General features: G+C 36.0%; 1 protein-coding gene and 1 pseudogene across 1 annotated transcript; both read left to right on the top strand.

Annotated features, from left to right (window-relative positions):
* Positions 1-33653: 33653 nt before the first annotated feature.
* LOC118577884 (zinc finger protein 120-like) lies at positions 33654-87734 on the top strand. Its single transcript, XM_036178547.1, is given in 4 exon segments — positions 33654-33727; positions 41499-41695; positions 42032-42614; positions 87629-87734. Coding segments are annotated over 4 exon segments (960 nt in total).
* A 1466-nt stretch (positions 87735-89200) lies between these two features.
* On the top strand, positions 89201-103403 carry LOC118577885 (annotated as a pseudogene).
* The last annotated feature ends 40776 nt before the right edge of the window (positions 103404-144179 follow it).

Consider the following 144179-nt stretch of genomic DNA (forward strand, 5'->3'; position numbering starts at 1 on the left):
GATCACAGATGGAGCAAGAAAAGAAGCTAAACATGTAAGTGCCATGGAGAGTTGACGTATGGAACATACATGAACCCAAAGTGAACCGTCTTTGAAAGAGATAAGTAAAACTCTCACAAAAATTCTTCCTCTACAAATAATAGTAAAACTCTCCCAAAAATTTTTCTTCTACAAATTAGTATAGTTTTCCATTCTTGACATTAACCTATTCACAGTGATAGAATTCTAAAAGTTGCAATATAGAGACAGAGAAAATAAGACATCAAATTTACAGTGAGAAGCACCACTTTAGGTTAAGTGATCACATCAGCAAGGAAAAAAAATCATACTAAAAAAATTCATACAGTAACTATCATTTAACTAATGCAATCAGAATATGAACTTTCCTCTATGCTATTCTGCCAAAACATACTATTCTATGTTTTATTGAAAATAGATTTTTTTCTCACAATATTTTCTGATTAGGGTTTTTTGCCTCCAACTCCTCCCAGATCCTTCTTACCTCCACATCTACACAAATACACAACTTTCCTTTCTCTCTCTCTTTAGAGAATAGACATCTAAATAATGATAAAAATAAAACCATAATAATATAAAAACTCATCTTAAATAGGACAAAACAATCATTAAAAAAGAGCCCCCCAAAGCACAACAGACACATGCATTTACATACAGAAATCTCAGTGAAACATAAAACCAGAAACCACAGTATATAAGCAAAAGATGTAGGACTAAAAGTATACAAGCCCAGACAAAAAAAGTATGAGAAAAAAATGACCACCAAGACACCACTGAATTATTATTATTATTATTATTATTATTATTGTTGTTGTTATTATTATTATTTATTATTATTATTTTGCTGGCCATCTACTGCTCAGCATAGGCCTTAAGTAGTGGTTTGTATACCCAGTGAGACTCTGTTGGAGAAAATTAATTTTTCTTTGTGAGTGGTGTCAATTGGAGATAGCTTCTGGGCTAGGGATGGTACTTATATCTACTTCCCTTCTTAGCACTCACACCATCTGGCCTTGAAATGGGCAGGCCTGTGCATGTTGACACGGTTTCTGTAAGTTCATATGTGCATCAGTCTTGTTTGGTGTCTACCATCTCTGCTGGCTCTTACAATATTTCTGCCTCCTTGTCTGTCGAGTTCCATGAACCTTGAGGGGAGAGATTTGAAAGAGAAATCCCCTTTCAGATTGAGTGTCCCGAGGTCTCTCACTCTGCAAATTGTCTAGGTATGGGTCTCTGTATATGTTACCATATACTGCAGGAGGAAACTCCTCTGATGATGGCCAAGAAAGCCAGTTATCTATGAGTATAACGGAATGTATTAGAAGTCATTTTCACTAATCTCTTGACATAAATGGATTAAAGGACTGCAAAATATCATTAAGGGAAATTTAAAATTCTATAAAAGTGTAGATTTGAAATTTACTTATTCATACACCTTCCTTGACACAACCACTTACACACAATTTTTTTTTGTGAAACTAGATGTGGGGTAATAGGAATGCTTTACTATATTTATAATAATTTCCTACTTGCAACTATAAAATTTGTCTCTAATCAAACATGTAGTAAAATCTACAAGTAGCTATGAAACAACAACAGCAGCACTAAAGAACAAAAACTGCAATATCCTAAGTGTTTATCTTTTCAGTGGAAAGAAGGTGATATGACTACAAGGCTGAACTCGGGTCAAATATTGGTAGATATAACCATAGGGAAAGTCCCTTTAACTTTAGACCTCCTGTCTCTCATGTTTCCCTTAAGTAAAATCATGCACATCTCCCAGTGGTAGAATATTATTGTAAGATGTGTTATATTTGTTATGCTGTGGGATATTTGTTTAATGATGTTCAAAGGTGTGTTGCATTCTTTTATGTTGCATTTGTTTAATTCTGTGAAGCTGTGTTACTTTGCCTGTCTAAAACACCTTATGGTCTAATAAAATGGTATGTACTCACTCATGGGAAGATACTAGATGTAAAACAAAGATGAGTAGACTGCTACACAACTCCAGGGAGGCTACCTAGAAAACGGGACCCTAGGAAAGACACAGGGATCACCCAATGACAGAGAAATGGATGGGATCTACATGAATATCCTGGATGAGAGTGGGAGTAATGAAGGGCAAGGTTTGAGGGAAAGAAAGCTTAGGGGAGCAGGAGATCCCAACTGGATCAAGAACAGAAAGGGAGAACAAGGAATAACAGACCATGATAAATGAAGACCACATGAGAACAGGAATAGGCAGAGTGCTGGAGAGGTTCCCTGAAATCCACAATGATATATCCTCTGTAGACTGCTGGCAATGGTCAAGAGAAAGCCTGATCTGACTAGGTGATCAGATGACTAAACACCCTAACAGTCGTCTTGGAACTTTCATCCAATAACTGATGGAAGTGGGTGCAGAGATTCTCAGCCAGGCCCCAGGTGGAGCTCCATTTGTCCAACTGGAGAGAAAGAGGAGGGACTGTAAAAGTGTGAATAGTTGAGACCAAGATTGGAAAAAGCACAGGGACAAATAGCCAAACGAATGGAAGCACATGAATTATGAACCAAAGGCTGTGGAGCCCCCAGGTGGATCAGGCCCTCTGGATAAGTGAGACCATTGAATAGCTTGAACTGCTTGGGAGGCATCCAGCCTGTGGGACTGAGACCTGTCCTTAGTGCATGAGCTGTCTGTTTGGAATCTTGGGTTTACACAGGGACACTTTGCTCAGCCTGGAAGGAGTGGACTAGACCTGCCTGTACTGAATCCATCAGGTTTTAATGAATCCCCAGGGGAGTCTTGGCCCTGGAGGAGATGGGAAAGGAGGGAGGGGGTGGAGGAAAAGTAGGGGTGGAGGCGGGAGGGGGAGGACAGGGGAACCCATGGCTGATGTGTAAAATTAAAACACAAATATAATAATAAAAAAATGCTGAATGGCCAATAGCAACACAGGAGAAAGGATGGGTGGGACTGGTAGGTAGAGAGAATAAATAGAAGGAGAAATCTGGGAGGAAAAGAAGAAAGAGCAAGAGAATAAGGAGAAGAGATGCTAGGGGACAGCCACACAGTCACACAGCCACTCAGCCAGCCATAGGATAAGAGTGAAAGCAAGATTGACAGAAGTAAGAGAAGGAAAAAGCCCATCTGCAAAAGGTAGATGGGATAAAAAGTTAAGAAAAGCTGGCAAGAAACAGACCACGCTAAAGCCAGGAAATTATAATTAAGAGTAAGTCTTCATGTGTGATTTATTTGGGAGCTGGGTGGTGGGCCTTCCAAAAGAGGAAAACCAACCAATATTTCTCTGCATTCAAAATTTACATTCCACCTTGAAGAAAGAACCTATCATCATACTAAGAGGTTGAGCTTCAGGTTAAGCACAGGGCACAACTGAATTGACTAGTAAAGCAGGAGGCATTTTGCTCAGAAAAGTGTCTGTGGAGGAAGCTATGGAAAGAGCAGGAATCCTCTGATCACATTTCTTAAAGGGCAATGTTTCCCATTTAGTTCATTTTAATGCAGGTTTAAACCCTTTCATTAAATTCATTAGGTGCAATGTTTGCTCAGCTGTGCAGGTTGAATCAAAGCTGGAAATGTACTTCAGAGTAGTTTTTGACTTAAAAAAACAAATGTGTGGAAGCATTTTCATGGGATCCAGTTGTATGATATGACACTTTAGTAAAAATGCCCTGTTATAGTTTATGGGACTTGAGATCAATGCAGACAATGATATTGTTTGAGAAAAGTTTTTGTTATTGTCGTTTGTTTGGTGTCAAAAGTGAGGACATACTTTAATTTATTTAGTACAAACATAGTATCTGTTTTCTCTAATTTATGGAAAATAAAATGTAATAACATCATTTACATGTTGTTTTCATCCAAATCCTTTTACACAAGTTATAAAGCACTCTGCACTCTTGGAGAAAGGCTGAAGTCATCTATCAGCAAAGAGCAATCGGATTGAGTTCTTAAACTATATTAAGAAGATGCAGACATTTTAACATCTGATGAGTTTACCTGGCTTCAACACAAATTTGACCAAAATTTAAATAATTACCATTTTATGTAAAAATTTGATGATAAGCCTAATATTTTTAATTTAAATGTTTTTCTGTTATTTATAATTTGACTTTTTCTTTTTTCTCTTATTTATTTATTTTTATTAAGAAAATTTTTTTATTCATTTTACATACCAGTCAAAAAATCTTCCCTCCTCCTGCCCCTGCAGCCTCCCAGTCCCAACCCACATTCCCTCCTACAAGAAGATAAGGCTTTCTATGGGGAAGTACATTTAGTAGAGGCAGGTCCATGCCCTTCCCCCTGCCTCAAAGCTGTGTGAGGTATCCTATCATAGGTAGTGGGCTCCAAAAACCCTGCTCATGCACCAGGGGTAGATTCTGATCCTACTGCCAGGGTGCCCCCCTTAAACAGATCAAGCTACACAACTGTCTCAGTATACAGAGGGCATGGCAATAGAGGGTAGAGGATTAGGGATGAAAACAAAGGAATAGGATGTTTGAGCTGGAATAAGGATGGAGAGGAAGAGCAATGAAAAGGATATCATGGGGGTAGGGAGAAAATGGATGCTAGGGTAGTTAGCAGGAATCCAAAAGGATGACCCTAGCTTAGACTACTAACAATAGTGCAGAGGGTGCCTGAACTGGCTTACCCTAGTAATCAGGTCAGTGAATACCCTGTCTTAATAGAGCCTTTCTCCATCAATTGATGGAAGCAGATGCAGAGATCCACAGCCAAACACCAGGCCAAGCTCCAGGAGTTCAGCATAAGAGATAGAAGAGGGATTCTATGAGCAAGGGCATCAAGATCATGATGAAGAAACATACAGAGACCAGAGACAATCAAACCAAACTAGTGGAAACTCATGTAATTTAGATCAACAGCTGTGGAGCCAGCATGAGATTGGACTAAGCCTAGTATTTTAAAAAACACTTTAGGATGTTGTTTACTCTAAGACTTTCCATACCAAAGGCCTCCACAATACACTTTAGAGGGGCTGGAGATCTGGGCTCATATTCTGCTCCAGAGGAACTTGTATAGGAATCTTGAGACAGTGAATCTTTGGTCTCAATAAATCATGTGGGAGTTGGCAGAAGGGTAGTAAAAACTAAGAAGGTTATATAAGAACAAATGAGATATCTTATGTAAAATACTGATTGCAAGGTATACCAGTCAGTATTTTTAGGAGGAAGAATGGGAAAGAATTTTATTTTTCATACACAACCTCCATGTCAATTTTATTTTAAATGGTAGAACCAGAAGCTACATGCCCTATTTTACAAAAGATTGCAATTCACTGGAGAGGATGTGGAGCAAGGGGAACTCTCCTACACTGCTGGTGGGAATGCAAGCTTGTACAGCCACTTTGGAAATCAATATGGCGCTTCTTTAGAAAATTGGGAATCTATCTCCCCCAAGACCTAGCTTTAGCACTCTTGGGCATATACCCAAGGAATGCTCAATCATACCACAAGGGCATTTGCTCAGCTATGTTCATATCAGCATTGTTTGTAATAGCCAGAACCTGGAAACAACCTAGCCGCCCTTCAACTGAAAAATGCATAAAGAATATATGGTACATATACACAATGGAGTACTACTCAGCAGAGAAAAAAAAATGACATCATGAGGTTTGCAGGCAAATGCATGGATCTAGAGAAAATCATCCTGAGTGAGGTAACCCAGACTCAGAAGGACAAACATGGTATGTACTCACTCATAGGAGGAAACTAGATGTAAAACAAAGATGACTAAACTGCTACACAACTCCAGGGAGACTACCTAGAAAATGGGACCCTAGGAAAAACACAGGGATCATTCATACTCTATGTTGTTATTAAACACTTCTTGAGAGCAAAAAAAAAAAATAGTTCTTTCTTATATATGGGGCAACCAAATTCTTTAGTGTACCTGGAAAAGTTAACTCACATGAAACAACAGAACACAGAATAGTCCCTTAGAATACATACTTATAGCAAAATACAGAATTTTATTCAGATGATTGTAATGAATACTAAGAAGATAAAAATTAGCTAAAGTTCCCATTAACATATTATAATAGCATGATTTATTTATGTCTTTAGCTTGATTGTAGTCCAGATTTAATTAAAAGTTTCTCTTTCATAAGATAGTATTCAAAGCTTTATTCTTTGATCCTGAATATGGTTAGAGTTATAATTAAGAGTTAACCACTCTTCTCATTTTTAAATTCCTTCATCATTTAGCTCTTTTATACATTTATATGAAACATTTGAATCATCTTCATTTCCTGCTCCTGTCTCAAAATCTTCTGTGTCTCCCAAGGAGCCCTTCATCTAGACAAGTCCACTTTGACTTCAATGTCTTTCATCAGAGATTTTTTTCCTTTGGAAGGTAGAGGGAATTTTTGGGATCCAGGGTACTTGGTCAGTGGCAATTCAACTTCGGAAGTTGTTTTACTATTTCATAGAACGCATAAAAGGTGATATATTTTAATATATTGACTAAAACAATATAGACAGCTAAAGAACACTGAGAGCTAGAGAATTAGTCTTCCCAAGGAAGAATATGCCAATTTATTATCTGATACTAACCGGTCAGGATTGAAATCATGCACACACAAATAGCATTATATGTAAGGAGCATATGTGTATGTGTGCATGTGTGTGTAACAGGAATTAAGGAAATGTCTTTTAGGAGAAGGAGGCGCTAATAATGGAGCTAGTTGTAGTAGGGTTTCTTTTGAGCAACCAACTAGCTCCCATATCATGACTCAGAGACTTATTATTAGTTATGAATGCTTGGGTTTATCTTATGCTCATTTCTTATAACTTAAATCAACCAGTTTCTCTTCATCTGCATTTTGCTTCAGGGATTTATCATTTTCTTTCTTTCTTTCTTTCTTTCTTTCTTTCTTTCTTTCTTTCTTTCTTTCTTTCTTCCTTCCTTCCTTCCTTCCTTCCTTCCTTCCTTCCTTCCTTCTCTCTCTCTCTCTCTCTCTCTCTCTCTCTCTCTCTCTCTCTCTTTCTTTCTTTCTTTCTTTCTATATATCTTACTTTCCATGCCTGTCTGTCCAGTAACTACCTGGTTTCTGACACTGGTTGTGTACTTCTCTTCCTTCCTCTTTCTCTCCTTTCTTCCTTCTCTCTTTATTCTCCTCCTATTTATTCTCTCTTCCCACCAGCCACAATTACACACACACACACACACACACACACACACACACACACACACACACAATTAAAAACACTAAATATTTTAAAAACTAAAATATCTATGATGGCTATTTTTGATTTTCAACTTGACAACATCTGGATTTAACTAAATTCCAAAAACAAATGACATACATTTGAGGGATTTCTACTTAATGTGAAGTGGGAACTTGTACTTCTACTCTGGATGTCTGATGTAGAAACTCACACATCCAGATCTTCAATCCAAATATAATTTGGACCACACCTTTCTGCTGAAAGCTTATATAAGGACATGAAAGAAGGAAAATTTTACACTTTACCTTCTTGCTCTCACCTTGCTAAAATGTTCATTCCTCCATTGGCACTAGAGCCTACTTCTTTGGGGTTCCAGGGTATATTGAAGACCAGCTGAGACATCCAGTCTTGTGTACTGAGCAACTTGGACTTTTCCTTCATAGCCAGCCATTGTTGGATTATCTGGATCACAGCCAGTAAGTCATAATCAATCACCTTTATACATACACACGTGTGTGTGTGTGTGTGTGTGTGTGTGTGTGTGTGTGTGTGTGTGTGTATGAGAGAGAAATGGGTATATTTAGGTAGATAAATATAGGTAGATTTAGACAGACAGATAGATAGATAGATAGATAGATAGATAGATAGATAGATGATAGATTCTATATGTTCTGTTACTCAGAGAACACTAATACAATATCACAATATACATATCACTTGTTCCTATGAGAGTTCAAATAACCCTAACTTCTAATCTGTAGTAGAATCATCACAGATTGTTTTCAAATCAGGATGGAAGTATTTAAGCTGAATATTTTATTCATGCTTTCATCCAAGAAATTTTCAGTCAAGTACATATTTGTTCATTATCTAATTCTCTATTCCTATTTTTAGTAATAACATTTAGATATTAAAATACATTTTATATTACACCTGCTTGACAAAATAAGCATATAATAATTTTGTAATATTTCTTGAATCTTTAAGTAAGGGGATAATACTACATAAGCTTAATTGAAAATTTCCTCATTTTTCTACAGAGTTTAAATCTTGCAAGTTGTCATGCTTTTTCTCACAAATACTTTACTTAATATCATGGTATTCATCCAAACAAAAATAGAGAAATTGAGGACCTGTAGTCCTCTATGATGAAGAAGATATCTATATTCCAGTGATTAGAGGAAATGGTAGGAAATCAGTTAAGCTTTGTACAGAGCCACTGAAAACTCACGGCTCTGTGAGGATGATTTAGTGCTGTCTTTGGGAGAGAACATCCTGCAGAAAGAAAAAGGAAAGGGTTTCTCACTAAGAAATATTCTCAGAAACTATCAATCAAATTGGAGTTATTCAATTTGGATCAAAAGAAACTGAAATATGAAGTTATTCTTAAGGATGTTGTAGGATAACCAAATCTAAAGTAAACAGATTTTATTGATTTCAATAGACAAAGACATATCATTCAAGGAAGGACAGATTAAAATTGGATAAAAGCAATCCTTAAAATATAAGTATAAAAACTATGACCTTACAATCTTAGTTATGATTGAATAGCTTATGCCTCCCCTCTTTAGAAAAAAATATCAACTTAATCTGGGCAAAATCAATAATTTGAAAGCATTGGAACAATCTGTAGGTAAACAGTTTGCATGATTGAGTAGTTAAGATCATTTTTTTGTTGTTGTTGCAGAGAACCCAGGCTTCCATATTTATACTAGAATTTTTCCTTAGAAACGTTTTCTTGCCTTCCTTTTTTCTCTCCCTGGTCCCCATGGTCTGACACTGAGTTATACCCTCAATTTTCCTTAAGGTACTATGTAATAAAGAGCATAAGGGAATAACTAATACAAAAAAAGTAAACAATTGAAAATGGAGTGTAAATGTACTGGATTGTATGTCAACTTGGCACAAGCTAAAATCATCAGAAATAGACACCCTACATAAGACAACAAACATAAGCAATATCAAGATAAGTGATTTCTTGTTGATTCTGATCCACGTCAGACAGAACATCAAGTCTGTGAGTTTTCATGATAGAGGAAGAGGCTGTTTACTAAGAAAGGAGTCTCTCACATCAGCATGGAGAAGAGGCTGAATGGAATAGTAATGTTGAGGCCAGGGCAGGATAGCACCCCACAGACATGACCCCACTGCAGACTTCCTCTAGCCAGACCAGGACGCACACATCTCCACTATTTCCATTGGTTTGAATTCATTATTATTATTATTATTATTATTATTGTTATTGTTATTATTATTATTAAAGAAATTTCCTATTCATTTTACATACCAACCACAGATCCCCCTCCTTCCTCTCCCAGCCCCCCCAGACTTCCCCTAAATCCCCCCCCATTCCCGCTTCCTCTAAGTCAAGGTCTCCCATGGGAGTCAGAAGAGCCTGGTACATTCAGTTGAGGCTTGAATCCATCAGTGGAAGAAAGCATTTGTTAGGTCAGAGCCTACATGCTCTCTGGAGGCATCTCCAGAGGCATGCCCAGAAATGAGCTGTACTAATCTCCTGGGCATGTCTACATGCAATCATGTAATAATCAAGATTAACAATCACAGTATCACTGATTTTTTTTTCTTACAGTGATAACTGAGAAAACAGTTTCTATCATTGTAAGTGCTTGGTTTGGCAATGACAAGGACATTTTTTAAATGCCCCAAAAGTTTTCAGCAAGTTAAAGAATATTCACAGGGCTGGAGAGATGGCTCATTAGTTAAGGGCACTTGTTGCTGTTGCTGAGGATCTGTGTTCAATTCTAAGCATCCACATGGGGGTTCACAAAAGTCCATTAATTCCAGTTCCAGGGGAAACTTTGCCCTTTTCTGACCTACCTGGATGTGGCACACACATGCTATGTATACATGCAGGTTAAAGCACTTACATAAATGAAATAAAATAAAATGTTTAAATAATTTACTGATAATTCTCTGTTTAGAATAAGTTAAATCATTGTTTTCTTTCAAACTGTCTTCAGTTTTTCCAGCAGCCACTTCCAACAATTTACCCTCTAAAACAAATTATTTTAAATGTTCTTCTTATGAAACAACTAGGCTCCACACCCATACATTTGAAAGTGTCCATCTTTTGAGGTTTAGAAAACAAAAACCTTCAAATTGAATTAAATTATTTGTTTATTTTGTTATGTTCTCATTTTTTAAAATTTCATTATTTGTGTAAGGACAATATATTTAAAGGCAAAAAGCAAAAACAAAGAAACAAAACAAAACAACAAAAGTGGATTTAACTGTATGTCAATGAAAGAATAATTTGCAGTCATCAAAGTACACTGAAATAATTGTAAAAATACTAATCAAGGGATGGTAAAGAATACTTTTAATGCATATTTCTGATAAAGGACTAAATCTGGATATATATTTTTCCATTGCATAACGTTTTTATTATTATTATGTGTTTTAATTTTATACATCAGCCATGGGTTACCCTGTCTTCCCCCCTCCCACACCCACCCCCACTTTCCCCCCAGCCCCTCCCCTCCATTCCCATGTCCTCAAGGACCAAGACACCTCTGGGGACTCATTTAAACCTGGTAGATTCAGCACAGGCAGGTCCAGTCCCCTCCTTCCAGGCTGAGCATGTGTCCCTGTGTAAGCCTAAGGTCCAAACAGCCAGCTCATGCACCAAGGACAGGTCCCGGTCCCACAGCCTGGGAGCCTCCCAAGCAGATCAAGCTATTCATTTGTCTCACTTGTCCAGAGGGATCCACAGTCATTGGTTCATAATTCATGTGTTTCCATTCGATTGGCTCAGATGACTAAACACCCTAGCAGTCGTCTTGGAACTCTCATCCAATAACTGATGGAAGTGGATGCAGAGATCCTTGGCCAGGCCCCAGTTGGAGCTCCAGGTGTCCAACTGTCGAGAAGGAGGTAGGACTGCAAGAGCGTGAATTGTTGAATCCAAAATCAGGATATATTAAGAACTATACTGATTAGCTTGTGAGTCACTGAATCCATTTAAGTAAATGAACATGCAAGTTAAATAATGAGTCCCAGACACATTCTAAGAAAAAAAATGTTATATATTGTGATAAGAAATATTAGATATTTGAAGATATATTTATTGAACTAAAGTTCATAAAAGAGAGCATTACACAGGAAACAAGAGGCTGGGGTGGATAATTTGTGAAAGCAGATAACTGAGAATCTGGGATGGAGAGGTAGACACATGAAAAAGCAAGCTGTTCAATTGAACATATTAACTTTGATCTTGTGCTTGGAGAAAAACACATGACTATGGAAAACATCATTAATAGATTCCAAGAAAAATCAGTCAGTGACTTATTTTATGATCATACAATATGCCCTCTTTTGAGATGTTGACCCTTGACTGATTTTACAGCAAGTTATCATTTCATACATTTAACAAAACAGATGTTAAAACATTAATGGAAAAAAAGAAAAAAGATTAATGGATAAGAGATTTTTTTCCCTTAAATATAATTCCTTGTTCCCTAAAGAAAAAAGTTAGAATTTTTTGGTAAGTATGTGTTTATGAAGCTAAAAAGATACTTATTTTAAAAAATAAAATCATATAAGGGTTAGGATATAGCTCAGTTGTTAAAATCTTTCCTGGGAAAGCTTGGAGATCTGAATTTTTATCTTCAGCACCTACTGATATAAATGGACTTGGTGGCATGTGGAAATAATTTCAACACTGAAAAAGCAGACAAAAATTATCATTGAGTTTGCTTGCTACCCACTCTAGCAAAATTGGAGGACAGACTGTCTCCAAAATTCCAAAATTGAGATAGATAGCCATCAAGGAAAAGACCTGATGTCAATTTCTGGGCTCCACATGAATTCCTACACATGTATATACATAAGAACGTGCACATTTCTAGATTCCCCCACATACAAATAGAATAAAATCTTGTAGGTTTTTAAAACAGTCATGACAATGTCTGTGTAAGAATCATCTGGACAGATTTTCAAGCTAGAGTGTAAGACATAGATATTTTATAAATAATTTATACTTTTAAGAAAAAAAGTATATAAGGTATATGTTTATAAAATTTATCATTTCAGATCATTTTAGATGTCTTTCCTGTTTCACAGCTGACAAGCTAGCAATATGTCATACATGCTACTGAGTTGAATAGTATTGAATTATAGTCCAGTGAAGAAAACAATTCTGTATATAGGATAAATAAGGAACAAAGATATTGAAAATGTGTGACTAGCTATATTTGGAGGATACCAGTCAGACTTTACTTAGGTTTGTAGGCTTCAGGCTTTTTATGTTTATATATGTATACCATTTATGGCTGGAATATTGAGGAAATTATATGAGAGAGAGAGAGAGAGAGAGAGAGAGAGAGAGAGAGAGAGAGAGAGAAGTATTTAAATAATACAGCATATTTTCTATATCTATTTTCTGTATGCTGAAAACTACATATGATGAAACTTCCCTGAAAGTCTTCCATTAATAGCATCAACTAATTCTGTCCAGTGGTCAGTGTTAACTCTATTAATAGTTCTTGAATATAGTAAAGTATTTAAACTTTGTTATAGTAGAAAACCCCACAACTGATATTTGAAATAAGGAAGCAAACATCTGAAAATCGAAAATCAATATAAACAAACTTATCCTGGAATTTGAAGTGTGTTAAGACAGAATATGATGACAGGCTGATGCAAAACAGATAGAAATCTGAATACGGATGCTACTTACATGGTAGAAAGGTAAATATTTTTCAATTAGTATAGGTGGAAGGGCATTCAGAAATTAAACAAAACTCAATGTGATATTGCATGCTTTGAATCCCAGACCTTAGTTGGTAGATATAGGAGAATGAACTCATGTTTGAGGTAAATAGGGTCCATAGAGATATTTCCAGGCCAGCTAGAGCTACACAGTGAGATTCTATCTCAAAATGAAATAAAGTAAAACAGAAAAACAAGGGAACCAAAATTGAAATTTGACAAATTTCACTCAATCAGGCTTAAAATGGATAGAGAAGGCCTTGACCTTTCTCAGAATATTTGGTTTCATCTCCAAGCAGGTCATCTCCATTTGCTGGGAAGATGGATGTCAAATCTGACCAAATATAGCTATAAAAAGACATATTATTTCTAAAACACTGTTTGTCTTCCCTCATCCTGAGCCAATGCATTTAAATCTGTGCTTAGGTCTAATTGTTACTGATGTTCCTACATGTTTCTACAAGCTCTGTTTGATGTACTCATTGTGTGTGGAGTATTGACAGTCAAGTGTTTCTATGCCTGTAACAGCTACAACTTCTCTAACTTAATTGATATTTTCAGAAATGAAACTGATAGCACTATAACAGGCAGGAACTCAAGAATCTTGGAGCACAAATCTATCAAACACACTTCTGATGAGCTCTTAGAACAACTGTGTATAAGGAATAGTGAGCCTGTAGACCTTTGAAGTGACTGCCTTCAGTCGCACAAGGGACAGGACATTCCTATTACCCTTTTATACAAAAGGTAATTTACAAGATGTGGCCCATGCATCAAAGTTAGTGCAGAAGAAACACCCCCACTCTCCTGGATGGTAAGGCACATAGTGGTACAGCTATGGCTATGTACTTGTGAGAGAAGCAAGACTCATGGATGTAAATTTTACTTCCCAGCAGAAATACTTATCTATACAAAAGCTAATGAAAGTGTAAAATACTAAAATATTGAGATATTATTCAAATTTACCAGTTCCACAAGACATGTGAAGGTTTATTTTAAGTTCATTCAAGATCCAAAAGATAAGATATGTACTTAAAGATGCTTTGAATTTTATGTACTTTAGATCTGAGTTAGATTTATAGAGGTGTACAGATAGATCATATTTATGTATTGTACATAATAATTCTATTGAGTACTGATGTTACATTTCATTGTGTAAATAATAAAAGCTGCACAGAGGAAAAAAAAGAGAAAAATGCACTCAATTTTACCATAACCCTAAACATCAACTAATTTTCTAGATAATTTCCTGAGTACGTATTTGACTTACAGTCACGGATTGCTTAGAAGCAATATTATTCACCTATTTATAGATTCAAACTATCTGAAAGGTAAAAAAAACACTACAACAGTAACTGTAGAATACCAATGAAATAATATCATCTAAAAATTTGAAGGCAAAAATGAGAGTGGAGGTAGGTAGGGAGAACCTAAATCAATCCTGAACAATGGGGTCTTTACACAGTGTGAAAAGCAGTTATTCTCGATGTGTACATATGAAAATGTAAAAGAAAAGAAAATTCCTATTTCCAAACCAAGTCGAATCAAAAGTAAGTAAAGGATTTCTAAAATATAAGATGCAAAGAACTTTAAATTTATTAAAAGTATACACTTACCTTATTTTGTAAAAATATATAAACACACACATTCGTGCATGCACACACACACACATATGAAGCTGATAAAATAGGTTTCCATATGGATTTCTCAAAAACCCTTAGTGGTAGTTATCCTGCCAACAACATGATCTTCAATCCTGCCCTCCCTCCCATTCCTCTCCCTTGCTTAAACTCCCATGCCATTTTTTTTTTTTTACCATTTTTCTCTTCACATTGCCTTTGTTTTACTATTCCCCCTCCATTTCCATCTTTCTTCCCTGTGCCCATCAATTGTTTCTCTGTAGTTTTCTGGGTTCTGTAGCTATGACAAATCACAAATATCTGAAGAATCAACACTATAATCCACACATGAAGTTTGAAGTATGTTTGTTTTATTTCTGGGTATGGATTACCTTACTCAATATGATATTTCCTAGTTCCATCCTTTTGTTATTATTATTCCATCTTTTACCTATAAATTCCATGATTTCAATTTTCTAACAGCTGAATAAAATAGCATCATATATACCTGCATTTTTACTTCCCATTTATCAGTTGAAAGGTATCCCAGTTATTTCTAGGTCCTGGCTATTGTGAGTAGAGCAGCTATAACTACGATGAACATGTCTTCTATCATAGAAAATAATGTCCTTTGGGTATATGCCCAGAGTAGTGTAATTGGGTAACATCTTAGACATATATGTAGTTTCCTGATGAACCACTACATTGACTTCCACAGTGACTGCAACAATTCATATTCTAACCAACATTGCAAGAAAGTTCTTTGTTTTCTATATCATCAACAGCATTATTGTCTTTTGTTTTCTTTTCCTAGGCCATTCTCACTATCATAAGATGGCATTTCAAAGTGAATTTAATTTGCATTTCACTGGAGGCTAAAGATATTAAGCACTTATAACCTGCACAGGAAAGTATTCTCATCCCAGAGGCCTTAAGTTGTCAAATAAAAATTAGAAAATGAAATGCCAAGCTTGCAAGTATATATCAAGCTAGGCTTGTATTTTCAGAATTTTAATTTATATCATGCAAGTTTAACTGCTGGGAAAACACTTTCTTCCTGCTCATCCTTTTCCTGATATATCCTAGGAGTGTGGAATTACTTTTGTTTTTTAATACCTGCTCTTAATATACATGAAAATAGCTGATAATAGTCTTGAAGATAAAGATGATACACTGGTGGCTTGTGGTTAGAGTACTTAACATGATTTTTGGTATTTAACATTTCAATAAATCTTTGAAAATTAAAAAAAAATATATTGGGCCAGGCATATGATAATTTCCCTGAAGTTATTGATCAAAGGTGTCTTATAGACCCTGAAACCAATATATGCTGGTGTTATTACTCTTAGCTTTTCAATAGAACTTGATGGTAAGCCCCTGTTAACTAAAGACATATATTGGTCACAGGGCATGAGGAAGTCAAGTTGGTACTGACCAGCAAGCTTTAACCCAACTAGCTAGTTCTTATGATAATGAAAAGTGTTATGAAGAGTACTGGGGGAAAAGTAATCATCTGTGAACACTGTTAACTGCAGTTATGAATAGCATGGCACAATATGCCAATAGTTGTCAAAGTAGCAAGGATGTTATTGCAGAACCAACCACTTTTGACTGGATTTCAAACCTTCTCCACAGGAGGAAAAATAAGATGGGTATTGCAAAATTGGCCCAGAATCCATGCTTAAAGAGCTAATAGGCCCCAGGGGTGAACTTATTATTATTGTTTTGCTGAATTGACAAGATACTAAACTTTCCTCTAAACTCACATCTCTCTGCATATAGATAAGCGCAGCTCTCAGACTCTATCATAGAAGTTTCTTGCCCAATTGATGGTGACTAATGTAGAAACTCACAACTAGACAAAGTGCAGAGAGCAAATGACTTGGGAAATGTTAACCTTAAATGGTACATCTGCAGCATATGCTCCTCAGGACTTAGTGACCATCGCATAAGGACTGTACAAGCCAAAGTACAGGAGGGAAAAAATGAGTGAAATTTTATCTTCAATACCTGACTGGACTGCTGCTGTGGTTGCCTATATAAAAGGCCTGTTCCAGATTAAATCAGATTACATTCTAGCTGTAGTAAAGTATGTACAAGCCCCCAACTCTTAACTGAGGAGATAAAGATAGTTGATGTCTTCCAGGGAAGGGAAAGTCAGTTTTCTTTAAGTGTGTGTAGGTTGACCATGCTCAATATCCCCACCCCAGAAATATTTGGATGGTACAAATTGGAGTTGATGGGCTGATAGGTAAAGAAACATAAAAATGAATAAATGAAATTGCTGAAGGGAGATAGGTGGAGGTGAATATGAGATTAATTAAAGGGAGGATATGGGATGATTATGATCATGAATATGAGATTTCCAAAGAATTATCAAAATAATCTTCTTAGATGCCTTTCTGCTTTCTAACAAGAAACAAAGTTTGTGGAGGTGAGGAGGACCTGATAGGAGTAGGGTAGATAGGAAAACATATTGTATGAAAAAAGCTTATTTTTCAATAAAAGAAAAAATCAAATATGATAAAAATCATTCTGCATTTCTCAGTTCTTATACAGAGACCCTTGGATTTCTTGAAACAATGTAAAATATGCAGAATGTTAGCAAGGAATATATATTTCTTCAGAAAAGGACCAGTGCATATATTCCTTCATTTCTTAAAATAAAGTTAGGGTAAGTGGTTGGTCTGTTTTCTTATTCCTGCTATGGCCTGAGAGTCTCATTTAAAAGCAGATAAAGAGGAGGGAAATACGATAAAAGAGAAAATAGTATTCTATATTATAGTTTTAACTTCATTGTATTCCAAAGGTTGTGTTATATAACAATCTGGAAAAAAGTTACACTTCTTAGAGAGACAAAGATTAAAACAACAAAATGCAATTTCTACTGATAGAGTGATTGTATATATGTGATTATTATTTCATGTGGCTAGTGCAATGTTATAGCTTCTCTAGTGTACTTGGATACTTGTTTTAGTCACTGATTTGTTTTTAAAAAAACTAGGGTGGTAGATGATGTTTAATTTTATAGCCTTATAACCTATTGTGTATATATATTCAAAGATTTTGATGGTTTATACTCTATTGGGAGTGGGGGAATCCTTTATACATTCAAAGCAAAGTTCAGTGGTTATATTCCCAATATAAAATTTGGTAAAATTTTACTTGTGTAAATCCTTCAAATTCTCAGGTTGGATTAATCATTATCCAAAATATACCACATCATTTTTTCTTCCATTGCTTATATTTCTCATAGTCCTTATTCTTACTGAAATAACTTTGTGACTTTGCTATCTATTCTTAATTCAGTGTTAGCTTTTTGTATTCTTGTTTTTGCTGCCAGGAAGCAACTACTTATATAAAATTTTACCACTTTAATTATAATTTGTTTCTATTCTCATAGCCAATGCACCCAGTGAACTGCCTTATAAAGGCATTCCAAGATGTGTGTCAGTTGATTTTAAATTGGCAATTATTGATCACACAAATGAATTTTCCAGTGTTCTGAGAAAAGTATTCAGTATCTTACAAAAATAAAATAAATAAATCTAAAATGTTAAGCATTTCCAATTCTAGTTGGAAACATGTGAAGTAAAGTAAAATCTTTACATTGAGCTACTATAGCAGGTATAATTTGAAGTCAATGTTTCGCTTTACAGAGACTCACAGTGGATATTTGCCACTCTTAACTTAACTTAGTTGTAGCATGTCACTCCATAATTGCCTGAATATATCCATGATATCTTCAATGGAGAATGACAATAGGATGAAATAGGGAGGAGGAAGGGAGAGAAATGCAAACGAGGGAATATGGGGAGGGACAACTTACACTCCACTTGAAAAACCATGTGGGAACCTACTACTATAGAAGCTCCCTAAAATATATAAACATGTGAAAGGAATCTAAACAGAGTCATAATAAAACAGGGGAGACAATGTCCCAATTAGATATCTTAAAACACCAAGTAAAACCTCCAGTGCAAACAATGAGTTACATCTTAATTCATTGTCCAAAGTGGTTCCATAGAACCTTGAAAATATCACAGGCTATTGCCAAAGCTATTGACTGCTCTCCACAACCCGATGGCAAGGCTCTACTGTTGAAGACAATGCTTGCTTATGTCATGGAACATGGACATGTCAAGCTGGTACCTAATCCCTACAGATTTGTGTTCACGGTAATTGGTAATTGAAGGTACTCCGCATATTACTGGAGAAAACCCATAATAATCAATATTACCCAGCAAATAACTGAAATATATAACAGCAACCTGCCTGAAAAGATATATTATTGTAACTAGTTGTAAAAGTATTATAGTATTTAATAAAGTTTTCATTAAATTTAAGGCAGCTCATTCTATGATATGTAATCTATATATAACACTGCTAAGGAGCCAAGAACCTGAGAATAGACAGGTAATGGGCCTAGGAAAACACTATTACTCTGTTTAAGGAATATATCAATAAAATGTCTCCTATTGATATGCTGTTCCATCCATACATCAGTGCCTTACTCAATCCACATCACAGAAACTTATTTTCACAATAGATAGGAATTAACACAAATATCCACAACTGACATTATGTAAAAAGTGGGAGATTTTGGAGCACTCAAGACTAATGAGATATCTTCATCAAACCTTTCCCCTAAAGGTTCAGGGATATATGGAGAAGAAGAAGCAGAAAACACATGTTTTAGTTGGGATTCTCTAAGACTAACATAACTTAAAGAATAAATTTCTATATCTACATAGAAAGAGGATTTATTAGAATGACTTGTAGACTGTGGTCCGAATAAACCACCAATGGCTGCCTATGAATGTAAAGTCCAAGAACAAATAGTTCTTCAGTCCATGAGGTTGGATGTCTCAGCTTCTTTTCAGTATATGCCAGAATCCCAAAGAAAAAGGCTATAATGCCAGTGAGGGAATGTACATTCTAGTAAGAGTGAGATCAAGCAAGCAGATACAGTTTCCTTCTTCCATGTCCTTTATATAGAGTGCCAGCAGAAAGTGTAGGCCAGATTAAAAGTGAATCGTTCCACCTGAAAAGATCTGGACTAAAATTATGTTTTCTCACCTCAAAGGCCAGGATGAGAAGTGGTTCTTCCCAGTTCAAATGTTTTAATTAAGGAAAATACCTTAGAGGTGTGTCCAGGTATTTGTATTTTAGTTAATTCCAGATGTAGTCAAGTTGATGACCAAGGATAGCCAAAACAGAATGTCAAAGCCAGAGGTTGTAGATGACTCCAAGAGTACTGTATCTTCCAGACACAGAGGACTGATTCACATATGAACTCACAGAGACTGGGGCAACATATGCAAGATCTGTATGAGTCCAAGCCAGATGAGATCCCAGAAATATGAGGGGAAGGTGGATATAAAGTTTCACCCCTAACCAAAAAGCTATTAGTAATTTATACCTGCCTAGAAACAGAAATTAATTTCTCTGATGAAATGCCATTAGGCATATGTTAGCCAACTCCAGGGTAAGTCCCATGCTGAGGACTAGCTGGCCAACACAAAAGAGACTCATGTTTTTATTTGTTTGTTTATTTGATTTGTTCACTTACTTGATTGTTTTGGACTTTTGTTTTATGTTGCTTTTGTTTTGGAAATTTTTGCCTTACTGATTTTTTTTTTGCCTGTTTGTTTTAATTTACTTTTCCATTGGGTTTTAGTAGATGTTTATTCATTTGTTTTCTTTTTTGTTTCTTCTTTAGTTTTTCTGTTTGTTTGACAGAAAGAAAAAACAAATTAAGTTACAAGAGTGGGGAGGTAGGGAGGGCCTAGGAAGAATTGGGAGGCATGATTAAAATGCAATATATGCAAAAAATTTTAATTAAATTGAGTAAAACAATGAACAAAATACAAAATTAAAAGTAGAGCTCTTTATATAACCAAATAGAGGGACATGCTCCAAAGACTCTGTTACGATGCAATTATAAAGAATGTGTATGTCTTGCAATGTAATTCGGCATTGTTCATTTGAATACAAGACAGTTACAAAAGAGGGGTTCATTAGAGGAAAAAATGAATTTAATTTTTGATTTATTCAGTGATGTTGGGAAACCTGAATCACCAGTTGAGATTTTTTTATTTGGCAAAGATTGGTAAGTGAGAAATATGATGAATGTTGGGGATTCCCCAAGACACAAAAGGTAGGAAAGAACTAACATCCATGAGGCCCAAGAGTACATACACATATAAATAAAGAAATGAATGTAATTTTGTTTAATTTTAAAGAGGAAAGGAAAAGCTCTCTTCTGGGAGCCATTTGCTGCTTCACCAGGAATAGGGGATACAAATGGCGGTTCCACCAGTATGCATGCAATGTTTGTATATGGCTCCCAGCCTGAAAGTACCGCTATGTGATGTTTCTGCTCATTCTATATGTACACAGGCTTCATCAGGCTATAAATTCAGAGTGGCTAACGAGTCAGCTTCAAGTAGAATTATGATAGTAGAAAACGTTCTTGTTCTGTGATGCTTCAGGAATGGAAGAGTGGCAGCATTAATTCGGCCGTGTAAATCTGATGGAACTAGATCATTCCACACTGTGAATATGAAGAAAACTAAGTTTCCTGTTCCCAGTTTCTTCAGTTTAATCCATTCACTATATACTTCCCAAATCTAGAAAAAGCATAGGGAAAATAAACACACAGAAGAGTAGGTTTAGTCATTTTACTGGAAGAGAGTTTCTATTTGATAGTTATGAGACATGTGTGTACCTTCTTTAAAGTGACGTGGAGACTGTCTTAAATAATAATTGTGAATAAAAACAAACAAGAAGTAGTGTATTGTACTTAAACTCTCAAATCCAACAAAGGTTACCATATTTCTTTTTAAATTATTTACATGGATAAAAATTTTTCTTTTCCATTTCATTGCCTCTAATTTTCATTGTTTAGAACTTCTTTGGACTATTCTTTAAATTTATATATTTTTGAAAAGTTTTTTTTTCATTTTACATACCAATCCAAGTTCTTCTTTCCTCTCTTCTCCTGCCCCCACATCTCTCCTAATCCTATGCCCTATCCAATCCTCAGAGAGGGTAAGGCCTCCCTTGGGGAGTCAACAGAGCCTGGCAGGGCGTAACCCCCCCTCCCCACCCATCCCCGCTGTGTCAAGGCTGAGCAAGGTATCCCACCCTAGGGAATATGTTCCAAAAGCCATTTCATGAACCTGGATAAGTCCTGGTCTCACTGTCAAGGGCTCCTCAAATGATCTAGCCACATAACTGTCACCCATATTCAGAGGGCCTAGTTTGCTGCCATGCATGTTTCCCAGATGACATGCCAGAGTCCATGAGCTCCCACCAGCTTGGGTCAGCTGTCTTTGTGGTTTTGGCTATTATTTTAGGGACCAAGTTTATTTTCTTTTTGGTTTATCTGCCACAGTTGTGATTTTATTATTATAGTTGCCATTTGAGAGTATGATAAATATATCTTTAAATTTTAGTTTACTTTCTAATAACAGACACAAAAAATATGTAGTATAAAATTATATGTATCTATTTCACACTTATTAACCTATAAGTTATCAATTCATGTATTTTATGTAATAAATATCTCACCACAGCCTTATCACTTTTCATATTTAATCAACTTTTTTTTGTTTGTTTTGTTTTTTGAGACAGGGTATCTCTGTGTAGCTTTGCGCCTTTCCTGGAACTCACTTTGGAGACCAGGCTGGCCTCAAACTCACAGAGATCCACCTGCCTCTGCCTCCCGAGTGCTGGGATTAAAGGCATGCACCACCACTGCCCAGCTTAATCAACTTTTAAAATGTGTTGAATAAGAAAATTATTAACTACATATAGATGTCATTTATGGTGATGTCTTTTCAAAATCTAAATTTCTACCAGGTAATCATTTTTCTTCTATTTGACAGACTTTTTTGAGTTGATTTGATGACAATTACCTATTTATCTTTAGACTTTAAAAAGCTCTCATTTTAAGGATGAGCAATTTGGTATTGGAAAAGCATTTGGTGTGGTCTTCCCTGGGGAAGACTATTTCTCTGGATCTTGGCACTCCTTAGTTGCTGGTCATTGTAGTTCCTTGTCTGTGGTTGAGGCGTCATGACATTTTATCATTCCACATTAGCATCACTATTAGTGTCCTCCTTTTCCCAAGTCATGTTTAAGCAGCTTCATGGATGTAGCTTCTTTGATAGTACTAGGAAACACAATCACATACATACAAGTAAAATATATGGACTGAGCAGATTGTATTAATACAATTAGAAGTGTGTGTGTGTGTGTGTGTGTGTGTGTGTGTGTGTGAGAGAGAGAGAGAGAGAGAGAGAGAGAGAGAGAGAGAAACACACACAGACAAAGAGAGACAGAAGGAGAGAGAGAAAGAGAGACACACAGAGACAGAATGTAACAGCTGAAGAAAAAAAAGGCCATGAATTTAAATGTGAGTAATCAAGGCACACAGGAGGAATTGGAGGGAGGAAAGGGAGGGTGGAGTAATCAAATTATAGTTTCAAAATAATATTTTTAAAGTTCTCATTTTTATTTTTGAAGTTTATTTACTGTTCACATACTTCAAAATGGACAGGTCTTCTCATTCTTTTTCAGTTTAAATAATGCTGTTCCATGCCCATCATGTTGTTTATTATGGAAAATCTGATGCCATGCCATGCATCTTCCAAGCTTTTAATCATTGATTTGGATCAATTTGATAGCAATTAAATTTTTGTTTTTTAAGTATTTAAGGTTTCTCTAATCAGTTGTGTTCCCTTATTGTAAAAGCATTTCTGTAAAATTAGGAATATGTTGTGACCGTTATTTTTGTAAATGTGGATCCATGTACCCAGTTGTGTTTGAAGTTTCCAATTAAAAGTATTTTAGATTATTTAAAAGTTTTCTCTGCTCAGTGGAATGCTACAAATTTTTAAGTTCTTTGTATTCAGTAATTCTTTTATTTGATGCCCAACTTGCTCAGATGCAATTTATATTTTAAAAACCACAACACATAAACTTAAAAATAAAACAAAAATCTGTAGGGATTGGAGAGGAGTAGCAGAAAGAGAAATAATGTGGTAAACAATATATTCCTCTCAGCATGATCTTGGATACATGTACCGGACGAGAAATTACTAAACTAAGCAAATGAACTTTTTGATCATGAACATGTTCGTCTTTTATTAATTTGGGCATAAAGTGATGTAAGGGTGAGAGTGCATTGTTTACATTTGGTCAGTTCTTTCCATTGTTTGTTGTGAAATCATCTGAGAACCTTCATCAAATGTGAGCTGGCAAGAAACTTGCTGTATTATGGAATCTCAGTAATAAATAAATGTATGTGTGTATATATGTGTATATGTGGGTATGTATAGCCAAATTTTGGTGCTGTATTATATTGATTTATAATATAATATGAATATATTATATTATTTTATTATATTATATATAATATATAATATATATATTGTTCATATATTGATTTTTTTAGTATGCTCTAAAAACAACAAATAATAAACTTAAATATTCTTCTTTCTCATAATTTGATTTGGCTGTTTTGGGTCACTTTTCAATATTAATAGCTAATATTATGTAGTTGAAAGTTTTCTCCAGTACCACCCTGCCCCATGTCCTGCAACCACTTATAAAATAATCACTTAGAGGCTTAGTATTATTTACAAACTGTATGCAGGTCTCTTGCTATTTAGCTCTTATATCTTAAATTAACCCATTTCTGTGTTTTGTCACATGTTCCATGGCTTTACCTGCATCCCATTACATGTTGTTCCTAGGATGGCAATCTGGCATCTCCTCACTCTGCCTTTCTCTTTCCTGTCTCTCATTGGATTTCCCACCAGCCTCTATGCTGCCTTGCATAGGCCAAAGCAGCTTATTCATTAACCAATGGGAACAACATATATTCACAGCTACAGAAAAACATCCCCCAGCAATATTATCTAATATTTTCACAAAATGACATTGAATGCATACATCCACGTGAGGATATATTTCCTTTGCAACAATTGTATATGATCCATGAACATAAGATAAATTTGTTTCACTTTTTATTTATTAATTTTTTTAGGTTGCTGATAAATCTACAGCACAGCACCCCATCTAAGACTCAAGGAACATAATAGAAGAGGAGGATCAGGACAGTGTACAAGACAGACTAGGCAGTCTTTGAGGTTTTATCTTCTAGATATGATGGCGCAACTATATCTATAAATCTCAAAAATATGTCTGTTTAAACAAGACCCCAGCAATGACAACACTAGTTAAAACCCCACCATGAATGGGGAAATCTCAGAGGTCTCAGTCCCAGATGATGGCCTACAGGCAATTAATTAGATTGCAGAGAGTCTTCCAACATCAGCCCTAAAATCATACACAAGAAACGAACACTAAATGGACTAAACATATTGAATTTGTGTACTTATTCTCATATATGTAAATATAATATATACCTGAAAATATGATATATGTATATATGTATGTGTAAATGTTTGTGTGTTGAACAACAGTAATTAAATATAAATATACCATGAATTTGAGAGAGAACAAGATGGGAGGATATGAGCACACTATGAAGGAAAAGAAGGAAGAGTAAAAGGATATAATTATATTTTAATTAAAAATAAAATTAAAGATAATTAACATTTTTACTTTATATGATATTAATTAAAATACATAAAATTTCCAACAGTATTTTGTAGTTTTTCATCTTTCATTTTGCTTATGAAAATTTTCTTAATTTATATTTTAATTTTGTTTAGGGTTGGGCTTTCTTTTTTGTTTGTTTCTTTTTTTATTATTATTATATTTGTCTTTTAATTTTACACATCAGCCATGGGTTCCCCTGTCCTCCCTCCTCCCGTCCCCATCCCCACCTTCCCACCATCACCTCCTCTCCATTCCCATCTCATCCAGGGCCAAGAATCCCCTGGGAATTCATTTAAACCTGGTGGATTCAGTACAGGCAGGACCAGTCCATACTTCCAGGCTGAGCAAAGTGTCTCTGTGTAAGCCCACGGTTCCAAACAGCCAGCTCATGCACTAAGGACAGGTCCCGGTCCCAAAGCCTGGATGACTCCCAAACAGTTCAAGCTATTCAATTGTCTCACTTATCCAGAGGGCCTGATCCAGCTCGGGTCTCCACAGCCTTTGGTTCATAATTCATGTGCTTCCATTCATTTGGCTATTTGTCCCTGTGCCTTTTCCAATCTTGGTCTCAACAATTCATGCTCTTACTCCACAAATGGACACCTGGAGCTCCACCTGGGGCCTGGCCGAGGACCTCTGCATCCACTTCCATCAGTTATTGGATGAGAGATCCAACATGACTGTTAGGGTGTTTGGCCATCTGATCACCAGACTAGGTCAGATAAGGCTTTCTCTTGACCATTGCGAGCAGTCTACAGTGGATGTATCATTGTGGATTTAAGGGGACCTCTCCAGCACTCTGCCTATTCCTGTTCTCATGTGGTCTTCATTTATCATGGTCTGTTATTCCTTGTTTTCCCTTTCTGTTCTTGATCCAGCTGGGATCACCTGCTCCCCTAAGCTTTCTTTCCCTCAAATCTTGCCCTTCATTACTCCCACTGTCCTCCAGGTTGTTCATGTAGATCTCATCCATTTCTCTGTCATTGGGTGATCCTTGGTTCTTTCCTAGGGTCTCGTTTTCTAGGTAGCCTCCCTGGAGTTGTATAGCAGTCTAGTCATCTTTGTTTTACATCTAGTATCCTCCTATGAGTGAGTACATACAATGTTTGTCCTTTTGAGTCTTAGTCATATTACTCAGGATGATTTTATTTTCTAGATCCATCCATTTACCCGCAAACCTCATGATATCATTTTTATTCTCTGCTGAGTAGTACTCCATTGTGTATATGTACCATATTTTCTTTATCCATTCCTCTGTTGAAGGGCACCTAGGTTGTTTCCAGGTCTGGCTATTGCAAACAATGCTGATACGAATATAGCCCTTGTGGTATGATTGAGCATTCTTTGGGTATATGCCCAAGAGTGCTACAGCTGGGTCTTGGGGCAGATTGATTCCCAACTTTCTAAGGAAGCGCCATATTGATTTCAAAAGTGGCTGTACAAGCTTGCATTCCCACCAGCAGAGGAGGAGAATTCCCCTTGCTCCACATCCTCTCCAGCATAAGCTGTTTTCTGTGTTTTTGATCTTACCCATTCTGACACGTGTAAGGTAGTATCTCAGAGTCATTTTGATTGCATTTCCCAGATAATTAGGGATGTTGAGCAATTCCTTAAATGTGTTTCAGCCATTGGAACTTCCTCTGTTGAGAATTCTCTGTTTAGTTCTATAGCTCATTTCTTAATTTGACTGTTGGGCATTTTGTTGTCTAATGTCTTGAGTTCTTTATGTATTCTGGATATCAGCCCTCTGTCAGATGTGGGTTTGGTGAAGACCTTTTCCCACTCTGTAGGCTGTTGCTTTGTCTTGTTTACCATGTCCTTTGCTCTACAAAAGCTTCTCAGTTTCAACAGGTCCCATTGATTGATTGTTTCTCTCAGTGTCTGTACTACTGGTGTTATGTTTAGAAAGTGATCTGTGGTGCCAATGTGTTCAAGAGTACTTCCTACTTTCTCTTCTATCAGGTACAGAGTAACTGGATTTGTGTTCAGGTCTTTGATCCACTGGGACTTAAGTTTTGTGCACGGTGACAGATATGGATCTATTTGCAGCCTTCCACATGTTGACATCCAGTTATGCCAGCACCATTTATTAAAGATGCTTTCTTTTTTCCATTGTACATTTTTGGCTACTTTGTCAAAAATTATATGTTCATAGATGTGCGGTTTAATGTCAGGGTCTTCAATTCGATTCCATTGGTCCAGATGTGGATTTTTATGCCAGTACCAAGCTGTTTTTATTATGGTAGCTCTATAGTAGAGCTTGAGGTCGGGGATTATGATGCCTCCAGAGGTTGTTTTATTGTACAGGATTCTTTTGGCTATCCTGGATTTTTTTGTTTTTCCATATGAAGTTGAGTATTATTCTTTCCAGATCTGTGAAAAATTTTGTTGGTAATTTCATGGGGATTGAGTTGAATCTGTAGATTGCTTTTGGTAAAATCAGCATTTTTACTATGTTAATCCTGCCTATCCATGAGCATGGCAGATCTTTCCATTTTCTGACATCTTAAAGTTGTTATTTCAGGGACTTAAAGTTCTTGTCATATAGGGCCTTCACATGCTTAGAGTATCCCCAAGGTATTTTATAACATTTGTGGCTATTGTAAAGGGTGATGTATCTCTGATTTCCTTTTCAGCCTGTTTGTCTATTGTATATAGGAGGGCTACTAATTTTTTTGAGTTCATCTTGTATCCTGCTATGTTGCTGAAGGTTTTTATTAGCTGTATCAGTTCCTTAGTTGAATTTTTGGGGTCACTCATGTATACTATCATGTCATCTGCAAATAGGGAATGTTTGACTTTTTCCTTTCTAATTTGTATCCCCTTAATCTCCTTTTGATGTCTTATAGCTCTGGCTAGAACTTCAAGTACTATATTGAATAAGTATGGGGAGAGGGGACAGACTTGCCTTGTTCCTGATTTTAGTGGTATTGCTTAGAGTTTCTCTCCATTTAATTTGATGTTGGCTGTTGGCTTGCTGTAGATTGCCTTTATTATGTTTAGGTATGTTCCCTGTATTCCTGATCACTCCAAGACCTTTATCATGAAGGGCAAAATGCCTTTTCTGCATCTAGTGAGATGGTCATATGGTTTTTTTCTTTGAGTTCATTTATATGGTGTATTACATTGACGAACTTTTATATGTTGAACCACCCTTGCATCCCTGGGATGAAGCCTACTTGGTCATGGTGGATAATTGTTTTGATGTGTTCTTGGAGTTTGTTTGCCAGTATTTATTGAGTAGTGTTCATGAGGGAGATCGGTCTGTACTTCTCTTTCTTTGTTGCATCTTTGTTAGGTTAAGGAATCAGGGTAATTGTAGCCTCATAGAATGAGTTTGGTAATATTCCTTCTACTTCTATTGTGTGGAACAATTTAAAGACTATTGGTATTAAGCCTTCTTTGAAGATCTGGTAGAATTCTGCAGTGAAACAATCTGGTCCTGGGCTTTTTTTGGTTGGGAGACTTTTAATGACTGATTCTATTTCCTTAGAGGTTATTGGACTATTTAAGTGGTTTATCTGGTCTTGACTTAACTTAGGTATGTGGTACCTATCCAGAAAATTATCCATTTCTTTTAGATTTTCCAGTTTTGTGGGGTAGAGGTTTTTGAAGTATGACCTGATGATTCTCTGGATTTCCTCATTTTCTGTTGTTATGTCCCCCTTTTCATTTCTGATTTTGTTAATTTGGATGCTCTCTCACTGTCTTTTGGTTAGTTTGGATAAGGGCTTGTCCATCTTCTTGATCTTCTCAAAGAACCAACTCTTTGTTTCATTAATCCTTTGTATTGTTCTCTTTATTTCTATTTTATTGATTTCAGCTCACAATTTGATAATATCCTGGCATCTGTTCCTCCTGGGAGACTTTGCTTCTTCCTGTTCAAGGGCTTTCATGTGTGCTGTCAAGTCACTAGCGTGAGATTTCTCCAGCTTCTTTATGTGGGCATTTAGTGCTATGAATTTCCTTCTTAGCACTGCTTTCATAGTATCCCATAAGTTTGGCTATGTGGTGTATTCATTTTCATTGATCTCTAGGAAGTCTTTAATTTCTTTCTTTATTTCTTCCTTAACCCATTGGTGATTCAGTTGCGCATTATTCAGTTTCCATGAGATTGTAGGATTTCTGTAGTTTTTTGTTGGTGTTGAAATCTAACTTTAAACCATGGTGGTCCAATAGAACACAGGAGGTCATTCCAATTGTTTTTTATCTGTTGAGATTTGCTTTGTGGCCAAGTATGTGGTTGATTTTAGAGAAGTTTCCATGGGGTCCTGAGAAGAAGATATATTCTATTTTGTTTGGGTGGAAAGTTCTGTAGATATTGATTAAGTCTATTTGAGCCATAACATCAGTTAAGACCATTAGGTCTCTTTTAAGTTTCAATTTGGCCGATCTGTCCAGAGGTGAAAGTGGGGTGTTGAAGACTCCCACTATTAATGTGTGGGGTTTTATATGTGATTTAAGCTTTAGTAATGTTTCTTTTACATATGTGGGTGCCCTTGTGTTTGGGGCATAAATGTTCAGAATTGAGACTTCATCTTGGTGGATCTTTCCTGCAATGAGTATGTAATGTCCTTCATCATCTCTTTTGATTGATTTTCATTTGAAGTCTATTTTTCTGGATATTATGATGGCTACACCAGCTTGCTTCTTAAGACCATTTGATTGGAAAGTCTTTTCCCAGTCTTTTATTCTTAGGAGGTGTCTGTCTTTGAATTTGAAGTGTGTTTCTTGTATGCAGCAGGAGGATGGTTCCTGTTTTCATATCCATTCTGTTAGTCTGTGTTTTTTTATTGGTGAATTAAGTCCATTAATATTAAGGGATATTAATGACCAGTGATTGTTCGCTCCTGTTGTCATTTTTATTTTGTGGTGGTAGTGTGTGTGTACTTCTCTTCTTTGGGGTTTCCTGCTGTGGTGTTATCTATTGTCTGTGTTTTCATGGGTGTATCTGCCTTTCTTAGGTTGGAATTTTCCTTCTAGTGCTTTCTGTAGGGCTGGCTTTGTGGATAAGTATTGTTTAAATCTGGTTTTGTCTTGGAAGGTCTTGTTCACTCCATCTATGATGATTTAAAGTTTTGCTGGGTATATTAATCTAGGCTGGCATCCATCGTCTCTTAGTGTTTTCACTATATCTGTCCTGGTCCTTCTGCCTTTCAAAGTCTCCATTGAGATATCGGGTGTTATTCTGATGGGTTTGCCTTTATATCTCACTTGGCCTTTTTCCTTTGCTGCCCTTAATATTCTTTCTTTATTCTGTACATTTAGTTGTTTAATTATTATGTGATGAAGGGACTTTTTGGGGGGTCTAGTCTGTTTGTTGTTCTATAGGCTTCTTGTATCTTCATAGGCATTTCCTTCTTTAATTTGGAAAAGTTTTCTTCTATGAACTTGTTAAATATATTTTCTGTGCCTTTGAGTTGGTATTCTTCTCCTTCCTCTATCCCTATTATTCATAGGTTTGGTCTTTTCATGGTGTCCCAAATTTCTTGGACATTTTGGGTCATGACTTTGTTGGTTTTATTGTTTTCTTTGACTGATTAATCTATTTCTTCTACCATATCTTCAACACCAGAGATTCTCTCTTCCATCTCTTGCATTCTGTTGGTTATACTTGCATCTGAAGTTCCTGTTCATTTATTCAGATTTTCTATTTCCAGCATTCCTTCTGCTAGTGTTTTCTATTTCCCTCTTCAGGTCTTGGACTGTTTCCCTTGATTTTTCATGATTTTCTTTCAGGGACTTATTGTTTTCTTCTGCTTTAATTGTCCTTTCCTCTAGTTTTTTACAGTGTTCTTCCCATTTTTTGTTTGTCTGTTCCTCCACTTTAGTTTTTATTTCTTCTGATGTTACTTATAAGGTTGTTTTCTTCTGCATCTTCCATTCTGTGATGTTCAGGTCTAGGTGTTGGAGAAGTGCTACGTTCTGGTGATGCTGTATTGCTCTTTATTTTGTTGTATGTACTTCTGCCTTGGTGTGTGCCCATCTCCTTGTAGCCAGAACCTGGGGCCTAGTTGGGCAGGTCTTCCCAGGAGTGGCTGGTGCCCTGGGCTGTCACTCAGGTGCAGGCCTCATTTTGTGTGACCCCAGGCACTCTCCTCTGTTCCAGGTGTGAGTTCCAGAGCAGGATGAATCTGGGGGCTGGTCTCTGATTCTCAGGAAGTGCCTGGGGTCTAGCACAAATTGGTATGGGGGCAGGGTGTGGAGACTGCAGGATCTGCCTGCAATCTTGGAAAAGGGGAGCCTTCCTGCAGGGCCTGCTAAATGGCCGAAAACTAGGGCCATGTTTGGCAGGTTCTCCTGGGAAGGCTAGTGCCCATGGATGGGACCTAGGGGCAGTTGCCTCTGTGACTATAACCCCAGACACTCACCTCTAGTCCAGATCATTTTAATTTTTTTTTTAATTTATTTTACTTTCTGACTGCAGTTTCCTCTCCTTCTCTCCTCCCAATCTCTCCCTCCAACTCCTTTTTGCCCCACTCCCACCCCAGATACACTTCTCCCCCCTTTCTATTCCTCAGTGTGCAGGCCTCACATGTGTATCTGCCAAAAATACATACTAAGTTTAAGTAAGACTAAACACCTCCCCTCATATTAAGGCTAGACAAGAGAACCCTGTATGGAGAACATGGTCCTAAAAGCCAATAAAAGAATTAGAGATAGCTCCTGCTCCCACTGTTAGGAGCCACATTAGAAGACAAAATCACGCACATGTCACATATATGCAGAGAGCGTAGGTCAGTCCCATGCAGACTGTCTAGTTATCAGTTTAGACTCTGTGAGTTCCCCTGAGCCCTGGTTACTTGATTGTATGAGCTTTCTTGAGATGTCCTTGACACCTTTGGCTAGTACAATTCTTCTTCCTTCTCTTCAGATTCCTCTAGCTTGGCCTAATGCTTGGCTAGTCACCAAACTATAAGTATAGCATCATTACATTGACACTTTTTTTCTCCCTCCAGTCATTTTTGGTTTTATCCTCAGTCTCTCGGTCATCCAGTCTCTGGGCCCTGGCCCTCTGAGCAGTGTCAGGCATGGGCTCCCTCTCATGGCATTCATATCAGGCTGGATTGGTCATTGGCTGGCCACTCCCACAATCTCTGTGCCATGCTTACCTGAGCACATCCTATAGTCAGGATAGACTTTAGGTTGAGGGTTAGGTGACCGAATTGGTGTCCTACTCTCTCTACTGGAAGTTTACGTATATTTTATATGATTGCAGTTGCATTTTTAACTTCATTTTTTAATATTGGTTGCAATTTTATTAGAAAAACAATGAAGTGTATATGCTTTTCTTCAATCATTCAGATTTTGTAGACTTCATTATAACCACAATAAACTGCTTTTGATTTTATTTCTCCATCATTGGGAGCCATGCAATCAGCCACCTGTATCACCTTAGAGCAGAAATCCTCACTAATTGATTGAACTGAGGTTACTAAAACAATGTATAAATTAATTTCCATATTAATATAAATTTATAAATGCTTATACCCAGGAAAAAATTCTCTCTTGCTCAAATAATATCTTTAATATGTGATTTTTTTCTTTAAAATTATTTTTTTCATGATTTTATTCTTTAAATGTCAGTCTTCCACTTACTTAGGTAGAATTAAAGAATTACTTAAAAATGATTCTTCAAGGATATGACAAATAAAACATAAATAATTTCTCCCTTCATAAAGCAAGTTACATGAACATAACACTGATGAGTTCTATACTCTAAGTATAATCTACTATTAAAACAATATTATAAATGAACACAGTGTTTCAAATGTTTTTATTAGATAGCAGTTAGCATAGACTTGTTTAATCTAAGTATAAATGTTGCGTTCACTAAAGCACAGCTCAATAAGGATGGGTTTAAATTTAAACTCAATCCTGCCCACTTCTCACCCCATTCTCTCTATTAACATGCTGCAGATATTTGAGGCTTTTTGCAGAAAGGCAAAAATTATTTTCCTTATAATACAGTAAGAACTTTTAACGGATGTCTAATTATTTAATTATTTAGTTAGACTCTGTACATGATTTGAGAGAAAAAGTGATTGCATCTCTGCTGGTTGGTTATGATCAACTTGACACAAACCTAGAAATGTTTGGAAAAGACAACCTTAATTGAAAAAAAAATGATTCTGTAATGTTGCCTGGTAATATTTGGTATTGTCTTGATTAATGATTGATGTAGGGGTTCCTAGCATACTTTGGGTGGTGCCACCTCTGGGTGGGTGTTTCTGGGCTGTGTGAGAAAGCAAACAGACAAGCCAGGAGAAGGAAGCAACTTGGTCTATACAATTGGACTAGAATCCATAACAATGCATTTTGTTTGTTTGTTTTGTGTCTGTTTCAAAGAAAAGTTTTCTTCATGAAGAGTGAGCAATACACTTATCTGTGCATATAAAGACAGTTATTTAGAATGAAGTTAGGGATTGTGCTGAGTCAGTTGAAGATTTATGCTGTTTTAGTAGAATGGCAGTTGTGGGTTCCCCTTCAAGATCCTTGCATGACTTCATTAGCTGTTGGAATTCCATTGTTGGAATTGGGTATGATTTTCCTCTTGCTGAGTGGATCTTAAGACCAATCCAAGAGCTGTTGATTACTGCCAAGATATATGTGTCACAACTGCAGCCCGAGATTATCACACCATGCTAGTTGTTGTGGTTTGTAGGTGTCATAGCTATGAAGGACTGTTAGTTTTTTCTCACCTTTGGAAGATGTCATGTTGCTTTCTGGTTGTATGAAAGCTAGTCCTCAGGGAGGAGTATCTTTTGGACAACCTTGAACAACTTAAAAGAAGGCTTCTAAAGCCTGGTGTTACGGGTTTTTGTTAGATGGTCTTTGCCTCTTAGAAAGACCATTGTGAGGTAAGATGTGAAAATTTCATTTAAATAATATACTGTGTGTTATAGGTTACTATTTTTTTTTAAAGATAGATAGTTAATTCTCTGATTCCTAATTGGCTTTTCAGACATCCTGTGTCTTACTCTTATAATTGGCCTCATTTGTGTAGCATAGTCTCAATTCCTTCATAAAGAGATTTTTATTCATATCCTCAGCAAACTCTATATTCTGTTACTTCAACACAATACTGAGATAACAATTTGTGACTTTCTTTTAATATACTGCCTAAACCTTAAATAATAATCATATGAAAATGTGTTAATATACAATTTCTTTTTAGTCTTCTTAGATCTGTAGTTCATAACAGGCATCAACACTTGGAGTTAATGTGCTAACTGCTATGCAACATGTATTTCCTATTTTAATTGTGCTTTTTAACTTTTGACAATTGAAAGGATGCGAAATGTACACTTGTGAAAGCTTTCCTTGATACTTACTTATATTATCCTATTAAAGAACATCATTTTTAGACTTTCCTATAGCAGTGATTAAAGACTATCAATATTCAATGAAAGATAGCTTTAAGAATTCCCCAAATTCTTCATAACTAAGAAGCCATCCCAATATTGGTGTGATTGTACTTGCTGTTGTCTCTCTAGGTCTTTGAAATCATTGATTTCTTCTCATTTTAAAAAGGTCATCTCTACTGAGTTTAGTTCTTACATCATCTCTTCAGAGAGGTGTCCTTTGAAGCAATTCCATAAAGGAGGATTAAAGGATCCTATTTTATTTCTATGTTAGTTGAAAGTGCGTTTAGCTCATGTATTTGTGTGTTGTGCACCGACTGTCACCTCTCAAAACTCCTTGAGTAAAGACCCCTTCATGGTGATCATATGTGAGCATCTCCTGCTTGGCCTGACAAAGAAAGACTTGAAGTGTTCTTCTATGCCGAGGCCATGAAAGAAGTGGTATTCAACTTGGAGCTGCAGCTGGTTTATATATTTTAGAGGTCAAATTCAGTAGTTTTAGCATTTTTATGTGGTTTAGATAAATTTTATGTTAGTGTGAATATAAAGACTGACACCATTATAATTCCAAATTTTACTTTTTATGTATCAGAACATATAATTAATTCATCAGGGAGGTTTTAAAACTAACTAGCTCTTATTCCAACTTAAGTGTTTTCCCAACTTTTAAAATTAAAGGACATTTTTAATTTTAGGGTATTCTGTATCTGCTCATCAAAATATTAGAAATAAATGAGTGTAAGTCCTAAATATACATTTAACCAAAAGAATTTCACATTAAGGATGCCTAAATATTAACTGTAGATTATGTAACTTTGAACCTTTAAAACAGCACAAATTTACTCCAACTAATACAATTTGAAATATGTCAATTTCCAAAATAAGAAGTATCCAAGCTGCTCTCTAGTACAATAATCAAACATTACAATATTTTCTCATTGCTAAAAATCTTATGAAAAAACATGTTGTTTCATTTCTGAATCATTTGAAAGGTAAGCCTTAAAGAACACAATAAAAAAGAGCTTACTAAATATATCACAGAATATTTCTTATTAATATATAACATTTTAATTCATTACTAAGTTTATATCATTTTAATTATCTGATATATATGCAAATAATTTGAAGTAAATTTCAAAGCAATCTAAGTTGTAAATTAACAGAAATATTGTTTTAACATTAGAAAATATCTTTTAGAAACATGTTTTTGGTATATAGTGAACAGTGGCTACAGATAGAGACAAAATGAGGCAACAAATTTGCTTTTAGACTTTCCTTTCTACTGATCCTGACTTCTAACAAGCATGCAGATTACTAGGGTTATCATAGTTAAGGGACAAACATGTACTTCTCATTTTGTTCACTTTCCAATTCAGAAATTTTCTATAATTTGCTATTTCTGTCCTTTTGAAATTAACATTTATGGAACCTATATACAAGAAAGTCCCATATTTTGAATTTATTGTGCTTTTTTGTAATAATAAATTTATTATTCTATATTCTATAAGAATCATTATTTTCTTCATATTCTTACCAGTATAAGCTAACATTGCAAATATTATAGCATGATGCATTTATTTATTTTATATATTTAGTAAACTACTAAGCCAGTATTATAGTTTCAAACTTAACTCTGATATTACTTTGTCCTACTGGTTTCTTAAATTGGCTATTACTGTATGTATATTTTGTCATATACAAAATACTAATACTACCAATAATTATAATATGGTTGTGATTCCCATTATGGACTATCAACTTGATTAATTTAGAAGAGAAATAAAACTAGATTAATAATCAACTTCAGGGTTGGGGATTTAGCTCAGTGGTAGAGCACTTGCCTAGCAAGCGTAAGGCCCTGGGTTCAGTCCTCAGCTTTGAAAAATATAATCAACTTGTAGGTATATTTGGGAAGTGTTTCCAAAGACACATGGTATGTTGTAGAACCATTGAAAGGTGAAGAACAGCCTTGAATATGGGTGGAGAGATGGAACAGAGAAGGAAGAAACTTGCCTGACATGCTTGCCCTTCATTTCTGTCTGATTCCTGGCCCTGATAATGTTCACAACTTGGGCTGCAATCTCCCATTTGCATGATATTCATTCTATCTTGCTTTAGCCCCAAATCCAAACTGACTTCAAACTTCAACATCTGAAATGGTGATAGAACACATCTCCTTTTAACTTATTTTAGGTTATTTGTCCCAGTGACTCAAAGCATGAATAACACAAACTAAAGATTGACATGCTGGTACATAACTATAATTCTAGCTCTCAGGCAGCTGAAAAAAACAGCATTGGTATGAATATGGTACTAGCCTCAACTACATAGCAAGATATTGTCACTAAAAATAAACAGCAACAACAGAAGAATACCCAAATAAAATCTTAAAATTATTTGAGTTTTGTAGAACAGTGTTCACTTTTTAAAATACTAATAAGCTAGCTACCAAATAAGATATCATATATATATATATATATATATATATAGATATAGATATAGATATAGATATAGATATAGATATAGATATAGATATATATGTGTGTTTGTGTGTGTGTGTGTGTGTGTGTTGTCATAAATTCAAGAACAGTTTTTGTTTCAGTTTTGTAAGATTGATATTCTTTAGCTTAATTTAGCTTACTGTATCTACCTACCTTTTAGAAAGGGATGGTAACAACTAAATGGTAATAGCTCATTGTTTTCTTTGACATTCCTCAGTGACAATCATTTGAGAACACCTCCTCTTAGTGAAAAGAATATTCTAGTGTGATTACATTTTTTTCCACAACATTGGCTAGATCTCCAGGAAAGGTCTTATCCAGTCAGTGAAAATTGATTGCCTTTTCTACAAGTAGTAGACAGCTAATTACTGTTCTTCCTACTTTAAAGTTCAATTCCAAAGCTTGCTTTCTCAGGGCCAGATGATTTAGGTTAAAACAAGATAAGAAAAGTGGGTCAAGTATTAGTGGAGCAGCTGAAGAAGTTCTGTGAAGCAGACGTGCCAGGGAAGGAAAACTTTTATAAACAGTAATTGCTCTAAATCCTAAACTTAAACTGTCTGTTGGCATCTGCTTTTGTGTGGTTTCTTTATGGGAATCTGACATAGGCTTTGCTAAATAAAGAATCTGGCATAGAGGCTTGCTTAATAAAGTCTTATTTAGGAGAAAATAATGCTAATATTGGGGATATTTTAATTTTAAATTATTCAATAATACATTTTTTTCTACTCAATAGCTGCTAACTATTGTAGAAAGTTAATTGTGTGTATTAATTAATTAATGTCTTGAAAGAAAGATTTTATGTCTGGAAATTATTCTCTATATTTTATTGGGAAGTAGCTAAATGCAAGGATACTTTTTAAAATTCACTTGAAGAAGATCCACTTCTCCATTGCTATATGGAGTTTTGACAGCTCAGTCATAAGTACATCTCTGCTTACTATATCTTCACTGAAGTAAAATATACATTGTTTATCTAATGGTTAAAGTAACTAAAATTTCAAGTCTTAGTGTGCCCTTTGTTTTAAAAAATATTTATTAATATATCTTTAAATCACCACAGAGTTTTTCAAGATTTTGAAAGTTGTCATTAATTACTCAAAATTTTAAGAAGTATGATTTCAGTATGTTACATTTTCCCCTAATACCTGTTATATACAATGAATCATGAGTGCAGCATGTTGTATACTCATACAAGAAGTCTTCTTTCTCCCTTCACTCCCCCCCCCCCACATAGTGAGCACTTGGTATCAAACTCAGAATATCAGGCTTGAAAACAAATGTCTTTACTTGCTGAACCATCTCATCAACACAATCTGTGTTAATTTTTTCCATTATATGTAAAAGTGTGTTTCTATAATTGAGACCACTTTACCTCTGCTTTGACAATTCATCTAACCTTCATGAAACCCATTTGACTTTTGTCTAAGTTTACATGTTAGTAATAACATTTGTTTTGCAAAGTCAGAGTGAAATTAAATATAAAATACAAAAATATCTTCTGATCCATACATTAGATGTTAGTATGTAGCACCTATACACATGCAATTTTTGTCTAGATAGGTTTCATATACCAGCTTATCAAATCAATGCCAGTTTTAAATATAGACCTTTAAAATTAGTTCTTTTTTTTAAGGGCAAGATTATGCATCTCCCTAGGTACTGGCAAATAGGTCAGATACTGTCTGCCTACTAGACAACTAATTAATTTCAAACTGCATCTATCTTTTTAAAGAAAATAAGTAATCCAGACTTTTTCATAAAACAACAGAATTTTTTCCTATTAAATGTTGGGGTTTCATGTATGCCCTCATTATTCACTTTTGTTTAATTTGCTGTTACAGATCAAAGGAAATTAGCCACGTGTCAAATCATTGCCACAGAGGTATTTTTTTAAAAGTCTCCTTAGTAGGAATATTTTAGAATTATCACAAAGTGCTACATGCTCTAGCTTTGTCATTCTTATTTTACCAGTCTCTCCACTAATCCAGTGTCACATTAGTATAGCTTTTAATTAATAACAGAATTTGTGTTTGAAGAAGAATTAACCAAAAGGGCTTTAAAATGCATACTAATCTTAAGATAACCTAATATCAAGTTTCTTCTTTTCATATCTGTAATTTATGATTTTAAAACTCTTAAATTGTTCCACACAATAGAAACAGAAGGAGCATTTCAAAAATTTTTAATGAGGCTACAGTTAACCTGATACCCAAACCACACCAAGATTCAAAGAAAGATAATTACAGACACCTCATGAACACTGATGCAAAAATCCTTAACAAAATACTAGCAAGCCAAATTCAAGAAAACATCAAAAATTATCCACTGTGACCAAGTAGGCTTCATTCCAGGGATACAAGGTTCAACATTGAAAATCTGTCCATGTAATAAACCATATAAACAAATGGGGAAAAAAAAGATCATCTCATTAGATGCTGAAAACACCTTTGACAAAATCCAATAGCCCTTCATGATAAAGGTCTTGGAGAGATCAGGAATATAAGGAACATATCTAAAGATAATAAAGGCAATTTATAGCAAACTGACAGCCAACATCAAAGTAAATGAAGAGAAACACAAAGCAACTCCACTAAAATCAGTAACAAGGCAAGGCTGTTCTCTCTCCCCATATTTATTCAATATAGTACTTAAAGTTCTAGCTAGAGCAATAAAACAACAAAACGGGATCAAGGGGACACAAATTGGAAAGAAAGAAGTTAAACTTTCACTACTTGCAGACAATATGATAGTATACATAAGTGACCCCAAAAATTCTGCCAGAGAACTACTACAGCTGATAAAATCTTTCAATAATATGGTAGGATACAAGATTAACTCTAAGAAATCAGTAGCCCTCCTATATTCAAATGACAAACTGGCTGAGAAAGAAATCATAGAAACATCAAACTTTACAATACCCAAAAATAATATAAAATACCTTGGGGTAACGCCAACTAAGCAAGTGAAAGATCTGTATAACAAGAACTTCAAGCCTCTTGAAGAAAGAAATCAAAGATATCAGAAAATGGAAAGCTCTCCCATGCTCATGGATAGGTAGGGTTAACATAGAAAAAATAGCAATCTTACCAAAAGCAATCTACAGATTCACTGCAATCCCCATCAAAATTCTAACACAATTCTCCAGACATGGAAAGAATAATACTCAACTTCATATGAAAAACAAACAAACAAACAAACAAACAAACAAACAAACAAAAAACTGGGATAGCTAAAAGAATCCTGTACAACAAAGCCACCTCTGGAGGCATCACCATCCCTGACACCAAGCTCTACTATATAGCTATAGTAATAAAAAACAGCTTGGTATTGGAATAAAAACTGACATGTGGACCAATGGAATCTAATTGAAGACCCTTATATTAATCCACACACCTATGAACACCTGATCTTTGACAAAGAAGCCAAAACTGTACAATGGAAAAAAGAAATCATCTTCAATAAATGGTGCTGGCATATCTGAATGTCAATATATAGAAGACTTCAAATAGATCCATATCTGTCACCTTTCATAAAACTCAAGTCCAACTGGATCAAAGACCTCACCATAAATCCAAATATACTGAACTTGATAGAAAAGAATGTAGGAAGTAATCTTACCGCTTTGGCACAGGGGATTACTTCTTAAATATAACACCAGTTGCACAGACACTGAGAACAACAATTAATAAATAGGAATTCCTGAAACTGAGAAGCTTTTGTAGGGCAATGGACATGGTCAATAAGACAAAATGACAGCCTACAGAATGGGAAAAGATCTTCACCAACCCCACATCTGACAGAAGGCTGACCCCCAAATATATAAACATTTCAAGAAACTAAACATCCAAATACTGAAGAAACCAATTAAAAAATGGGCTGCAGATCTAAACAGAGATTTCTCAACAGAAGAATCTTAAATGGCTGAAAGCCATTTAAGAAATTGATCAACATCATTAGTCATCAGGAAAATGCAAATCAAAATGAATCTGGAGCCCAGTGCCTATGGTGGGACAACTTGTGTGGCCTTGGTGCAATTGGGAGAGGATTGGACCTGCCTCAACTGAATGTACCAGGCTCTGCTGACTCCCCATGGGAGGCTTTGCCTTGGAGGAGGTGGAAACAGGGGATGGGTTGTGGGGGAAGTCTGGGTTGCAGGAGGAGGTCAGAAAGGGGTGTCTGTGGTTGGTATATAAAATGAATAGAAAATTTCTTAATTAAAAAAAGGGAAGAGAATCTGTCTCCAGTAGTTTTGTTTGTTGTGTAGCTGGAGTGTTGCTGTAGGGAGCTGAACAGAGAGCATGGCCAAGCTGGAAAACCACAATATGGTTTGGTCTTTGAATAATTGCTGAGAACCATAAAATATATGAAGAAGGATTTAAGCTGATTATGGCAAGCTAATATCTGAAGAAGCAAAAGGCCTTCCAGAGATCAAGCTGAGGCTCCAGACTCTTGAGTGCAGTGACCTATAATGATGTGCATGTCAACATCACTCAGGAAGAGTGGGCATTGATGGATCCTTCACAGAAGAATCTCTACAAAAATGTGATGCTGGAGACCTATATGAACCTCATTGCTATAGGCTACAATTGGGAAGATCTTAAAGTTGAAGGACATTGTCAAAGTTGTCAAAATCATGGAAGGCATAAAAGAAGTCATACTACAGAGAAATCAAATGAATATACTGAGTATGGTAAGGCCTTTGAATGTCTTAGTCATCCTCAAAGGCATGAAAAAACACATACTGGAGTGAAATCCTATGAATATAATCAATGTGGTAAAACCTTTACACAACACAGTCATCTTCACAGGCATGAAACTACGCATATATTTAAAAAACCTTATGGATGTAATCAAAGTGGCAAAGCCTTTACTCATTGGAAAATTCTACAATTAGATAGAAGAACACATTCTGGAGAGAAACCCTATGAATGTAATCAATGTGGTAAAGCCTTTACAAAGCCCAGTCATCTTCAAGTACATAAAAGGACACATACTGGAGAGAAACCCTATGAATGTAATTATTGTGGTAAAGCCTTTGCTCAACACAGTTCTCTTCAATTACATGAAAGAACACATACTGGAGAGAAACCCTATGAATGTAAACAATCTGGTAAAACCTTAGCACAACCTGGTGATCTTCAAATACATAAGAGAACACATACTGGAGAGAAACCATATGAATGTAATCACTGTGGTAAAGCATTTGCTCGGCACAGTGCTCTTTGATTACATAAAAGAACATATACTGGAGCGAAACCTTGTGAATGTAATCAGTGTGGTAAAGCCTTTGCTCGACACAGTACTCTTGAAATGCATGAAAGGACACATAGTGGAGAGAAACCCTATGAATGTAAACAATGTGGTAAAGCCTTTGCACAGCACAATTATCTTCAAGTATTTAAGGGAACACATACTGGAGAGAAACCCTATGAATGTAATCAGTGTAGTAAAACCTTTGCTCAAAACAATACTCTTCAAATTCATGAAAGATCACATACGGGAGAGAAACCCTATGAATGTATACAATGTGGGAAAGCATTTGCACAGCCCAGTCATCTTAAGTACATAAGAGAACACATACTAGAGAGAAACCCTGTGTGCCCCGGCCAGCGGGAATTCAATGGGGGCGACCCACCTGTCAGAGCAAATGAAAGGAGCAGTGGATACAAGAGATGATTGCAAGACAGGATTCTGATCAAGCTGCAAATTTTATTTTCCTCTACAAGGCTTATATAGCAAAGGAGAGTAGGTGGCAGGGAGGAGGGAAGGGGAAGGTATGTGGAAGGGGAAGGTACATGGGTGACTTGGAGATTGTGCAACTGCAAGATGTCGGTTAAGGTCACTGGTCAGGGGCCATTTATTCTGTTGCTACACTACCTGTCCACGGAATGCTCTTTTACATTTGTTTGTCATGGCACCTGACTGTGGAATGTCTTCTTATCTTTGGTATCCTTTAGTTTGTTAACAGATGTTACTGCTCAGGGGAAGGGCAGTGGTCTTATAACTTGTTCCCTGGCCTAGCTAGTACTTTTCTATGGTTCATGTTTGGTTCCTGACATCTTGGTCCTTGACACCTATGAATGTAAACAATGTGGTAAAGCCTTTGCTCATCATAGTTCTCTTCAGTTGCATGAAAGAACACATACTGGAGAGACACCCTATGAATATATACAATGTGGGAAAGCATTAGCACAGCACAGTCATCTTCAAGTATTTAAGGGAACACATACTGGAGAGAAACCCTATGAATGTAATCAGTGTGTTACAGGCCTTTGTTCCTCTCATCTTCAAAGGCATAGAAGAACACATACTGGATTGAAACTGTACAATTCTAATCAGTGTGGTAAAGCCTTTTGTACATCACAACACTCTTCAATTTCATGAAAGAACACATAATTGAGAAAAAAAACCTGTGATTTTAAACAATGTGGTAAAGCCTTTGCACAGCTCTTTATAAAACACATACTGGAGAGAAACCCTATGAATATAATCAATGTGGTATTGCCTAGTCAAAACAAAAAGTAACCCTGTAAATGTAAAACTTTTAGTGTGTTATTGTCTCTTAAAGCCTTTCAATATAAAATTATACTTTGAATATCTGAAAGGAACTCATACCAAAGGAAATCTGAATATATATAAATTGTTATGATCTTGAGCCCAGCCACATTCAATTGCAAAAAATTATTTATTTTGGAAAAAATCTAAAATGTGTCAATAATCTGTTCAATCATTATAATATCTGTATTTTGTTTACATATTTCAACTAATATAGACAAAAGGCCTATGAATTTAAATGATGATTAACACTTTTAGATTTCATACTTATGTTCAAATACATGAGATAATGAATTCTGTTTGAAAATTTCATAGATATGCCTTTTCTGTTGCTTTGATAATAGATCATATCTATGTGAACTTAGAAAAGAGTGTAATTTGGCCCTGGGTTCCACAGCAATACATGAACCTCTTAAAACCAGCATGGAAACAAGTGTCAGATAGGGCAGTTAAGAATTCACCTTCTTGTCCTACAGCATAAAGCAAAAAGTGTAAATTGGAAATGGTGAGCAGATGTAAATGCTCAAGCCAACACTCATGACTGATTTCTTCCTGCAGGGTATCATTTTCTAAATTTTCTCAAATGATATCACAGACTAAAAATGATAGATTACTCAGACTTCTAGACTACATGCTTGCTTTCTGTTACATGTACCAATTCATGATGGAGAAAAACTCTGTAATCACTTAGATGCCTCAAAACCCATGTTGCCAGAATGATAACAGAAAAACATTCCTGATTGAAAAAAAAAAAAAAAAGGAAAAAACTCCCCTGGGGATTCAATTCAACTTGGTGGATTAAGTACAGGCAGGTCCAGTCCCCTCCTTCCAGGCTGAGCAAAGTGTCCCTGTGTAAGCCCAAGGTTCCAAACAGCCAGCTCATGCACTAAGGACAGGTCCGGGTCCCACTGCCTGGCTGCCTCCCAAACAGTTCAAGCTATTCACTTGTCTCACTTATCCAGAGGGCATGATCCAGTTGGGGGCTTCACAGCTTTTGTTTCATAATTAACGTGTTTCCATTAGTTTGGGGGCAGGGGCAGGAAGGGGGATGACAGGGGAACCCATGGCTGATGTGTAAAATTAAAACACAAATATAATAAAAAAGGAGAAAAAAAAGTAAAAAAAAAAATACCTGGCGGAACTTTTACATGCCAACAATAATAATTACATTTTAAACACTAATATTCCATAGATATTTTTAAATAGACACACTTAATCTTAATTGTATTATTAAAATGGATGTATATCTAAATAGTCATATATCTTATTTTCACATAGTAGAAACTGATATTTAAACATGGATTGAAAATGGATAAGCCAAATCAACTTGCAATTTACCTCCAAATAAAAAGAAAAAGAAAAAAAGAGAAAACGTTTAATATGGTTATGAAACTATAAAACATGATATGGAAAAAGATGGGAACATGGCTCAGTGTGTAAAGGATTTTACACACATGCTTGAGGACCTGAGCCAAATTTCCAGTACTCATGTAAAAAGCCAGACATGCAATGTGAGCCTGTACCACAGTGCTGTAAATGTGAAAATAAGAGAATCTCAATAGCTCACTGGCCCACTGATTGAGCCAGAAGGTGAGCTCCAGGTTCAATGAGAAACACTGTCTCAAATATAAAATGGAGGGCAAAAAAGAAAGGTGTCTGTCATAGACCTTGTGGGTCCACACACATAAAATTTATCTGCATATTTATTCCAGAACAAAGACCTTTACAGTTCCAGAACATCACAGGTCATGCTAATACACAGTCAGGTGAAAAGTAACATCAAAAAACAAATAGGCAGAAATGTGACTGGGAAATGTTGAAAGTGGGATGATTTTCATTCCCAAGCAATAGTTTAGCTCCTCTGTTTTAGTCTAAAGGAATTTATAGCACATTTGGTTTTGATTCTTAATAAAGAGTAGACACACTAAGGAAATAAAAAACAATAACATAACTTTGAGTTCATACTTCCAAGTAGAAATAATATTGTGGACTGGTAAGACATGTTAATCAGCATGCCTTTTGGGGGAAAAGACAGAAGAATGAAGATAAATAAAGAAGCACATTCGTTCATTTCTGATAACCCAGAAAGCTAGATCAGGCTACAAGTCAGGAGGACAATCCATCTCTTTCTCTGGCACTCTCCTGCCTCTTGCCTGCCTTTTCCTTTTGCTTAGTAAGTTTCTTAATGTCATCAGACATGTAGAAAACCTGTCAGCCTCCATGATAAGAAAGCCGCCTAGCATGAGTGATTTACCATTACCTGCAAAGACAATCACTATTGCAGGATGTAATTAAATGTTGAAAGCCACAGAAGTAATCACTAATGACTGTATCAGTCCCATTTAGATAGGCAAGTCTTAGAACAGATTATGTCCACTCAAGCATTGACAGATAAACTTACATCTGAGAATTTCTCAGTTCATGAAAATGCTCAGAGCCAAATGTACACATGATGATGGGTAACATCCTACATGCTCATTTGAAAGAGGCCTTGAATCTTGACCTTTGAATGTTACATACAGGCAATTCAATGTTTGTATTTATATTCAGGACACTGGTTGCTCCCAAAAGAAAAGATTCAGTTAACAATGTTAGTCATCTTGGTGGAATGCCTTCTACAGCTACTCTCTATTTTTATGCTATTTATTAACCAGTTTTTAGAAAGAATTCTCTGAGAATTTCCAGGGCAATTGAAAAATAGTCCAAGTTATTTTGTTCAGCCTTGATAGAGGTCAGATCAATGCCAGGAATTATAAAAACTTTACAAAATGGAAATGGAAATACATGTGGTATTCATTTTTGAGTATGTTTCCCTACTGGTATTTATTGAGAATAGACCAATTAAACAGAGAGGTAATTTGTGGCATGGTAAAGCTTATCTCTGAAAATCACATAAAGATAGTAAGTGTTTCAGTTCAGCCTTATAATTTTGTTTTTTTATCATTTGACCATGTTTCACAGCTTGCCTTTGAGGTAGCTTCTGAAATGGCTCATGGTTTGAATCCTTATTACCTCAGTGCATATTACCTCATAATTCATAAAACAAAGTAATCCCACCCTCCTTTAAATTTGTTTATGTCAGGTATTTATGTCAAGATAGTGAAATGTTATTATCAATTTTAGATTTAAATATATATAATCAGCTGTTTATAGAGTATGGTTTCTTTAGATATATGTGAGTAAATAAAAAGTAAATAAGAAAGGAAGAATAACACCCCACATCTACATCCCAACATCCCTATCCCACTGCTAAATGGTAACTTCTACTAATTATTTAGGAAAAAAAATCCTTTATGGTATTTGAAATTATGGCAGATTGATGATGTGTCTCCCATAGTCCTGGGTATTTGCATACTTGGGCCCCAGTTTGTGGCACTATTTGATTGTTTAGGAAGTATGGCTTTGCTAGAAGTATGTTTCTGCAGGTGGGCTTTGAGAATTTAAATGTGTGATCCATTGTTAGTTCTCTCTCTCCATGTTCCACACTTGAAGTTCATATGTGAGATTTCAGCTTACAGATCCAACTTCAGGGAGGTAGAAGAGTCCATGATGAACTAGACTCTGCCGTCATAGAGTCTTATGCCACCAGCACCATAAGTTCTATTAAACTCTGTGTTAGATAACAGCAACGTAAAAGTAAATAATACAAAAATATATAAAAGCATGAATTAATCTATATTTCTTTAATGTTATAAATATGTATATTTAAACCAGAATATATATATAATATATTTTATTTAAACATACATATAAATCATGCACATTTTTACATATACATTGACTTGTTACTTACTCAATTTATAGTTGAAAACCATTTATTGAGACTGCTATTGAATAAAAATGTTATAATTAATACATTTTTCCAAAGTTACATTATTTTGACATATTCTCTAGACAGCACCTGGCTGAGCCTCTGTCCTCGTGCAACTAAAGTGAAGAATCCCCAAACAGCTGAGCTATTTTGAAAGAAATAAACTTAAATTGTGTCTGCATAAGATTTGAGGACAAAGTTGACCTCTTATCAGTACAATTTCAAACAACATATATTTAAATAAAACAATGAGACGTGTGTTTTTCTAAACCCTTAAACAGTTCAGCTCCCAATTCCCAAATTCAATTCACTTTTAATTTCACAGGTTATAAACTCTAGAAAACTATTAATGACTGGCATTTTATTGAAATTATCAAATAAGAAAATTTTATCTTTCAATTTCCATTTTTCTTCCCTTTTACCAAATATTATGATGCCTTCATAATCAGTAAAAGTTATTCATAAATATATGAGCCTAGATTAGAGAACATTTGCTTCTCTACAGCAACACTTCTGCTTCTTATATGCCATTTTATGAGGCTCCAACCTTTACATATAAACAACCAGAGTAGACAATTTTTTTTCCACATGTAAATTGTATTTCCTAAATTTGGGAACTGATAAAGGTATTTTTAAAGTAATACTAAATGTCATAGTGTTCTACTGGAACATTGCATGATTTAAAAGCTTTGAAAGTCGGATATAGATAGCTCAGTGAAAAAAAGGTTTATGTCTGAGAACTTGAGGTAAATCCCTGGGATCCACAAGGCAGGGGAAGAGAACTCACTTCCACAGCTTATCCTCTAGTGTCCATCCATTGGCATGCTGTAGCATAGGCACCCAAACAGTTGTGCACATACATAGGCTTGCATGGGCATGTATGCATGTGTGCATACACACACACACACACACACACACACACACACACGCATATACACGCACATGCTAAATTAGTAAATAAATAGATTTTGAAAACATTGAAAAAGGCACAAAAATCCTACTAGAAGAAAATCACAACTGCTGAAAAGGAAAGCCAACACATGAGGAATTTTATTAACTCCTCTATAGGATTTTGCCGTGATTTTACCATGCACATATCAGGATACCTGAGTTATTTTCAGATACCATAGCTGATTACTGCTAACAAGGATAGTCAATCAGAAATTAATTCCTGGAGCAAGTTACAATGAATTTTCATTGAATTAGCCCAACCAATTCTTTTAAAAATCATTTTAGTCATGTTTTCAGATGCTAAACACCTTACCCACTAATTGTAGATTCATTGTTATAGGCAGAATCATGGACCAAAGGAAGTAAAATTGCCATAAGCTATAACAAAAAATTTGCCCCACAACTTCTCCCTGCTACCCCAAAAGTAGCTAGATCATAATTCCAAAGTACATTAGGGATTTGTACAAGATGGTAATGGATTTTGAGACATAAAAAAAAAAGATAACAGTGTATGTCTTGCAAAACTTATATTCTGTGTTTCTCTGACTATATGCTTGTACACAAGAATGTAAACATAGTGGTTAAAATGGTTTCTCCTAGTCTGAAATTATAGATACAAGTGTCTAACGTATGGGAAAGTAGGAACACTTGGTGAGGAAAGTATCAAGAAAATTTAGTGATTCTGGAAGCAAAATTTAAGAAAATGTACTAACAGTAATTGCACTAAGAAGCTAGAGAACAAAAATAAATACTGTAATTGTAGGAAGTAATGATATCACCATCATTTGCAGATATCATAGTATATTTGTGAAGCTCACAGATACACAAAAATTCCAGCCAACCAGAATAAGATGAGATACAATAAGAAAATCAATAGCAAGCTTGAATACCAACAAAAAATCGATTGAAAGGTATAATGAAAACACACTAATCAATAATAGTGCAAATTGGGAATTCTATAAATATACAGAAAAAATTTAAATATTATGTCTACTTGAATGTTTAAGAACTTTTAATGTAGGATATAAATGTTTACAATGTGTAGAATGACAGGGTATATCAAAATAAGATGTATACAGCAACTAAATTATTTTTAAATGAAATTACAGACCTAATGTAAATTTAAGAAACAAACTTGTGTGGATATTAGAATTCAATGTATTCTTTGAGATTATATTTCTTTTATGTGCACAGGTTATTTTGCTTTCATGCATGTCTGTGCACCACATGTGTTCAGTGACCTCAGATGCCAGAAGAGGGAGTCAGAGCTGGAGGATGGAGTGAAAGACAGTCGTGAGCAGTCATGTGATTGCTAGAAATCAAAGTCTAGTCCTCTGGAATAACAGCCAGTGCTCTTAACATCTGAGCCATCTCTTCAGCCATCAATGAATTATTTTTATGAATTTTAAGATGCCCCATCTTTCAAGTGTTAAAACTCTAAAATAAAAATGTATTGCACAAATGAAAGATATATATTTTAGGATGTATTTCTTTAGTTTTGTGTAGGATGGATAACTGCATTAGTAATAACGATATACAATTAAAGAAGATGTAAGAAAACAGAGAAAAAGCAAGTAAAACATTTTTCAATGAACAACCTGTAAATTGGAAAGTGAGAATGATATATTTTCATCAAAAATACAAAATTGAAAGATGAAATGAATATTCAGTGTGGAAATACACATAGTGATCATAAAAACAAAACATCTGGGACAAATATCAGCTTTAAAAACATCTGGGACAAATATAAACTTTAAGCTCTCTAAATAGAGTGTTATAAGAGAGGCAGAAAGAGTTACTATAGAATGCACTCATATGATTGATTTAAGCGCTTACCAACAAAACTTAATGTGGTTCACATTAAATACACAATAAAGTAAATAGTTAAGATATTTTTATTAAAATAAAGCAGTTGTAAAATATAAATACAAATAGTTTAAGTTGTAGTAATGGGAAATGACCTACAGAAAAATCAGAGGACAGGTACATTTCTGTTTATATAGCCTTTGGTGTGTATGTGCACATGTGTATGTAGATATGCAGCCAGAAGAAGATATGAGTGTAGCCTTCTTTCCCCTCCCATCTTTGATTTTGAGACAGATTTCCTCACCGGACCTGGACTTTGTTGTTTTGTGCTAGGCTAGCTGGCAGGTGAGCTTCTGGAACCACTTGTCTATCCTCAGTGCAGGAATTATGGCATTCTGCCATTTCTGACTTTTACTGAGATCTGGTACTTGAACTCAGGTCTTTTGTTTGCATAGCTGGCAGTCTTGCACCATGAGCCATCTCTCCAGCCCCATGAGTTATTCCTAACTACTGAGGAAATTTAATATATGCAAAAGATTATATAAAATATACTTTCATATTTTAGTAATTAAGAAAATATTGTTTAAACCACTGTAGCTGAGTAAATATAGTCTTGTTTGGACCTGATCCATGTCATGGATCTGTTTCCAATTTGTACAATTTCCTTAGATGCAAAGATCTGTCTTTCTATCAATGTATTCATCTTGATCCCATGTATGAAAAAAAAAAAACTCACCATTCACAAGTTCCTTATTTGTAACTTTGACACTTCATGAAAATATGTTTACAAATCAAATTCCATGACACTGTGCTAAATCATCAACCCACAGAGAATGCCAAAGCAATGACCATCTGACACGTAAACAAGGCGATGCCCTGCCTTTTTGTTTTTCACTCTTGTCACACTCTATTTAGTGTCCCAGTTTCACATCAATAGCAACTGTCAGTGATGGTTTCCTTGTTTAAACTGACCCAAGAATACCACCAACTGATTTTTAGGTCATGTTTCAAGTTGTGAGGCAAATGAAGGTTGGGGTGATCCTCATAGAGACTATGAGCATATTAGATAAGGGTTGTCCTGCTGTGAGGTATTGTGCCATTGCCCTGGAATTCCATGTTAATACATCAGCAATATACATGTTTATAAAATGTGCTTAAATACCTGGAACTTACATAACACAGTTATCATTGACAAATGTGGTAATCACAAGATGTTATCCTTATTTTGCTACAATTCACTTAAAAAAAGAATCTTCTGTAGGGACTTAGTAGAACATTGAAGTGAAAAATGACAATCAAATGTCACACATTTATAGAAGGCTCAAATGAGACTCTTTAGTCTTGCACTTACAATTTCATAATGGATGCAATTTATACTTACTTGTTTCACTTTATACTATAATTGGAACACATGTTGATGGGTGAAAAGTCATCATTCATCAGGTTCTGCTGAATAAATCAGTTTGATAACATATTTAGAATTATGTTCATGAAGTTGCACATCCTACTGTTTTTAAGGGATTTTGTTTATATACTTTTTGATAGTTTAAAACAATATTGTTATGCAAATTTTTGTACATGCAGTAAGTTTTTCCACAATACATACCTAAATATGGAGTCAGGTAATTTGCTACTAAGTAGCTGCTCTCTGGTCCCCGTGTTGTCCTTGCTTCTGTCCCATCTAGACACTCACAAGGAAAGACTCTCCTCCAAGTGAACCTTCTAGAAGTAGTACCTGTAGCTGCCTGCCTGAGGACATATAGGTTTCCTATCCACCAAGAGACACTGTGTAGCTCATTATAAACAGCCCCTAGGGTACCCATGGATGTATTTACAATTTATTCAAGATGCAATTATCTTAGTGTGACTTAAAGCTTCAGGACTTGGGCCAGTGAGATGAAGGTAAAGTTGCTTGCTGCTGTGCCTGAAAAATCTGTTTTTTTGTTTTGTTTTGTTTTTTTATCTCCAGAACTCAAATGGTAGGAGAAAACAGAGTCACTCAAGTTGTCCTCTAAATTATATATGTGTGTGTACCTATATGTACACACACACACACACACACACACACACACACACACACACACACATATATACTAAATGAGTAAAAAATGTGCTATTATATTTGTTTTGATTTTTACGTAAAGAACTACAGAGTCTCAGAGACCATCTTCAATCTAATCTATTCTATCAAGATTTTAAACTGATTATACTATACATTTGTTACTTTTTAATATTGTATTTCCAATGTTATTTTCTGTGTGTAAATGCCAATAATATTGTATTTCCAATTTTTTTCTATCTCTCTGTCTGTCTGTCTGTGTGTGTGTGTGTATGTGTACTCACTCACACACTACCATACTATTGTAACAAATATCATTGTTTCACAGTATGTGATACTAAGAGTAACACGATCAGATCAGTTCATCTGAGAGTCTGTCTTGAAAATACATTATTGAGTTAGAAGGTGCATTTACATACTGTTCATTCTGATGGCAGGACCCCCATGAGAATCACCTGTGCATTAAGTTTTGAGAATCATTGATATGTATGGTGCTTACAATTTTCATTCAAGCCTTACAAACTGAAATAGAAACTTCATTACACTGGACCTATGTAATGGTGTAAATAATGAGAATGCATAAAATTTGAAAATTACATAAAATCAGTTATTTTACATGAGATAACATTCATTTGTATGCTACCAATGAATGGATGCTGTGGTATTTTATCAGCAAAACTTTATATTTAAAAACAATTATAAAGACAATAGTTTTTCTCACTAACTGCTAGCATCTACTCGTCACAGTTGTTGTATATCATCTTTTCAGAGGAGGAATATTTTATACATCATAAAATTATGAATTAGCTCTAATATTAACATAAGTTTTATCTTTCTTTTCTAGTTGTTTGACATTAAACAATTTACTTAAGCTGGATGCATCCCAATTCCATTGTCTAAAAACTGGTAGTGAAGTTTTCCCACAGAATGTTGAAAAAATAAGAAAGAAATATGAGAAGCACCTAGTCTGTAGCAGGACTCAGGCATAGACAGTTTTTTCTGGCTTGAAAAATAAGTTAGAGCTTTCCTTTCCTTTATCATAGAGTTGAGTCTGCTGTGGTGATATTGTGTTCCCCGAAGTATTGTGCACCCTAATAAACTTATCTGGGGTCAGAGAACAGAACAGCTACTAGATATAGAGGCCAGAAAATGGTGGCACACATGCCTTTAATCCTATCACTTGGGAGGCAGAGATCCCCCCGGATCTCTGTGAGTTTAAAGCCACACTGGAAACAGCCAGGCATGGTGATTCATACCTTTAATCCTAGAAAGTGAGCCTTTAATCTCAGGGAGTGATGGCAGAAAGCAGAAAGGTATATAAGGCGTGAAGACCAGAAACTGGAAGCCTTTGCCTGGTTAAGCTTTTAGGTGTTTGAGTAGCAGTTCAGTTGAGGTTCATTCTGGATGAGGACTCAGAAACTTACAGTCTTAGGAAACAGGATCAGCTTAGGAATTGGCGAGGTGAGGTGGCTGTGGCCTCTTCTGTTTCTCCAGTCTTTCAGCGTTCACCCAAATACCTGGCTCCAGGTTTGTTTTTATTAATAAGACTGTTTAAGATTCATGCTATAAGACTGCATTGATACACTATTCAAATTATGCACTCCCAAGGATAAACCACACATTTATACACCAAAAATAAATACTTTTAATTGAAACATAAAGAAACAACTAAGATTTCTGTTTGGTTGTTTTCCATATTTGGTCCTTAATTTTTTAAATGCCATTATCATTAAAACAAAATCAGTTACAACTTCTGTAAATAGGGAAAATTAGCTAAAATTTCTTTTGTTAAATGAAAGTGGGTACTATTTTGTAGGACATAGTGAATTTAATTCATTGTGATAAGGGTCTAGATTATGGCCATGATGTTAAGCAAAGTACTTCTGTTTAAGAGGGAAAGACAGAAAGACAAAGTGTTTTGCAAATACCCATTAGACCAAATCCTGCTTCTTCATGGGTCTTTATATTCAGTGTGCCAGCAACTTCCAATAAAATACTTAAAAATCCTGATTTAATATTGCAATTACTTCATCTAGCATCACAAATGAGCAAATGGTGTGTTACCTACAGTATCCAGGCAGTCTGTACTAGTGCTGTCTTGAGGGAAGAGTTTGCTCTCTAAAGGTATCTGTCACTGTTAGAAAGGTACATTTAATAATGTGAGCAACTTGGTACCATCTTCCTGAAACAATACTTGCTGAGGTCTCATAGTGATTTTGTTACTCTAACATTATATCTTCTCCAATTTAAAAATAATTTTTAAAGATCAAGTACAATATATTTCTTGCTTTATTTAGCCAACCCAAAAGAAAATAGTTTCCATTCTCTGTGCCATTGTACTTTCTCTGAGTTCTTCTCCATAACCTGCAAAAGTGCATGCTTAAAATGTACATACTTAGACTGCCTTCAGATTTCTGCAAATTGAGACAGTGAAAGTCCATACATGAAAAACATATTCATGAGAAATGTCAAATATTCACTGTTAGGAAAAAGTATTAGCAACATGTTCTTGAAATTGTTACAGAGTATGTTGATAGAATTTAAGCAAGCATGCATTGGTTCCTCTGCTAAGTAGTTTTTGTGGTTATATGGTTAAGTGGAAAATGTCATTCATAGATTGCATTAATTGAAACACAACTCATAGAGGGACAGAGTATTTTCTCTGTGTGCTCTAATCAAGGAGTTTAAAACAGTTAGTTTGAATATCCTGTAGCTCTAAATCCTTTATTCTTCACACACAATTTCTGTTTGTTTTGATTTGTATCAGAGGGGGCAGGCAGCAGAACAAGGGACCAGAGAAGAGGATTGACTATTGAAGTTTCACATTGTGAAATCAGGATTAAATGCTGATGGCTTTTGTTTACTAGTTAATTTATTACTTAAGAAGGCAGAGTTATTTGGATATTTTCTAAACTTCAAAAGCATACATGGTGCATATAATCCTTTTCTACTGGCTACTACCTTAGCTAGAGAAATTGACATGTATACCAGGAAATAGGAGTGAACTTTCTCTATTTTGTCCTTCAACATCTTCCAGAGGCAAAAGTTGTTTGTCTCTAATATTGGATTTTAAAGGTCACTTTTTATTTTATAGCTCTAGGTTGGATTTTATCCTGAGATATTTTACATGACCCGTGGTAAATTAGACTCTAACCTGTGCTGAAGGACGAACTATGACTGTGTCTAATATCCCAGAACTTCATTTTCCCACTTTGGAATGAATGCCTTTTAACCGCCCAACAAAGTCCTGTTGTAATTCCTTTTGGTTGGCACTTAGGCAGGGTCTTATGGTATTTAAAACTTCAGAGTCTAGGACAAAACAAACATGGCTTGGAATTTTAAAATACCACTTGTTTAAAAGCTGCCAAGATGTTTAATCTTTAGGAGCTTACTGCATTGCCTATAAGACTGAGATGACCAATGTGGCCATTTTCTTAAAATACTGCGAAAAAATGAGATACTACAGAACATTTACCAAATAATTAAAATATTAACACAAATATTTTTTAGAAAATTAGAACCATATTTTTCATCTTAAAAATCATTAAATACATAGTATAATTTTAAGTTTCAATGTAAAATCTTATCAAATAAATTTAAAAACATGAGTTGAATTTCTATAATTGCATGTTTTCTTGTCATTCATTGTGAATACAGATTTAAAAATTCTTACACAGAAGCAATGTTTATCACCCTTCACACAGTTCCTTACAATTCCCTAGGTGGCCATCAGAGATATTTTTCAGAGAACTCTATCTCTAGAATATGGAATTTTTCCACCTCTGAATGGAAAATGTTAGTCTCCAAGTACAGGAATAATTTCCAGGCAGGCATCTACTCTACATGGCTCAGACAAAACCTACCAGAAGACTGCCCTAATAATGAATGTCTGTGTGTGAGGAACACCATGGTTATAAGAAGGAAATGAGCAAAGGGAACATCCAGAAAGGAACGTGATAAACACCTGTGTACAGCTGCCCTACTTTTCAGTTAGACCAGAGATATGAGCTGCTTTAATAACTGGAAGCTCTATTTGTCTGTGGAGTCTCTAAAAACCATGTGACCTTGAAGAGCTATCTCACCTATGATTGTACATCCTTTTCTTTTATAAACTGAATATTTTTCCTAAAAAAAAAAAATCTATGAAATAACTGTTTTGTAAGTTATAACTAAAAACATAACCAATGAAATTATCTAGCATGAAATATGTAAAATACCATGAATCTATAAAGTCTCATTGAGTTTACCAGCTTCCTATTAAAAGAATCATAAGCCATGTATTGGTTCTTGAAAAGAGAAATGAGAAGATTCTTTTACCAACTGAGGCATTTGGTTAGCTGACCAATAAAACAAAGTCTTTAAGGTGAGTTTCTGTGTGTTAACTGAAATACAAAAGATGGGGTGAAAGAAAAAGAATTGAGTAAGCTATGTAAATAAACACCAAAGATCAGACAGATTTATACCCATGAGCTCAGTGCTCAATCTTAAAAGATGATTGACCAAATAGACATTTCTCTAATCAGCATTTCAATAATTTATTAAGTTATTCTATTTGAAGATGTATATGTAATTTATATATTTAAAACATGTATATGATTTATATGTAAGTATAATTTTTATTAATGAAATAATTTTTGAACTATAGTAAAAATGTTAATATGTGAACAATGCTTCACATTACTGTGTGCGAATATGTTTACACACACACACACACACACACATCTGTAACATTGCACAGTCTAGAAAGGATGTAAAAGTCCATGAAGTAACTGTCAACAGACAAGAAACATCACCCACTAGGAACATTCTATTCAAAATGAATTGTGCAGTTGCTGTAGAGAATGCTCAGAAGTTAAGGGCACTTGTGGCTCTTCCAGAGGAAGGAAGTTTGGCTTCCAGCATCCATACAAGGTGGCTTACAATTGCCTGTAACTAACCCTACAGCAGGAATAGATGCATATGGTCTCCAAGAGCATTTGCACTCACTTACCCACACGCAAACATCCATACACACACTTAGAAACTATAAAAATATTTTAAGAGTTCTGTTTAAAAAAACATACAGGACAACCAACTTTGATTACATGGAATGGGAACAGAGTCACATTTCCCAATCCACCACACCAGAACAAGAAGTTATGTACATTTCACATAAAGCAAATATAGCAAGGAGCTAACAGTGCCAATGAACATGGCTGCTGTGCAAATGATCCCAAAGCCAATGGTGACATTCTTCTGTTTCCTTAAAAAAAAAAAAAAAACCCTTCATATAAGACTTCCCTTGGCCAGAAGAAACTGGCAGACGGAACCAGCATCAGATGTGGACATGCACTGTCCTTCAAGAAAATGTCCTGAAAGATGAAGTTGGAGAGAACCTAGCAAAACAAGAGCAACAAAATACCTTTATCAAAACTGGAGAGATAATCTGAGGCTCTATCCTCCCAATACAAGCAAAGGTCAGATGAGTTCCGAGGGCTTCCACCTCCCCTGGATTACATGTGGGTTCCCACTAGGGTGGGTAGGGAAAGTCAGTTTTGGACACTTTGGTGTTATCTCAAGGAAAGATTGCCCCTGAATCATGGGATCCCAAATAGAGAACTTGGATTTGGATCCCTGGCCTGGTACTTCTGTTTTACACTGAATTAGTTTTGGAAGGGAAATAGAGGAGATTCTGGACCTTTCAAAAGCAAGCAAGCAATGATTTGGATAAAACACTATGTCATCAAGGCCATCAATAGGGAAGCATCAATAAGGTATACATTCCCCTTCTTCCTGGACTGCTCTCTGTGAGGTCTAATGAAGAGTAGGAAACCACACCCACCTATCAGAAAAGAATGATGTGAAATACATAATGTAAGCTTAGTTTTCTATCTCAAAATGCAAAAGTTGAAGTAAAAAAAATAGAAAAAATAGAAAGAAGAAAGTAAATAATAATTACAGCAAAAATCAATAAAAAGTAAAACAGGAAATCAATAGAGAAATGACAATAAAATCAAAATATGGATTTCTGAAAAAAACAATAAACTCAATAAGCCAACAAAGAACAAGAAAGAAGATACAATTGTTAATATCAGCAATGAAAGAAGAGACATCCTGAGAATGCTATCTATACTGTGGAATCACCAATGTGGACATTACTGTGCATTACTCTACCCAAAGGACTGACTTCTAAAGGGCCCTGAGATAATGTATGAAGGGAGAGGAAGATGAGAAGTTAGAGGAACATGGAAAGAGGGAGAAGAAACAAATGAGAAAAAAAAAGGTGAGAGGAGGAATGAAATTTCAGAGACAAGGAAGAGAATGATGTTAAGACAAGCCTCTGTGGAGCTATGCCTAAAGTAATTAACCCATGGAACATATGCAAACCACAGTCTGTGTAGCTGACCTGGAAGCATGCAGTTGAAAGATTATATTCTAATAGTAAAGATAGAATGCCTTGGAATTTTTAAAATTAACCCTTTTTCTATAGGTAGACATGTAAATTCTAAGTCTACATTCTACAAATAAATGAGATCTTGTAAAACTATACCCTATGGCAAACAAAATTGTGGGTCTCTGCAGGCCTCATGGCAAGCAGAGAAATAAACTGCAAAGAGGTAAGAACAAGAAATCAGTTCAGCCCAACTTAGTCAGACTGGACCAAACTCCAAGAGTCTGACGTCAGGCTGTTCATTGTTAGCATATTTAAACCAGTACAGTTTGGGGGGAAGTTTCCAGGCAACAGTCATTCCCATTCCAAGTTTCCACCCAACAATCATCCCAATAAAGCTTAAGGTATGATGTTGAGAGATATTAATTTAACTATGTAAAGTTGTGCTACATTTGTTTATGCTGCATTTGTTCAACTATGTAAAGATGTGTTGCATTTGTTTTACCTTGCCTACCTAAGACACCAGATTGGCCTAATAAAAAGTTGAATGGCCAACAGCTAGGCACTAGAGGGATAGGTAGGGCTGGTGGACAAAGAGAATAAGTATGAGGAGGAATCTAGGCTTAGGAGAGAAAACTGAAGAGAGAGGGGAAACACCAGGGGCCAGCCAGACAGACAGACACAGAGAAAGCAGAAAAGTAGGACATACAGATTGAAAGAAAGGTAATAAAAGACCTAAGGCAAAACACAGATGAAGAGAAACAGGTTAAAATGAGTTATAAGAGATAGTGGGACAAGCCTAAACTAAGACCCAACACTCATAACTAATAATAAATCTCCCTGACATGATTTGGGGGCTGGTAGTCCAAAAAAGCCTGTTACAGCATGACTTCATAGAAACTCCTTTGCAAAGTACATGTAACCATGAAGACAGGTTCTATAGCTTAAGGCCTAGAATCTAGTGTGGTCTTTGACCCAGATAGCATACAAGTCAACAGGCCATAAAATACTGGTGACATTTCCCCTAAGGATGAGTTCTAATAACAGAGCTAACAATAAAGGTCTAGGGAGGGTGAGTCTGGGATAAATATTCTGCAGGATTTGGGTGAGGTCTTCCTCTACAGATAGCAAAAGTTTACCAGGTCATTAACAATATCCACTTTTATACTTCTGGGTAGATAATAGGTATTTCCTCTTCTGAGGAGACATCCATAAATGGTTTACATTCCTGTTTTCCCTAGTGATCTGTGGGTGCCAGGACCTTTGTCCCCTCAATACAAAAATATGTTGAAATGTCATAAAGGAAAGAAAGTCTTGAAGGCTAAACCTCACAAAATAATATGTAAGTAATAAATGTACTAACAATAATGTGTATTCAACTGAAAATTTCAATGTGTTGTACTGTAAAAAAAAAAAAAAAAAAAAAAACTTTAAAAGCTGAGTGTTCATGCTAAACTGATATGAACATAGACACAGGTGTAGGAAGAATCTTAAATAATCTTATTAATAAAATCTAACCCGAGGCCAGTTATTGGGGTGAACGCTGGAAGATCAGAGAAGCAGAACAAACCAGAGCTATCTCACCTTGCTAGTTCCTCAGGTGATCCTGTTTCCTCAGGCCGGAAGCTTCTGAGTCCACATCCCAATGGATCTCAGCTGAACTGTGCTGCTCCAAAGACTGAATGCTAAACCAGCCAAATGCTTAACTAACTGGTGCCTGGTTTTCATGCCTTATGTATCTTTCTACTTTCTGCCCCCACTCCCTGGGATTAAAGGCTGGGTTTCTGGGATTAAAGGCGTGGGTCACCTTGCTTAGCTATTTCTAAAGTGGCCTTGAACACACAGAGATCCACCTGGCTCTGCTTCCCAAGTGCTGGGATTAAAGGCATGCACCACTTCTGCTATGGCTTTCTCTGACCCGTTTTCTAGCCATCTTTTCTGGCTCTGTTCTAGTGGCTGTCTGTTCTCTGACCCCAGATATGTTTATTTCGGGGAAAACACAATATTTTGGGGAACACAATACCACCATACACAGGGACAACACGCTTGGATATATTGAATTATAACCTTGTAAAATCCCTGTATCTTTGAGTGCATAGTTATATCATACTGTATTTAAATACCCCCCCCCCAAATATTTGGAATTATATAATGCCTTCCTTAGGATCAGCCACACAAAACTATCCCAAGAAACTATTATTTTTTATTTTATTTTATTTTTTACTAACTTACATGTTTGGGTGTTGTGGCTGTGTGTCTATGTACCATGGGTGTGTCTGGTGCAGTGAGAGGACAGAGAGGGCATTTGATTCCTTGGAACTGAAGTGACAATTGTCAGCAATGATGTTAATGCTGAGAACAGAGCCAAGGTTCTGGAAGAACAGCCATTGCTCTTCATCATGAAACATATCTTCAGACTCCTTCAGAACCTCACTTTTGAGACAAGGTTTCACTATGCAGCTTTATTTAGCTTGAAACTCCCTATGTACACAAGGCTAGCCTTCAACTTAAAGGAATCAGCCTGGCTCTGCTTCCTGAGGGCAGAGATTAAAAGCCTGTGTTACCATGCTCAGCACACATGAGATTTCTTGTAAACACACAATTGTTCTTGCAAATGAAAGCACTGTTGAGGCAGGAAAAAAAAAAAGAGCGGAGAAGAAAATATGGAAAGCCTTACAAAATGAACATATGAAGAAAATCAGTTTCCATAGAAAAATTTTGCCAAGGTGGCCTGTCTTCCCACTGGAACAAGCGAGGAAATACCACAGAGTTTCTGAATGTGACAAACAGATCATTTAAATGCTAAACCCCATTTCTGAGTGATAATAGTAAGTCATATGATAGATGAAATTGCAAACAAAACTACATGTAACAGAAAATGCATGCTCAAGAAATTCTGTACTGTGCTGAAGATGCAAGCACCTGTGTCGTTTTCATAAGAGCTTTGATCCTTCCTGCTCTGCAGCACTGTGGCTGCTGAGCCTTCTCTTGCACTGCCCTTGCTTTTTGCTGCAATGTCATGTTTATACTCACTTCTTTGTTCTAGGACATACCAATCCATGGCACCCACTAGTCCCAGCATCAGCTGACTTCATGGGGGGATTGTGTCACTTGTCCCTATCATGTAATATATGCTCAAATTAAAGGTTTATGTGAGATTTATGATACTAAACAATTTGATAACCCTGTCCCCAGATTTTTCTTTTTATAGCTAAAATTCCATGATTATAATGATTACTATACATCTCTAACTAAATGTACATACGTATCACAGTGAGCAGTTATAATTAGAGATTTAAAATTGCATTCCAAAGTCTATATATTTAATTTTGGGTATATTTATGTTGTTTCAGGAATATGAAACCTGAAGCTCTGGTTTGGGTTTCCTAAATGATAAAAGTGCTCTTTTGTGGGAGCCTGCTCCCATGATTTAGCTGGAAAATTTCAACATTGGGCATGCACTTTGTATCTTTATCATTTTGATAAACCAGAAAACTTTTAAGTAGGGTAGTGGGTGTTTATACATGTATACTTATAAGTGGACATATATCCCTGTTGTAGGGAAATATAATTAATTTTTTCAAAAGGGAAATACTCATATCATTAGCAAGAAAGATATTTCCTGAGTAATTAGGCTTTAACCTAAAAAGGACTTTTTGTTGAAGTCAATGTGCTCAGAGTCTACAAAACAACAAGAAAAACAATAAAGGAATACCTCCCTTTTTATGAAGCCCAGAAGATACCAGCCTATTATCTATACATTTTCAAGATAATAATAACTAGTCCTGCAGAAGACCGGTCCTTCAACATTTCATTATAGACAGCGAGCAACTCATGAGGCCCCTCCTCTCTGTGAGCCTATAGGCAGTTATTTGGTACTGAGAGATGAGGTGCAGTTTTCTTCAGTAATGTAGCCATTGATAAATTGCCCATGGTGCTGTAAATAATCGCTCACCCATTGTCATGTAAGCAATTCTATTTAAACTCAGTGGGTCACACAGCATAAGAAGACATGTAGGGAGGGGAGGGATTTATTGGGAAGAAGAATTTCAGTGAGAGGTGGAGGGGAATGAAGAGATGAAAAGACTAAAAGTCACTATATATACATGCATGAAGCTGTTACAGAGTGAAAAATCACTATGTATCTGGTAAGATTTGTATGGCACCATTTGCCATACAAAGTGATCTAAATGTAAACAGTAATTGGAGTGATACTTCTTCTTAGCTAATTAGCTTTACCTGGAGAAGAAAGAAACTTCTCAGCAACCTGGGACAGTTTTATAATTTGGAGGAAACTCTTCTCTGTTAACCTCTGTACTTTAAGTGCCTAGCCTCATACATCAGCACAGGTATGGGGGACTTTCTTCTTAATGCTTACACTTCAAGGAAATGGTACTCCTGATTTTGAGAAACATATTTCTGGGTCATAAAGCTGACAGAATTTCCATTTCATTTCTAAAGGTATATGCAATTCAAAGAGAGGGAAGATGTTCATAATAGCATATGTTTCTGAAGTCAGTGCTCTAATAATAAGAGTGACAAGTTCTCTTTAACTTCTAATAGGGGCAATTAAGCTTCCTCCTTTTAGTGTCCATTTATATACCCAATGGAAGCATACATATCCACATACACATTCCTTGAGTACTTGAGTTCTCCCTAGCCTTTATTCCAAAGACCTAGTTATCACAACTGGATCCTATACCTTCCTGGCATTGTCTGATAATATCTATATTATGATGCTAGTCATTATAAGAAGGGAAATCTTTTCCTTCTTTTTCAAATTCAAATGAAATATATTGTCTTAAGGGGCCTTCCTTAATTATATATTACTAAACTTGCTAAGCATATTTGACACATACTCATAAATAAATGCTTAGAAAATTGTCCCCCTCCATACAATCATAGCTAGAGGGATTTTGAGAACAACCTGGCATTAATGGAGTCTTACCTCATCCACATTCTAAAGAATGGAGAAATATTTGTTTCTAAGCTTCTTAAACAGAAATGTCCACTGCGTTGTATCCTCTAGTGCTCTGGATATCTCTCTGTATAAATAAAATGCTGTTTGGCCAGTGGCCAGGCAGGAAGTATAGGCAGGACAAGAGAGAAGAGAATTCTGGGAAGTGGAAGGCTGGGGGAGAGACACTGACAGCTGCTGCCATGAGAAGCAACATGTAAAGGCACCGGTAAGCCACAAGCCATGTGGCAAAGTATAGATGAATAGAAATGGGTTAATTTAAGGTAGAAGAAGTAGATAACAAGAAGACTGCCATGGCCATACAGTTTGTAAGCAATATAAGTTTCTGTGTGTTTACTTGGTTGGTTCTGAGCATCTATGGGCCTGGCAGGTGACAGAGATTTGTCCTGACTGTGGGCCAGGCAGGAAAACTCTAACTACACTCTAGCCTGTATCTTCCCATTTCTGTCCTCTTCATATTGAGGTAACCATGATTTCATTTTCCATCTCCATGTATTGACTGTCTCTGTCTGTCTATATGTATGTGTGTATGTATGTATCTGTCTGTCTGTTTATCTATCCATCATCTATCTATCATCTATATGTATCTGTCTGTCTGTTTATCTATCCATCATCTATTGATCTATTTACCTACTTACCTATGTCTCTACCACTTCTGTTTGTATCTGTCTGCAAATTTTTTTCACATGAAACTTAGCTCACATAGTATTTGTCTTACTGTAAATGGCTTATTTCACTTCAGAATACCTCTGTTGACATCATCTGGAATTTGAACATGATCTTCTTGGCTTCAGAGCTTTTTCTTTTTAATTACCTATCTCACTAGAATTAAACACTACTTGGCAGTCGCAGTGTCTGAGAGAATCACTTGCTATTAGGTAAAAGATTCACACTACTACATATGAACTCACTGTTAGAGCTTTCAGAAGCATTGCCCATCAGTGGTCCTTGGTACTCTGTTGCTTCTTATAGTTCTTGCAGGCAGAAATGACACATTTCATTAAATATTGTAACAGTTTAAACCACAAAGTACAATGAAATGCAGCACATCTTCTATTTTAGTAATAAACATTTTAAGTTAATTTGTGAGTGATATTTGATATATTCTCAGCCAAGCAATACTTAAAAAAATTATTGTTTTAAGCTCAATTCCATATTATTAGCCTAGTCCTAAACTTCATAAACCTGGTATAAAATTGGGACTCAAAAATGAGTGATGATATTACCAAAAATCCAAAATGTCATAAAAGGGCTCTCTGAGTTTCATAACATAAAATTCCTGAAGCGCTTTTGGCTTTCCATCCTGCCAGTGATAGCATTTCCATCCACAGGAAGAAAACAAAAGCTAGAATTACCTGTGAAAATTTTGCAGATTTAAGATTTGTGCTCTAGAGGTAACTTAAATTCTGCACTTTACTGAATGATGCCAGAATGTACCATTACACATATGTGAAACTGAAAAGAGTAAACTACCAAAAATATTGTTAAAAGAAAGTAAACTTTAAAAGAGTCCTAAACATAAAATTAACCTTTCTCTAAATGTCTTCATCGACCAAAAGAACTTAATTATAAGACCAAGAAAGTTTTAGTTGACCTATGACATTTTCCCGGGCTTTTTTTTTTTTTTTTTTTTTTTTTTAATTCCTTGACAATAAAAAAAAAAAAATTATCTGGCACCTTCTTTCTCCTTATCTACCCATGTACTTATAAAGGGGGATGTATTCATCTAAGTTAGTTCCTTTGGGTACTAACAAACAATCCTTCTGAGATCTTCAACTAGCCTAATAGAGGGATACTATTGAACTAATTGAAATACATCTCTAATGGCTGCAATTGACTTAATGTGCTCACCCTCCCAGATAATACATTTGCATTTAAACAGGAAAATGAAGTGGCTTAGTGAAATGAATGAGTGCTAGTATAATTTCAGAGAGATTATAAATATTAATAAATGAAGTTTCTCAGAAAGATTCAGTTCTATTTATTCAAAAGTAAAGCATCACCATCAATTATTTCAAAAGTGTTTGGGGAAACATTATTTTGTGGAGTCATTCTAATCCAAATTTGATTTAAACACCTAGTCAGCAGGGTGACTGATAAAATAGTACATACTTGAGGAACACAATGACAGTATAGGTTAAGTGTTTTCATTTCAGAAAGTATCAACTGTGAGATTTAAAAAAGAGACAAAACCAAACAAACATGTGCTGTGTAAGTAGATCTACCAAGTTTACAGTGTACTTTTATGGTTCAAACAACAATAGAAAGGCAGTGCTCTAGCAGGCTAAGGTGCCTTATCACATAAAGCAGAATCAAGTTCCTTTCTCACCTTCTCCTGATTCCTATCAGGACCACAGAGAACTTTTCTGCAAAGTTCTCTTACCTTCCTAGCCTAGGAACAGAAGTTTCCTCTCCGACCTTTTCTGAGCTTTTCCTAAATAAACCCACATCACATGAACACAAAAGTCTATGATACCTCTTGGCAGAATTTTTTATAATCTATTGCTCTCAATTAAATTTCAAAATAGAATAACTTACAAACCATTGTCTGTTCTGAGGGAACAATGCATGCCCTCTAAGGCCACCAAGTCCCCCAAAAAACAATTTACTAAACATCAAAATTGGCTGTATTACAAATCTCACCTCCCCTTACAGAAATGGAGAGCATATGACTCTGAGTAAATTTGGGTTAGTGAGTCATCATACTCCTATGATCACATCCCACTGCATTGTAGTATTTCCCATTTTGTATATTAGGTTAATTTGCATACCCTTTTCATTGTTCTTGGTTTCAATACAAAAGCATTCTCACTTCAAAGAGTATTTGCAGTAGTTTATTCTGGAGTCAAATGTGAGTAACCATATCCAGGAAACTTGGATTCAGGTTACTTTCAAGTACCATGTTACAAATTGGTAACATTTCCATGAAGCTTTTGGAGGAATAGCACAAAGAAACCTGAATGTAAAGATATTTTTAAATACAAGGATGGAAACATCAGATATTCAAGTTAGTCAAAAGTCAAGTTACTGTTACAGACCCCAGACAATGTATGAAGATAATTGTTAGTTAGCCTTTGGGTTGGCAGAAGTTAGATTTGCATTTATAAGTTCTCAAAGAACTTGCCTACTAGTCTCCAAGAGGGGGTTGTTAAAAAAAAAATACAGAGGTCTCCAAAGGATTGCTATTAGGAGGACTACAGATAATCCAAGGTTATTGAACACAGGGCCTTAAGCATTTCAGCTCTTCCCCATCATAGAAGACTGCATTAGGCAATGCACCCAGTAGAATCATTAATACTGGTGCAATTTCATGAAAACTTCAGTTCAAATCTCCTTATTTTTGGCTTCAAAAAATGACATCCTCTTTTCACCTACAGAAAACTCTGCAAAAAGTGGTGTGTGATTCATATGTGTAACTTTTTGCCATTTAAAGTTGTAATAAAATAAAGAAATGGGGTCCATTTAACCATATTTAAAAAACCATTTTTAGTTAAGAAATTTTTTTCATTCATTTTAAACACCAATCAAAGATTCCCCCTCTTCCCACCTCCCACCCCCCAACCTCCTCCTCCCAACCTACCCCCACTCCTCCCAACAAGAAGGCAAAGGCAAATCCAACAGAGGCAAGTCCCAGCCCTTCCTTCTACCTCAAGGCTGTAGGAGGTATCCCCTCATGCACCAGGGATGATTTCTGATTCTACCTCCAGGAGGGCCCAAATAGATCAAGCTACAAAACTGTCTCACCTTGCACCCAGTCCAGTCCCATGCAGGCTCCACAGTCATTGTTCCAACTTTCATGAGTTCCCACTAGTTTGGTTTGGTCGGCTCTGCAGCCATCATGATCCCGATGCACTTGCTCATAGAATCCCTCTTCTCTCTCCTACTGGACTCCTGGAGCTCTGCCTGGTGTTTGGCTGTGGACCTCTGCATCTGCTTCCATCAGTCACTGGAGAAAAGCTCTGTTATGACAGGTAGGGTTAGATAGCATGTTGTAAGTGAAAACTGTGAGAATACTGTAGTTGGAGATTTTTTGCCTGGCCCAGTCAGGACAAATCTCTCTTACCCACCAGTCCCACAGTCGCTCAGACCCAACCAAGTAAGCACACAGAGACTGATATTGTTTACAAACTGTATGGCCGTGGCAGGCTTCTTGGTATCTACTTCTTCTATCTTAACCCATTTCTGTTAATCTATACTTTGCCACGTGGCTCGTGGCTTACCATTACCTTACATTTTCCTTGTCATGGCAGTGGCTGGCAGTATCTCTCCACCCTAGCCTTCCACCTCCCAGAATTCTCTTCTCCCTTGTCCCGCCTATACTTCCTGCCTGGCCATTGGCCAATCAGAATTTTATTTACACAGAGCAATATCCACAGCACTTCCCCTTTTCTTTTTTTTAAAGGAAGGTTTTAACTTTTACATAGTACAATTATATATAACAAAACAATTATCTAGCAAGAATTACAGTTACAATATTAAAGAAGATATCCTATCTATCTTGGGCCATTTGTAGTTGGAGATTTTTTGCCTGGCCCAGTCAGGACAAATCTCTCTTACCCGCCAGTCCCACAGTCGCTCAGACCCAACCAAGAAAGCACACAAAAACTTATATTGCTTACAAACTGTATGGTCGTGGCAGGCTGCTTGTTATCTACCTTTTCTATCTTAAATTAACCCATTTCTGTTAGTCTATACTTTGCCACATGGCTTGTGGCTTACCAGTGTCTTTACATGTTGCTTTTCATGGCGGCGGCAGGTGGTGTCTCTCTCCAACCTTCTACTTCCCAGAATTCTCTTCTCTCTTGTCCCGCCTATACTTTCTGCCTGGCCACTGGCCAATCAGAACTTTATTTACACAGAGCAATATCCACAGCAGAATACAACATTTTTATAGCCAATTACTAAATGAAGCATAACTGAGCTAGTTATATATTTGTCATTTGTATTTCTATACCTAAGTTTGAGTTGTTCTGCCTTATTAGGTTCATGTTTCATTAATTCAATGGAAATATGTTTTACAACCAACCAATAAATCACACATATTTGTAAAACTATTATCACAAAATAGTATCAATACCTCTCACTGTTTCCAGCTTCTTTTTGCAGACTGCTCCTCCTCCTTCCTCTGCCTACTGTACTATTCAGGTTGTTATTGACCTACTTTTCTTCTGAAGCTTGATTTACAGTTTTCACAGTTTCCTCAAATATTTATGTATCTCACATGTAAAATATTATTATGCCTTAATTATGTCATTAAGCAAAATTGTTTTGAGATTAATTATAATGCCATATGTGCCAATAATTTATTCTTATACATATATGTATAATATTTACATATACAGCAATTTTGTTTATTCACTCCTCTGTTGATGAGCAATAGATAGTTTTTAATTACTCATTATTTTAAATAAAATTGATAAAGTTTTGTTGAAACACAGAGTTTCATATACCTTGATTGAAACGTCTAAGAATAGAATGAAGAATGTTGTGAAACGTCAACTCTTTTCAAAGTAATGTTTCATTTTAAATGTCTTAAATTTGCAGAGAAAGGAGGAATTGCTAGAGCTTTCTCATACCTCTTGATTCATTTCCTCTTCTGTTTACAACTTAAGTTAGTATGGCATATTTGCCACAAGTATTGAACCAACATAGACACATTAATAGCTGTGTAAGCCCAAACTTTATTCAATCCAGTACACACATGCTATTACAATAAAGAAAAATTAGTTCTTTGAAATTATTAAAGCCACTCCATGTAGTTAAAAGGGAGGTTTATTTTGTGGGGTAACTTACAAATGAAGGGATAGGTTTCAGGGACTTGGAAAGGTGTGGCACAGTCCGGCGGTGTTCTCTGAAGAACTCTTCTCAGTCTACCTCCAGCATCCAGGGTCCTGGAACCAAGAGAAGCCTCTCCTCTTGATCCTGGGTCTTCAGGGTCCTCTTTCAGCCCTGCCTTGTGGGCGTGACCATTAACGGAGCCTCAATGGGGGTTGGAACTTCCAGGCCAAGGCTGGAATGGCTACCCACTACATCTCCAACTTTTGTCTAAATAAGAAGGTTCTATATACAAATAAATGGTAATGGAATATTGTCCAGGAGTAATGAGGGATAATGACCTAGATAAGTTGGAATTACAATAAATGCAAACAATATCAATCAAAAAACACATATTAAAATCCAGGGAAGTCTAGAGTGTGGGTAGGTGGCATGTTACAAAGATCATTCCAAAAGGTGTCCTATCCTGAAGAACCTGAGTCTAATACTATATATATATACTAAGTTGTAACTATAACTGCTAGTCTTCAACCTCATCAAAGACCTGAGAAGGAATGTAATAATACCTGAGAAATGAGAGAGGACTCGAGCAACTTTTGGGAGTCTTGCAAGAGTAGAAAGAGACAGCTGGCAGCCTGGACAGTCACCTAATGTTTCTCAGCATCGTTGGTGAATGGCTACCCACTACAATCCCTAGGTAAGAAGCCTTGACAGCACCATTTATCACACGTAGTTAATTTTATATCCAGCTGGTAATTTGGGCAGGCATCTAAATTTGCTGGTTGGCTTTATCCAATGGGGGGGGGGCTTCTCATGTGTTTCTATGAGGTAAATTTGCAACTTGGAATAATATGCCTGTCTTCCTTAAGCTCCTAACTGCCCCCAGAAACTAGGAGATAAGATTGTCATCATTAATGATGTTATTTAAAAGTCTTAGGCTCTTGAGAAAGGCAATGTGGTGAGGGTGAAAACAATGCCTCCCAGGAAGGAGAGATGAGGTCATGATGCTTGCCCAAGACAGGGTCTCAGTAAGTTGTAAGAGTCAAAGCCAGCCTGGAGCAAGAGGCTTCCAATCACATTTACAAAGATTTACATGCATGTGTTTCACAGGGACAAGAAGGACAGAAGACAAGATTGCAAGTTTGCTTAAGCAAATGCTCTAAGAAGTAGAAAGCAGGGGAGTCCCCTTACTTCTCAACAAATAGAATCTTCTCATTTTCAATTTCCACTTTTGCTGAGAATTGTCCTGCTCTTTTATTTCTTAGTCTACTGATATGTGAAAGCTTCCTGAAGTTTCTTCCTATGATTAGAGATTCACCAGTGATTTGGCATGCATGTTCAATTTGTGCAGTATTTACAACGTCAGGTTTATGTCATTTTGACAAACTGATTGTTTGTGTGATTTTCATACATAAAAGTAACTATAGAAAATTGAAGATAAGCTAAATTGATTCACTAGAATGAGCATTTAGATGTGAATATGGATCCTATAACATAATATAAAAGTTACATAAATAAAATTAAGTTTAGCAAATGCATAAATAAGTAAACAACTACAAGTGGTAGAAATGTGACTGATTGGCTCTTTTGTCCACATACATTTTTATTATTTTTAAAATCAATTGAGCAATTTATACTGTATATACTGTATATATATATATATATATATATATATATATATACACACACATATATATATATATATATATATATATCACAAAGGCTTCACTACATCATATTCTTTTTTAAAAATTCACTAGCAGTATCATACTTCTAACCAATATACAATGAACTATGATTACATTCACCCTTCCTACCCTCTAATCTGCTCCCACTCCTCCTGACACTCTCTTCTTTCCAATATGACTGCTTCTACTCTACTGTCCCTTGCCTTGCCTTACCTTTGCATTCCTCCATTTTTTCCTTTTTTTTCTTTTTTATTTTCAAGCATCTTGTGAGAAGACACAGATGCTCTGTGTTCACAGTTGTTATTACTGTATTATATCCAGAAGACAATGCCCTACCACCCCTCCTTCTCATCCTTCAGTTCTCATTATCATTTTACCCCATTGTTCATGAGGTGGTAGTGAGATAGATCTCCTGTTTAGAATCAAGCACTCAAGTTTGGGGTTCCTACTTTAGCCACTGCCCACTCCCTGTTGAAAAAGTCTTCTGTGACCAAGGCTGAGGGCAGCAATGGTCTGTGTGGACAAATATGCATATTTCTAAGGCAGTTTAGATGACCACTTGACAAAACACCAGTAGTAGATCTCTCCACTAGGGCCTGTGACCTACTTAGTCACATGCTTTTTGATCATACTTCAGTGCTATATGCTAGTCATGTGTGTATCCCTTACCTGGAGTAAACCTTCAATCCAATCAGGAAGCAGTGGTTACCTCCAGAGCATTCATGTTGCTATTGTACTAATGGGGATATCTTGCCAGGTACTTCAGGATTGCAACATATTAAGCCTACATCTGTGTGTGATCAGTGGTGGATAACTCTTTTCCTCTAATACCCTGTATAGCACTGTGAAATCTAATCAACAGGGAAGAAGATTCCAGATTAGTTCCAGCTTGGTGTCGCTATATGTTATCAGCAGTTGCTGGGCAACCAATAGACACAGTAAGAAATGATATTGGTGATATTTTTATCAAAAATATATTTTGCCTTCTGTTAACGCATCTATTTTTTATTCATTTGACTATTATTGAGATAAAATTTTTCAACCAGATTTTCCCTTTATATCATTTCTTTTTCCAGAGCTGAGGACTGAACCCAGGGCCTTGCACTTGCTAGGCAAGCGCTCTACCACTGAGCTAAATCCCATAATACAGGTTTCTTGTAGGCACCATGTACAGATTAGTTTTGCTTGCCAACTTGACACTCACCTGAGAAGAGGGAGCCTCAAAGAAGAACTTCTTCCATCAGATTGGCCTTTGTGCACATCTGTGGGACACTGTCTTGATTGTTCAGAGATGTGGGAGGACCCACATCAAGTCGTTTCCAGACTTGGGACATGGAGTAGCACTGAGTTCCTTCATTTGTTTCTCTTCTCACTGTGGCCACACTAAACAAATCTTTTACTCTTCTCTTTCATTGGTCTTTGGAGGACAGGTGGTCAAGCTTTCTTGTTACTAGTGCCATGGGCTTGACCTTGACAATTATAATAACAGTTGTGACTGCCAAGGCCCAGGAGTTGATCCAAGATTGTCTTTAAGCCCATTAAAATTCTAGTCATTGTTTTTTCTCTTATTCTCCTTTGTAGTTACTTTGCTTTCAGCTATGTATTTATTTTCTCCATTTTGTTAGTTAATTAAATACTTTCATCTTACTTTTTTCTTATAGATTTATAATTCTATCAGATTAATGATAATGAATTAATATCATGATTAATTCACACTGAAATACTTTATTTATTAGTGTATGAAACATATACAAAACTCAGCATGAATTCCTCATGAACTCTTCTCAGATAATTGAAACAATGAACTGCAAAAAAAAGGAAGAAAAAATAAAAGGAAAGAAAAGAAATTTCCCAGTGAATCACTGGAAGAAAGGAATGACTAGAGCACTCATCCAACAAAAGGATGACTTTGCCCCAAGGAAAAGACATCACACAATTCTGACAAATCAATTTAAATTGAACACATATATTTCTTAGCTTTTGTTTATTTTTATTTTTTTATATAAAACTGTAACACTGCTATCAAAAAGATGGGTAAACACTGTCTCCTTTGGTTTGAATAAACTCCAAATAAGTCTACTTTTCTTTATCAGTTCATATTCTAGTTTCTTTTTATGGGTATGGGTGTAGTTTAGAAGAGTGCAGTCAGAAATGCCAGCACTGAAGTTATAGACAGTTATGAAGTGATATGAGGGTGCCAGGACTTGAACTTGTGTCCTCTGGAAGTATAGCTACTGCCCTTACCTATGGAGCATCTCTACAGCCCTTTCTGACATTTCTCTTAAGAAGTAGTAAGCTCCTTAATCTAAGTACATAGTGTGCTAGTTTTATGGTTTTAATCAATGTGAGGAAACTTTTGTTCGTTATTCAAACAATTTTTCTGCCCTTTGCTCTAGTATAGCAGGCATTAGATTTCGGCAGGCACATGGGGAGGAGCTCTAGGTCCTAGTGGCCTGATACAAGTAAGAATCATGTAGATGGCAGCAAGCAAAGTAGAGAGTTTATTAAGAAAGGAGGAAGTAGCGTATACAATGTTTAGTAGCTCAAATGGCCATGATGTACAGATTTGGCCCTTCTGCACACTGTAATATGGGTTTTTGGGTTATTTGCACATCGAAGACTTTCTGGAACATGCTCTATTTCCTGTGGTGTATATGCAACTCTATATGATGTCATTCAATGTATGTCTCATTCGCATTTAAATCTTTCCCTGGGGGTGTATATCTTAGAACTGTTACAAGCTATAGGTTCCCTCAGAGAATCTGATGTGCTTGAACACTTAGATGGTTATTCAGCAATGTCCAAAGTTTCCCATCTATGTTTTGCCGACTGTATCTTTTATAAGGCATTTTTTCAGCTTCTGAACCTCATTTTCCTATTCTCTTAACTCTTCTTGGTACCATTAGCAACACTGGAGCTAAGCAGTAGGAATATTTTCTTAAATTTATTGATTGACAGTCACCTTTTGACTGTTTACTTCCTGTATTTTAGTTTCTATTCCTTTTCTTAACTGTTGCTTCTAAAATGTCTAATCTGTTTTTAAGCTGAACAATATATTTTCTATCTTAGACATGTATTTCTTATTTGTCCAAGTTTGATTTGGACCTCATTTTTCTTCTACAGTCCCTCTACTTAAAATGCAATCACTTAGAAACCTTTAGAAACATATACATTTGTTTATATTGTTGTACTGCCCCTGTCCTATCATTAATTTGCTTCCTATGTTTTTCTACATTACAGATTAGATTTTCTGCATGTTTCCATGCTAGCATGTTTTTAATTTGAAATCTAATATGAACTTTAATTTGATGGAGCTAGAGAGGTAACAATTTATGTTCTTTTATTTTAGAATTTCATTTAGATATTTCATTTAAAGTTTTTTTCTGAGTTTTCCTTTTGAGGATTCTATTTTAAGATTCATTTTTATTTAGTTTTAATTTATATGTGTTTGTAGGCATGGCATGTGCTTGTGTGTACCTGAGGAGGCCAGAAGAGGGAATTGGCTCCCCTGGAGCTGGAGTCACAGATAGGTATGAGCTGCCCCACTCCAGTCCTGGGAACTGACTTGGATCCTTTAAAAGAAGAATGAGAACTCTCCACTATCGAGTCATCTCTGCAACCCCTTTAAGACTTCAGAAATGATGCTTTAATACTCTCTTTGTTCTCTCAACATTGACTTAAAATCCTTCCCATCAATTCTTCCAAAAGCTAAAAAAAAAAAAAAACAAAAAAAACAAAAGATTATTTGCCTACTCTTATTGACAGCAAAATAAAGTTTTCCCAGTTTGTTTTCACCTCCTGAAATGATCTATTCATTTCTTTTCAGAGGTGGCTTCCTTGCCTATGCCTTCCTGACACCACTCAGCTGTAGACACGGATGAATCACTCAGGTATTTAGCACTCAATTTCTAAGAAATATTCTCCTTTCCTGTTTTCTTTACTCAGGTCTCTGATGTGACTTCAAAGCATTAGCAACTTTGTCACTTACTGTAGGGAGTTCATTGGATTCCACCAGACTTTTCTTCTTCCGACACAGTCTGAAAATCATTTCCCCTTACTAAGCCTATATAAGGCAAGACATGCTTTCTAATTTCTGTCTAGGGTAAGATGGATTTAGCACTATCTGACCCACCAGAAGAAACAAAATTTGAACTTTCCAGCAACTTAATATGTGCAATTATGACTGCCTATGTCAGTATCATATTCATTGAACTCTCCTTTGAATAGTTTTAATACCTCATTGTTTTCCTATTAATTGACACATTAAATCAAATAATTAGAATGTATTCATTTTATATTTGAAAAGTTGTAAAAATTTTTTTAAAGAATATACCTTAAAGTACACACACACACATACACACACACACACACACACACACACACACACACATACATACAGATTAAGATTAACTTATTGTTTCACAGAAACTAAATAATTTGCTATTTCTGATTTTGATAATAGAGACACTTCACACACTTCACAGGCATGGCTTATTTGCTTATTTATTTCCAAGACATTAAGAAGGAAATACCCAGAGTTCACCTAAGGAGTCAAGAGACAGGTTGATTGTAAGGATCATGATTTAAATTGCTTCCTCGAGATTTTAGTTCTTAGACTCAACTTGCTACTCTAGACGACCAGCCATAAGTACACACTGTGAGGGACGGTGATTCAGATGCTGCAGGACTGTGACTTGGAGCACTCCATGGTCTGCTTATGAAACTTCTCAGGCAAAGCTATCAGATGCATATAAGCATTTATCTCCCAATTCTTGTTAATAATCACTAATGACCACCAAAATGTTAACAGAAGTCTGTCTACTCACTCCATATACTTAAAATAAATGCTTCTATGTGACTTGCTGTCATTAATTTATAGATTGCTGCTGAAGGCACTTCCTTTTTTTATGACCTCATTTAAGTTGATGTAAAGTCACTGAGGGTATGTGTGACATAAAGACTCATTTCTGGTATTAAAAATAAATAGTAAGTGCTGTCAAGTGGGTTCCTGTGCTTATGCACTTTGAGTGTGTGCACATTTAAGATTTTAGAAAGATGTGGGGAGGAAGGCTTGGAGGTGGTGGAGGAGGAAAGAGATCGATCTGTGGTTGGTAGGTAAAATGAATAAAAAATTTCTTAATAAAAATAATAAAATAAAAAATAAGTTAAAAAAGAAGATTTTAGAAAAATGCTCCTTAAATAAGAAGTCACTCTTTACATTTGGTTTCTAGCAGGTCAAAGAAATCAGAAGAGAAAAATGATCATTATTACCAACTAATTGTCTCCAATTTCGCATATTGACTTAAAAAATGCAATTCAGAAAGTAATTTCCCCTCACAGTAATTTAAATTTATTTTATTGATATTTATACCAATATGTATAGCTCTAACTGAAGTTTCATGATTGCAGTATTGTTACTTTGTTACTGAATTGAAATCTAATTCAAATCAAGAATGACTAGCAATCTGTCTTCTCAGCAATAAAAGTTAGAAAATTGATATTCTAATTTTAAACAAACTTTTTAATAGAAAGCATAGTGCAATGTTAAATTTTAAATGCTCTATTAGTCCCCTGAGAGTTCCATGCTATATGTTTTGATTTCATTCATCATCCCCAACTTTTCTCAATTCTACCCCCATTCCCTGTTCATCAGCTTTGTACCTATGTTTTAGTTCCTGCAAGGCCAATTTGTGGTGTGTAACCATTCTTGAATGTATAGTCTTCCCCTGGAACTTGTGGAACATGGACCACTTGCCAGAGACTATGTTCTTAGGGAAAACTGTCTCTCTCCCAGATGCTAACTAGTGTTAAAAGCTCTGTGGCTAGAGATGAGAGTGTGTGCCCAAGTGCCCTCTCCATGTTGGGGTTTGTTTAGGCTTGGGCTTGCACATATGTTCATGGTGGTACAGCTGCTATGAGCTGCCTTGCTCACTGTGTTTAGAATATAATGTAGCAATCTGTCTCTAGAATTTACAGTTTTCCGTCCCTCTTCCACTATGATACTAATCCTTGGAAGGGAGATGTGGTGTTTATGTTCCCTTTAATATTTAAAAATTTAAACATTCTCCATTCTCTTCTTCTCTGCATATTAGACAGTTATGTGTCCTTTGGTTAATCACCATCTTATATAATCTCAGAACAGAGAAAAGCATTGTCATTAGAAGTTAATTTAGTACTATGACCACTTAGCAGCATAATAGCTGTTCATTCTGTCCTGGTGCCTAAGGCTTTTCTAGCTACAGGTTCTTGGTCTAATAATGGTGCCATGTATAGTTTTCAAATTATGGATCTAGACTTACATCCAATCAGAAACCATCGGTTACTCTCATGCTGCCCATTCACCATTGCACCAGTGGGCATATCTTAACAAGTTACTCATTGTCACTCACAGGATTCATATCTATGTATAATTGTTGATTACTGCTTCTTTGTTACTTGTAAAGCACTTTCCCGCATTGTGAAAGCTATCTGGTAAAGATAAAGCTTCCTGACTCATACAGGGTTTTTTTGTTTTGTTTTGTTTTGTTTTTGTTGTTTTTGTGTTTTTTTTTGTTTTTTGTTTTTTGTTTTTTGTTTTTTGTTTTTTTTACTGTTCTATATTTTGAGTATTTGAGTCTTCACAATAGAGTCTTGACATAAAGTTTTGGAGGGCAACCAACAGCCTTGTCAATAGCTGTAATTTGGAGAGTTTATTAGATCTTCTTGGCCAACAACTCCAAAATAAACAACATACTCCTACACTGAGATTTTAATTTGTTAGATGCTGGTGTTGTAATAAGTAATATGATAAGATAACTCCATTTTAGACAGTGTATAAAATGGGAATAATTTTATCAGCTATACATGTGACACAGGTTTAGTATCTAGAAGACACAAAGATCTCACTTAAACATCAGGAAAACAAACAAATCAATTAAAAATGAGATACAGAACTAAATAGAGAGTTTTCAAATATAAAACACAAATGGCTGAGAAACTCTTTAAAAATGTTAAGCATCCTTAATCATCAAGTAAAATGCAGATTAAAATCTCTGAGATTTAATCTCCCTAAGTCACAATGGCTACAGTGAAACAAACAAACAACATGACAATAATTCCTGGCATGGTCATAATGGAAAATAACCTCTTATTCACTGCTGATGGGAATGGGAACCGATGCTGCTACAATGGAAGTCAGTGTTGAAGCTCTGAAAAACAAAGATAAAAATAGATCTATGATAATACATAGCTACAATATCCTTAGATACACACCCAGTGTACTCCAGTTCTTATTCTAAAGATGCCTGTTCATCAATATTCATTGTTGTTCTACTCACAAAGTCCAGGAAATTGAAATATCTTAGAGGTATATTAACTGATAAATGACTGATGAAAATCTATATTTATACAATAGAATTAAGAAAAATAAAATTATAGGATTCATAATTAAATGAATGGAACTAAAACAAATATTCTGAGTGGTGTAACACAGGCCCAGAAAGACATATATCATGTGTTTGATTTCATCTGTAGATGTTAACTGTGAATCTCCAGATGTGTGTATGTCATTTGAAATACCCATAGATTTGAGGGATTTACTGAAGTTATGGGTAGAGTCTTTAAAGGGGAGGTAGATAGAACCCATTGACAAAAAGGACTAAAAGGGAATAGTAAAACAAGAAGAGCAAACCTGAAGTATGAGAGCAGAGGGTAGGATAGAGGAGAGTGTATTGGAGAGATGAATATTAAACAAAATTCCTTTGGGAAAAGGCATTAGAATCTTAAAAAAATTAATATGTATATACTTTGGATATCAGCCTCTGTCATATGTGGGGTTGGTGAAGACCTTTTTCCATTCTGTAGGCTGTCTCTTTGTCTTGTTGACCATGGCCTTTGCTCTACAAAAGTTTCTCAGTTTCAACAGGTCACATTGATTGATTGTTTCTCTCAGTGTCTGTGCTAATGGTGTTATATTTAGAAGGTGTTCTCTGGTGCCAATGAGTTCAACACTACTTCCTACTTTCTCTTCTATCAGGTTCAGAGTAACTGGATTTATGTTGAGGTCTTTGATCCACTGGGACTTAAGTTTTGTGCATGGTGACAGATATGGATCTATTTGCAGCCGTCTACACATTGACATCCAGTTATGCCAGCACCATTTGTTGAAGATGCTTTCTTTTTTCCATTGTACATTTTTGGCTTCTTTGTCAAAAATTATATGTTCATAGTTGTGCGGGTTAATGTCAGGGTCTTCAATTCAATTCCATTGGTCTACATGTCAGTTTTCATGCCAGTACCAAGCTGTTTTTATTACTGTAGCTCTATAGTAGACCTTGAGGTCAGGGATAGTGATGCCTCCAGAGGTTGTTTATTGTACATGATTCTTTTGGCTATCCTGGGTTCAAAATGCCCAACAGTCCAATTAAGAAATGGGCTATGGAACTAAACAGAGAATTCTCAGCAGAGGAAGTTCAAATGGCTGAAAGACATTTAAGGAATTGCTCAACATCCCTAATTATCCAGGAAATGCAAATCAAAACGACTCTAAGATACCACCGTACACATGTCAGAATGTCTAAGATCAAAAACACTGAAGACAGCTTATGCTGGAGAGGATGTGGAGCAAGGGGAACTCTCCTCCACTGCTGGTGGGAATGCAAGCTTGTATAGCCACTTTGGAAATCAATATGGTACTTCCTTAGGAAATTGGGAATCCATCTCCCCCAAGACCCAGCTGTAGCACTCTTGGGCATATACCCAAAGAATGCTCAATCATACCACAAGAGCATTTGCTCAGCTATGTTCATATCAGCTTGTTTGTAATAGCCAGAACCTGGAAACAACCTAGATGCCCTTCAACTGAAGAACGAATAAAGAAAATGTGGTACATATACACAATGGAGTACTACTCAGCACAGAAAAACAATGACATCATAAGGTTTGCAGGCAAATGGATGGATGTAGAAAAATAAAATCATCCTGAGTGAGGTAACCCAGACTCAAAAAGACAAACATGGTATGTACTCACTCATAGGAGGATACTAGATGAAAAACAAAAATGACTAGACTGCTACTCACAACTCCAGGGAGTCTGCCTAGAAAACGGTGCCCTATGAAAGACACAGAGATGGCCCAATGACAGAGAAATGGATGATATCTACATGAACAACCTGGACATGAGTGAGGGTAATGAAGGGCAAGATTCCAGGGAAAGAGAGCTTAGGGGAGCAGGAGATCCCAGCTGGATCAAGAACAGAAAGAGAAAACAAGGAATAACAGACCATGATAAATGAAGACCACATGAGAACAGAAAGAAGCAAAATGTTAGAGAGGCCCCCAGACATCCACAATGATACCACCACTGTAGACTACTGGCAATGGTCAAGAGAAAGCCCAAACTGACCTAGTCTGGTGATCAGATGGTCAAACACCCTAACAGTCGTACTAGAACTCTCATCCAATAACTGGTGGAAGTGGATGCAGAGATCCTCAGCCAAGCCACAGATGAGCTCCAGGAGTCCAATTGTTGAGAAAGAGGAGAAATTGTAAGAACGTGAATTGTTGAGCCCAAGATTGGAGAGGCACAGGGACAAACAGCCAAAAGAATGGAAGCACATGAATTATGAACCAAAGGCTTTGGAGCCTCCAGCTGGATCAGGCCCTCTGGATAAGTGAGACAATTGAGTGGCTTGGACTGTTTGGGAGGCATCCAGGCTGTGGGACCTGGACCTGTCCTTAGTGCATGAGCTGGCTGTTTGGATACTTGGGGCTTATGTGGGGATACTTTGCTCTGCCTGGAAGGAGGACTACACTTGCCTGTACTGAATCTACCAGAGGAGTCTTTGCATTGGAGGACATGGAAAGGGGTGGGGGGGGGGCTGGGGGAAGGCAGGAGGGGGGAGGACAGGGGAACCCATGGCTGATATGTAAAATTGAAACACAAATATCTGTATAAAAAATAAAATTTGAAAAAAATACAAACAATATTATAAAATTTCTGTGTATATAAAATAATGAAAAGAACTTGAATTTAGTGGATGTCATCTTAGTTTATATATATATATATATATATATATATATATATTTTTTTTTTTTTTTTAACATTAAAGTTCTTTTAAAGTATAACTTTATTTATACATATATATTTGTATACCTACATACATATATACACATATATAAGTTTAAATTAATTTTAATGTTAAAAATCAGATTATTCATAAACTCAAACTGCATCCATTAAATTTCATATTCATTTCATTATTATTAGAGTTGTGTATGACATCAAATTTAGGTAGTTGTAAATGAAAGAATATGTATGATATCCTCTCTACCTTCAATATATCTCAGAAATTTTGTATAAAAGAAGTCCTATAAAATTAGCAAACAAAGCCAGGCAGTGGTGGCCCATGCTTTTAATCCCAGTATTTGGGAGACAGAGCCAGGCAGATCTCTGTGAGTTCAAGGTCAGCCTTGTATACAGAGTTAGATCCAGGACAGGCACCAAAACTACACAGAGAAACCCTGTCTTGAAATCCAAAAGAAAAAAAATTAGAAAATGAGAACTGAAATCATTAAAGAAAAATTAATTATTAAAACTCATTTTTTGTTTCTCTGTATAATGGGGACATTAAGATTTCTGAAGTTAGTACATGAATTTCAGGCATAAGAACACTTTCAAACTGGAAATACACTGAGCTTAGAATATGTTTTGTGGCAAAATGGAGAGTCAGAAGGTAGAGGGTATGATATACTAGAAATAGGTTAGGACCAAACTCGAGCAATTAGTTTTATGTCCAGAATGAACTTAGCATATTCTCAATCATTCCTTAGGTATTATTCAACTTTTTTTCTATAAATGGCCTGATAATAAGAATCATATGCTCTTCTGTTTTGGCTACTCATTTCTAATATTACAGCATGCAAGTATCTACAAACACTGCATACATAAATGGATGTGGTTATGTTTCATTAAAAACAATATTTACATAAACAGTCAAAGGCAGGATATGGCTTTTAGATAAGATAGAGTCCAAGAATCTCTGTGGCTCCTGTGATAGTTATTTTATGTGAAGATCAATTGCTAATGTCAACTTGTAGTTATGTCTTATCATAGATCTATTTTTATCTTTTTTTTCCGAGCTTCCACACTGACTTCCATTGTGGCTGCATCAGTTCCCATTCCCATCATCCCATCAGCAGTGAATAAGAGGTTATTTTCCCTCATGACCATGCCAGCAATTATTGTCATGTTGTTTTGTTGTTTTTTTGTTTCACTATAGCCATTGTGATTTAGGTACAAGCCAAGGATAATATTAAAATATACTTATAGGTGTGTCTTTGAGTGAGCTTCAGAAAAGGTTAGCTAAGGAGGGAAAAATCCCTACCTTAAAAGTAGATACCACCATGACATAGACTGGGGCACTAATGGATTCCCTGTTTCCTCTCCCTCTGTCCCTAATTAGCCATCATGTGAGCTGATCTGCAATGTATTGTACTCTCTGAAACCATGTGTCTAAATAAATCCTTCTTTCCTGAAGGTGATCTTTGAGGAATTCTGTCACAGCTATACATATGACACAGGGTTAGAAAACACAAGCATCTCAAACACTTAAATATCAGGAAAACAAACAAATCAATTAAAAATGAGGCACAGAACTAAATAGAGAGTTTTCAAATATAAGACACAAATGGCTGAGAAACTCTTTAAAAAATGTTAAGCATTCTTAATCATCAAGTAAAATGTAAATTAAAATATCTCTTTCCTCTCCCTCTGTCCCTAATTAACCATCATGTGAGCTGATCTGCAGTGTATTGTACTCTCTGAAACCATGTGTCTAAATAAATCCTTCTTTCCTGAAGGTGATCTTTGAGAAGTTTTGTCACAGCAAAGTGAAAGCTAATTAATTAAGAAGGTGCTTACAAGACCTTATTCAATACTCACAGCATATATAATGAGACTGTTATCACTTCTTATTTACAAAGGGAAATGAAGAATGAAGTAATTGCTTAATTTCTGCTAAATTGCACATCTATCATCCCAAATCTTATGGTTTTGACCTGTCACCCATTATATTAATAGTTCTTTGTCAAATATCTTCATTAGTCAAAATTTAATTCAGCTCCGAATAATCAAAATACAAAATAGTGACACCTTAAATAGGTTAAAATAGAGCCTATATCTATAGTCATACAAGTAGCTCAGAACAGACATAAGAGCTCATAAAATAAGTATCTGGAATGTTATTTTTATCTTCTGTCAGTCTTAACAATGATCTTCCAATTTCTGATACAAAATGGCTACTTTCTCTCCATCTTCTGCTGTAGACTACTGAGTGTATCTCTCCTCACTATCTCCCTGTTGTGCACAGGTTCTATTTAAGACACAGCCTTAGGACTGTGAGAATCCACAGTCTCCACACACTGTCCAGACTGAAATGCATCAGAAGATGTCTGTTTGGTATCCACTAAGAACTGATGATTTGCTTTCCAATGGAAAGAAGTCATCATACACTTTGTGATCATAGAATTCCTCTGAATGTGTGTGGAGCATAAGTGTGTCTGAGTGCATGTGGGCTCACTAAAAACCAAATAGATAAAAGGAGAGGATGAAATTTATTCTGTTACTCACACTTTCATTTTTTATCACTACATTGAGAATATTGGAAAATAAAGTATTTGTTTTTGAAAATTATTTACTCAAGTAAAGTTTATACATTCTCATTATAGCATAAGACCAATATTGAAACTAGGAAACTAGCACTCTGAAAGGGGTTTTATCTGTGTAATGTAAGGCGGTGCATGTCTACATGTAGCTGGAAGGTACTAAGTCGCTGTATATACAGCATTGCATGAATTCCTTAGATAGTCTCGGCTATCCATTTATAGCCCTTCTGTAATGAGAAGAATCCTAGATGAGGCAATGGATTATTTAAATCTACACACAAATTGAAGGACAAGTCCAAGAGATAAACCAACTTCAGATCAGCATCACATTCATGATAAAAGTATTGCCTAGTAATGTCAAGACTTTCCAGAAGTATTACCAATCTGGAAAAATCTGTAATTCACAGGGGAAAAAGTCTTATTAGCCACTCTTCTCTGAAAACAAAGAAAAACCAATACTCAGTGAAATTGAAATTGGCAGATTATGAGCAATAATTCTTACTGAAGTCACGAAGGAAGTGGTGACTCTTCAAGATAGTGTCAAATTTTGAGCTGATAAGTGAGAGATGGGTGTATACATATACGTATGGGTGTGTGTGTAGACACACACACACACACACACACACACACACACACACCAGGCCAAAGAAAGGATGCCACTGAAACTTAACTTGGTAAACTGGTAAGTTCTATTTGGGTTTCCCACAAGACCATGGGTGAGTGGTTGTATACAGGATAAAAAAATGACTCTAAGAAAGCTTCATCACCAAAAGCCCACCCCATCATGACTGGCAGCTCATAAAAGCTGGAATCTAATGCATTGCACCACTTGCAGTAGCTCAACAAGTTGTAGATTATCTTTACAGCAGGATCATGTGGTACGAACTTCCAGACAGTGTGACTGATCTCTGTCTCTTCCAGGCAGCCTGGCTGGTCTGTCTTTCAGAAAGCTTGATAGATTTCTGTCTCTTTGGAGCAGCTTAATTGGTCTCTCTCTTCCAAGATGCAGGTGGTCTGTGCCTCTTCTATAAGCTTGGAGAGGGGGCTGCCTAGTTAATTTCATCATTTGAAAGGACTTTGAGAAACTTTTGAATTGTTTAATTCCTGAGAGTTTCACCTCTCTTTAGAATATCCTGATCCTTAAACAGATGCCCTGCAGGATGAATATATTAACTCAGAGGAAATTGCTACTTAATGGTGGTAATTGGTTCATCATAACAAGACCTCAGAGGCCATACAAAGCTTAAGACATCTCTATAAAGAAATATTGAGCTCCTTCCAATGGTCAGCCATGAAAACAAACTTACAAGTAACATTACATGGAAATAACAGGCTATATTAAAGAATATATATGCATATACATATATGCATGCAATAACAATTAATGAATAAAAGAAAGAGACCACCTATGTGGTGATATTGTGTTCCCAATAATTGTGCATCCTAATAGACTTATATGAGGGTCAGAGAACAGAATAGCCACTATATTAAACAATGGTAGCACATGTCTTTAATCCTAGCATTCAGGAGGCAGAGATCAGTCTGGATCACTGTGAGTTCAAAGCCACACTAGAAACAGCCAGGCATGGTGACACATGCCATTAATCCCAGGAAGTGGTGACAGAAAGCAGAATTATATTAAGTGCAAGGACCAGGAACTAGAGTCTTCTTTAAGCATTTAGCCTTTAGTAGCAGTTCACCTGAGATCCATTCAGATGAAGATTCAGAAGCTTTCAGTCTGAGGAAACAAGATCAGCTAAGGAATTGGCAAGGTGAGGTTGGATGTGGCTTGTTTTGTGTCTCTGACCTTTCAGTGTTCACCTCAATACCTGGCTCCAGGTTTGTTTCTATTAATAAGACATTTTAAGATTTGCCTTATACACGTATTTGATGGAGAACAGGGAAGTTTAAATGAAAGAGTTTGAAGGGAGGAAAACAATGTAATTATATTATAATGTCAAAAATAAAATAAAAATAAACTTCAAAAAAGAAATCTTGAGCTGTACTTGGCTCCTAACAAGGCTATGAAATATAAAGAAATTGAGTTCTAATTTAAATGCACCAATTTATTTTATGTTAATTTTATTAATTACATTTATTCATTTATTTTACATCCAGACTCCAGTGTCCCCTCCCTGCTCTCCTCCAACTCCCTCCCCCACCTCCCCTCCCCACTCATCCAATCTTCTTCTGTTTCTGTTTAGAAAAGGGCAGGCTTCCAATGGGTATCAATAAAGCAATCGCATGTCATTTTGAAGTGGGACTAAGTTCCTGCCCTTATATTAAGGCAATATTTTAATTTTTTAATGATCCCAAATGCCATTTAGGCATTCATGTATAAATCTGGACTATGAAAGATTCCTGTCTCACTAAACTTTAAGCATTTCTAAGCATCAGTATTACTATTATTAGCATGCTTTGAAACTCACAAAATTGAAGAGGATCTGAGTCAGAGAACACAGCTTTTCCTCAGATTTCAGAATCCACTGAAGCAGTATGAAAACCAGAACCCGTGTCAGTGGTATGGATTTTATAATAAAAGCAAATCAATTACTTTTTTTTCACTTTCCTTAAGTAAGAAATAAAAAATGAATAACATTCAAAATAATTTCTAAATAATTAACACTAGCATAACTTCAAAGAATTCAAATTGCAAATAAGAGAGTCAGAAAAGAACTTGGTAAATACTGTAATTATCATGGTAAAATTCTTTTATGTCTATTTTAAAGCCAGGTCATATTTTTTACTGTGGAATAAAAGCATCATTTCCATTTACTTCTTCAAAGATAATAGATTAGTTCAATTATCATTTTTGACATTGTATTTACCCAGAGAAAATTATGGGGAATTAACAGAAAACCTTCTCTCCTACTTAAGTTCTTTTCTTTTAGAAAAACAAAAAACAAAAAACAAAAAACAAAAAAACATAAAGTTAAATAATGTTGGGTGGGAAAAAGACTCAGAGGTTACCTGTCCTAATCACACTCTTGAACATGAATTGCATTATTGGTGATAAACAGTGACAGCTCTGACAGACATAATTTCAAGAAAAGTAAAGAGTTACAATTTATTAAAAGTTCTATTTATAAGAAAGTGGAAGAACCTATATAAAACTCGGCATCTGTTAAGGCTAAAAGCCAAACCACAGCATTGATCTCATACTGAAAACTTCAAAAGGTACTCATACTAAAATAATGATATTAAAATGAGATGACTTAGACAGTGAAGTGCTTCTTGTGCAAGTATGAGAATCTGAGATTGATTCCATGAATACATTTAAAAAATAACAAAGACTATTGAAGTCCAGCCCCTTAATAGTCTTTTTCCAAGATCCATGGAAGAATCTAAAAAACAGATGAGAAATCTAATCTTAAGGATATCAAATGAATCTGCATACAACTAGTTCTTTAGTTCACTTACTTTACTCTTCTGAGTCAGTTCTCTCTCTACACAGCTGCTTTTCTGTTCTCATATTTAGCCCCTTTCTTGTCTGATTCTCTCCACATTTCTTCTGCTGTTCGAAGTTCTATCTTAATTCCCTCATCTTAATTCTTCCCACCTAGTTCTTTCCCATCTAGTTTTTTTTTTATCTTAATTCTCCCCCACCTTTATTCTCTCTCAAGTGTCTGAGGTTTTCAGTTATATACCCATGCAGCCAGCAATCCACAGCAAGATCACCAGGCTTGAATTCTTTCAGGAGCAAAAGGAAGAGTTATAAGATCCACACAAACAGCAGTAATTGTCAGCTGTCATTTGCAACCCAAAAGGGATGTGAAGAATGAGCAATGAATCAAATAAGGGCTAAATTCAGTTAATAGATTGAAAAGGGAATTTATGTGCTCAAACTATGTTCTTAGAAGTGTTTGCGTAAAATGTTAGGATTCTATAAGTACTAAGTCACAAGTGAAAATAAAACTTCCTTTTTTTTTTCCTTTGGCAGGGTATCTGTCCAAGCTTATCTTGGTTGTGCCATTGTACGGCAGGGCAAGGGAAGTGAACTCGCAACCAGGCAATCTGCATCACAGCTAGATGTACCTGGTATGTAAAAGCCCTTTAGTTTTGAGTTAGTTGTTAAAGAGAGATCTTTAGAACTAGAGATAACACTTGGAAAAAAGGAGGGTTAAGCTAAATTAGTACATCCACCTGGCCTGGGTGGTTGTCTCAGTGTAAATTATTTCCTTCTCTCAGGAACTAACAGATAGTCTGAATGCTTATCTATCTGTAGTCTGTCCTAGGAGGTCTGGGAGTTGTCTCAGATAAAATACTTTGTCCTGAGATGGTCCTGGCCAGATGTAGCTAAAGAAGATAATTACAGAAAGGCACACAGTTGGGGGATGTTATCCAAATACCCCAAATTGTATAGGGGGAAATTGTGCCAATTAATGATTCAACCACACTATTAGAAGTTCTTGGGTAAAGAATCAAATGGGAAAGCTGCGACAGCACACAAGAAATTTGTTGCAGGAAAACAGCTAATTTATTCAAAAGCCAATATTACCAAGACTCCTTGAGTCTTGGTTTTATGAAGAGACCTTAGCTTTTTCTAGGTATTAGCTTTACCATAGTCACCTGAATTCCTACTTCATATTTCTGTGGCTAGCAGAAAAAAATAAAAATAAAAAGCAAATAAGTCATTTTTGGGATCCAGTTGCCACCCAAAAAGTAACATAAACTGACTTGAAAGTAATAGAAGGTGTGTGTATGGTTCCTGGTATGCTCCCTGTATAACTTCTGTTTTGCTAATTTAGTTTTATAATGGAACTGGTATTAAGGAAGAAAAGACTACAGCAGGGACAAGATGGGGCCTTTGGCTATGTCAAATTACAGATACATTGTTTTCCATTTCTTTGTATAAAATTAAAATTGGTAATTGTGAAGAAATATATGTTAATATCAGTATTCCTAAATAATTAGATAAAAAGTAAGTGAATTTAGAGGGCATTGGGAAAGTATAAACTTTTCAGTTGAGTACCAGCCTGATTTCTCTAGGATCTGTGACCCAAGTATATAGTGTCTTTGGAAACAAGGTCTTCCAATGGAGCTCTGTACAGTAACTAAGAGCATTGTCAGTACCTTGTAATATTTTGGGGGTCTAAGTAGTCTGATTCACCAATAACTTCAAAGGAGGTAGTCCATTCATGGAGTTGCGATTTTTATTTGTTATCCAAAAATGTCCAGTAGGGGCATTACTGCCCCATTTTAAAGTAACTTTCTTGCTTTGGGCATATGATGTTGAATATTATTAACTTTCACCTTTTATTCTTTAAAATCATTTTAGTCAAAATTAGTAAAAATAAATGGAATAACATACATCTAGGAGAATGTAAATTACATTATCATTCCCTGGCTTCATTGTTTGCCTTCTGCCCAAAGAGCAGCTGGACCTGCTGCACAGGTTAGCAACTCATTCATCCCAGAGCATCTCTTGGGGATGCTTGCCATCCTTAAGATGCCCTTCACATATGCCCTGGCCAGCAGGGTTTCAACAGGGGCAACCCACCTGTGGGAGCGAATGAAAGGAACAGGGGACACAACAGACGACAGAAAGGTAGGATTCTGATCAAGTTGCAAATTTTATTTTCCTCAGCAAGGCTTATATAGCACAGGAGGGGAGGGGGCAAGAAGGAGGAAAGGGGAAAGAGATGTGGAAGGGGTGCAAGATGTGGGAGATGTGCAGACCTTGCACCTGCAGGATGTTGGCTAAGGTCACTGGTCAGGGCCATTTGTTCTGTTGCTAGGCTACCTGACCATGGAATGTTCTTTACATTCAGTTGTCATGGCACCTGACTGTGGAATGTCTTCTTATCTTTAAGGGCCTCTGGTTAGTAAACAGGTGTACTGCTCTGGGAAAGGGCAGTGGTCCAGTGGTCTTATGACTTGTTCTCTGGCCTAGCTAGTACTTTTCCATGGTTCATGTTTGGTTCCTGACATCTTGGTCCCTGACTCACATAGTTTCATACTTTTACAATTCACTAATCATAATTCTAGTGCCTATTATTCAGAGAAATGTGTGTGTGTGTGTGTGTGTGTGTGTGTATGTGTGTGTGTGTGTGTATGTGTATGTGTATTTGTGTGAGGGTGAAATGTAATATCATAATCTGATTAGTCTATATGGTATGTATGCAAGATTGAGTTAATTGGCATATCCTACCCTGCAAATATTTATTATTTCAGTGTGTGGAAAACATTAAGAAAGTCATCTACAGTTTTGAAGTATGCACTTAACTTTTAGCTGTAGTTATGCTATTGAATTACAGATGACTAGATAATATTTCTCTAATGCAACTGGCTATTCCTTCACCTTTTCTTCACCAGAGTTTTCAGTTTCTGACAATTATTTTATTCTGAAACTTGTTTTTCACTAATGAGTAAAAATATATAGTATATTCTTTTTGTGCCTGGCTTCTTTGTACTAAACCTATTCCTAACCTGTGTTCTCACAAATAGCAAAATGTCCTTCTTTTTATTGATGGATAATAATATCCAGTGGATGTATTTTGTGTGTGTATCCATTGCTTCCTTTTAACATAACTTTTGTTTTCTTTAATGGGTTGGTAAGTGGTGGGATGACTATGTAGTGTATAAAAAGAGTTCTCAGAGCACAGACTATGAAGAACATAATAGTGCAGGAAAACACATAAGCATTAAAAACGTCTGAAGAAGTGCCTTAGAGGTTTTCTAAACTAGTCAGAAATACGGTAATTAGTGACTATTGAATTATACAAATTTACTGATACTGGAATCATGCCTCAAATTAAAAATTTGATGCCAACACATCTATACATTTCACTTTCAGTGGACAGTTTACTTGAACCTAGTGATTTTATTATACATTTTGTGTGAGTTCCAAACTTACAGAAATATTAACCATTCAAAGTACCTGAACCACAAAACCACAAGACAATGTTGAACAATTTTAAAATATTTTATTAATTAAAATTTTTTTCATACCTGTAGAGAATGTATCTTGATCATACTTACCCTCCATCCTCTTCCTCCAAATGCTTCCCACAACTTCTGTTTCCCAACCTGATAACTTACTGAGTTCAATTAATTCAGCCCATGTGATAATGGGTGTGGTCCCATCTTACATCATTCATTTTCTTTCTCTAATTATTATACCAGCCTTAAAATATACAAGTTTGTAAAACAAACCTATCGCATTTCTCAATATGAACATTAAAAGCATAAGGCATCTGCTTGGCCAGAAAGAATGAAGTGAGGCTAGGCTCTCCTTTTGATTGGTATTGCTAGGGCTTCTACTGCTGACAAAGGCCCCCCCTTGAGCCCATCTTCATTCTACCACTGTTGTGATTAGTAAGTCTTAGCCTAGAAAATCAGATCAGTCTTTCATGTTTAGAGTATATGATGTTGAATATTATCTACTTTCATCTTTTATTCTCTAAAATAACTTTACTCATGTATCTACCCTTTCTTTTCCCAGTGCCAATTACTAAAAAAAAATTGTAAGCCCCTAACAATCCTCCCCTTTGTGCATTATATTTCTTTGCTGTGAAGCTAAATTTTCATTAATTCTGAAAATGGATAAAAAAAAGAGAGACTACAATCTATTTTGAAAATTGATAGTGCTCATAGAAGAAGCATTTATTTTACAAAAATGAAACATAAGTCAGATAATAAATTAGAAGCATTAAAATAACTGTTGAGATGTTAGGTAGATGGTTGCTACAATTACAAATGTATTAAAATGATAAATAGACTGAAATGAAATGCCAGGTTTGTTTCTTTAAATAGATCAGTCTAGAAGAACAAGAAATTCTTAGGATTAAGAAACAGAAAGACTGACTTGAGAGCAGAGTGGAACCACAGACTCAAGCTAAGGGGCAGTACAGTAAAGTGAGGATCAGAGGATGATGAGGTAAACACACAACAAAACAGAAAGGTCTAAGTGGATCCTTTAGTGGGATAACACATAAATGCCTTCTCTTCTTCATTAACTGCATTTTTGGTTTTAACTTTCCACCACCATTAAAGACTGTATCAATAAGACAATATTAGAAACACTAATCTAGCAGAAAGCATTGATTTGATCATGTCTCACAAAAGCATACTTATAGGAACTAAGCTCTCAGGCAAACGGAAAAACTGTTTTGATATTTTGTTTCGAAGGCATTGGATTTGTCTTTAATAGAAAGCATTCTCATTCTGTATGCAAAGACAGACCAGAGTTTTAAATATCCTGATTACTTCAAAATCAAATAGATGGAGGTATCTTTATTATAATATTTGGCACTGTTTTGATAACAATAAGCTATAATGAAATGTGATGTGTAATAAAAAGATTAACTCTGAGGTTATTAAAAAATATGATTAAAAATCAAAACATGTTACAAAGACAACTTATTTGCCTTTAGTTCTTGGGTGTATTGATTTCAATGCTTCTAAATAGGCATTTAAGGAATCTTTTAAAAGGATAAGTGCAATTCATGTAAACATTTTTAAATATATTAAAACACATTTTGCACTCATTTTGTTACATTCCCCATTAAAATCAGAATCTTTACATTCATTTGTCTAAGAAGAGGAATAACTCTTGGTTATAATATACAGAACTTAAATTTTGAAAATAATTTTCAAATATGGATAACTTTACTAAAAACATTCATTTCTCTTTGAGTTAAAATTGTCTCCTGGTTTTTGCACTTAGACAATTATTGGTGATTTTCCCTGAGGCACAGAACAAAACAATCTTCCCCACCAAAAGAGTATGAGCAATTGTTCTACTTCCACAGTGGGCACTGTATTTCTGTGTAAGAGTTTTAATCTCACCAGGGTAGAACCGCCTTTTTAATTTCACTTTTTATTAAGTCAACTAATTTGTCACCTTAATTACTTTTGCCAGATCTTTTCACCTCTGTTATTTTCTATTGGATTGAGGTTAGACACAAGTCTTCTCATATTTAAGGACAAAGCAAAAAAAGGCTATGGGTAGTAACAGGGAGATACTCTTTCCAGTGTTGTAATAAAATGATCCAGAAAGAAATCTCCAGTATGGAAATAGAGATATACTACCAACTACTACAAACTTCTTTGTCTTTCACTTTGTTAAATCTATTTTTAATCAAAGTTGATTGATAAGATTATTCTCTTCCTCCCTCTTCTCTATGGTTTCTTCCTTCTTTTTTTTTTTAACCCTTTTAATTTTGTAGTTGGCAAAACATGATTGTCTAATTTAGTATTTTTTGAGGTCTTTTTCTAGTTTTAGCTTGGTGGTAATCTTCATGCTGGCTGAATGCCCATATAGATATTGCCCCATTTTCTTACTGTAGCTGTTCAGTGTAGAGAAAGGATTTCTTTCTGTCCACCTGAACTTCTGTGTGATGTGACATCTATAATGTTTTACACCACCTGAACTTCTCTGTTCAAAAATCAAGCCCTCTGCTTCTCAGCAAAAGGGGAAAAAGTTTCCTGTGAATGTGAGAATGTTCACTGGCTCCTTTTATGGGTTCTTGATTCTTCCAGAGAATGCAATGAGATTGGCCTTTGTTCTAGAATTTCTTTTCTCCTTTCCTTTCCTCTTTTTCTATCTCTTTTCACTACTCACCTGATTTTTCTTTCAATGTGTTTTTCAAGCCAGGCTCTCACTCTATTTCTAATGCTAGTCTTGAACTTTGAGTGATCTTGCCTTAGACTTTAAAGTCATGGAACTGTAGAGACACATAATCATGCCAAAGGCCTGCTTCCGAGGGGGTTCAGGTCCCAAAGAGGATGTTTGGAGTCCGTGTTGGAGGAGAAGGAGATGGACATGATCTGAAGGTGAATCAGGATGGCGGTCAGCAGCATTTAATTGCAAAAAGACTACACCTTTTATAATCTGTAGTTGCACATAGGATGAAATGGGAGAAAAGGGATATGTGATCTGTCTGGCATGTGGCTTAAAATTAGGGATTGAGGAAGTTATCCTTAACTGTGACAATAGGCACCAGTCATATGTTAATGAAAGGGCCATAAATTCCTGTTGCTAGAAATAAGGAGAATGACTGCTTTAGCAAGCAGTGATTTTCCTCAAGCCCCTCCCTGCTGGAATGGAGACTATATCCAAATGCCTGACGGACTTTTGAGGACCAGACACTGTACTACAAATTCCTAGTCTAACGAAATGGGCTTGTTCCCTTCACAACACTCCTAAAAGGGAAGGTCCTGATGTTTTACTCTTCTCCCATTATATTGTACCATTCTGATTTCTCTGTATTTATCAACTGAACTCTTGCCCTTAATGGCCTCAGGCTTGGGATAATTGTAGACATTCCATACTTTGCATCAGGTGTATCTAGTAAATCTCTACCTTTCTGGTTCTTGGTGTAATTAGGAGGGCACAATGGAATTCCTGGTTCCATAGTGGTGGGGATTTTTTTTTCCAAAGAATTATTTTGTTTACAGAGGCTACCATTGTATATATTTTTATTCTTTACCAAAGCCCACCTAAAATTTCCCAAAGGCAAAGGTATTAATATTGAGAATCATTAAAAATGAAAGTAAAAAGATACTGGAGAAATGTGGTCTGCAACGTTGAAATGCCAGAACTTTGCCAGGCAGCAATGGTTGCCATGAGGTCCACACCATAACTGAAATCAGCTATGCCATGGCCAAGGAAGAAACTTCTAAATAGTCCATTTATCACAGGAGAAATCATGAATTTGACAAAATATTTAGAACTAAATATTTTCAGAGAAACAGTTTATCCAAATTCATGGACACACTTAAAGTTGTGTAAAGGAAAACTCCAACTGTTGAAGAATGACTTATAATAGGAAAACAGTTGTAGTATATAAACTCAGTCTTCTAAAAGTCATTTCAGGGTCTATATCTATAGCATCTTGAATGCTCTCAGTCACATCTTAAAGCTATTTTAGTGATATACACAAATGTACATAATTAAAAGTAATGAAGACAAATCCAAAAGAATAGAGAAAGGAAGTAAGAGATCGGAATTAAATCTCAAATAATCAATTCAAAGAATCACTAGCTTGAAAGTTGAAAATACTTGCATAAATTGAGTAACATATATATATGTATGCATATATACAAATATATAAGATGAACAACGTGCATAGGGTAGAGGTTTATTGTGTTTAAGTTAGTGGTTTTGCAAGAGCTTGACCAGTACCTAACACTTAAGGAAGTCTTGGGAATCTGTGGTTATCACTGGCAGGAAGAGAAGTATACTGTCATTTAGTGGCAATAAGTGAGGCATTCACAGGTCATTTCTACAGTGAAAAAAGTATGACTCAAAGTGTCAACAGTGAAAATATTGAGAATCTGATCAAAGTTGGAGTTTTCAAAAAAAAAACCCTAAGGAAGGAAATAAGAGTTGAGAACCCAAGGATCCTAGAGTGATATTTAACAGTTTCAATGTAAAATTTCTGTAAGAAATGGTAATTTTAATGGCAAAATTAGGAGCCAGACTGAGGACCAGACTTGAATTGAAACAAGGCCCATTGGTGAACATAAACAGAAATTCCAAAGGGAAGAAATAGTAATGGCTAGCAATCACATAAAGCCAAGCTTTACATCTGTAGCTATCAGGGAAATGAAAATTAAACTGATTTTAGGATCACATCCCACATCCATCAGTGTGGACATCATCATTTGGAACACAAATGAGGACAGATGCTGGCATGGATGTGGCAATAGGGGAGCTCTTATAGACTGGGTGGATACAAGTAAATGCATTGACTTTGGAAATCAGCATGGAGATCTTTTAAAAAGTTAGAAATGGAACTCTTATAGGACTCTGCTATATAACTCATGACCATATATGCAAAGGACTTTATGTCCTAATACAGAGAAATTCACACATTGATGTGTATAGCTACTCTATTCATAATTGTGATGAAATGGAACCAACCTAGATGCCCTGCAATAAATGAATGAATAAGAAAAGTATGGTCAAACATATGATGTAATATTAGTTTCCTGTTAAAAAATAAAATTCTTAGGTAAATGGACAGAACAGGAAGAAAAGACTGGGTGAGGTAATTCATGCACAGAAAGATAAATGTTATAAGTTCTTTCTCTTATGTGGACCCTGAGTTCATACTTTTTGCTTTTCTGGTTTAACTGGAAGTACAAGTATAAGCCAGAAAAGTTGCAAAAGGACTTTTGAGAAAAATAATTAATTTTAAAAAATATTCATCTTCCTGTTCTCTTTGAGAAAGTCTAATGAGATGGATCAGTTAGTAAATTAAGGATCTGAGATAGATCACCAAAATTTAAGCAAAAATCTGAGCATCGCATCATGCATTTCTACCTTCAAATAAGGTGGTAGAGATAGGCACATGCCTGGAGTTAACCGACAATCTGTTCTAGCTGATTCGGTGATCTTCATGTTCTGCCATTATTAAGCACACACAATAGGTCTGCTTCAAAAGTGGTCAAGAATATTAGATGACATTTATTGATGTTAAAACTTTTACAGTGTTCATTTGCAAAAAAAAAAAAAATCTATTATAGTTTCTAATCTCTCCAAATGTCAAGGTGACTTCCAAACCTCCAATTCAATAAATGAAATAAATGAACTCTAAATTATAGCAATGTTTAATATGTCTAGAAACAAAAACAAATGCTGATACAATTATCTCTAATTCTTTGATGTGATTGATAACATGCTCAAACAACTCTGTTCTCTACAAAGCAAGTTCAAGTTGCTCATTGGAATTCTAATAATTCTTAAGCAAGACATGGCAGCTTTTAAATATTTTTCATTGTTAATCAAAAATTGCTACAAAAATTTGACTTTGATATGTACTTTTAAAATTATTTAAAATTATTCTAAATGTATGTCAGTATTTTTGGTTTCCGATATTCTTGAATTCAGGAAGGTAGTTTGGAAATAAAATCCTTGGCTTATTCATACAAAATTCCCTATGATGTGTTGACTTGAAAACCTTGTGAGATAAACAATACATCTTAAGAGTCCATTCACTGTGTACAAGAACATTCGTAATACAAGATGGAAGAAAAGATATCCAATTTTTTAGACTGTTTAAGATGTCAATTCTTATTTGTTGGTGAAGATTATGGACCATTGAGTCAGATTTTACTGGGAACTATACTTGAGCTCTTAAATGGGTGTTTATTCATTCAACAAAAAAATCCCTGCTTATGAGGAACTGGTCTGCAAATTTTCATTCCAAGTGTTTGGCTTATATAATATTTTGTTTTGTAAAGTGAAAGTGTGGTAATACCATCTACCTCCAGGATAAGATGACTACGAAACACACACTATTGAAACAAAGGCAAAGGGCCAATGAAATGTGGACTAGACTCTTCCCTCTTCTTCAATCTGTGACCAAATATACGAATATCAAAGGCCTTCTTTCCTTCTTAAAAAGCAGTTATGTATAGCATACAAGTTTTACATTAGGACATTCATATAATTATTAAACAATGAATCTCATAGTTCTGACCCCTGAAAAAGTTGTATGAAAATAGTTTAACACCATGTAGTCCTTTATTTAACCTTGTGAACTAGCTTATTTTCCAAATGCACAACAAATACGAAGAGAGTTCCTTTGTGTGACAACACAGATTGCCAGCAATAACCATGACCATAACAGCTCCATGCCAACCTTCATCATTCTCTGATATCAAGCTGCCTAAACTCCTAATGCCTCCTACTGTATATTTCTGTTGCACACCATGATGAGTTAATTTTTAGCTAGTTGAATTTTTTAGGAACCTAATAAATAATTTGATTGATGTAAAAAAGTTTCTGTGTGCACACTTTCCTCTTAGGTCTCTTCCTGAATTCATACTAATTTTAACTCTATACTCTCTAAAGACCACCCTTCATTTCACTGCTCCATCTGTACCAGAATAAAAATGCCCCCAGTTTACATTTAATTGAGGAGAGAGGATATCTATCACTCCCTTATTTCGGTACTATGAAGATGCACTTAATTACTGCTAGAGTAAATATGGATATTATTCCTGAAGGTAATTTTTAATCAAATGTGCAGAAACATGAGCTCTAACTACTGTGACTCTGCCATTAATAATTAATAAATACTTAGGTATTATTACAGTGCACCTCCTACATAACATTCAAGTCCATATCCTTCCCTTTCAACAACATGATACAAACCATAAAAGTCTGCTCTGTCCTACTTTGTAACTTCCCTGTGTCAAGCCTGTCAGCAGAAAGTTCTTCCTGTGTATAAGTTTACAATTTTCCTTTAATTACGTATTTTTGAAAAAGTATATAATCACAAAAAATCAGCATGCTTTATTTATTTTATGTAATGCTAGATCATTCTCACAGATATTTTAAAATTTCTGTATTTGTCTTACTATTATGCAGTTTAGATTGTTTCCATGATTTTTTACACTCCTTTTCATTTTGCAATGAAAATTAGTATACCAGAAGCCTATGTTATTAAAATAATGGTTATCATATAAGATAAAAGATAATTGATCTGGTCAATATAAGTTTTAGTAATATTTTATTTATATCTTTAACATCTCTCTTTATCTCTTTCTCGTGTGTGTGTGTGTGTGTGTGTGTGTGTGTGTGTGTGTATGTGTATGTGAGGTATATGTGCATTTGATGTGTATGTGAGTATAGTAATACCCATTAGAAGTAAGAAGATACCTTTTGAGAGTCAGTTTTCACCTTCCTAAGTTCTATGAGCTATTTGGCACAGGAGTTTTCGAACATGTCTCGTGGTGTCCACCTCTTCCTTCATCTCTGCCTGACTCTTATAATAGGAGTACTTGGATTGCAGATTTTACATGGGTTCTGGGGATCTGTTTTCACCCATCTTACCATACTAGTTGATCAGCATATTAGAAGAAGATATTGAATATAACAACATAGAACACTCAAGAACGATCTGTGACATCTACTATGTCACAGAATAAAAGGTAACACTCACCTTATATTTCCTGGCTAATAAAGCAACACGTGTTCTCTGCTCTTTTTAAGTTGAGTGTGTAGATTGAATTTGCCAGTTGGCAGCAAGGCAGAGAAAGGCAAACCGGAAAGCTAAATCATCTTCAAACCTCTGTAAATGAAATATCGAAGTCAATTTTCACTTTAGAGTTACTATTATAAAGAGTAATTATTATATTTCAAGGTGGACATAGCATTAAAACAACAACTAATGACTCGTTATTATAAAATAGATTGATGAATCAACTCCTACAAGAGATGCTTTTAATTACTATAGATATTGATTAACACAGAGACCCACAACTGGCCAAGATATAAAGAATAAAAACTGAATAATTCCCAAATATATATATATATATATATATATATATATTCCATTTCATACATATATCTTGAACCTCTTTCTCCCAAAACTAGGGAAATTATTGCAGAACAAGGGTCAGAAAAATTTTAATGGCTATGACCAGTCAATGACTACAAGGAAATGATGTCTTCTGCATGCAATAGGGCACCTGAAAAATAATTGAATTCACAGTGGTTGTGACATCATGCCCAAGACATGTGCATACTTAAGCCAGACCAAATTCCACAAATTTCCCATCCCCACCTGAGGTACTATTGACAATTGGTAGCTGCTGGAAGAGGAAGAGCTAGGGTTCTTTACAGTTTTAGCCCCTTGCTGCACTCCAGTGGAAGGTTACAAATATCCAAGAATATTTGGGCAGCATAATTAGTCTTAAGTTTTAAAGATTACAAAGAAAAAGGACACAAAGTTGAGCAGATAGGAAAGGTGAGACAGATTTTGGATAAGTTGGAAGATGGGTTGAATACCATCAAAATTGGCAAATAGGTTTTATGAAGTTATCAAAGAATTTATTGTAATAAAAAAAAACAGTAACATTATGGTACTCCATGGAATAAAAGAATTCTAGCAATAAGCAACATAAAGAATCTCTTCTGGCCAGGCAGTGGTGCCACACGCCTATAATCCCAGCACTTGGGAGACAATGCAGGCAGATCTTTGTGAGTTCAAGGCCAGCTTGCTCTCCAAAGGAGTTCCAGGAAAGGAACAAAGCTACACAGAGAAACCCTGTCTCAAAAACAAAACAAAACAAAACAATAAAACCAAAAACAAAAACAAAAACTCTTCCATAGTGAGATTAATTTACTTTAAAGCTACATGCAATAAATAAAATCCAGGCTTCCAGGTTGACATTCACAGTCCTCTAGAAGGAAATGCAAAACTTATTGCTGGGATTAAAAATAAAGTTTCTATTTCTTTTTTTTTCCTTTTTTAAATTTTATTATATTTGTGTTTTAATTTTACACATCAGCCATGGGTTCCCCTGTCCTCCCCCCTCCCGCCGCTGCCCCTACCTTCCCCTCATCCCTTCCCCTCCATTCCCATCTCATCCAGGGCCAAGGCTCCCCTGGGGATTCATTTAAACCTGGTGGATTCAGTACAGGCAGGTCCAGTCCCCTCCTTCCAGGCTGAGTTGTCAAGAAAGAGGAAGGACTGTAAGAGCATGAATTGTTGAGACCAAGATTGGAGAGACACAGGAACAAATAGCCAAATGAATGGAAGCCCATGAATTATGAACCAATGCCTGTGGAGCCCCCAGCTGTATCAGGTCCTCTGGATAAGTGAGACATTGAATAGCTTGAACTGTTTGGGAGGCACCCAGGCTGTGGGTCCTGGACCTGTCCTTAGTGTGCGAGCTGGCTGTTTGGAAGCTTGAGCTTACACAGGGACACTTTGCTCAGCCAAGAATGTTTCTATTTCTGAATTATAAAAGATCTTAGAAATAGCCAGATACTCAGTAGTGCAACAATAGTTTCCTAAGATGTGGGTAATATGGTTTTAACCATAAAATAAGGTAACCTGACTTATATTCTAGATTATTATAGTAATACATTAATAGAAAATTATGAGAAGTCATTGCTCGAAATCATGTTCTTGGTTGGGAAAAATGAGTGGGTGAAGGCACTTGCTGTCAAAGCTAACACTGTTGTCTCTCTCCTGATAACCACATGGAGGAAGAAAGATCCCCAAAAGTTGTTCTCCCAACTCTACCTATCTCCTGCGGCATGTACACCACTGTGTGTCATATACATATGCTCAAACACATACATTCCCCAAAAATATAAAATAAATCTCTTTCCTTTTTCAAATAAAAGTTGTGCTTGTGGTATCATTTTTGCTATATTTTTCCTTATGGGGAGATTCCTGAACCATAATTAACTTTTAGTATAAGCATTGGATGTTCTCAATGCACACTTATGGAGATATGCTTTTTGTAGCATTTAACATGACATCAAGGACAAGTTGGATGGTATATTTTCTAGAAAAACAATAGCACATCAACGTAGCATCAGTAAAGGTTAATACTGAAGAAATTAACTATTGTTCCTAAACACCTGGAGCTTCAGAGTTCACTGAAGTTGCCATCAATTATAAATTACCTGGAAAGAAATAGGAAAATTCTGATAAAGCTGCCCCCATTTGGCAGGTGATGTATGTTTCTGTGTTTGTTCTTTAAAAAAGTGTGGAAAAAAAATGACATTTTTCTTAGTGCAATCAACGTAAGTCTAAAAGGTATAAACTGATCCTACAAATGTGATTTTTATTTAGCAGATAGGGAGGAGAGCTTCCAAGCTGCCTCACACACATACTTTTTAAGAAATCAAGATTCCTAATTTTCTACATGTTGTCTCAGTAAAGGAGGACAAATAAGAGATAGTTTCAATGTCTGTATTTTCATTCTCCTATATTTCTTCCAATTTCCTTGTCAAAGAAGTCATACATTAGGATGGACTTCCAGCCCTCTGCTGCAGGGAGAAGTTTCTGTCCTGCCAGCAACTCCCAAATACTTGGCAGATGCTTCTTTAAAAAACTGACTCAGAGGCTTAATTTTACTTACAAATACTCAGCTGGTAACTAAGGCTTATTATTAACTAGCTCTTCCACTAAAATTAACCCATAATTCTTATCTATGTTTAGCCATGTGGCTTGGCACCTTTTCTCAGTGAGGCATTCTCATCTTGCTTCTTCGGCATCTGGCTAGCCATTCCTGACTCCGCCCTTCCAATTCCCAGAATTCTCCTTGTCTGGTCACCCAGCCTATACTTCCTGCCTTGCCAATACTGGCCAATCAGCGTTTTATTAAATCAATAGGCGTGACAAATCATTTTGGTGTACAAGAGCATTATCCTAAAGCACTCTACTTGGTTGCAATGTCTTTCTGGATAAATGCTAAGCAGATAGCAATAGATCAAACTCAGAGGTATAGCTCAAACTACTATAGAAGAGCTTTCAGTATTGTAGTAGACAGCATTGAGCTATGCAGAATTACTCTGTGTTTATTTTTCTTACCCTTCACCCAATAAGACAGTCTCAGTGTATTTTCTGTTGTAATAGGCTCAATATAAAGAAAGAACATTTTATTTTCACTCTATGATTCCTTTTATTCTTCCAAGGTATTGTGTGTCTCTCTGTTCAAATGTCATATTTTAACACTTCTGTATTATTGCTTAGACTAGTAAAATAACTTCTACTGTACTTATAAAATGCCCTCTTTATTCTTTGATCTTTCCAGCTTCAGTCGGACAGGCACGGAGGCTCTTCTGGAAGGATCACCACGATTGCCCTGTTGGGTGATGGCGGCACCAGGAAGACAATGTTTGTGAAGCTCCACTTGATGGGCAAGTTCAAGAAGTATGTAGCCACCCTAGGTGTGGAGGTGCTCATCTTCCATACCAACAGAGGGCCCATCAAGTTCAACATGTGGGACACATCGGGCCAGGAGAAGTCCTGAGGTCTGGGCAATGACTACTACAGCCAAGCCCAGTGTGCCATTCTAATGTTTGATGGAACATCAAGAGTCACTTACTTTTGGTTCATAATTCATGTGTTTCCATTACTTTGGCTATTTGTCCCTGTGCTTTTCCAATCTTGGTCTCAACAATTCACACTCTTTCAGTCCCTCCTCTTTCTCCAAAATTGGACTCCTGGAGCTCCAGCTGGGGCCTGGCCTAGGATCTCTGCATCCACTTCCATCAGTTATTGGATGAGAGTTCTAGCACGACAGTTAGGGTGTTTGGCCATCTGATCACCAGACTAGGTCAGATCTTGAACTGTTTGGGAGTCACTGAGGCAGTGGGACCCGGACCTATCCTTAGTGCATGAGCTGGCTGTTTGGAACCTTGGGCTTACACAGGGACACTTTGCTCAGCCTGGAAGGAGGGGACTGGACCTGCCTGTACTGAATCCACCAGGTTGAATTGAATCCCCAGGGGAGCCTTGGCCCTGGAGGAGATGGGAATGGAGGGAAGGGACTGGCGGAAAGGTGGGGCCGGGATTGGGAAGGAGGAGGACAGGAGAACCCATGGCTGATATGTAAAATTAAAACACAAATATAATAATAAAACTAATGAGAGTCACTTACAAGAATGTACCTAACTAACATAGAGATCTGGTGTGTGTGTGTATAAACATCCTCATTGTATTGTGTGGCAATAAAGTGGGTATTAAGGACAGAAAAGTAAAGGCAAAATCTATTGTCTTCCACAGAAAGAAGAACCTTCAGTACTATGATATTTCTGCCAAAAGTAACCACAACTTTGAAAAGCCTTTCCTCTGGCTTTCAAGAAAGCTCATTGGAGATCCTAATTTAGAGTTGCTGCCATGCCTGCTCTCACCCCTTCTAAGGTGGGCATGGATGCAGCTTTGGCAGCACAGTATGAGCATGATTTCGAGGTTGCTCAAACGACTGCCCTCCCGGACAAGGATGATGACCTGTGAGAACGTGGAACTGGAGCCCTGGGTCAGAAGTCTAGTTTTATAGGCAACTCTTCTGTGACGTCAGCGGTGCAGCGTGTGAAGCACCTTATTTAGCTAAGCAGGTGGTGTACTTCATTGGGATGCTGAAGGAGATGAATCGGCTTCAGAGTGAACGTGGCAGTTAAAACATACCTTCATTCTTTTTGGACTTGCATAGTTAGCTGTTTGGAACACAGTTGTTTCCTTCCTGAATTTCAAAAATAAGAATGCTACAGATACATCACACTATTCAGTCAGTGGTGACATCTTGTTTGTTACTGTCATTCCCATTCTTTTTGTTTAGAATCAGAATAAAGTTGTATTTCAAATAACCTAAAAAAATTCTTCTTTCAATACAAATTAAAGATTTTTTTTCATCTTTAGGTGTCTTTCAAATATGTTTTGGCATATGCAACATCATTAGGTTGTTCACTAGATGAATTTTTTCTCAGTCCTTACATTATAATTAAGTAGACTTGGTTTTGTATCATATGCTCCCCTTGAGTTTTGATAGAACCCATAATTGCTTTTAATAAATAAAACATTCTAAAAGTGACAGAATGTCATTGGCTTGATTAGATTATGATACATGGAAAAAGTAAAGGGCTATTACAGATATAAATTAGTTCCTCACACTTTTAAGTTAATCAAGAGGTGATTTGTCCTAGTTGGGCCTGACCTGAGAAGCCCTTTAATGGAAAGAATAGATCCTGGGGAGATTTAGACTTTTTACTATTTTATTTCATTTATTGCTTGCTATCATTGAGTAAGTAAGCTATAATACATTCTACTAACACAAGAAGATGTTTTCACCCTATGTGTCTCAGAAAGTTTGCTAGTGAATTCTTCAACACTCAGGTTTCTGATGAGTTTGCAGCCTGGCTAATACCTTCCCCTCAGCTTTCTGACACTGTTATCAGAAAGCCTATGTAAATTATGGTTCACACTTACAACCTAAAGGAATCATGAGAAGATAAATGAGCATTAATAGTATCTAAATTTTTGGCAATCTGTTATCTGTCTGCAGATAACTAATACACCATGAAAATAAATAACACAAATAATCATGAAGAAGCAAGGGTGATAATTTCTTAAGACTTTTAAAGTAGAGATCTAAAATATTATGTTTATAAGAGTATAATATAACAATTTACTAGCAACAATCAAGGCTTGGTTTTGTGAAGTTCATCACTGAGCCCCAAATTCTATATTCATTTAAAATTCAAATGAAGAACGGAAAGAAAAATCTAACCTGTGTCTTCTTCCAGCTACATATTAAGAACAGAATGAAACAGTCTTTTCTGAGTCTAATGGAGTAAATAAATCTTAGTTTACATTTGTGAATTCTGTGAGTCAGGAACTTAAAGTGGGAGAAGTAGAGACAGTTTCTTTATTAAATAATGCTCAGGGACTCAAAAAACAAAAAGAAAAATGAAAACAAAAACAAAAAGACAAAGGATAGGAACTGGGACACCCTAAAGACTCACCCAGTTATGAGCCCAAAGGTTTCTGTTAGAAGCTGCCTGTGTGCTTCTGTTCACTTAAACCTGAATTTCTACATGACATTTCTGTGTGGGCTAGCACAAACTTCTTCAGAATTTGGCATCAAGATGGATTTCAAAGCATAGGTTTGTGATGATGACAGACTGAGAGGAGAGGGATGAGGAGGGAGAGGCAGAAAAGATGAGGAAAAGAAAGGGACCACAGCCTGCTGTGGAATAATACACTTTTCATATGTATTAGTCTCATAGGTTAATAAAAAGGCAACAGATGGTTAACAGGGCAGGAAGTTAGGTGGGAAATCCAAACTGAGAAAACTGGGAAGGAGGAGTTGCCAGCAGGACACAGAGGAAGCAAGATGAAAATATCACACTGAGAAAAGGTACCAAGCCACGTGGCTAACCATAAATAAGAATTATGGATTAATTTAAGTGAAAGAGCTAGTTAATAATAAGCCTGAGATAATGGTCAAGCTTTTATAAGTAATATTAAGCCTCTGAGTGGTTATTCAGGAATTGATAGGCAGGAGAGAATCACCTGTTTACAGCAGCCTGCCAGGGAGAAGCCTGCAGCAGTACTTTCCTTAGCATGCAGCCTGAGGCACTTAGGAGCACTCCAACATCCTCCATAGTTCAGAGCAGAGACCAGCCTGCAGAAAAGGAAAGTAGAACCCCTGTCCAGGTAGAGAAATGACAATATTCAAGAGAAGTACATAAAACCATAAACATTTCTGCAGCCATTCTCTGAAATTATAGCCTCTCACCTATGCACTTCCTCTTCTCTCAAAGTTAAGTTTAGAACCAGGATTTATTTGAAAAATAAAAAAGAGCGGGAGAATATAGTCACTCATATACCACACAATTCATTAAAATGCTAATTTTAGCTTCTCTGCCTATTTTCAGTTTGGAGAGAATCAGCAAAAATATGCATATCCTTAAAGTAGATGCCGTCACATCCTTATGAATTCAGGGAGCCCCTTATCTGTTGTTTCTTTCATAAATTTGTTATTGCTTCCCAGAAATTTCTACTCCTCATCTGCATTCATTTTCATCCCCTCAGAATCTCATATATCTTACTTGTGAGGCTGCTTTCTTAAGAATGTCTGCATGTTTAAAACCTGAACTCTAGCCCAGACAGTTTCTGTTCTTGTTTGTTTTCCCCAGAACGTTCTCTATTGCTTTACTCTTTGGGGGAAAAAAAGCTTTACATGAAGCTTGACTGTACCCTACTTTCTCACATTTGTGAAAACACATAAGCTCTGTTCTCTGAATGTATTACATGCACTAACTTTCAGTATATCTCTGAAGTTGAGATTGCTATTGATCATGATTTCACCCCCACACTATTTGCAATTACCAATTCAGTCTTCCTCATGTAGAGAGGAGTGCTTGCTTACATCTCCAGCTCTCACTGTATGTATAATCATCCAACACAGCATTCAAATCCTGGATTAAGAATTGCTTGATTCTCTGGCCACAAGAATTACATCACCTCATCCTCCATAATGCTCTGGAATCTGCCTCTACAGCACATTTACTTAGGCTTCACAATTATTTTTTCACAGTCAAATTTGATAGTATATGAAAAACATTTTTAATTCATTATCCAATTCACGGTGAATACACACACACATGCACTCATTCAGCTAGCATTATACATAACAATAACACATGCTTCTTTAGTTCAATCCTTTTGATATTTAAGACATTTGGAAAAAGGAAAAATTGGGTTTGGTAAAACACAGAGATATGTGCAGCCATTGAAATTTATTGACTTACCACAGTCACCTGGATAGCATCCGAAATAATTTGAAAATGAGCAGACTTTAGATTCAACACATCCACTCATATATTAAAGCAGTGAAGCTGACAGAAACTCTGCCATGTTTGAAGCATGTATTTCAAGACCAGTCCGAAGGCTCATACTGAAATGGCCACATGGACAAAGATCATGAGAGAGTAAAGACAAGTTTAAAGAGATGTGAGTCATTAGTTCATATTCCTGCTAACCATTCCATTAGTTATAGCTCAGTCACAAGCCAAACCACCTGCCAAGGGACTGAGACCTGACCTTTAACAATAATAACTTTATATTACAGAATGGAATGTAATATTTGTGAAAAACTAACATCCAGTTTATTTATTTTTGCCAGTGCCAAATCAGATATTTTTAGGTACATTGTGATAAACAGACTCCATTATTTCAATTATTTTAATATATGCTTGTATATTTATTCAGTATGTTTTATGTACTCTACATATTTAAATGTATATTGTGATGTTTAAACAAAATCTCTTGACTTTGGATTGTATGTCATTTCAATTTGTTTTTATCCTCTTCTCAAGGTTACCACATTCAGTTACTTATTGTAAATCAGATTCATAGTGTAGTCTGTCATTCTTATTACACAGTAGGTGAAGTTTTCATCGCATTTTTCCTACATTGTTTCAGTAAAGGTATACAAACTGAAATAATTTATTGGCAAATCTACAACTTGCATTATGCAGGATTAATTTATCATGTGAACAGGCTTAACATTGCTCATTAGTATAATCACCCATTTCTGTAGGTAAAATGAGTTATTAGCATTAATACATTAATAACTATATGCTAATGTGTTCTCTACCAATTATTTAAATAAATAATTCTTTGGCATTCAGATATCCCTGTGGGTAATAGACAAATCATCTCTCATAGCAGGAAAGTGTGAAGTATTTAAAAAAATTAATATAATTATTGAGAAATTATATATATGTATATAATAAACTCATTATCATATTATTCAAGTAAGCCTGCTATAGAAAATATACCATGCAGCTCTTTGATGTTAGGTTATTTGCTTCTAAATCTAAATTCATCGGTCTCTACTAGAAAATTTTCCAGTTATGCACACCAATTAATAATAAGCAGAGATCAAACATTTTTTAATTGCGTGACCTCACATCTGTTTACTACTATAGAAAGGACATATACTCTAGTCTATGAAGCTTCATACAAAAGGAATCCCCACCGATTGTGCTACAGTATTTGTTAGTTTAAAAAAAGACAATTTGTTGGAACTTCACTCTCATTTTTTCCTTTCCGACTTCTGTGTCTGCCACAGCAAGAAATGTTTCTTTGTGTCTCACTTAATATTTTATTTATGAATCTGTATACTCAGGTAAATCTGAAGCCTGATCTAAAATTTGTTGATCTGCATCCTATGAGTAAGCCACAATTTGTTCAAGTGACAACACAGTAATAAACAGCTGATTTGTTGCCTTATTTTGTTAATCTGAAATACCATCTGTTGAAAATGATTCCTTGAAAATCGTCATGGAGCGGTTTGGAGAGATGACTCAGCAGGTATACTCACGTGCTTCCGAGTTTATCTCTCAGTTCAATTCTCAGGACCCATATCTTGGAGGAGAGAACTGGCTCCTGAAAGTTGTCTTTGGACCTGCAAAAACATATGTGCTCCCCATGTTCACCTGTATACACTAACTACATAGCCATGCCCTGTGTGAGTGTCTGTAAGGTATACTTTTTAAATTGAATGACTGTTGCAGGGTAGCCAATCATTTTCTGATTGGATTTGAGGCCAACTCCACAGGTAGTAATTCATACCCGATGCTGTAAACTTAGTCAAAAACTCAAGGCATCAAGTGGATGGACCCTGGATCCTAGGGCAGAATCTATGGTTTTTACTTTGCTAAATGATTATGCTGTCAAACTTTATTCAAAAGGTTTATGATTATACCCTTAAACCTGGGCTTCTCTGAAGCTTGAACATAGAAGCTTCCCTTTGCAGTAGGCAGCAGTCAGTGCAGTGACTCATTATAGCAAGATATCCACAGATGTCTGGGAAGAAGACTTACTTATTAAGGGATGAAAGGGGATCACACACTCACACATACAAAATGAAGTAGACACTGCTGCTGATCCATCTGCCTTTGTCCTGCTGTTCTGCCCAAGGGCAATGAGGACCAACCACAAGCTATGCTCTCCAGCACTTACTCCTGCTCCAATTACCCAAGAGAGACAACGTGAACCCTCTCCTCAGTTCTTAAGTGGCCAGGTAAGCAGACAAGACCACATCCTAGGGCTTGTTACCTCAATGCTATTGGGTGAACAGATCAAATTCCCACAACAACTCATAACTAGACAAAGTGCAAATAATAAGGAAATGTGAATGTTCACTCATAAATAGGTCATTTTATTAAACCTTCCTGGGGCCAAGGCTCAGAGAACATTTTGGAAGAGGAGGTGGGAAGAATGTCAGAGGAAGCAGATGAATAAAACCAATTATGAATTCTAAATGTTTTTTTTATTTGACACTAAATATAGAGTTGTCTTTTTCTCATTAATAAGGATTTCCATATATGTTTTTCTCAATTTTAGTTTAAAACATATTCACTATAAACATTCATATTAGATAACAATTAACAGGGTTTGTTCACTGTGATTTTTCTTGACTCTTCTAAAAGACTAAATGAAAGTTTTGTGTAAACTACATTGACAGGGGAAAAAAGTAACATCTATTGTGAAATATTTAAATTCTTTGCTCATTTTATTACTTTAACTATTCATAATCATTTTCTAATTTTAACAATTCTGAATTTTGTATGAACTATAAAGAAATCTTGGAAGCCCTAAATGACAATAAATCCTATGTGGTTGCTTTGTAAAGTTGCCATTTGACTAAATTAAACTGTGTTTCTCATAATACCCTTGAACAATTGGAGAGAATTCAGTGGAGACAGAAATTGAAGAAACAATTCATATAAATTGAGTTAGTATATACTGTCATCTATAGGCTGGCTCATATTTTTGAGCAAAAGAGAAAGTGAGAGTTGAAGTTTTCTGGCTCCATCTCAGGGAACTTGTGTGCAATTTCAGCTTCAGGGAGCTGGTCTTGGCTTCTACAGGAGACCCATGCAATGAAGGTAATGTGCTGGGAACAATGCTGTGGTGGATGGGTCATGCAGAGGGTGTAAGGAGTCATTGGGAGATGGAAGTAGGCCAGGCTATGGTGTTTGGGGGAATCTTGCAGTCTGACAAACTAGCAGCCAGAGTGTTTCTTTATTTATACAGAATTTAGTAAGCAGGGATATATCCATAATGTTCCAAAACATAGATCATATCATTTTTGGTTTTGGACATGTGTTTCATTTCCTTTTGGTCATCTTTTAGTCATCATTAACAAACTATGACAGAACAGTTATCATTTCCAGTCATTTTCCCTCAAGTTTTGACAACATTAATAAAGAGAGTTATCATTCTTACTCATTAACCCCATAACCCAATTCTTGAGAATCTAGAGGCAAATGACAGCCCATGCTCAGGCTGGTTGCTTTGGTTGCTTCAAGGACACTAGACCAAAATAAAATCTTCAACCACCCTGGGTATTTTCCTATGTCTCAAGAAATGTATTATTAACTCTTAGTGGTCAGAGTGCCCATGAAAAATCCCCAGGCTAAAGCTGCTGCAGTTATTATTCAAATTCTGGCATAATAGAATCAATGTTTACATTTATATCTTTATAGAATTGGTATATATGTCTAATCCTGGCATTCTGTTGTTCCTAAGTCATATGTCATTATAGTGGCTCTACATGAGTTAACTTCTAAAAGAGGGAGATCCTAACACCTCATACTTTTATCATCTTTCCACTCCATATTTTGCTCACCAGTATGTCTCTATGTAGGGCAGAGTTGTATGTCACATAATTATTTGAGTGTGAAAAGAGGTTTGTAATCTGAACTATGGCCAATACCTCACACCTACTTATTGGTGAAATTATTAAGGCCACTCCACATAGTTAAAAGGGAGGTTTATTTTGTGATATAACTTACAAATGAAGGGGTAGGTTGTTTGTAGGGTCTGGCAAAGGTATGGCGCAGTCCTGAGGTGTTCTCTGGAGAACTATGCTTGGTCTAGCTCCAGTGTCCAGGGTCCAGGCACCAAGAGACCCTCTCCTTTGGATCCTGGGTCTTCAGCATCCTCTCTCAGCCCCGCCTTGTAGGCGTGACCATTACTGAAGCCTCAATGCGGGGGTTGGAACTTCCACACCAAGGCTGGAATGGCTACCCACTACACCTACTGAATCTTGTTGACCTTTTTGAGTTTACTCTGTTTTGATTATCTTGTTCCTGTGTAAGTACAGGGACAGATGTTTCAAGAATGTCTCTTAGCCTCATGAAGAGACCTCTGACTTCTTTATGTGTCACAACCTCCAAGATGTAAGGAGGACCTTCAAGTAGATAAGGATATCTCCCTCAACGTGGGAAGAAATAGTATGTTCAGGACTGACCTGGGTAAGCTTAGAAGCAGCATTCCTTGGAGGAGGCATAAATGATTCATAAGGAATTGTCCATCAATCCAATATTCTCAATTGTACAAATATTAAAAGTGCCCCAAAGTATGTAACAGGTGGAGATGAAAACCAGAGGTGGCATGGCAGCCATGATGTGGCTCAGCTTTGCTGGATCTTTGTCAAACAGCTGTGCTGGCTTTACGACCTCTGCCATTCCACTCAGATATGGCTGTGCCAGTCTTGCCAAAAAATACATGAGATTCAGTTTGTAATGCTAAATGTTAGCTTGCATTTATAGGCTACTAACTGTTCTTGTTCTGCTTTTCAGGTTGAATCCTGACTGATGTAGGCTCTAAGTAAGCAGAGAATGTATGGATGTTATTCCCTGAGCCTTATCATCTGAGCATCAGCTCAAGATTAGTCTTGCTGTTCTATACTGTTAAAGTTTTGCCTTTCAACTGTGTAAAAATTTGTAAATTACATAACCTTGAGTTTTTAATATAACTATTTTTAAAAATTTAATTGCTATTTTTATCAAACTTGTGAATGAATACAGGATGTGTTCAAATGAAAATTTTAGAATGTAGTGGGAAAAAAAATTTAACACCAACCCAGCCATAAAACCCTTGATCTACAATTGGTCCTGTCTGCAAGATATACCAGGGCAATGGTGGCACAGAACTTGTAGAAGTAGCCAACTAATGTCTGACTTCATTTAAGGTCCACTTCATGAGACAGAGCTCATACCTGACATTGCTTGGGTGAGCAAAACTAGAGACACGATATGCCAGAGACCTAAGGCAAACCAAACACTACTGGTTCATTCAATAAAAGTATCAATAAAATGACCCCTAATGATACTCTGCTATACTTATATGTTTCCAGCTTATTTAATTATCATCACAGAAGCATATCCTCCTTTAAAAGATGGAAACAGAAGCAGGGACCCACAGTCAGACACTGAATGGACAGAGTCCTTGGAGCATAATGGGATGTCTCCATCAAATATATCACTTCAGAATTCAGAGAACTCCACTGAAGAGGAGGCATGAAGAGTTTTAGTGCCAGAGGGAATGGAGGAAACCAGAAGAATGAGGACATGTGAATGAACAGAACAAGGCTCAGATGAATGCAGAAAAACTGAAGCAGGGTCTATAGCAGGTCCCTGTGTATATATTATAGCATTTCATTTAGTATGTTTATGGGACTCCTGAATGTGTGAATGAGTGTGTCTGCTCTTGGGGTTCTTTTCCTTCTGTTGGGTTGCCTTGTGCAGCCTCGGCTGGTTTTTTTTCTTTCTATCTTATCATATTTTATTTTGTCATGTTTGGTTATTATCTTTCAGAACCCTGTTCTTTGCTAATGAAACACAGAAAGGGAGTGGATCCAGAGGGGAGGAGAGAGGGGGGAGAACTAGGAAGAGTAGAGAGAGGGGAACTTTTAAGGTTATATTGTATGAGGAATTAATGTTTTTTCATTTAAAGAGGAAAGGGAAATTCTATTAAAAGTACATTTAATATTTTAAAAGTTGATTTCAAACAATAAAATTCTTTATCTTATTTTATTTTTAATGGGCTTTGAAAATGTTCTCATTTCTCAAGGGCATTAGTTGGGTTATGTTTAATTACTGAGCAGAGAAACAGCTGACAAAGTCAAGAATCAAATAACTTCTTAATTGAAACAATTGGTTAAACATGGATTTCCCAATGTATTTATCCCCCTTTACTCTTGACATATGCCACACAGCTACCAGTTATTGCTCTCATTTATGCCATAACTTACCACTGTGAATATTTTATAGACTTGTATACACACATATATATGAGATGGTTTAGAAATCTTCAGGAATAATAAAATATATGCATGCCAATTTTTAAGTAAAATGAAGAAACCAAATTCATTTCAAATATGTTATCTCAGCCATTTCCTGATTGAATGTGAGTCTTACTCCATGAGAAGAAAGATGTATGTGGAACTGTAAACCTGATAAAATTCTAAGGTTGAAGATGTCACAGGCACTAGGGAGGAGCTTATTGATATTAAGATAAACATATATGAAACAATACTGTCTTTTAAATGTACCCTTAGAATAATCTTGCTATCTGCCTTCATCAAAGAAAAGTCTCTTTTGAGTTGGCAATAGAGAGAGACAGAGTCATAACTATTCAAAATGCTGAGATTTGATGACTGTTAATGTGCTCAGCCCTAAACAGGTTATCTAAATTACCACCTCTAAGGCCTAAGGACCATATTGGAAAAGGAGAAGAAAAGATGGTAAGAGTTGGGAGATGGGGAGGGATCCCATGAATTCCTATCTTCTGGATAAGACAAGAGCATACAACCATGAACAGACAGTAGCTATGGCCACCTCTGGAAGACCTGTGTAAAAATGTAAGATGTGAATATAAGAGGAGAACTGGTTAGGAAACAGAATGCAGTGTTTGGGAATGGAAGGGATAAGATAAAGTAATGCAGAGAATATTATCACAACACATTGTATATGTGCATTAAATTGTCAAATATTAAGAAATAAGATGGATTTTTAAACTACTAGAAAAATCATCATGAATACTTCAATACATGTGTGGCAAGTAAGTAGATAATGAGATTTTCATCAGCAACAGCAAGGGCAGAAAAGGACTAAATTTAATTGTCTGAAGGAATGAAAAGAAAAATGAATCAAACAATAACAAGATGAAAAAACCCAGGGGCTTAAAACTTTTGATACAACTAAATTTACACTTAAAATTAAGAACAAAGTAGGGATTATTACAAGTAAAATAGGCTTGTCATACTTTATAGTCTTAAAAGACTATAGTATTGGATCTCAAATATATTTATTTTACATAATCTGGGAAACCATGAGGAAACATACATAATACTTTCATACAACCATGTCTATACAGAGTCCTGCAGTTAAGAGCTGGTTTTAAATATGAGAAAATAAATTAAGGAAAAACCACCATTGTATTTCCATGCATCATATTCTTCTTACTGAGGATAAAGGAATCTGGATATTCCTATCTGCTTATACATAGACAGAACATTCTCACTCTGTCCATTGACTGAGGTTACATCATCTCCACACTGAACCAACACAGAAATCCTCTCTGCTCTGCAAAGCAGACTTAATCTAGCAGACTGCTCTGATTGGTGTGAAGAGAACTGCTTCTCTGAGACGCAGGCTGCACTTCAAGCAGAATTTGCTTGCATTAGAAATGGGGATGAAGCCCTGTGACAACAAGTGAAATATTCTAAGATTTGAAGTGAGATCAAAGGTCTTCAACAGGTCTCAAGCAGGAAAAGTAGAAATATACATTTTAGTACACCTTGAGGAGAGTATGGCCAACTAAAACAATTTATTGAGCAGAGGCAAAAAAAAGCAAAGGAAGAAATTGGTCAAAAAACATTCATAAAAGTCTTGATTTGACATACTATATTTCAATCTTTCTTCAAAATTGAGAAATATCAATAATTACTTTCTAATGAAGTATAACTTACAAGTCAATGAAAATTAAAGGGACATTTAAGTAATGAGAATTTGTCTTCAGCTCAGGAGGAGTGAACCAATGCTCAAAGGAAAATACTCTTCATTTTGAAAATAATATTATAGCTATCTAGAGCTTGGTTGTAGACTATTTCACTATTCCTTTTGTGAATGAATGTACAATTGTTCTTTCTGCAGTTCTCATTCTTGCTCACTTAGACTCCCAGTTAATCTTATTACTTCCAACGTGGCCCTTATTCTATAATTCTCCATGCACTGTTCCTTAAGTTGGGAATGCTTTCATTTTAACTTTTTAATACAGACTGTTTAATTCTCCAGGAATGAAGTAAATAATCATTATTCTAATAAAGTTTCCTGAGTGAGAATTGATTATTCCCTTGGCTGTACTTCTGTTATACCCCTTTTTCCTAGCTATGATCATCTATTATCAACCCACCTACTTACCTTTTTATTCAGTATTTGTGTGTGTGTGTGTGAGTGTGTGTGTGTGTGTGTGTGTGTGTGTGTGTATGTGTGTGTGTGTGTAAATATTTATATAAAGATCATAAGACAACTTTTGGGAGTAGATTCTCTCCTTCAACCACAAGGTTTATCAAATTAAGACCATGAAGCTTTGCAGAAACTGCCTTTACCAAGTGACCCATGTTTTTGGTGATATCTGTGTCATAAATAAAGACTAATTGGGCATTGATAAAAGAAGTAAATAGATGATACACAGATAAAGAGATATAAAGATTAGAAATAATTCCAAGGTAAGTCTTTGCCATATGGTCTTACAGTCATTAATTTTGCAACTTGAATTCAATAATTCTAGTATTTCACTATCATTGAGCAATATAATAAGTCAAGTTCATTTTTTCTCTGAAATCACCATGTAACCCTAACTACATTAGGACACTCATCACCCTGGAAGCAAAAAAGACAACTAGTTAAGAAATGTTAACAATTACCACAGAACAAAATATAAAAGGCCAAATGCTCCTTTTTAGTTTTCCTGGCATAAGCCACTCATGTACTTCATCATTTTTAATACTTTGGTAATAAATTGCTATATAGTCTATACTATGGTATCAATATACTATAAAAATTAATAAAGGATGCATTTAAATCAAATTTTAGTATAATAATTTTCAATAGAAATGCAATAGTAAGCACATGCTGGATTTTAATGGTAATAGCACTGAGCTGCTTATTTAATATGATCAAAACCAAACATATTAACCATTGACAACAAGTTATGACCTATAGGGGGAATGGTGATTATTGAGTATTAATTGGAAACATATACGAATTATGTTGCAAGAGTTTCCAAAAATATCATTTCTTAAAACATTAAAATATCGTAGTCCCAAAGGATAAGCATACATCAGTTTCTTTCTCCATACCCAGTGATCAACTTAGTACTTGGTATGTAATAAACTTCCATAGGCATTTATCAAGTTGATTTGAAGTTTACAAAGACAATGCAACCAATATCACATAACCAAAGCCTGGTCTAACCTGTGGTTTTTACACTATGAGTTTATTTATTTGGACTGACAAAAAAGAATGTAATTAATGTCACCATTTCAGCAAGAAACTTGACACTGTGAATGTACCATGTAAAAAAATTGGATATTTTTATTGGTTTTATTCCTACTTAACAATGGAAAGATTTAGGAGTCATCAATGTTCTGTTTTTACATAGTGCCACATGTGCTTCTAGATTCTAGAGAAAGTTCACCTTTTCTTTCTTTGATAAAAGGAAGGAAGGAAGGAAGGAAGGAAGGAAGGAAGGAAGGAAGGAAGGAAGGGAGGGAGGGAGGGAGGGAGGGAGGGAAGGAGGGAGGGAGGGAGGGAGAGAGTGAGGGAGGGAGGGAGGGAGGAAAGAAAAAAGGAAGAGGCCAGATGCAGAAAACTGTATCTTCATAGGAACCTGTGGTGTTTAGCTTTTGGAGAAAAAAAAACCTAACGGGCAAGTCACATCTCTTCCTCAGAGTAGACACTTTCCAAAGATACATATCTATGAGTTTCTTTCACACATTTGTAGTTTTAGTTCACTCACCCTCTAAGTACCCTTTCCTCTCCCTCATATCCCATTCCTCAGTGCTTGTTTAATCATTTAGCTACTTACATATTCCTCTTCTGTCTCCTCATATATGTTCTACTATCATTCCATGTTTTTTAATTAGGTTGTGAGATTGTAAGCCTCCATATAACTTGTAATAGCATATTTCAAAATGAAACTTAGAAAACAAATGAGAGGTCAAATAGAATTATCCTCTCAAATTGAATAATGCTGCCCACAGAAGATGTGAGTTACTAAACGATAATTACAGTGTAAGTCATGGGATGCCTTCCTATGAGTTATTGGCAAGAAAAACTCCAGAAATCTTCAAACAACATATTATACAATTATTGACTTTATTACCCATCATAACTCCATAGTAAGATACTATTACTAAAGAAAGCATACATTTTGGCTGCAGAACACAGAGAAGTCAATCCTAATCCTACTGGAAAATTTGATCCCTAATCTATAGCTTTTGTAGTGCCTGAGGTACTCTGGATGCTGAGGGAGAAAAGACATCAAAGCTCTTACTTAGCTGTAGACTACACATGCTGTATTACTAACTTCTGCAATAGTAGCAGTACCATGTGCAGGTAAGTGACTGTCCTTTAATTGGATGTGAAGCCTGCTCCACAGGAGAGATGTCCATGTCTTATAACTCGATTCTTAGTCAAAGGCCTATTGTGGAGAGACATACGTGGTAGGGTAGAACCTAATATTGTTATTAAGCCAAATACTCAGGCTTATACCCACAGACTAGTGCAGATCTCAACCTTGGTCAGAGAATCTTCTTTCTGCAGAGTACAACAGTCAACGGAAAGTTGATTTACTAATCAAAATGCTGAGATTAAATGACTGAGTGCTCAGTCTTAAAGTGACATATGTATTAACCCCACCAGCACCATGGCTCAGTGGACATCTTAGAAAAGAAGGTAAGAGAAGATATGAGCTGGAGGATGGTATCTATGGGTATGCTGTGATCATCGCTTCCATGACTCATAAAGAAACTTTCATTATTTGAACAAGGCAAACTCAAATCATGGCAAAGATTGGGCCCTACCCTTTACTGAGGACCTCTTAGTAGTGGATAATTTTGTAATGAAAAACTATCATTCTTGGAGGATGTGGCCACTGCTTTTCTGAACTCCAGTTAATGGACAAAAACCTATGTACAGGTACTGGATTTCCTGGATAATCAAAAGGGAAAAAAAGCGTGAAGAACCATATTGGGGAAGGGTTATAGAAAGAATTTGGAGGAATGAAATGGAGGGTATATATGATTATATTTTATTGTATAAGTATATGGCATTTCAGAAATATATAAAAAAGGATGTATTTTCTTCTTTTCAAAATTAATGTAAATTTTGTAAAGTTTATTTCAACTTTCATTTACACAAAAGTAGTCATGTAAACAGATATAGAAATTTATTATATAGAGTTCTATGGCATTAATAAACAAATTTGTTTCCTTCTTTCCTTCCTTCTTTCTTTCTTTATCTTTTCTTGGTTTTTCAAGACAGGGTTTCTCTGTAGCTTGGTGCCTTTCCTGGAACTTGCTTTGGAGACCAGCCTTGCCTCGAACTCATAAAGATCTATCTGCCTCTGCCTTCTGAGTGCTGGGATTAAAGGTGTGCGCCACCACTGACCAGCTTTCTTTATCTTTCTTTCTAACTTTCTTCCTGGCTTAAATGAGTGCTACATTATGAAGATGAGAGTGGAGTTATCCACTGAGGATCTGGGAACTTACCAGTGACCTCATTCCTAAAGAATAATGACTATCTTTCTCCTAATAGCTATCATCTGACAAGAACTCCTCACCTAGGGGCAAGGCCTAGGGGACCCTCCCTTGTCATGCTGGAATTTTTTATCTTGTGCAAGTCTTGAATGGGTAACCACAGCCATTATGAGTTCATGTGTGCAATACCCATGCCATCAGTATTCTTAACAAAAAAGTAGAAAATGTTAATGAAAGCACATTGACTATGAACAAAATACTCTAGAATATGTGAATATGTGGTATTTTCGAATCAATTTTAACTTATTGATAACTATCCTCTATCACTTATTGCTATACCTTAGTTACTGATGAGAAAACAGCAAAAACTTTGACAGCATTGAGAATAATAAGCTTCTACAAGATGTCCACCAATACTGTTCAATCTAGACACTGCTAAATTTGCTGTTTCAACTTCTTTTTTTCCTGGGGAAAAAGGATTTAGCACAAAGAACATATCCCAGGACAGTGTCTTAGTAAGGACTCTGGGGCTCATGACAATGTTTAATTAAAATTATATTTTAGTCTTATAAAGTCTTGGACACTCACAGACTTGCTATATTTATCTTGAATTGTATTTCTCAAAATATTATTGATCTCTGGACCCTGAAGTGTATTCTCCTACTCCAAAAGTAAGGAATTCATGAGACTGAAACTGTTTTCATAGTATACCAAGTCATTGTTTGCTGTTCCAGGTCTATTTCACTCTTGTGTGTACAGTGGAGATCCTCAAAGATTACAAGACATGTGACATTGGCACTCTAGAAACTAAGGTCACTCATTGGCTTGAAATTAGTGACAAATTCAAAGTCACCAATAATGAATCATTGTCACATGAAGGAAAATAAATTAAGAGATCTTTTCCTCATAGTAATTTAAATAAGAGTGCTCACAGATTATAATCTTATACTTTTCTATCCCTGTGCCTTCTGTTTCCTCTCTGTCTACTGTCTGCCATATGAGTATGAATCTGAGCCTGTTTGAATCTTGTTTGTGAGTGTGTGTGTGTGTGTGTGTGTGTGTGTGTGTGTATCTTTGTTCTTTTAATGAACAGCATATAAAGCATTTTATAAGGGAAGGGATGAAGGATATTTTACAGAATCCTTTACCAGAGTTTTACAAGGAATTAAGTCACTGACTCCTACTGGGTTTAACTGTTATCAAGAGATAACAAACAGTATTATAAAGATTGCTGCAAACTATCTTAACAAACTATATCCATGTTGTATCTAACATTTATTATGGATGTATGTTTGATAAAGTTGTTCCCAACCTATTTTCTGTTTCAGATTTATTATCACACACTCTGGTAAGGGGCATAGAAGTACAGATAACTTAGTATTGAAGCTATGCATTAGCTTAAGTTATAAAATTTGATTACATTGGAAAGCCGAAGCAAGTAAAGTTGAGTGCTATGCATTGTTTTCTTACAGGTAGGTTAAACAACAGACTGAGTAAACAGAAAGATGTTAGTCTTAAGCCTTCAGTGACTTGAACTTGTACTATTAATTCTGTCTGTGAAGTCCAGCAAAAGTTCCAGTCTAATAGAATGTGAGAGATATTTTTATAATATTGTACTATTGCAATGATATACATATACATATTTTACATCTGTATAAATTAAATACTTCTTTGTAACCTCTAACATGAAAACATTAATGAATATAGCTCATATAAACAATTTCTCTGTCATTCCTCCAGAACTAAGGAGTATTTTATAGCAAAGAAAGGTGCCAAGTGGAGAAATTTATAGCTGGTCAAAATTATCAAAGTAACTGTTGAGTGTAAAGAATTTAAGCTCAAGTAGGAGAAGTAGATCCATGAAATTCTATCTTCTGGCTGTGATAGACCCATGACACTCATTGAAATTACAGTAGCTATAGTTGTCTGCATAGGGCCCTCACAATATGGAGCCAATCAATAGTCAGTCACAAATTGGAGAGAGGTTCATGGTGTACAGCAGTGAACCCAAGTGAACTAGTGAGTGTCAATAACTGTTGAGAATTGCTGAGAGTGGAAGACATGGTCTCCAATGGAGCATTCACTGATGATTTACCCATATTCCAATGGATACTCCTCTACACCATTCCAACAGGAGTGGCCCTGATTAGCAATGATGGTTCCCCAAAAAGAAAGACATGATTATGAGAAAGTGTTGAGGGGGAGAGTCCTTTTTGCCACTTAGAGGGGATGTGTGTGCCCAGAGTATATTGCATACAAGTATGAAATTATCAAAGAACAAAAACTGGTAAAAAGAAAAAGAACTAAGGTATACTCCAGAGTTCTGAAACCAACAGTTTGAGAACTGCTAGCCTACAGACACTCAGCATTCCACAGTGCTTAGACTGTAGTGACCTCAGATAGAAAATGATATGTAATTATATTCTTCTATTCCTAAAGTTTGAAAAGAAGTGCTTATAAATAATAGGTTTCTGAAAACCTTCCAGAATTGCTTTACCTTACTGAATTTACATAGCCTGTGTTTCATCTTGATTTGTCAGGATTGATTTTAGTAACTCTAGAGCTAATGTGTATTTGCTTTTCAGATAAATGTACTTAATGTATAACTACTCAAATTATAGAATAATTAAGAAATTTAATGACTTCCATGTCAACTATGTTCTTATCTCTGTTAATTGGGCCACCATTTTCTGGGAAAATAGATGCTGTTTTTTATTATTTTTAGAGATGTAGATATTTGATCTAGTTTGCCATTGGTCTAAAATTTTAAAAAACATAGAACATCAAATATTGTCAAATGTATTATAATATTGCTAAATCAAACTATGGTAAAAATTTTGTAATTATCACATGTCCACATAAAAAGGTTTATAACGGTATTTTTAAATAACACTAACATGCTTTTTCAATCTGTTTCCCTTCATGTAAAGTCAACTCTATTTGATTTTTCAAGAAAATTTTACAATAACATCATACAACTCATGATATCACTGGAAAAGTAGAAGAAACATAGTTGAAAATAATTACAACATCCAAATGGAGGGTTTGATTCCAGAAACAAGATAAGAGGCATAAACAGTGAAGGTATAAGGCATAAACTGGTGAAGACAATGATGGACAAGACTAGATACTGTCCTAGGAAGTCTAAGCTCTAACACGACCTAGTATTTTTAAATTTCTGATTATCAGAGAAAGAATTTGACCTTAAAACTTTGTAGATCCTTGTCTCAAGCTATCTCATTTTTCACATAGAGAAGCAATGATATCTGCTGGTTAATATGTCCTGTACAGTAAGAGACCTTCCCAGTGGGTATCCAAGACACCTCTGAATAGGGTTCTGGTATCATGTCAGTGAACTATTATCTCTCACAGTCAGAAAAATAAAAGTTATTTACAAATAAATCAGGCTTCTCTTTCATGCTTCATCAAGTTATTCATGAAGTTTTTTAGATCAACCCTTAACAGTGAGTTAAATAAAGAATAAAAAAGAAGTGCTATATTACTTGGTATTTTTTAAATAAAGGAATTTTTTATTCATTTTTCTCATACCAACCCTGGATCCCTCTCTCTTCCCTCCTCCTGCCCCTCCAGCCTTCCCTCCCAACCCATCCCCTATTCCCTCCTCAAACAAGGTAATGCCTCTCATGGGAAGCTTACCCCAGCTTAGGCTACTAGCAATAGTGGAGAGGATGCCTGAAATGGCTTACACCATTAATTAGGTCAGTGAATGCCCTAACTGTCACCATAGTGCCTTCATCAAATAACTGATGGAAGCAAAGGCAGAGATCCACAGACAAACACCAAGCCAAGCTCCAAGAGTCCAGTCAAAGAGAAAGAGAAGAGGGGTTCTATGAAAAAGGGGCATCAAGATCATGATGGGGAAACCTACAGATACAAGCAAACCAAACTAGTGGGAACTCATGAACTTTAGACCAACAGCTGTGGAGCCTCCATGGGACTGGACTAGGCCCTCTGTGTAATTGAGACAATTGTGTAGCTTGATCTGCTTAAGGGCCCCCCTGGCAGTAGGATCAGGATCCAGAATCCATCCCTGGTGCATGAGCTGTCTTTTTGGAGCCCACTACTTATGGTGGAACACCTTGCACAGCCTTGGTACAAGGAGGGGAGCTTGGACCTGCCTCTACTGAATGTATTTTGATTTTGACAATCATTATCTACAATTAACTTTTGCTTTCAGATATTCTCTGGGTAGACTTTATCCAAGACTTTTCAACTGAAGACAGAATGCAGCAGAACACAACTGTCTTTAAGGCTATGGAAAAATACAACCTGTTGGATGAACAGTTTAGATGCATGGCCATCTGGTAGGTATCTCATGTTCAGATGTTCACACTATTAGAGTAATATACTAAAATATAATTTAAATTTCATCTATTTTTAATTTTCTAACATTTTATCTATGTTTATATATGTGTGTAAGTTTGTGAGTGTTTGTATGTGTGTGAGAGAGACAGAGAGACAGAGAGACAGAGAAAGAGAGAGAGAGAGATCTGTTGTACCTATGAATTCACAGCAAAGATCCTCCCTGCATTAAACCTCCACAATGTTGGGCCCATTACTATTCCACCATGAGTGAGGGTGATAGGTTCTGCTATAATTTTATTCTTCTGTGCATGGACATCCAGTTTTTCCAGAACCATTTGTTGAAGATGCTTTGTTTATTCCATTATATGCTTTTAGCCTCTCTATTAAATATTAAGTGGCTGAAGTTACATATATGCTCATGTTTGGAACTTTGATATTGTTCCATTAGTTTATATGTTTGTTTATGTGATAGTACTATATTGTTTTTATTACTATAACTGTGTAATATATCTTAAAATCTGAAATTGTAAACTGTCTTAGCTATTATTCTCTATAAAGAAACACCATTATTAAGGGAGCTAATAAAATAAAGCATTTACTTGGGGGCTTGCTTACAGCTTCAGAGGGCGAGTCCATGACCATCATTGTGGGGAGGATAGAAGGAAGGCAGGCATGATGCTGAGCAGTTATTTCAAGCTTATATCTATTGACCAGCAATACACAGGGAGAGAGAAACCTTTTGGATGAGGCTTGAGATGATTAAGCTCAGTTGCCACTTTGGTGAGATACAAATTCATCCCTGAACATTCCTGTGGTATGTTATTTTGATTATATTGAAGTGGAAAGATATGACACTGTGGGCGGTACCAAGCACCATTCCCTAGAATGTGTCCAGGACTGTGCAAGGAGAAACTAAGCTATGTAAAGTCATTCATGATTCTTTTCTTCCCAAATTTGGAAGGTTTGTGACCAGTTGCTTGAAACACCTTCCTTGACTTCCCCATCAAGTTACAGTCCATTATGATGGGATGCCATCAGATTTTTGTTGCTGTGCTAAAATTCCTGACAAAAGCAATTTATGAAAGAAGGGTTTTTTGTTACCACAGCAACAAATATGTAACCACGATAAGGCTGAAAGTGTTGATGTAGATACACATACCAGAATTTCAGGCTTATTGTTTTAGCTCTAATATTGTGTTCATTTTTTTTATACTTTTGATCAATAGTTGAATGCAGGAATTAGCCAAGATGATATGGCAAAATCATGTTGTCTTTGTTAAGAAAATGAACCCATTAATTTGTGTTAATATTGGAAGAGATGTAACAGACTGTAAATATGCATCTCACCTATGACTCACGTTCATTATAAAGAACCACATAAACAATTCCACAATCAGGATCTAGAGAAAAACACTTATATGCAGGGTGTCAAGTAAGATACAATAAGAGGATTCAAAGGATTCATCATGAGGCCCAGACCATGTACACAAAGTAAAACCATAAAATGTTTCTGTCAATGCAGAAAAATCTCAGAGAAAATGAAGTGTTCTCTTCCATGTGCAGGCTCCTAATAGAATCAAACAGTACACGTTTAATTCCCCTGGCAATGAACTGTGATAACTCATTTGTGAACTACTATTGAGAAAGATAGTCATTAGAGACCTCTTTTCCATAACTTTCAATGGAAGCTAGTCACTTTGTCTACCAGGTACAAAAACTGCAGACTCCTGCAACTTCCGTGGGTGTTAAATATAAGCCATATCATCTGTAGAAATCATTGTGAATAATTAGAAAGTTTTTATTTTTTATTTTTTTATTTTATTTTTTTGGTCTTTCGAGACAGGGTTTCTCTGTGTAGCTTTGCACCTTTCCTGCAACTCACTTGGTAGACCAGGCTGACCTTGAACTCACAGAAATCCGCCTGGCTCTGCCTACCAAGTGCTGGGATTAAAGGCATGCACCACCACTGCCCGACGTAGAAATTTTTTAAAATCATTTCTAGACATGATGGAAATTGTCCCTCAAATCCAAGCATCAAGAAACTTTGCGACATCCCCTCTTTTCATCAAGAAAATAAGTACCAAGCTTTCCAGCTTTTTTTCAGATATAGGAACTAAATTTTTAAAGGGAATTGCTAAAATGTCTGTGCAAAACTTGCCTGCAATTCGAGGAGTATATAGTGACAAAAAATTTAGTGGTTACCATTCATACTATTCTTAGGAATAGAATTGATGAACAGAAAAAAAAAAAGGTGCCACTTGGAACTCATAAGTACTGCAGTGAATCTGACTTGCTAATCTGGTCATCCAAACAGAGAAACACAACCCCTAAGGCAGTTAATCACTCCAGAATATGGGTACATACGGATGAAGGGAGACTAGGTCTACTTGAGTAAGAATATTATAATAAACCATGCCTACTTTCTATGACTTTTTCTCTTTCATGTTATGTTAGTTACTTTTCTTATTTCTGTGACCAGTTCCTTAAAAGAAGAAACATAATGGAGGAAGGATGTATTTTGACTTAGATTTGGTGGAATACTGTCCATCACTGCAGGAAATACATGACTGTAGGAAAGGAACTTGCCTGGCCAGATTGAGTTGGTATTCTGGGAACTAGGGTAGATAAGAAGTGGGATTAGCTCTCAACCTACTTACATACACATCCAACAATATTCAGCTTCCAAAAGGTTCTGCAATTTTCCAACTATTTATTCAATAACAGTGAAGGAAATCATAGAGATTGTCTGTGAGGGAAAAATAAACATGTACTGCAGTACACTGAATCATTACATGCCTAGATAAAAATCCCAATTGAACCTACTTTAAATTCCATAATGAATCCTGTGTTGCCATAGGATTGTACATTTTTCTGAGCTCTTATTGGTGTGCTATTCTTTGATACCCATCTTTTTTTTTGCTGTAAAAATGTTGCTATGGTCAACTAGAAAGCCCATGATGGGTAAAGCAACAGTATTTTCTGAATGAATATTAGGTATTTGTCATCTTAGCTAAGAATACATGCACACCTGCATTATGACCTTGGAGAAAACTTGTAATTACAAAAGAGAAGCTCACAGAACATTTGTCTGGGCCAATATTGAAGCTAAGCAATACTACATTGCTTTGGGATTCACATACCATAAACCAGAAAAATTCAGGAGTGGTAATTCCTCATGCATTCCCACTTTTCGCTTAAGCTGAGTTAAAAGATGGATTTGTGCAAAGAATTATAGAGCTTTATCATGAGTATAATTAGGTGGCTTTTCTGGTGCACTTTCTACCCCCAATGTGTTTTTCTTACTGAAGCAAATCAATATTGCACCCTGGCATCTGCTATGCTCATATTGATCCAAAGATAACTTTCTCCTTCAAAACCAATAAGCAACAAACATAAAAAGTACTCAGCCCTCACCTGGCTGGGACAGTAGCTCAGCAAGCAACTACCATCTAGATGTGTTTAATTCTGGAAATACAGAAAGTAAAATGTTAGAAGCTATTTCCATTCATGATCTTGATTAAAAAAAAATCAATGTGTGACAAAGTCCATAAACATATGAAAATGTTTTCTATCATTAAACTTTCTATGAGCCCAGTGCTTTTCAGTGATAAACCATATTGGGATATCCTTTTGAAGAGACAATTGCTGTACAATTGCAAATACATTGCTATATCAAGTTCATTAATAATGAGTGGAAATATCTAATTAGTTCAATAACAAAATTAGATTAGGGCCAGAAAGATGGTTCAGCAGATAAAGGTACTTATCACCTAATCTGAAGACCTGAGTTCAATGCCTGAACACACACATGGAAAGGAAGAACTGACTTCTGCAACTTGCCTTCTAACATCCACACTCATACGAAGGCACATGTCTCTATGCACTTACATACACACAAAAAAACAAACAAAAAAAAAACCCAGCATTTTAGAATTCTTCTTCTCATCCTCTAGTTTTCATCTTTCCATCCATTCTTCCACTATGTGCCCCAAGTCTTGGAGGGCTATTGTTCAATATTGATGTTGCTTGTTTCCCCAACATAGACTAGTTTTGACACTGCATTCACCATCATCCTCTGCAAAGAAGACGCTTCTCTGCTCAAAGAAAGAGAACAGCACCAGTCTACAGATATAAACAAAAATATTCAGAGAGCAGATTGACAGCATGTCCAATAAGAAACGGATGAAGTAGATTCATCCTTGGGCTTCTGATCTCCCCAAGTATGGGCTTTGATCCACTCACAGTACTAGGTTAAGTAGTTAGAAGAAAAAGCAGCTTCCTCCACAAGGGAAGAAATACACTTAAATTAGTAATGAATTTCAGTAGGATTTAAGAGAATTAAATATACACAAATTTTTCTATAATATTTGCAATAGTAGGGATCCAACATTTTAATAAACAATGACATGAACTTTACCAAAAAACCCAGCTTGGTCACAAATAATGTATTAACTCAATAACCCAAAGCATGAAACATCATATTAGGTTTTTGGCTATATCTTCTTACAAGACATAGGTGACAAACTTTGTATAAACAGAAAATCTGTAAAGAATTAACTTAATGTCTAAGATAATTAGTTCACAGAACTGGTGACTACTTTTCATAAGCTACAAAAATTCTATCTTGGTCACTTTTTCTCCTTAGCAATTAGTTCATGGAATCAGCAATTTTGTCCTGAGCTACACCTTTTCCGGCTAATTCTTTCCGGAATACTGTGATATTTATTTGATTATTTTTTACTTTGCTTTATAAATGTGTTTATAGCCAAATTTAGTTTATTAGTATCATGTTCTCCAAATATGTGAAATAATAAACCCACCCTAATTGCTTGGCTTTAGAATATCATTGGCTGCTATGATCATCGGCTGCAATTAGGTGGGTTTATTATTTCATGTATTTGGAGAATATGATAGTAATTAAAAATCAAATAATCATCACAGTATTCTGGAAATAATTATCTGATAAACGTGTAGCTCAGGACAAAATTGCTGATTTCATGAACTAAGTGCAAAGGAAGAAAAGTGACCAAGCATTAAGGGAACTGAGAAGGTAGCTCTGTTGGTTAATCACTTCCTACATGAACATGAAGAACTGCAGTTGACATCAAGCCCTCATAAAAAACAACCACCAAAATCAAACTAAACAAAACTAATGCCAGCAACAATAACAACAACAACAACAAAATCACTGTACATATTAAAGCTCAAAGCTTCTGTATAGCTAAGGAAAATTTGAATGAAGAAGAAATCCACAGAATAGAGAAAAAATTATGATGGAAAACTATTAACAAGGTTGTTTGATACAGCTGCAAGAAAGCATACTACTTCATATTTATCTATAAATATGTACAATGAATATATATGTGTATTATGTATATATATGTGTGTGTGTGTGTGTGTGTGTGTGTGTATGTGTGTGTGTGTGTGTGTGTGTGTATGTGTGTGTGTGTGTGTGTGACATATGTACGTATGTTAAATGAGGGTATTCCATTTGGTCTAACAAAATTCCCGACAAGAACCACAGAATAACAAAGTCCGTAATAGCAGGCATGAGGAACACCCTTTCAAATGATTGGTTAGAACTAAGTGACTTTCAAAACAATACAGGTTATTGCCATTGTCTTTTGTTACCTCCACTGAGGTCAAGGGTCATTGAACACACCTAACACTCATGACATAGGAGAGTGGAGATAGATCTAGCAGGAAAGCTTCCTTCTTATCTAGCATCAATAGCACTACAAAGTAATTTTCAAGTTGCTAACGGAGGGAAGCAATAAATTGCCCTACCCAGCTGTAACACCTATGAATCACAACAGTTACCAGATGACAAGATCTATAAAGGTGAAATAATTAAAACTCACATATTGGTGGGAACCTAAAGACGTATAATAAGACTTAAGGCCCATTCAAGAGGAGTGAAATCATGTCTGGTACCAAAAACCTAGCCAACCAGAAAGGTAGTTGAAAGTGCTCAGCTATGATTATATCAGCATTGTTTGTAATAGCCAGAACCTGGAAACAACCTAGATGCCCTTCAAATGAAGAATGGATAAAGAAAATATGGTACATATACACAATGGAGTACTACTCAGCAGAGAAAAACAATGACATTATGAGGTTTGCAGGCAAATGGATGGATCTAGAAAAAAATCATCCTGGGTGAGCTAACCTAGACTCAGAAGGACAAACATGGTACGTACTCACTCATAGGAGGATACTAGATGTAAAACAAAGATGACTAGACTGCTACTCACAACTCCAGGGAGGCTATCTAGAAAACAAGACCCTAAGAAAGACACAGGGATCACCCAATGACAGAGAAATGGATGAGATCTACATGAACAACCTGGACGTGAGTGGAGGTAATGAAGGGCAAAGTTCGAAGGAAAGAGAGCTTAGGGGAGTAGGAGATCCCAGCTGGATCAAGAACAGAGAGGAATAACAAGGAAAAAGGGACCATGATAAATGAAGACCCCAAGAGAATAGGAAGAAGCAAAGTGCTAGAGAGGTCCCGAGAAATCCATAAAGATATCTCCACTGTAGACTACTGGCAATGGTCAAGAGAAAGCCTGAACTGACCTAATGTGGTGATCAGATGGCCAAACACCCTAACTGTCATGCTGGAACTCTCATCCAATAACTGATGGAAGTGGATGCAGAGATCCTTGGCCAGGTCCCAGGTGGAGCTCCAGGAGTCCAGTTGTTGAGAAAGAGGAGGGATTGTAAGAGTGAGAATTGTTGAGACCAAGATTGGAAAAAGCACAGGGATAAATAGCCAAACTAGTGGAAACACATGAACTATGAACCAATAGCTGAGGAGCCCCCAACTGGATCAGGCCCTCTAGATAAGTGAGACAGTTGATTAGCTTGAACTGTTTAGGAGGCACCCAGGAAGTGGGACCTGAACCTGTTCTTAGTGCATCATGAGCTGGCTGTTTGGAACCTTGGGCTTACACAGGGACACTTTGCTCAGCCTGGGAAGAGGGGACTGTACCTGCCTGTACTGAATCTACCAGGTTGAGCTGAATCCCCAGGGGAGTCTTTGCCCTGGAGGAGATGGGAAAGTGGGGTGGGCTGGGAGGAAGGTGGTGTTGGGGGTGGTAGGGGAGGACAGGGGAACCCATGGCTGATATGTAAAATTAAATTAAAGTATAAAAAAAAGAAGAGAATTTACCAATACCGCTTAGATAGACCAGCATAGTTCCCAACTACATACTTACACCCACAGAGAATTGTATGTATCAATTTTCATTAAGGACATCTGTGTTTATAGCAAATGTAAACCAATACAGTATTGGTGAAATTATTGAGGCCGTTCCACGTAGTTAAAGGGGGCTTTGTTTGTTTGTTTGCTTGTTTGTTTATTTCTTGGAGCTGAGGATCGAACCCAGGGCCTTGCCCTTGCTAGGCAAGCACTCCACCACTGAGATAGAGTGCTTGCCTAGCAAGCAAGCACAACGCCCTGGGTTCAATCCTCAGCTACACACACACACACACACACACACACACACACACACACACCCAAAAAAAAAAATTTAAAAAAAATGGAGGTTTATTTTGTGGGGTAGCTTACAAATGAAGGGATAAGTTGCAGGGTCTGGGAAAGGAATGGCGCAGTCTGGCGTTGTTCTCTGGAGAACTCTGCTTGGTCTACCTCCAGCGTCCAGGGTCCTGGAACCAAGAGAGGCCTCTCCTCTTCATCCTGGTTCTTCAGCGTCCTCTCTCAGCCCTGCCTTGTAGGTGTGACCATTACCGAAGCCTCAGTGGGGGTTGAACTTCCAGGCCAAGGCTGGAATGGCTACCCACTACAATACAGAAACTCCAAACTGAGGACAATGCTTAGGTCAATAGACTGAAGATTCAGAGCCAGTGGACACATCTTCATCACAGCTCTTTCCTCTCTGTCTCAGGAAATGTTGCAGAATATGGGACAGAAAGATTGTAGAGGCCAGAATACCAAGTATTTGGTCTCCTAGAAATGGTTGCACAAATAACACACTAACAATGACAATATCAATAGACATGTTATTACAGAAGGGGAAAATATTGTGGGGTACTGCCACTAGCAAAAGAAATACAGACACCCATTAGCCTAAGAGAATGAAAACTAGCCTCTCCTGGGGACTAGTTCTCTAATTTGCTGCCCAAAACAAAGCTGTCAACCCTGAAACCATGTATACACTAATAATAAAAAGTGGACTTATAAGATTGTATTCATACACTTGTAATACACATGTATGCTTTTTTTGTATGAAACAATAATAATCAAAGAAAATGAAGTTATTAATTTGAGGGTGAAGATGGAACGTGCAACGTGAGAAAAAGGAAAGTTGGGGTTATATAAGTATATTTTAAGTAAAATGTATTTTAAAAAAGGAAACTAAAAGCTGACATAGTGATGTATACTAGAAAATCCCTGCACTGATAAGCAAGAGACAGGTAGATCCTTTAGACTTGCTGGTCATTCAATCTAGTCTATTTTGGTAATCCTAAAACCCCAATGAGAGATTGTTTTTTTTTTTTTTTTAAAAGACGATTCTTGAAGGGATTAACTTATCTTCCATACACAAATATACACATGTACCTATGCACACATACACATATATGCATGTGGAAACACATGAACACACACACATACAAGTACATATGTGCACCTGCGCTCTCTCTCTCTCTCTCTCTCTCTCTCTCTCTCTCTCTCTCTCTCTCTCTCACACACACACACACACACACACACACACTCACAAATATCAAGCTAAAGATGCAGCAATAATGCCAAATGACTGATGGACTTATGAAAATCTAAACCAGCCAGAAATTTTGTCAAAAGCTCATAGATATAGTGAAATTATGTAACAATGTCTTCAGAAATCTAGGAAGAATCAAGTGTATTTAAGGAGCAGAATGTATGAGAAAGAATGTCACCAAGTAATACTTTGGTTGGGTAGCACTGGGATTGCCAGTGGCTACCACCCACAAGTGCATTCTAATGTTACTGAGATCTCACAAGCACCAACCACCCACAGTGTGGAGAATGCCTTAGACAGGAAAGAAGAAGACAAGTGACCATCGGATAACACACCTGTAAGGAGTTTCCCGACTCAGAAATCAGTGAATTGGGAGTTCTAAAAGAAATCATTGCTTTAAGAAATATTTAGACTGGAAATATTTATACAGGAAACTGATACATTACTATTGATTCTAGGAAGTTTTATGAGGATGGAAAAAGAATCAGTTTCAACTAAAGTTTTTCAACATATTATCTCTATTCATCATCTTTATTTCTGTCATGGGCAACAAGACTTAATAATTTTTAGCTTAAAGAAATAAACATTTAAAACTTGTTTTCAGTTTTATATATGTCTATACATGGCAATGTAAGATCCTGTCTAGAACACATGATAAGGTCTTCAATAAAATGCAGAGTGATGATAAAAGAGAGAGAGAGCTACAAGAGAAGAGAAGGAAAGCCCAGGATGAACCAGGAGCAGAGGTTCCAGATGCCTCCAACACCAGGTTTTATGTTTAATAGTCTTAATTTCTCTGTCTCCTTTTTGTGAACTGACTTCTATGATTTTCTTTGTATTTCTTCCTGTTGATCTCGATCAGTTTTATCAGAATGTTTTCTTATTTTTCGTATGACCATTTCAGATTCCCAGTCTGTATGAACAACTCTCTTAAAATTGTGTCCCATTTCTTATATCATGTAATATCAAATAAAATAACATTATTTTTGCAGTTTGCCTTTCCCCCAATATCCCTTAAATAGACACAATGGAAACATAGATACATATACATTCCTAGGTTGACAGGTGTGTGGGTAGTTTCATAAAGAAGCAATTTAAACCATTGTTGTATTTTAAAATTTTATCTGTATTATTCAACTTCCACTGTCAGAGAATGACAAAACAAAAGAAAGAATGCTTCAGAAAAGAAGACTTTACTCCCAGGCCTATTTCATGTGTTCTGAAGCTTTTAGTGCATTCGAAGGTCAATTTAAGAAATAAAGAACAACTAAGGCAAATTTGAGCTGTTTTCAATTGTGCACAATTCATTGTCCAGAAATTTCTGGGAAATTTGAAATTAAATTAACTAGTAATTTTGGATTGAATTACCTGTTACAATAGCTGTAATAAATTAAAGTTTCAAAAGGTCAGCACCTAAACATATGGGTGCTTAAAATATTCTTGTTTGCTTTGTCATTTTTCTGATAGTCCTTGGAGTTTTCTCAACAGTTTAAAAGAGACCATAATGTAATAATAAAACCTAAGAATGATTACTCAATAGCAAAATGAAAAACCAAAGACCCCCAAAGCAATTAATTCTTTTAAAAACCTCATCAAGTTGATTGTATTTCTTATTACAAAATAAAAGAACATGGACGTCATAAATCATTTTTAATTGGAAAGAAAAATTTGATTTGGAATATTCAGTCTCCTTCTGCCAAGGTTTACAACAATAGAGATTTTATTAGTTAACTTTTGTCTACTCTTAATTTTAGAATATGGTTATGTAACAATGAAATTTTATTTTTATATATAGCTGGAGATGAGGTTCTTCTTCACAATACATTTCAATTAATACTCTCAAAAAGTATAAAATTACCTCTGTCACAAATTTTATATCCTACAAAATTCTTTCACCAAACTTGTGCTTATTAAAATCACGGTAAACTCATGTTGCTGGTACTGTAGATATATTATTAGTTTCATGATTCAGAAGATATAAAAGTTGACAGTATGAAGTATAGGCACACAACTTTACCTTAGAATGAGAATATATCATTCATTGCATGTGATATTGTACATCTTTTTCTGTGACCAAGAAAAATTTTATAGGGAAAACAGTGAGTAAAATACCTTTTCTGTACTCCATACCTGTAACACATCTCAATATTTTGCCTTGTATTTCAATGTGAATTTTTCTTCTTGCTGTTTCATATTTCCAACTAAGCTTTTTAGATGAAAGTAGATCAAATTTGAGTGAGCAAAATTTATTACATTTACAAAATGAAGTTGGTAGTATTAGTATTAAAACAATCTAGGCATAAATATTGAGCAATGCAAACATGATACTAGAAATATTAAAGAGTATTGATGGAATCATGCACTTGATTTCAATACCATTTGAAAACTGAATTCATAAAGTCAAAATTGTTTTGTTTCTTTTACCATATCCTTAAACACTATATATATTGTTCTTATTTCTTTTATCCAAAATAATATTTGTGTTGATTGTTTGGGAATTTCACATAATGCACTCAAACCACACCCATTTCTCAGTTCTAACAGATCCACCCCCAACCTCTGTGACCTCCTCCCCCACAAAAAAAGAAAGAAAGAAAGAAAAATATCAAGTCATGGTCAAATAACCAGTGGCTAGCCCTTAAAGAAAAATGAGTCCTACTCCACCCACATCCCTGCCAGAAGCCATTAGCTGTGAAGAGCTACACTTCAATACCCCCATCACAACTTTTAAGAGTTCTCTTCAATAGCTTCCTGTCTGCACTGTTTCTTTATGGTGGGATGGGGCGCTGCTACGGGGTTTTCACAGAAGCCTTCTGTATCTTTTATTCTCAAATGTGAGTCTACTGTCATTGATATCAGTCCCTGACCTAGTCTGGGCAGTATGGGAGAGCCAGCCTTGGTAGAGTGCATATGAGAGATCTGGCACACTGACCAACTCAGATATCACCCAGGCCCGGATTCAGGGCTTGGAGTGGGCCCACCACGACATCTACCCAATCTATGAGCTACTGGAGCACATAAATGGGTCAATCCTGAGGAACCATAGCCACAAGACCTCCATGACTCGAGCAACAGTAGAATATCTGATAGAAATTTCAATGAAGGTCAAGAGATGATGGTGTGCTGGAGGCCAGAGACCTTGAACACACCAATGGCTCATTGCAATGACTATTTGCGTGTGGGGCTGACTGGACACAGGGCAGCTTCCAGTGCCATCAGGATGAAACTCCATCATAAAACGGAGAGGTGAAAAAAACTAAGGACCAGAATGGTACATGCCCAACAGAACTGGAGGAGCAGGTTATGCTCAGAAGCATTGGACAGACTGTTTTTTTCTTTCTGAGGGAGGTTACAAGGGTGGAGGGAAGATATGGAAGGACTGGAAAATAAATGTGTGATGTGAAGTTCCCAACAAATCAATAAACAAACTATGCAAACAAAACAAAAAATCTGATAGGTTTCAAAACAAACAACAACAAATAAGATACTTCCTTGACCTTTACAATCAGGGGCAGCACAAAACATGAACTTCTACATGGTTTCTGGTGACAACACGGAACAGAGACGTCCACATGGCTTCCAGCATCAGCACAGATCACAGACCTCAGTGACTTTACAGGCCGTGGGCATCAACACATCTCTTGGCCACAGCACAGACCTAGGACATTACCATGGCCCTTGGTAGCTGCACAGGCTCCAGATACCGACTTGGCCTCCAGCCAGCAGCAGCATGGGCTATGGACACCAAAAGGGGCATCAAGTGGTAGTTAATCCCAAGGACAGCCACATTGCACATTTGTTCATCCAAGTACCATCTCAAACTGCAGTGTTTCACATGCAATATATTTTTGCTCAAACAGATTCTTATGCAAATGCTTTTACTGCAATGAGTCTTTGGACTGGTTTCTGAAGCATCATAAATACCAGACTATTGCTGAGACTTGTCTGGGATATCTTGCTGTGGCCCAAAGTCAGGGTGATCTCTCAGAGAGGCAAGACATCTGGAGGCAGGATCCTAGAAAGCTCCAACCTGCTACACACGCCCTGCCCTTGATGGCAGCAACCCCAAAGCTCATAAGGCTTACCAGTTACAAACTTTGTTTGCAGCTTGCAGGCAGTGCCTCAGCCTGCACTCGCCTCCCAGCACGTCAAGCTGCAGGCCTGCTCATAGACCAAGGACCGGTCATATCCAGCAATGGCATATTCTCTGTCCCCTATGGCTGTGCTTCTATGTGTTTCCCATACCCTTTGTCGCCACATCTGTAGTTTTGCCATTTTCCCTGCATGCATGGCTCTGCTCTGCCATATTTCCTTCCAATGTTTGAGTCCATTGTTTAAAAGCATCGGCTCCCTCATCACTCTCCCCTTGAAGCCTTCACGGGTCTCCCAGGTTCCTCAGAGCTGCTCCACAGTCCTGGCCAGGGACCACCACCATCTCTGACCATAGCCATGCTTCAGGTTTTCATCTTGATGGTGATGACATGCTCTCGGACCTGGTTCTACATCACCGGCTCTTCCACGCTCTCCAGTAGCTCTTAGATGGAGTAGATGTTGGGGTAGACCCCCTGGAACTGCTAGATCTTGCCCACCCCCAGAATATTAACATCATTCTTATAAGACAGAGAAGACAATGTTTTGTGTTGAGATGCAACTTTGAACTAGAGTTTACATGATATTTACACACACACACACACACACACACACACATATATACACTTAATATATATGCATGTATTTGTACACAAAATCAAGTACAGAAATATTATACGCCCACCATCGTATAGTACTTTTTTTTTTTTCTCTCTTATATCATTCTTTTCCATCATGTAGACTTTAACTTCTAACTTCTATTTTTGATCATTTTGGACTTTCTCTAAAATGAGCTTCCTACTGTTTTAGGCATGGCTACCATCCCTTAAGACAGTGGTTCTCAATCTGTGGGTTGAAACCCCTTTGGAGGTCAACTGCCCCTTTCACAGGGATCAAATATTAGATATCCTACATATCAGATATTTACATTATGAGTCTTAACAGTAGCAAAATTACAATTATGAAGTAGCAACAAAAATGATTTTATGGTTGGGGTCACCACAATATGAGGAACTGTATTAAAGGGTCCCAGTGTTAGGAAGGCTGAGAACCACTAGCTTACTCTTGCATCACTCTCAAGTCTAAAAATTTTCAGACAGAAGTATCACAGTCCAAATGACCACACAGGAACAAACAATGGGTAAGGATAAGAAACCGAATTATAGACAGGCAGTGTTGGCACACTCTGTTAATCCCTAAACTCAGAAGGCAGGTGGATCTCTGTGAGTTTGAGGCCAGCCTGGTCTACAAAATGAGTCCCAGGACAGCCAGGGGTATTACACAGAGAAACCCTGTCTTGAAAAATCAAAAAATAAAAAAAAATGAACTCTGAAGTTCAATGTATTTTTTATGGAATAATTACTAAAAGAAAAAAAATCCAAAAACAAAACAACAGCAACAAAAAACTCCTGCAGAAGTAACATAAACTAGACCTTTATACATTACTAGAAAGAAGCAAGCAATTCAGAGATGCAGGGTCCAGTTAATAAGTGTTGATTATGTAAAAATTCAATTCTGTACTTAAAAATTAAACAAGTATAACAAAAATTCAAAATGAACTAGAGTAAAATAAGAATATTGACATTGAATTTATATTGATATTTAACTAAAAATAATTCACTTATTTCACACCATTAGTCAAGTTTATGGAAGCAGAGAAAAATTTAAACATTAAATTCATAATTATATGTGTTATATAGCAGTATAATAATATATTGTATTATTGTATTATTTTACAAAGTAATTAGAAATATAGACTATCTCTGGAAGCCATATTCTCACGTATAGTAATGACTGAGAATATGTTAAACATGTAATCAGTATTCTGAATCCAAATTATGATATTTAATTAATCGTAAATACATTAACAGTAAATATGAAATATGTAGTATGGATAGACAGCAAAAGTTCCTTAGATAAGCGGTCTAAATCATCAAAATCCTTTCATGTATTGATAAATTCTATAGTATATAATACAATATTGTGTTTCTTCCAACTCAGTAATACTTAAAACATTAAATGCACATTCTGATTTACAAATGTGCACTAAGGAAAACACAGTTTCTGTGATTAACTCTGAATGAAACCTACATCAGGCCTAAGTTTTACAAAAAGATGGTGCCAGCCTTGCTTTGCACAGCTGCCATCTCTTTACCATGTGGAGAAAGGGAGTATGTAGCCTTGCAGCATTGCCTGGTTGCCTATCATGCCTTCTTTCTATGATTCTAGACCATGACAGGTGAATTTTAATAAATTTTACCAAGGGTCTCTTTAGTCTCTTCTTTCTCTACTACTTCTACAGAATTTCTTCTCTCCTTGAATTTTATTACCACTTGAAAATTGTTTTGTTATCTGTAATTTTACTGTGGGAAAGTTAAAACCTTCCTTTTGAAAAAAAAGAAAAGGGGAAGTGCTGTGAATATTGCTCTGTATAAATAAAATGCTGTATGGCCAGTGGCCAGGCAGGAAGTATAGATGAGACAAGAGAGAAGAGAATTCTAGGAAGTGGAAGGCTGAGAGGAGAGAGATGCTGCCAGCCACCACCATGACAAGATGTAAGGTAATGGTAAGCCACGAGCCATGTGGCAAAGTATAGATTAATAGAAATGGGTTGATTTAAGATAGAAGAAGTAGACAAAAAAAAAAAAGAAGTAGACAACAAGAAGCCTGCTACGGCCATACAGTTTGTAAATAATGTAAGTTTCTGTGTGTTTACTTGGTTGGTTCTGAGCGTCTATGGCCCTGGCGGGTGAGAGAGATTTGTCCTGACTGTGGGCCAGGCAGGAAAACTCTAACTACATTTCATAATATCTTCTATTTGGAAATAAATAAGGTCAACTTGCACATAAAATCATGAATAGGAAATATGCTGTATTTTTGCTATTTATGTCTAGGGTTGGATATAAGACTCATATTTTGAATTTTTAAATAAAATATCAGTGTCTAGATATTTTAAATGTTCTATTGTATACAAAAACAGAAATTTTATGCTGATTATTTTAATATTCTATTAAGAAATAAGGAATAAGAAATATCTAGTTCTGAGAGCATAGTTTAAAATATGGATTAATCTCAGAATTAAAAATGTTAAACAAACGTGTTGGGAAGTTTGATGGAAGCACTGTCATGGAGTTTCAGGTTTGAGTCAATTAAACCAGAAAGTATAGATGAGCATCAGAATTAAAAACGCCAGAGCATGGAGAGCATAGAGTTGATGGGAAGGAACAGATGTAGATGAGTAAGTTAGAAGGGAACAGATACAGAATACAATAGTGTAGTCAGAAAGATTTCAGTTTGAGTAGACTATATCATCAGTAAGGACAGAATCAAGCTGGAGTATTTGGGACAGTTAGGAGATCTGTGAATCCATTACTTTACAAATAAAATGGGAAATCAGATGACACACCAATGTGGGCCATCACCATCATAATATTAGTTGCTCCCTCCTTTGCAGGTCTAGGTAAGGATGTTTTGCCCTTTCCTGACTTTGATGGGTTCTTGGGCCTGATTTCTAGGGTAAAAATTTAATATGCCTATGTAATCAGATGATCACAATTTACCTTGTTTTAATGGTGAAATCCTTATTGCTTTTAGGAATGGTTATTTATCAGTCTGTTCCTCATGTGTGGTGCTAGATAGATAGTGTTTTTACATGTATATCATGGTTCAGAATTTGTCTTGTTCTTGTGTTTATTTACAAATGCAGTCAACCGTAGACTCTTTGGGAGCAATAAATAACCTGAAAAGCTACTATTTTTTCTTTTATTATTTCTTTTTACACTCAGTATATTTTAATAATACTCTTTTCCCCCACCAACTTATTTCAGATTATCCCCATATCCCACCCCTATTTACTTCATGGAAAAAAAAAAAAAAAACAGGGAAAACAACAAAAAGGAAAAACTAAAAATTGAAACAGACAAACTAAAAATAAGTAAATAGAAAGAGAGAGAGAGAGAGAGAGAGAGAGAGAGAGAGAGAGAGAGAATAAAAAACAAACCATGGAACTTACTTTGTGTAATCAACTACTTATGAACATGGGGCCTGCCCTGGAGTGTGATATATACCTAGTGACACACCACTGCAGAAAACCAATTTTCCCAGAAGGTATCATTGAAAAACAGCTTCATGATTAGGAATGGGACTTTGTGTACACTTTATCCGCTCAGTGTTAGAATTTCATCTGCTTTGAGCATATGTCTATCTTGCAAACGTTGCCTCAGTCTCTTGAGTTCATATGTGCATCAGTCCTGTTGTGTCAGGAAGTTGCTATTGCTATTTCCTTGGAGTCACCCACCAACTCTGGCTCTTATAGTCTTCCTGCTTCCTCTTCCAGATTGATCCCTTCTCTTTGAAGAGAAGAGTTTGATAAAGGCATTCTATTGAGGAGACATTCCATCTCATAGAGTGGGCCTTAAGTGCAATTAAATTTTAGTTGGTTACCCCTATAACATTTGTAGCACTATTGTACCAGGATACTCTGCAAACAGGTCTCTGTTGTAGATCATAGTATTTATAGTTATATGAAATTAATGATTATTTTCCTTCTCCTATATCATGGAAAATACCTTCTAGCACCAATAACACTAGTCAGGAGGGGTCTGGCTCCTAGTTGGCACTAGCTTAATTTCTTTATATTTGGTGACATATAAAAATTATTTCTTTTGCTATAGGGTCTTACTATCAGGTTATGGAGAGTAAGCACTAGCCTTGACAACAGAGTATGCTATTTGGGGAGATGTGGTCTATGAGATTTCTTTGGTCAACGATTCAATGAGATATAACCTCTTCCTGAGGTTGCAAGTTTTACTGGGTTCCATAGAAATCTAATTGGGACATTGTCTCTTCCATTATATGGTGATTCCAACTAAATTCTCAATCTCTCTCTCTCTCTCTCTCTCTCTCTCTCTCTCTCTTTCTGTGTGTGTGTGTGTGTGTGTGTGTGTGTGTGTTTTAGTAAACCAAAGTAGTAGGTTTCCACGTGGCTTTTCAAAAGTCCTTTAGTGTTAATTGTCCTATACTATATGCCCTCAATACTTGACTTCTTACCCCCTCATTAAATCTTCCTAATCTAGTTTGTTACTCTATGATGAAACAGTTAGTATTATTTATATATGTACTATAAATTAGAATTGCCCTGTCCCTGTGATTGTTTGTGAAATGTACTCAAATGTTTGCTTACAAAATGTCTCTGGAAAACTACTATTTTATGCCATATGGAGTAATTTTGAGCAAAGAATAGCCTCTCCACAATGCATTCTTCTTTAAAAACCTTAAATAAAACATTCTTCACTGGTAGTAAAGTAAATAACTTGTTGTGAAATTTTGCCAATTAATTGCATTTCCACTTGTAGTAACTAATTCATTCATATGAATGATCTGAGAAGGCCTAAAGAAGTTTGCATTTAAAAATGAACTACAGGCTGGGCAGTGGTGGCACACGCCTTTAATCCCAGCTCTCTGGAGGCAGAGGCAGGCAGATCTCTGTGAGTTCAAGGCCAGCCTGATCTCCAAAAGCAGTTCCAGGAAAGGTGCAAAGCTACACAGAGAAACTCTGTCTCGAAAAACAAAAAACATAAACAAACAAAAAGAACTACAGTCTAACAAAGTCACCCTGTAAGAAATTACTATTGGTAGGTTTGTTTGTATGCTATTGAACACACTTTAATATGCACATAAACTATTTACTGCAAGCTATTTTCTGCCTATTTTTTCCTGAAAGAAAAATCCGTTTATGAACATCATCATGTATAAAGATTTATTGCTTTACCAAATAGATCTTGGAATGCTTTCATGTCAATACAAAAGAAATCCTTTCTCTAGTAACTATTTTTCTCTTTACAAGGTTTTGTGTCTGATTTTAGACATTCGCTGCTCTTTGTTTAATGAGTTCGGGAATGATGGATATTTATACTGTGGATGAGCAATTTAAACTTGAGTATTTTTCTAATACTTATAACAAACATTTTTTTCATTTGAATACATTATATCTGAATATCAACAGGATAAATTCCCAGGACTTGAATTTCACAATCCAAAGATATTTGAGCTTAGATTCCTGTTTAACTATACTAGACCTCCATAAGGAATGTATCAAGTTAACTATCCCCAAAGAATATATAGAGATTTATTATCCAATTTTTATGCATTTTTAGTATATGTTAGGCATAACAAATAAATTTTAAACTAATCATTTTATTATTATAGAAAATATTAATAATGTAGCATAACTTTTAAGGCTTGTTTCTGAAATCTTCATGTTCACATGTTTTGTCTACTTTATACATGTATTTTTTAATTTTGCTAATCATTCTGTAAGAATGCCACATATAGTAAAACAATCTTTCATTTTAAATTTATAGATATTTTCTAATGCTGATAACAACAAGTTTGACATATTTTCTGGGAAGGTTACATTGTTTTCAAAATTCTTAATCTTTTGTATCTTTTTAGATTTTTCAAGCATATTTTAAAGGGTTTTTGTCACTCAAAATGTGAAGAATTGTTTTCTCCATTATGCTAAAATGTATGTTCATGTGTGTGTGTGTGTGTGTGTGTGTGTGTGCATGTGTTTGAAACATTTGCATTTGAAGATATTTTCTTATTTATTAATTGGTGTGTAGTATGAATCCAGCTTAATTGGGTTTTCCAATTTGTTCTTTACTTGTTAAAACTTTGCATACTGAATTTCTATTTTCCCAATGATTTTACAGACAAACTCTAAGAGTTGCATAGCATTTGTTCCTACAAAAACGTTGCAATGGTTTTATTTTCAGCATGTTTTCTGAATATATGTTTTTCATTATGTTTTATGTCACTTTGTATGCACATAATATTTCTTTACTATGTAATTTTACTTATAAATCATGTTTTCTTTGAAGAACATAACATAATAAAGTAATGTTACTTAATCCTTCTCTATGTTGAACTCAAACAGCAAATATTACCAAACTAAGAACATCTGTAGAGTTATAATTGTACTTAGTTTTGACTATCAGTGATTCTTTCCCATTGTAGGTCTTATAAAGGAAAAGAATAGATTTGTCAACAAAGAGGAGAATGGATAAGATACAACTCCTAAGTGATGCTTAATTTTGTAAAGTTGAACACTGATTTTAGATCTAGGGAGTTCTGCAGCAAAATGGGCACATTGCAGCGGAACAACACCTCCATGCTTCAGTATGCCTGTGTTCAAATTCTCTATTATTGATCATCCCTTGCTGCCTGAATTTTAGAAAGAGGACTCAGATTAGTCTGGCTTGATGGATGGTACAGTATCCTTGATAGCCACACCCTGACAGCTGTGGAATATTAGCATGCAGAAGCAATATAGAAAGAAAATTCCCAAGGACACACTCATCACATCCAGGGGAGAACTATTTTAGCGAGAAGCTTGGCCTTAGAAGGCTCAGCAGTGCTGCTTTTATGAACAGCAGCCACTTTCTTATTAGTAATTTCAGTTCCACATGAGTTATTGTACAAGTGTTATGTGTTTTCTTTATTAACTTTATTAATCAACAGCTCATCTTTTTACTATGAATGCATTCAGTTAAGTGTCTTATACTGTGATTTGTTCAAGGACAAGGCCTGATGAAGCCTGAGCTGAATGGAACGTAACTTTCATGTTTTAAATGGATTTATTACACCCATCGCCTATTCTGTGTTGCAATGCCTTTTTAATGCCCAGGTGATTTTTGCTACATTTCAAGAACGTGTAGCTTATCAGAAGGTCCAGATAGGATGAATGTACCTTATATTTTTAGTTTCTTTGGAAAAGTCCTTTACCAAGGGTCTTGGATACAATTCACTCTCCATGACATCTGCAGGATTCAATTGGATTTAACATCTCTATGATTACTGTCCTTCAGGTACATCATATCTGCAGATGGGGCTATAGCTTAGTCTTTTAATTCATCATTCTTCCTTTCTTGTGTTCCCTATTTGCTGGGCAGGGTTTTAATATGTCAAAGTAGAGTAATAGACTTCATTATATTTGAAGCATGAAAAGGGGAAATAAATATTGACTGTGTAGAATTAAAAGCAAAGACACACCAAGCACCAAATCTCATCCTGTCTGCAGCTTACAAATGGCACAGTAGTAAGTGATGTTCTTTGGCATTTGTGACTAAAGGACAGAACAGATGGTAAACTCTCATTTGAAATTAAAAGACAGAAAATATTTACTTAAAAGAATTATGGTGCCAGGATGCAATTTATTCTGTGATGAGGCAGGCACATGTTGAATGAAGCTTTAGTCTCAACTAACATGAGATAATATAATAAAAATTTATAGGCTCTTATATAAGGGAATTTTCATTAAGAAATCCACACTGCCCGAAGACTCTCCATCGCATCTGCCGTGCATCACCCTGAAATGTTAAGCACAGCATTTTAGACGCAATTATTGTCTTTGATTTTCAAGAAACAATCTGCACAAAAGCTGGCCACCAATTATTAGTTATTGGATTTATGTTAGAAAGAAAAGACAATCTTATTTCATTTGAAGTCTGC

This window comes from Onychomys torridus, chromosome 2, assembly GCF_903995425.1.
Source record: "Onychomys torridus chromosome 2, mOncTor1.1, whole genome shotgun sequence".
Classification (NCBI taxonomy): domain Eukaryota; kingdom Metazoa; phylum Chordata; class Mammalia; order Rodentia; family Cricetidae; genus Onychomys; species Onychomys torridus.